This window comes from Podarcis vaucheri, assembly GCF_965113315.1.
Source record: "Podarcis vaucheri genome assembly, chromosome: 4".
NCBI classification, from domain to species: domain Eukaryota; kingdom Metazoa; phylum Chordata; class Lepidosauria; order Squamata; family Lacertidae; genus Podarcis; species Podarcis vaucheri.
Window position 1 is genome coordinate 43177298 of NC_138762.1, and position 143823 is coordinate 43321120.

At 44.0% G+C, this 143823-nt stretch overlaps 4 protein-coding genes across 12 annotated transcripts in view; 3 read left to right on the forward strand and 1 right to left on the reverse strand.

Annotated features, from left to right (window-relative positions):
• The window catches only part of MAEL (maelstrom spermatogenic transposon silencer), a 15713-nt gene extending 5401 nt beyond the window's left edge, over positions 1–10312 (reverse strand). Inside the window, exons 1-6 of the mRNA XM_082221486.1 lie at positions 10036–10312; positions 8756–8839; positions 6840–6945; positions 2098–2253; positions 1610–1651; positions 503–630 (exon numbers count right to left, since the gene is read on the reverse strand). Of these exons, the coding sequence (XP_082077612.1) occupies positions 503–630; positions 1610–1651; positions 2098–2253; positions 6840–6945; positions 8756–8839; positions 10036–10167 (648 nt within the window). The 5' untranslated portion in view covers positions 10168–10312. The remainder of the gene's footprint in view (positions 1–502; positions 631–1609; positions 1652–2097; positions 2254–6839; positions 6946–8755; positions 8840–10035) is intronic.
• Positions 10313–17983: 7671 nt separating this feature from the next.
• On the forward strand, positions 17984–60904 carry ILDR2 (immunoglobulin like domain containing receptor 2). Of its 5 annotated transcripts, XM_082221478.1 has the most exons (11): positions 17984–18510; positions 29985–30040; positions 32015–32347; positions 33213–33332; positions 47475–47531; positions 49351–49497; positions 51290–51469; positions 53664–53777; positions 56290–56500; positions 57444–58184; positions 59823–60904. In XM_082221478.1, the coding sequence occupies exons 2-10, from the start codon at positions 30007–30009 to the stop codon at positions 58168–58170; spliced, it is 1923 nt and encodes a 640-aa protein (XP_082077604.1). In that variant the 5' UTR covers positions 17984–18510; positions 29985–30006; the 3' UTR covers positions 58171–58184; positions 59823–60904. The 5 variants fall into 5 exon arrangements, with proteins under 5 accessions (XP_082077604.1, XP_082077602.1, XP_082077605.1 ...); XM_082221476.1 differs by lacking the exon at positions 29985–30040 and having other exon boundaries at positions 17986–18510; XM_082221477.1 differs by lacking the exon at positions 29985–30040 and having other exon boundaries at positions 17990–18510; positions 57444–58131.
• Positions 60905–65357: 4453 nt separating this feature from the next.
• LOC309531785 (uncharacterized protein) lies at positions 65358–84513 on the forward strand. 5 transcript variants are annotated; one of them, XM_082221482.1, is made up of 9 exons: positions 65358–65521; positions 68129–68275; positions 69275–69349; positions 70589–70897; positions 71301–71609; positions 73631–73762; positions 75788–75877; positions 81240–81389; positions 83032–84513. In XM_082221482.1, exons 2-9 carry the CDS (start codon positions 68185–68187, stop codon positions 83163–83165), a joined length of 1290 nt encoding a protein of 429 aa, XP_082077608.1. In that variant the 5' UTR covers positions 65358–65521; positions 68129–68184; the 3' UTR covers positions 83166–84513. The 5 variants fall into 5 exon arrangements, with proteins under 5 accessions (XP_082077608.1, XP_082077609.1, XP_082077610.1 ...); XM_082221483.1 differs by lacking the exon at positions 65358–65521 and having other exon boundaries at positions 66675–68275; positions 73685–73762; XM_082221484.1 differs by lacking the exon at positions 65358–65521 and having other exon boundaries at positions 66676–68275; positions 83217–84513.
• Positions 84514–88360: 3847 nt separating this feature from the next.
• LOC309531788 (uncharacterized protein) lies at positions 88361–103929 on the forward strand. Its single transcript, XM_082221488.1, has 6 exons — positions 88361–88482; positions 89625–89900; positions 94574–94828; positions 97778–97915; positions 99479–99598; positions 100350–103929. The coding sequence occupies exons 1-6, from the start codon at positions 88422–88424 to the stop codon at positions 100532–100534; spliced, it is 1035 nt and encodes a 344-aa protein (XP_082077614.1). The 5' UTR covers positions 88361–88421; the 3' UTR covers positions 100535–103929.
• The last annotated feature ends 39894 nt before the right edge of the window (positions 103930–143823 follow it).

Here is a 143823-nt window from a genome sequence, read left to right on the forward strand (position 1 = left end):
TATATATTCTTATTATAAGACCTCTATGGCTAAGGTTTCCTGATATGAGAGAAAACTGTTATTCTTGATAAGGGCTCCAACACCGAAATAGGAATTTTTCCTGTCTACAGCTGTTTGGTACATAATCTGACCAAAGCCAAAAGAACTGTCCATAGGTATTTGGTCTGCCTTGGAGAAGCAACAATTCAGGAATACAACTCTACGCTCTTTTAGGTTGAATGTAGACACCATTTTGTACAAACGAAATATCCTTAAGGAAAGGCCTCAAAACTGGAAATCTTTATGTGAAGCCCTTATGCTATAGAGATTGTCAATGGACAGCTTAAAAGTTAAAACATCTGTGTACTCCAACCTTACTTGAGGTGAGGTCACCTATATTTTTATACACACACACCACAGCTAACCAGGGAAAAGGCTAACTGAAGCATGTGGGTAGAGATTTTTGTTCTGAGTTCTTCTGAAAAGCAGAGAGCCATTAAAGTCTAAAAATGTTACATTATACCTTACAATACACAGGTGGCCAGGTGCCCCACCGTGGCTGAATAAACGAGTATAGCTCACGTAACACAACGGAATGATTTGCAGTTACAAGCTCAAAGCCAGATAGGGGAATCCTATGTGTAGCATCACCTAAGAGAAAATCAAAGTGCCTTATCAGGGCTTTTCAGAAGAAACACCTCATTTCACACGCATTTGTACTTTTAACTTTAGTTACAGTTCGCAGGATTAATATATCAGTTTCACTAAAAACACCTAAATATATCATTCAAGAACTTGTCTGTGTTTTATTCAAGCATTTTATCATTGCAACAACACTCTGAGATAGGGTTTATCACCAATGTAAAGGAAGATTGTTAGGCACAAGTTGTCTAGTTGAGCCAAGTGCAGGTCAGTCAAGGCCTGTCAATGGTTGAACTTCACTAGCTGTCTAGAAAGGTAAATGATTACCCAAGGATCCTATTTATTTACATGTGTTTATAGCTTGCCATTCACCAGCAGTCCTAAGGCAGGTAATATACTGCCTAATATTCAATAATTGAACTACTCTGTGTAAAATATCACTGAAGCAGAGATTAGGGCAAACCAGACAGCAAACACCACTAACACAGCAGTCCAGATACTTTAATTTCATCTTCCATCCCCAAAGATTTGGGCAAGGTGGTGTATGCAATGTCTAACCATTATTATCTGGAAACACAAGTGAGTGACTGAAACCTAAATGAATGCATGAATATGAGTCTGGTTAAGAGCATAACTTCAACATGTTACTTGGGAAGACATACTAAGCTTTGTTACGGAAACAGGCCCATACAGTTGTTTAAAACTGTTCTTTAATTTTTTTATTGAGTAGCCAGTCCTTTTAAAGATTGCTTTGTTCTTCTTTTAAGTTTGTGTTTTTATACTGTTGTATATTGCTCTGATATTTTATGAGGGTGATATAAAAATATTTTGTATAAGTAATAATAAACAAGATACAAATAAAATGCCATAGGATATCTGGCATAAGAACCGTTCTTTAAAATAATTAAAAAATAATTGGAAGATTATATATGGGTCATAAAAAAATGCTGCCAACCCATAGGTTCCACATCTCTTGCCCAATACCTACTTGCTGTCTGGCAATGAAAGCGAAATCCCCTTGGCACCTCTCCTGCAAAAGACCAAAAAGAACTCAGGCTTTATTATGCAATACCAAGCTGTCTGTAGGATTGCATGGTTATAATACACCATTTTCTGCTTTCCTACAGAATAGTAAATCAGTGTCTAAATACTCGTCTAGAAGTACAATTTTATTTCTTTATAATGTATCTTTCATAACACAGAGATTAAAAATGCACAACATACGAACATACTGATTTGGGCAGTTCATGTCTTCTGCTGACACAAGGAATGTTTCCAGTTAAGTTTCATTTATTCATTAAGTAATGCTGTCATTGTGGTTTTGTCCACTATATGAAGCCATTTTTATTTTTTCATAGTGCAAGAATGCATACAAATAAACTGTCCTGGACAAACAGAATCCTGCATATCTTCTCTCCCCTCCCCCCCCCCACCGGGGAAAGACAAATTTCATCTCTTCTGATTCCAAAAGCTTACCAGGATCTAAAAAATGATGAAACTCTGCAATTATGCCGTCTTTTAGTGAATACTTCACACATCCAATTTCGCAAGGAAGGAAACGTTGTTTGCAATGAGAGGGTAGAACTCCATGGCTGAAGATATTCAGGTAGAAGAATGTGGTTTCAAGTACAACTGAAACAAGATTTTGTATTAAGAATATTAGTGGAGAGTACAGTGGTACCTCAGGTTACATACGCTTCAGGTTACAGACTCCGCCAACCCAGAATAATAATAATAATAATAATAATAATAATAATAATAATAATAATTTTATTTATATCCCGCCCTCCCCAGCCGAAGCCGGGCTCAGGGCGGCTAACAACAATCAAATAATCAGTCAAATAATCACACAATCTAAAAATTTTTCATTATAAAAATTAATTAAATCAAATTGATGGCAACCAATTAAGCAAAATTCTGTGCAGGTTGCCAGAGGAGGGAGTCAGGCTGCGCCCTGACCAAAGGCTTGGCGGAACAACTCTGTCTTGCAGGCCCTGCGGAAAGATGTCAGGTCCTGCAGGGCCCTAGTCTCTTGTGACAGAGCATTCCACCAGTTTGGAGCCGCAGCCGAGAAGGCCCTGGCTCTAGTTGAGGCCAGCCTAACCTCTCTGAGGCCTGGGACCTTGAGGATGTTATTATTTGCAGACCGTAGGTTTCTCTGTGGGGCATACCAGGAGAGGCGGTCCCGTAGGTACGAGGGTCCTAGGCCGTATAGGGCTTTAAAGGTTAAAACCAGCACCTTAAACCTGATCCTGTACTCCACCGGGAGCCAGTGCAGCTGGTATAATATTGGATGAATGTGCTCTCGCAGCGAAGACCCCATAAGGAGTCTCGCCGCGGCATTCTGCACCCGCTGGAGTTTCTGGGTCAGTCTCAAGGGCAGCCCCACGTAGAGCGAGTTACAATAATCCAGTCTGGAGGTGACCGTCGCATGGATCACAGTGGCTAGGTCAGGACGAGAGAGATAAGGGACCAACTGCTTAGCTTGGCGGAGATGAAAAAATGCCGCCTTTGTTATAGCTGTAATCTGCGCCTCCATAGAGAGGGAGGTATCGAAGATTACACCCAAACTCTTAACGGCCGGTGCTGGCACTAATTGCACCCCTGCAAGAGATGGGAGTTGCCCCCCCAATCCCATATCGTCCCGCCCCAGCCAGAGGACCTCTGTCTTCGAAGGATTTAACTTCAACCGGCTCCCACGTAACCATCCAGCCACAGCTTCCAGACATCTGGTCAGTGTGTCTGGGGCCGAGTCAGGATGGCCATCCATCAACAGATAGAGTTGGGTGTCATCAGCATACTGATGGCAACCCAGCCCAAAACTCCGGACAAGCTGGGCGAGGGGGCGCATAAAGATGTTAAAAAGCATCGGGGAGAGAATTGCACCCTGAGGCACTCCACACACCAAGGAGTGGCGTGATGACAATTCCCCCCCAAGCGCCACCCTCTGTCCCCGACCAGAGAGAAACGAGCGCAGCCATTGAAGGACTGTGCCCTGGATCCCCACGTCGGCAAGGCGGTGGTCCAGGAGTTCGTGATCGACCATGTCGAAGGCTGCTGACAGATCTAGAAGAATCAGCAGCCCCGACCCGCCTCGATCCAGCTGCCTGCGGAGATCATCTGTTAGGGCGACCAGAGCCGTCTCGGTCCCATGACCAGCGCGGAAGCCGGACTGGAATGGATCCAGAGCAGATGTTTCATCCAGAAACCTACCAAGCTGTTCAGCAACCGCTCTCTCAATCACCTTACCCAGGAATGGAAGATTCGAGACCGGGCGGTAATTGGATAGATCTGAGGAATCTAATGATGTTTTCTTTAAGAGCGGACGCACCACCGCCTCCTTCAGTTCCCCTGGGAATATCCCGGTGCCAAGGGACAAATTGATGATATCCCCCAGGGGGCCCCGCACCTCGTCTGGACACGCTCTAATCAGCCATGACGGGCACGGGTCAAGAGGACAGGTGGTGGGCTTTCCAGCTTGGAGGAATCTGTCCACATCGGCTGGAGATATCCGGTCAAAGTGGTCCAATACTGGACCCGAGGACAGTCGAGGGGCCTCCAGTTCCTTTATTGTATCCAAATTGGCAGGGAGGTCATGGCGGAGCAACAGGACCTTCTCCGCAAAAAAGCTTGCAAATGCCTCACAGCTGTGTGTCAGATTGTTATTTAAATTTGGCTGTCCTTCAAGGGACGTTAAAGACCGAATTATACTAAATAATTGCGCCGGGCGAGAGCTAGCGGATGCAATGGAGGCCGAGAAGTAAGACTTCTTAGCGGCCTTCACTGCCATCTCATAGGTTTTCATAAAAACCCTATAAGATGTTCTTGAGGCTCCGTCACGGGCACCCCGCCATACTCGCTCTAGCCGTCTGAGGTCCCGCTTCATTTTCCGAAGCTCCTCGGTAAACCAGGGAGCCCGGTTTCTGCGGGGTCGCAGAGGGCGCTTAGGTGCGATCTCATCGATGGCTGCCAGGAGCTGGGTATTCCAGCCCTCAACAAGCTCAGTCAATGAGTCGCCAGGGGGAGCAAGGTCCCGCAAGGCTTGACGGAATCTATCTAATAGTGCTTCAGGTTAAGAACTTTGCTTCGGGATGAGAACAGAAATTGGAGGCCCCATTAGCTAAAGTGGTGCTTCAGGTTAAGAACAGTTTCAGGTTAAGAACAGACCTCCGGAACGAATTAAGTACTTAACCCGAGGTACCACTGTATTTGTTTATTATTACTATAACAAAGAAGTAAAATAGTTGGAGTAAAATGTACACCTATAGCACTGAAAAAAAAAATCATGAAACTAAGTCACTTACCTGCAACTCCAATTTCCAGGCAACCCTCAACCAGACTAGGACTGCATGCACATTATAACTTTGAAGCACATTTCCCCTCTCAAAGAATTCTGGGCACTGTAGTTTATCTCTCACAGAGTTATAATTCCCAGCAACTTGTAGCAAACTAGTGTCCTTGAGAGGGGAAACGGGATTTAAAGAGGTAATGTAGCCAAGTTTTGAATTGTCATGTGGTGTTCCATCCCCAACCTGCTCCAGCCACAACAGTCTTCTTATAACGATGCAGCAATCTCAGATTATAAAACCAAGGCTAATATCATTCTTTAAAATACAAAAGTGGTTAAGAAACCTCAGATAAGACAGTGTCTACACTGAAAAAGTGGTCAACAGTGGTCCACTCCCCACAAATTAGTAGACATTATCTGTTTAATTACGTATGTTTTTTGGCAGTTGAGTAACAATGGATGCCATCTCAAAAGATAGTTTTCTGGTAGACCAGAGACTACATTTTCCCTGAGTTGAGCCTAAAAACATCACAGAAACTTGTCTGGGATGTTGAGATGCAACCTCAGAACTCACAAAGCCACTGCTGACACCAAAAGAATTGGAAAGTGCCATCTTAGATCGAATGCTTTAAATGTGTCAGTGAATCCTATATAATACTAGAAAACTCATTCTGTTAAATTTATTCTATATGGATCCCTACGCATCCCACATTACACCACCCATGCACTAGGGGAAGTATTACAGGCTTGAGGAAAGCCTGGGTTTGCAAAAGTACAAAAAACCAAAATCACACCATCTTTACATATCAACTGGTGGCTAGTGAATCCTTCTAAACCTGTTTAGCAAACTTTCAGCTACTCCCTTAGTTACTGAATCACGTTTTATCCTGCTCTGCAGTTAAAGAAAACCTCCAAAGTGGCTTACAAATACTACCAAAAAAAGTGCCTTGCAGACAGCCATGCAGGCATAACCAGAGAAGTCACCAGGAGATTTTGGATGTTTTATACATTTGGAGAGGGAAGAACGGATGATTTAAAAGCAGTGCCATGTGCCAGTAACTGCAACATTGCTTGTAAAATGATGAGTCATTGTCACAAATATGCTGCAGTTGAGTGTCACTCAAAAAAAATATGCATAAGCAGTTGGAATATCTGGGAGAACTAGAACTACTTGCCCATGTTAAGAACTACTTCATGGGTCACCATAACCATCAGACCAAAGCAAGTTGCTTGTACCATAAGCATCAGAAGGACCAAAATGTCATGGACACAAAATGCTGCTCCTGAATATTCCAATGAACTTTTTGATCAAGACATGTAGACAACAACTCTTAAGGATTACATTGGGCTTCAATAACTTATTGTTTCAACAACAAATCCTGTAGCAGCTTTAGTTTCTTATTTGGAGTTCCCACTCCCAATGCTCTATCACCCACTGCCTCTATTCCATCAGGTTCAGTACTTTCACCTCCTCCTTATTTGAACTCTGTCCTGCACTCAGGCTTTGGTCCTGTATACTTGAAGGTATGTTTCCACCCCCATCGTTCAGCCCAGACACTGAGGTCCAGCGCTGAGGACCTTCTGGCGGTTCCCTCACTGCGAGAAGTGAGGTTACAGGGAACCAGGCAGAGGGCCTTCTCAGCAGTGGCACTTGCCCTATGGAACACCCTCCCATCAGATGTCAAGGAAATAAACAACTACCTGACTTTTAGTAGACATCTGAAGGCGGCCCTGTATAGGGAAGTTTTTAATGCATGATTTACTGTGGTTTTATAATTTGTTGGAAGCCACCCAGAATGGCTGGGGTAACCACAATTACCACTCAATTTCCTGGAAGCAACAAAAAGCAGACCTGCTAGCACAGTCTCCAGTCACAATGAACACATTGAAGGTTGGGCAGATCAGGTGAACTAATATAACTATCATTTACCTTTATCACTCTTCCCAGGTGGACCAATGAGGTTTGGAGCAGAAACTCTCTTCTCAGTTTGTGTGGAAGGAAATGTGGGAAGAGGTGGTGGGACTTGGCTGGGCGGCTATGAAAAGTGTAGACAATCCATCAGTTAATCATATATGAATGAAGGGAAAGCAACTACAGTAGTATCCAATTAAAACTGCTAAGACTAATCTTTCCCTCTCCTGGCCCTGTAGAACCTGCAAACTATGAACCAATCACATAACATACACCCCACTGCCATGAAGTCACCCCATTACAGTGGTACCTTGGGTTAGATAAGCTTCAGGTTACATACGCTTAAGGTTACACACTCTGCTAACCCAGAAAAAGTGCTTCAGGTTAAGAACAGAAATCGGGCTCCGGTGGCACGGCAGCAGCAGGAGGCCCCATTAGCTAAAGTGGTTCTTCAGGTTAAGAACAGTTTCAGGTTAAAGACGGACCTCCAGAACGAATTAAGTATTTAACCTGAGGTACCACTGTACTGGGCTTACACCGAGGTGACATCTGTATGATTTCCCACTTTCACATAGGTGATGTGCAGCCACACCAACAGCAGGGGTCCAAATTACCACAATGGAATACTAATTAAATTTGCCCCTCACAAAAATGGCACCTTGACACAATCCTAGCAGCAACCTTATATATTCTCAAGTAGGATGGAATGAAACCTCACCCAGTACTTTTTTCTGGGGGGACCCAGACCTCTAAATATTCTGTGAATCTCTGTACTTCTGTCCATTTACTGTACAGTGGTACCTCTGGATGCGAACGGGATCTGTTCTGGAGCCCTGTTCGCATCATGAGCAGAACGCAACCTGCGTCTGTGCGTGCCGCGATTGCGTGTGATGTCATTCTGAGCGTCTGCGCATGCAGTGAAACCCAGAAGTAACCCGTTCCGTTACTTCCGGGTCGCCGCAGGACGCAACCTGAAAAGATTTAACCGGAAGAGTCTTTAACCTGAGGTATGACTATATTTATTTTCCTCAATTTGAACTATAAAATGGTCATTTTCTTGAGTCAAAATGAGAGTACCCCTAAACATTTTTTTTAAGAAAAAAAGAACTGACCTCACCTATAGACCTTCCATTGTAACCTATGGGTGGGAGTTAGTGTAGTGCAAATCTGCTCTGGATTTTGGACCTTTCCAGAGCAGGTTCTGTGGGGACTGGGAAGAAGAACAAGGGAAAGTCCAATTTCACAAGCAGATTTCAGTTGTGCAAATAGGCATCACTGGACGCCATCATATGCTAAAAACAATCTTCTTGTGGATTATCTATAGCTGAAACCCAGTTACACTGTGATATATCTAATTTAAATATTAACTCACAATTTGCAAGACTAGAAAGTTTACAATTCAGACTTCCCATCTATTTTTACAAAAAGGAAGAAAAAGTAACATACAACACAATCACCAGTTTTAAGGCTCACGTTTTTGAATTATAAACGTTGATCCCTGCATTCTATTGTTACGTTTGCTTATTAGGTCACATCCACACCACACATTTATTTCTGCCGAAGAATCCTGGGAACTGTACTTTACTCCTCACAGAGCTACAATTTTCAGGATTCCTTGGTGGAACTCACGTGTCTCGAATGTATAGTGTGGATGTGAACTTTGTCAAAGGATTCAATCCTCCTATTTCAGGAACAGCTGCAACATAAAAACCTGCCTGGCTTCTTTGGAAGGGCTCATTATAATCACAACTATACAACACCTGTGACTGACCAGCTCACTCAGAACCTTCTTTCAAACACATCAAAGTTACTTTTCTTTTGTTCCCACAGACTATAATGGGATTTTCTTCCAATTTATACTATAATTATATAATTACTAACTTGCCTCTGAAAATATAAAACTGATTTTCCCCATTCCAGATTCATTCATTCACCTCTTTTGTTGCTACATCTGATGTCTTAGCTTTCCGTTGACGAGCCATTTCTGCATACTTTTCTTTTTGTTCCTCAGTCAGCATCTTGAAGTAAAACCAGTGCAACATAAGGGCTTGCCATTATTTCTCTACCATAATTAAAGCAATTCCCCCCATCACTACAACACCAAGATACTGAACACGATGCAGTCAGTTAAGGCTTTTAAGCCTCAGTAATTCCACTGGGAAAGTTAAGAACCATCTTAACTCTCATAGAAGTCAGCCTAACTTTAAAAAGTGATTAACTTTGGGTTGATTGTGCTCAGCAACTTTCCCACCACTCAGAACTTTGCAAGCTTGTCTAGAGGAAAGCCCTAGCCTACAGAATTCAATGTGGTTAACTCACCAGTAAATGAGTGGTATCCGATATTAGCCATACTCAGAGCAGACTTGGAGTACAGTTAAGCAATGTCAATCATTTGATTCCAAATGGTCTAATCTGAGTACAACTTAGTTGGATATATCCCAGGGTGCTTGTAGCATACCTGAAGCAAGACTGTTGTACCTAAAGGGTGTAAACCCTGTTCACATACCAAGAATTCAAAGCCACAGTTAAGTAACTCAATTTTTAAGGGAGGATTTGGGAAGTCTGCAACCTGTATATCTGCAGTCTGTATATTTCTATGCACTGACTTTAGTCATCTTTCTAGTTTCTCCAATCTTTCACCTTTTGGATTATTGCGAATAGCATGGCATGACTACTTTTTCAAACCTTGGCAGAAGCCTCTTTGTGCACATGACTGGCAGTGGGGGAAAAAACCCATTTGGGGAATGCACCTTACAAGAGTCCACCATTTCTTTACAAACAGACTTTTTTTTTTTTTAAAAAAAGGCAGGCTGAAACCAGTGGTAGGGTAGCCAGTCACTCCCCATCATTACAATAGCAGTTACAGGCTCCACTAAAGTCCACATCAAACTTTTTTTTTTTAAAGTTGCTCATTCTAAGCCACCGTGAGTCTTTGATAGGAAAAGTGAGGTAAAAAGGGTCTAATTAATGAAAATGTTGACCTCACACTTGTTTTTTTTAAAGTATTTTACAGCCTTCATTCTTCAGCTGGGGTGAGTATGGGGGGTTTAAATTCCCCAAACAGCTTATACGTAACAACTATCGACAACTTGTCCCCCTCCCTCCTTGAGAATTAAAACCAGGTTATCCAACTCCATGGAGGGTCTAACATGGCTCCCCGCGCCGACCAAGAAGGGCGAGAGAGAGGAGGCCCGCCTCGCCTCGCCCCGCTCACCGCCCAGTCGTCGGAACAGAACGGGATGGCATCCCGCACGCCCGTCACGGCCAGGCCCCGCCGCTTCAGCTCCGGCAGCTTCTCCAGCACGAAGAAATAATAAGCGTTGCGCGCGCCTCGGCGGTTAGGCATCGCGCTCGGGGCAAACGGCCGAAGCAGAGAGGAGCAGCAGCGCGTCCGCCTCCTTCCCCTTCTCCCCTCTTATAAAGGAGAGGCCGAACGCCGCGCCGCCCTTTGGGCCCCGCCGCACCGACGACGGAGCCTCCACGTGCGCGCGGCTGGCGGCGGGGGGAAGCCGGGATTCGCTGAGGGGAATGAGAATGATTTTTTAAAAAAATTAATTAAAGTGACCCGAGGCAGAGCCAAGCGCTTTCTTTTTTTTCCACGTCTTTGAGATTAATTCGCATGGAAGTTGTAGAGTGTTTTCATGGGGCTGTGGGGTGAAATGCTTTTCTAATAAGCAAGTCTTGATCTGAGGCCTACACCCACCACGGCGCCTCGGAGCTTGTTTGCTCCTCAGAGGTTCGTCTCTTGTGAATTTCTGCAAGCCAGTCATGGAATTCAAGTTCACCTTCTTGGCTTGCTAAGTTTGACCTGGCACGCCCCACTATATATTTATCTTGATCGAAACATATTGTGAAACTGGCAAATGGTGGTGGTGGTGGGGAGGTCAAATGAAAAGTAAGAATACACCCCCATTCAAATAAAGATTAAACACACAAAAAAAGAGAGAGGTACGCATTTGGGCTGATGCATTCACAGTCCCTGGAATGAATTATTGGTATTGGAGGGTAACCTCCCACCCTTTCTTATTTCAAAGTCATCTTGGCTCACTGGGTTTGAACCTGCAAACTATATTTCAAGATCGCAACCCTGTTTTGTGAGAGGGCTCCTTGTACTTTTAACTGGACAAGCTTTTCCTATCAATTCATCTCTATGCTGGATAAAACTGTGTATCTGAAGAAGTGTGCATGCACACGAAAGCTCATACCAAGAACTAACTTAGTTGGTCTTTAAGGTGCTACTGGAAGGAATTTTTTTATTTTGACTATGGCAGACCAACACGGCTACCTATCTACTACTGGATAAAACTGTTAGATTGTGGTTCAAGAACATTTAGATACCAGAACGGGAGTTTAGTTCTTTGCTCCCATGCAAATAATGTTTATTGCCCCCCTCCTGAAGCTGCAATCAGCCATAGTGTGGGGAAGATTTTCCCGTTCTGTGGCTAATAGCGTCAGGGAGGGAATATTTGAATCCCTGATCCAAACTGGGGATCCCATGGCTACTCTTTAAGAAAGAAAAAGCTGTTGGGATTGCCAATGGAGCTTCAATGTTATCTTTTGTTTGAACCACACTTCAACAGTAACAGAAACTCCAACTTGAGTATATTCAGTTTGGTTTTAATTGGGACTCTAGATATTCACTTAGCAAACCGCAGACAGGAAAATAAAATAGTGTAGTATTACCTGGGTCTACTGCTGTGCATTGGTCATTTTGTTGTTTTGGCTCTGCACATAAATGCTCCAGACTCTTGAATTTCAGGACTGTTTGGCCCCATTAGTTACACTCGTCCCCTCCATTCTGTAGCTGTGTGTGTGTATCTATATATCTCTATCTCTATCTCTATCTCTATCTCTATCTCTATCTCTATCTCTATCTCTCTATATCTCTCTATATATCTGAAAGTAACCTTTCATGTCTCTGGTGAGGAGGAAGTCTAGTCAATGCAAATTTATGCAGCAACACATCTGTTAGTCCGACTCTTTCTTGTTTTTATTTTTATCTGTAACCCAGTACCCACACAGTACAGATGGGCTTTGCATAGTGAACACCGTAGTCAGAATTTCCAGCAGTTTTTTATGGTGAATGTTAACAAGTTGGGCTCATGCTGTACCAATGCTGCAGAATCTCTTGTTGTGCATTAGCATTGCTAGTTGCCTCAGCGCATCAGAAAAGTGCAAGCTGAAGCCATAATTGTTAGGTGCAATGTAATGGCATCATATAAAGCTGTTATGTAGAACAAAGTACAACAGAGGCAAGACTGGGTATGAGTCACTTACGAAGGATATTTTTGGCCATCATGCAAAACCCATGCTAGGTATGTCACAGATGAGTTTTCTTAAATCCTCGTCATTTGCCAATGTAATTGTCATACATAGTGCCCCCAATGCATATCTCTGCAGTTTCCCATTTGAATTGGGCACAGTAGGACTCACCCCTAAATTAAATGAAGTCCAAGAATGCACAGTGGGCTGCATTTGCTCAAGTTTATACCTTATTATTCCAACACATCCCTCTCTTCTCTTTCTCTGCTGTTTCCTATCATACCCTATATTGCTTATATTTAGACTGCAATATTCTGGAGGCAGGACCTACTGTTAATAGGTCTGTAAAGTGCAGTGTACATTGATGGTGCCTTATCAATACAAGTATAACAAAACCAGATATGTTGATGATAGATAGGAGCAGAGATCAAACACTTACAACCCTATCCTGTATATTGTGGTGTTAAAATAGATAATCTAAATTTGAAAGCTTGCTGTGCCCTCCGTAACAGCGGCAGCTGTTCTGAAAATATTATCAGGCTGTGCATCTCTGCCAGGAGAAGGATGCTATCCATGCTCTCAGAATGGCTACCACTGAGCCCTGGATTGCACCAGTACATGGTAGTCAGTATTAAGCTGTCCTTTTTCAGAAGCACCTCTACAACTCATTACCTCAGCAGCACATTAAGAACCCTGAAGGAAAAAGACATGCAGGCACACATGAACACATGCAGACAGATTGTACCCACTTTCCTGAGCCTTATGGAAAGGAAAGGCTGCAGACTATAAATTGACTAGATTCAGCCAAGAACAAAAATATTTGTCATGAGGCAAAGTAAGTACCGTAAGTGCTTCAGCAGCAATTTGTTGTGAATGTGCTAGTGATGAAAGAGAGATTCCAATGTGGAGTGCTAGCAGAGGAAAGCTTTTATAGTGTATGGCAGTCTTAAAGAAACTGACTGAACAATATGAAGTCACTGCAGTATTAAATGGTGCTTTTTGTGACATGCTGGCCTTTAGCAAATATAATAAAGCAATTTAGCAGCAACTATTTGTTGAATGCTGCCTCACGTCTCAAAAAGCTATAGAAATCACAGTTTCTATGGAAATTGCTACAAGGTAAATCCAGAATGTGCGCTGTAGGGATGTGCAGACGAAGACAAAGAAATAGTGAATCAAATAAAGATTCAAGGAGAAGATTTTAAGTAAGGGGATGTATACCCTACCATTTTCTTGCAGCTCAAGCTGCCATTTTCTTATACCTGACATAGCGTAGCCTAGGACAAGTTGCTTGTGCCCCTATGCTCCTAATATTTGCAGACATGCAGGTGAAGTGTTGATGCTGGCCCACCCTGTGCCATCATTCCCCCACGTTTAGAATGGCATTCTTAGATGCCTTGCATCCTTCTTTTTAGCTTCCTGCCATGTGGGAACTTTAGAAAAGGAAAGTGCAACATATGGAGACAGCTTATATGGAAGCCTGATTATGCAGATAGAGGGTGTCCACGTAAAGATGTCAGGAATCAGCAGCATGTTGAGAGGTGGGGCGGGGGGGAGGGAGAAACATGACTATAGTGAGAAGAAATTAGAGATAGAGATTAAAGCTGATAAATTAGGGGGAAAGGAAGAATAACTGGGCAGAAGAGCAGCTTTTATGGTCTGCAGCATCACTTTGATATCACTGTATTACTCTTGCTCTTGCAGATTGCTAGGACACTATTAAAAAAAGGGCATCACCAGTTCAAAACCATTTGTTCACAGAAGTCCCAGTTTTGTTTTGGTATTGAATTTAGTGTGGTATTCTTTCTCAAGTCATTCTAAGACAACTTTCACCAGCTTGGTGGCCTCCAGAAGTTTTGGACTACAATTTCCATTAGCCTTGGCCACCTCAACAGTACTAGCTGGGCCTGATGGGAGTTGTAGTCCAAAACATCAGAAAGGCAGCAGGTTGGCAAAGGCTAGACTAAGGTATTTCCAACAGTTGATTTATATATTTTATTGGTCTAACAGCGGTTTGTTTACGAAAAAGTATCAGTGTCTAATTGGAATGTGTTACACACCAGGACAATCATGCTCTTTCCTGTATCAGCCAAATATAAATCCTTTAAAGTCAGTTAAGAACTGCAATTGGTGACTGGGATGGGATCAGAGAGATTCAAAATTAAACTCCATTATACAATGCAGGCTTGTGCTGAATAATGCAAAACTGTTCTTCTTGGCCCAATAGTGGATTATACGTGCACTACTAAATAATTGGCCGGTAACTGAGAGAGAGGTTTTACAACAACATGTTTTTTCCCTACTGAAAATTAAAAAGAAGAAGAAATATATCACTGTAAAGAGGGGGGAAACACTCAAACCCTCCCTAATTTAAGAAAAATATGGTTTGAGCTGCCTGGAGTGTAACTGAGACAGTACAAACACAAGAGTGTTTGTCTGGTAGATTTCACCCTCGTCTTGGGACAGAGTCCTATCAGATCAACAGAAAAGAATCTCTGTTCTGTAGTATCACTGAAGGCCCATAGAATGGGGCCACACAGAAGCAAAAAGTATGCAATGTGGTATTGCTCTTCCATTGGCCCATTCAAATGCTTTTTCAAACAACGGGAAGGCACACAAGTATACAGATAAACAGACATACAAATAAACAGGTGATGACAGCTGTTGGCTGGGAAGTAGAGCTATGAGACAGGTTAGCACTCCACTTCCTGACCTAAGTCAGGAACCAAAACAACAGGACTGGGGAAAATGGTATGTCAGGAAGGTGCTTGTTCTGTTCCCCACAAAAATGGCAGGTTCATACCTCCATAGGGAGGCTTATGGAACTCTGGTTTTCAAATTAATTTTTAAGCTGAGCAATCAGCATGAATGTCAGAAAGGAGGAGAAGGAGGCCAAAGGTCTATTCTGTTCTGTGGTTTGAGCTACTAGGAGAATTAAATTGTTTGTTGTGCTTAGCACACAGAGCCTAACTAATAATAAACTCAGAACACAGGGGTATTTTAAAGTGAGAATAAATCAGCATTGCACACAGAACAATACCACTTCCTTGAATTGAGAATATCTTTCCTGAGCGATGAGTCAAACTTTATTTTCAAGAAAGGTGGTCTTTGCCAAGTTTGCTTGCCAGCACTGGAGGGAAAAAATAAATACAGAAAACATTAACCAAATACTTATGTTTATAATTTGGGAAAACATCTGCAGCTTTGTTCCAACAAGGAGCTACGAGTTAGGTTTTGCTGTTTAACAAATAGTTGAAATAAGCAGAAAAAAGGAATATCTAATTCCGTATCTTTGTGTTGTGAAGACTTGACTCTGTTCTATACAGAACTTCACAGATAATATTTTATGCATAAAATAAGGAATCAGTCCTCAGCTGGTACAAATCAGTCTAACTCCATTCTTATCATGAAATGTGTTACTGATGTGCCATGATTCATGCCTCTGCTGAGAAAGTGAAGGGGTTGCATACATGTGGTATTGTGGTAGGTGAACTGCATAGTGGAATTTGTAGTAAAAGGCATAAAATGGATCTGGGAGGAATGGCAAAGAAAGGGCAAGGCTGAAGTGTTTAGAGAACAGCAGAGTTTAGCTTTAGGCTGCATACACATCACAGTACTGTTTACTCTGGCTCCAATGCAACACCCACTGTCTGAAGCCAAGTACACATGACGTTAGCCACAATCCATGTATCCTGCAGCTTCTTGAGAAATCCTGTTGATTGATGGACTTTTCCTCAAACCAGCTTCCATCTGATTTGAAAACGTAAGCCACAGCCTAATGATTTGTGCCTTTGTGCCAGCAGATCCCTACAATCTTCAGAGAAGGTTCTGCTGACTATACTGAAATCAGCGGGGTGTCTGTGTCATCACGAAAGAGGGTCTTCTATGTTGTGGCACCTAACATCTGAAATACACACTTGGGAAATTGGGTATATATTAACTGTGATTTCAAGAGGCATCTGAAAACCTTTCTGTTTAGAGAAGCTTTCCCTGACTGCAGATTTTGTTGATCACATATTGATCAGTTTTTGCTTATTGGTATTTTATTCTGAAATTTTAATTATTTTTTTAATTGTGTGCTACTTTGATGTGTTTATTTTTTTGCATTTTTCATCTGTAAACTGCTTGATTGATTATATTAAGTGCTGTATAAATATATAACAAAGGATTCACTTAACACAGTTATCTACTAAGCCGCATCAGTACCATTATTCCCTCCCTAGGTTTGAAACCAACTGCTTAACTAGCTGACTGATTTCTGTTACTCTTTTTCTTCTACAGTGACAGCTGTCTCATTCCACTGCTTACTTGACAGATGCTACAAAAGATGAAAGTTTAATACAGCACTTTCATGTTGAGCATTTGCAGATATTACGATTAACAATTCATGGAAAATCTTTCATAGTTTATACCTTGTGCATCCTCAGAGCAAATCCACAAGGTAGGTCACAGTTGCACACCTTTTATAGGGAAGGAATGGAGGCTGAACTCAAGGCAGGCCACATAAACAATCCATTACTAAGATGGGATTTTATCCCACATGCCTTAGATCCAAAACAAGTTGGACGTAGACCATCAATGGACCACTTCTTTGACACTTTTCTTTTAAATACATTGTTATAGAAATATGTTTTAGTCACAGAAGCTTTGTGGGTGTATCTCTGTTCTACTAGCAGAGGGGGAATGAAGGCAGAAAAGGGCGTGATTTGGGGAAGAGCAAGGAAGGCAAAAATCTATGGTTGAAACCCTTTAGTAAAGTGCATGGCAACAGCAGCTTTAAGTAACACATGATTTAGCAACCCCCCCAATCTATCATTTAATTGTTATTCAGTGAGCCAGAAATTTTCTGTGGGTTGAATCCAGACTTAATCATGCATCAAGTAAACCCATTGAAATCAAAGGAATTAAGTTAGCAACTTAAGTATGCTCAAACAGCAGTTGGTAGAGCATAAAACTCTAAATCTCAGGGTTGTGGGTTCAACCCTCACATTGGGTGAAAGATCCCTGCACTGCAGGGGGTTGGACTAGATGATCCTTGTGGTCTCTTCCAACTCTGCAATTCTATTATTCTAAGGCTGGATCCAAGCATGATAATTTAATTGTTAGTGGTAGTACCTGTTTGTGCCAGGAAAAAATTCAGGTTAACTCAGACTTTTAGGCCATGGGGTCCATGGGGTCACGTGGTCCATGGGGTCACGAAGAGTCGGACACGACTAAACGACTAAACAACAACAACAACTATTGCCATTCCTATTTTGTAGTTGATAAGTGCAATGCCATTTAGAATGGGAGAGGTGTTCTGTGCAAGTATTTCATGTGCCTTGATCACTGCTGGAATAGTCCAGAAAGTTCAAATCATATATATTTTATACTTGTGCACTATCTTCTTTAAAATTGTGTAAATATAAAATCATTGATATATAAAGTTATCTGAATGCATACCAAAAACACTCCTGCTAAATTTTGCAACAACACAAAGAGGTTTTGCCATTAGCTTCAGTGAAATGAGATAAGGGAGGAATAAGAGATAAGATAAAGACGGAACAGGGGGATAAAAGCCTGCACTGTTCTATTGCTAGCTATAACGTGAAAACCGTAAGAAACTATACATAAGAAACCATTTATTGGAAGAGGAGTTTTAACTAATGGTGTTTGGCTATCTTGTTCCTGCACATGTGGATGGATATACAGTATATATATCTGCACCAGCGAAGGATTAATGCATCCGGTGCTGAGCATTTATATGTGTTTTCTCTGCATGCCTAGGAAGATCCCTTTTCAGGTTTGGGACCACATGCTCCTTCTTTCCCCTCAGCTTCGTTGGTACACATTCTTAGATCCGGCTGCTTGTTCTCACTAGTCTTTCAGTTACACCACTTAGCCCTTAAACACGAAGACTGCCCAGTGTGATGAACTCTCTCCAGTTCCTGGACAGCTTCAATGGGCAGCCATGTGATTTAGAAACTCCTGCAGCCTCGGAATTCTGGTTGCGGGGGGGGGAGGGGGAGGAGAAGACTTAAAACCTTGGAAGTTTTCAGCCCATTGTCAATCTGAGCTTGGTTTGAGGACTACAGCTGACTAACGGTGATCCCCCCGCCACCGTCTTGCCTGAGATGCATAAATTACGTCGCAGGGAGCAGAATTCCCGAAGGAGGGCAGTGCAGCCCCCCTCCCCCTAGCAGAGTGGTAGCTCCCATTCAGAACTCCCTGTCTATTCACACGCTGAGTTATGTGGCTGAAGACCCGCAGATAACGGGAAAGAACACTTGAGGTGCCAGCCGCTTCGTGGCGGGGAGCCTCATTTTTTACTTTCCTGGCTCCAGTTTCTCCCCCTCTCTCCGCTTCCTTTCCTTTTCCTTTCTGGAGGGACAGACCACGAAGATGGATGGAGTCTTACTAGGCTGGACTGCTTTGCTGTGGCTAACAGGTAAGGGATTTCATGGGGATCAATAACTTTTTTGGATTCCCAAAGGAGTTGCCTCCCTCCCCCTCCCCCCCAGCTCTGTGTGTGTCGTGTTGCAGCAGGTTTCAAGCTTGTTCAGCAAGTGGGAGGCACGGAAGGGAGGGGGGTTTAGAAATGTCGAACAAATAGTAAACAGCATGTTTGATTGAGGTGCCCGTTATCGGTGTTGCAGGCACTAAACTGCTCCACACCCCCGCAGCGTATCTCTTTCTAAAGGGGGAAAATGATACTTACTTTACCCCCCCCGCCCCCACTTTTCCTCCCAAATCTCTTTCCTCCTGATCTGATTCAGAAGCAGGCGAGCTCAGTCTGGGTGTGGGTTTTTAGCGTGGCTGTCTTTTCCCCCAGGGTGCCACCCCTGGATTTCTTTGGAGTTAGTTGGATGTGGGGAAAACATCTTTCGGAAATGTATTGGGGCATCAGAATTGGCAAGGTATGCTGCAGGTTTTTGTGGGCTCCCAGGCAAAGCTCTCTGCCTGTAGATGTCCTGCACAGACAGATTGATAATTAAGGCAGAGTCATTATTACAGTACTCTCTTCGGTTCTGAATCACTAACTCTGATTAATGTCCCAATTTCACTCATACACATGCATTATTATTTTTTTGGAGGGGGTGTTCTTCTCTTTTTCCCATAGATTCTAAGTCTATTGACAGGGTTAAACGGGCAGCTTTCCCATCAAGCGATAGAAATCTCTTCTCTGGCTACATGTGCCAAACATGCCCCCAGGACCACTTCTGCAACTGGGTGTGTGTGTAGTAAAACATCCAAATGTCACCATCCAAGCAACCCTCAGCTTATGATGCTCATTTTTCTAGCTCCCCCCCCCCCAGTTCCTTAGGCCCTGGAGGGTCCCAGGCCACCATTTCCCCCAGCAGAGTTGCTTGCAGAGAATTTGTTCAACTGAGGTTTCTAGTCTAGGGAGCTATGTGGCTATCCTCCCCTTGAGCTTGCTAATATCACCCACCCCACAAGCTTGCTACCCACCCTGGTCTGAATCCTAAACGTGCCCTATGTAGAAGAGTTTTCTGTTTCTTCCTTTCCAGCATATCTGCCTGCTGTACTGAAAACAGAGCCCAAATCCTTCATCTCCATCATTTGGGGCCTGAAGTTTGCTGGTTTACTAACCATTCTGGGCTCACTTCCACACCTTGCCTTTCCTGAGCCACTGCAGCTCATTAACCCAGCCATCCCATTTCTGGATTGCTGCAACATAAGCATGCCAGCTGGAGCCAAAGAGGCCTTGCTTGAGTTTTCAGATCACAAGGATAGCCTGCACCAAGGGATACCAAGAATTGGGACACTAAAGCAAGCACTGAGTAGCTCACTAGTCACCAGGGATCCTGTCCCTGTCCCTGGCTTTGCACAGCACAGCATAGCACAGCACATGCATGAACTAGGCTGGCTGGAGTCAGGATGCTGTTTTTGCTTCCTGCAAAAATCAGGCAGAAGTTATGGGTGATGATGGGGCTGTCTGTGTGTTGACCAGCAGGTTATGGTGGTGGCACTCATGTGGGTCCTTAAGCCTCTCTTTGGTCACAAGGAAATGCCCAGTTTTGCTGACTGTTAATGCCCATCATGTCTGTTGAAATTTTGGGAGAACAGGCCAGCCCCAGAGATTGTGTATGTGCGTGCTGAGGTCTAGCCTAAGTGAAAAGGCTAAGATGACGTTTTGCCAATGGAAAACACAGATTGTATTGGTTGGATTAGCAGTTCTGCTTGCTCAGGGGGAAAGAGTGTCATTTCCTCTTTCTTCATGGAAAAGTAGTTGCTTACTTTGGTCAGTAGAACTTCCTCAGAAAAAAAGAATTCATTGCTGCTATTTCCTGTAAGGTTATTTTGGCAGCAGCTAGCTTTGCTTCTCGCATATCTCTTTCTCCAGGTTGTTTTCTGTGGAAAATTATTGCATTCAAAGCAGTGTGCAGAGACTTCCATATTTATGGTTACCTACAGTAAAATAGATACTTGCATAATTTTCACACATGACGGTGTATGCAAACATACACAGTTGCTTTCCTTCATCCATGCAGAAATGGTGCCCTGTATGAAGATGCCCTCAGGTAATCCTCTGCTAATGTATGAATGGGGAGAGGGGAGGGAAATCCCAGGAATATGTGTCAGATGAGTATTTCTATGAGTGTCATCAGTTCACTTTTACAAGCTACAGAGGAGGATGTTGCCTTGGTGCTAAGCTACAGAAGATTCTAGGAATTGCCGCTTTGCAGTATTGAATTTGCACAAATAGATTATGGGAAGAAGCACAGGAAGCAAACTTGAGGGATTTGGCTGTTCCTACTCACTTTTGTATGCACAACAGCCAGCAACCCATTGTAAGAATGGTTCTTTCTTGCACCGTATTAAAAAAGGCGGGAAGGAGGGGGGTTTATGGCTTTTCTGTGGATAAACAAAACCAGACTGGGATAGCTCAGTTGGTAGAGCATGAAACTCTTAATCTCTGGGTCGTGGGTTCAAGCCCCACATTGGGCAAAAGATTCCTGCATTGCAGGAGGTTGGACTAGATGACTCTTGGGGTCCCTTCCAGCTCTACAATTCTCTGATTCTCTGATTCAAGCATACAATATAACATTGCCTACCTTGCTGCTTCTGCAGAGAGGTCATGTGGGGAGAGGGCTATAGCTTAGTGGTAGTGTACTTGCCTTGCACGCAGAAGGTCACAGGTTCAATCCCTGGCATCTCCAGGTAGGGCTGGGAAAGGCTTCCTTCCTGAAACGCTGGAGAGATGCTGACATTCAATGTAAACAATATTGAGCTAGATGAACCAGAGGGTCCGATTCGGTTTAAGGCAGCTTTCTATGTTTCTGGGAGGGAGACTTTTCTTGCATGTGGTCTCTAGCATTCACTTTCATTTCAGTATTGGAACCAAACTAGACGTGATGTTGTTCACACAGTTAGTAACTGAATGAGTCTTTTTAAACCCTTGGTGATAAGAAACACTTACTGCATCAAGTCAGCTTTGGTCAGATGTGTGCCGGGACAGCCATAAAAACAAAAAACCTGAGGGAATGGTGTTAAGCATGACACTGTTTGCACATAATTTTTTTACACCATCCTAAGAGCTTTCCTTTTTCAGTAAAATGATATAGTTGCAAATAGGTTATTGGGGTCTGTAATACCCCACAATGTGAAGCACATAACACCAAAAGAACAGTTGACAGTTTTATTTTATAATTGACAGTTTTATTTTATGTAAAACATTTTCTCAGTCATTCCAAAAGGAGTAGAATTATTCTCAAAAGCTGTAAGAATAAAACATAATATTTTTCACATAATATTTTTCACTAGGCTCAGGAAGTGGGTCCCTACTATGCAGCGGGGCCATTCACACTATCATGATTGAGGAATACCTGGAACATAGGATTGTAGAAGGTTGACAGATACTTTATAATTTTTTCAGCACCGTAAGGTGTGCATTTGATGCAAAACATAGATGAAAGATTAAAATATAAATAAATTTATAAAATGTGAAAGGGAGCAATGTTATTATTTTATTGCATTACAATTTGTGTAAACGATATTTTATATGGATACTCTACTTGAAAGTTGTCAAAACCTACAACTAGTACAGTGGAGCTGAAGAGGGCAATAGAGGGACATGATATGAAATCAGAGAAGGTAAATTGTGGGAAGGGGGAAGCAGAGAAAGTTGAGGCAACCAACAGAGAAATTTAAGAGTCATTTCACAAATTGTGTATGGACTCCTACAGATGATTGCAGCACCAGAGTGCATTTCTTTATGGAGTTATTTCATCAGGCTGAGAATGTCTGCAAGCCTCACCTGCTGTATGATCTCAGGCCCTACAGAAGATAATGCTGCCTACAGCCTCAAAAACATTGCTGACTTATAAAGAATCTTTCGTATGACATATGGGAGCCTGAGAGCCAGCTTTCCAACACCACATTTTATATGCCCTGCCATTATCCTTGGGCCCCACTGAGGAATTTCCCCAAAGTACTGAATAAATTTCCTATAGAAGTGCAGAAGTAAATCTATGCAGAAACACCACAGGAGCCTTGATTTAGATCAGTAATACCACAATATTGCCAACATTTTAATGGCTGGTTTAGAACAAAGCTTCCTACCATCAGCTCCTCTACAGAGCTTCTATTGGGAACATTTTCAGTGTCTGCACTCACATAGGAAGAAAGCTTTTGAGAAATTTCACAATTCCATCCAGTAATTTCCTCCTCCCCATTAACCTAAGCCTGGAACACTTCATGCAGGAGGTTCTTTTCCTGGGTTTGCAGTACCAGGGATGCCCTTTGGGGTTTGTAGGGGCTAGGGCAAAGCACACTGTTTATCTGCTCCAGCCTTAATCTCCCCTCTGCCCCCTCGCTTTTCTCCATGAGGTTTGTGTCCTCTTCCTGGTGTTTTTTCTTGTTTTTGCTGCCCCTTTGGCAGTGACAGTACCAATGTGGCTCTGTGCCTCTCAACTACTCTCTCCATGTCTTGTTCTAGGAAGGGTGGAAGTAGAGAGCCTTGTTGTGTGGGCAGAAGGCGGCAGGGCTGGCCAGGCAGTGGGGCTGTCAGTGGTGGCCATTGGTATGTGGGGGACAGATCCCAGGGTAGTTGCCCAATTGCTGCTCTCTGGATAATCCTGTACTGTACAGTTCAGTCCAGTCATGCAAGGGACATATAAGCACCACCTTAAACCAGAAACTGATTCACCTCTGTGCATTCCTGCAAGGTTCTAGTTTCCATCTACAACATATCACATGCTGCATTGTCTGCAGGCAGGGCATAAAGTGTTTGTTTCAAACAGAGACCAACACTTGCAAAATTTAGCTCTGTCTTTCTTCAAAAATAATTCTCAGCTGGGGAAGTCAAGAAGCAGATTAGATAGGCAAAACTAACATTTCTGAGCCACCTATTGCAGCAACGTCCCAGCAGAAAAATTAACAGAACACCATGTACAGTGGTACCTCGGGTTACATACGCTTCAGGTTACATACGCTTCAGGTTAAGAACTTTGCTAACCCAGAAATAGTGCTTCAGGTTAAGAACTTTGCTTCAGGATGAGAACAGAAATCGTGCTCCGGCGGCACAGCGGCAGCAGGAGGCTCCATTAGCTAAAGTGGTGCTTCAGGTTAAGAACAGTTTCAGGTTAAGTATGGACCTCCGGAACGAATTAAGTACTTAGCCCAAGGTACCACTATTGTCATCTGTAGGTCTCAGCTTTCCCAGTACACCATCTTGGGTCCATAGCCCATTCGAAACGATTATCCTTGTCTAGAGTAGTAGGCCTGTTCTATCTTACAGATAGCTCATCAGTCTAAAGCAGAGGTTTTCAACCTTTTTGAAAGGCTCCATTGACCAACTATATTCTTCCTGTGGCTCCCCTGTGAGGAAACATGCTCCAAGCCTGAGAAGCCCAGTTATGTTGCCCCTTGCCTGCAGAGCCGGCAACCCCTCACCCCTTTTCAAACACCCTCCCTTGTGGAGTGTTCCCTCAGCCTCCTCTCCTCTCCTCTCCCCTCCTCTTTCCTTAGGAGTCCTCCGGGCAGCCACCTTCCTGCCCCAAAGAGAGGTGCCTCCTCATGCCAACTCGCTTGCTTACTCCGAGGCGGCTTCAGCTCCTGGCAACCAGCACCCCCTGGCCAGCCCCAAAGACACCATTGGTCTGGGGAGCTTGTAGTCAGGGCCTCTGCAACAAACCTTTGGGTGGCAAAGACACGAGAGGGCATCAGAAGGGGGGGGGGAGAAAAGAGGGATGGAGACCAGTGTTGCCCGCAGCACCACTAACCATCATTCAAGGCACGCCAGTTGAACACCACTAGGCTAAAGTAATTGCTCCCCAATAAAAAAAGACACCCTAACATGCAAATATGGTATGGTGCTTCATGTCATTGGTGTCAGGTGCAGGCCTTGCTTTTTAGTTTTCTGATTTCGGCATCTCTAGGAGTTGGAAGTTTTCAATATAAACTTGTACAGCCTCTAAGCATTCACCCACCTCTCAGACCTCCCCCAAAACTTCCCCAATCAGCTGGCAAGTTTTCACTTATTCCCTTTTAGGGCATATCTATATTGCAGGCTAAGCACTCCCCTCCTCTTACCCCTGTACGTGTGTCTTTCTTGCTGGCTAAGCAGTCCCTCCCCTCTCCTTCGTACACGTGTCCTTTTTGCTAGCTAAGCAGCCCCTTGTACGTGTCTTTTTTTATCTTGCATTACTGAAGCAGGAAGCGCAAGGCAGGAAATGGCCCCATAGCCTGTCTGGTCGCTGGCTTGACCACAATTTGCAGAAGTAAGTTTAATGCAGAAACTTACTATGTGTAGTTAATATGAAGATTAACCCTTCACTCCCTACTCTTCTTATGAACAACCTAATTCTTAGGTTCGTTCTGGGGTATGGGTCTATAATCTCTCATTAAAGCAATCACGCAGGGTCCCATCATGCTAGACATCATTCTCTGTAACATGTTTTGCATGCACTGCACCAAGCAGGGGATACAGAAGCAGAAAAGCAATAGAAGCATTATTGGGCCTACCAGCATAGTCAATATCCTCCCCATCCATCCACCTGGGAAGATGCCATTACAGTCAGGGTATATGAACTTACTTTGCACAGAGGTGACATCTGCGGTGTCACAAGTGCAATGGCAGTGGGAGACACCAACTGCTTGTTTACTGGTAGGTTCCTTTTTCTGCGACACACAGACCCACTCATTCACCCTATGGACACGGAGGGGTGATGGATGAGTCCACTGAGGCCAGAGGTGAGAATCTGGGAGGGTGGAAAGATTGTGGATGGTGGAACGGTTAAGTGGCAGTGGGAGGAGCGGCAGTCCACTCGAGGCATCTGTTGGGGACAGGGTGCATACTAGACATTTAGACTTATTGACAGAATGGGCTACGCTCGTGCCAGCAAAAGAAAATGCACATCCATATGACAAGGGCGGTTGAGATAACTCCCACCCACCAACCCCAAGAATGCCAGGGCTCCTCCCACCAATATTCAGGGGTCATTTCTGATATTCCTTTACTGCTGAAGGGCCCACTGATATTCGTATTCAATTATTTGCCGGGCCCCAGGGGTGCCTCCCCACCTTACTTCGGAAGCTCCTACCACGTGGAGCAGCCTGACACACGGGGTGACTATATCAAGGGGTTCTGGTACCAATATCAAAAGTCCTGGTGGTGCCTCTAAATTGGCTGGAGAGCAAGTGTCTATGTTGGAGGCGCTGCCCGCGGGCACCCCTCCCATCCAATTCTTCACCGTGCGTAGAGATATCAGCCTCCGGAGTGATATCAGCAAGGCGGTCGTCCGCTAGGCGCCTGGAGGGGATCTTCAGGATGCTGAGACACAGTCCAATCTGAAGCAGCTTTCTTCACTCGAATGTGGTGGACCCAAGGGGTGACGCCAGCGACCTTCACAGCTGTGGGTGTGGAGAGCAGATGGGCCCTTCCAGCAGGTTGCAGTGGTGCCTGGGACCAGTCTTATCCACACCTTGTCACCTGGCTCAAACTGGTCACGCAAGGAGTTCGGGCCTGGGTCCACCTGTTGAGAGAGAAAATCTCGAGAGAGTTGACTGTACATAATTGTTCAATTCCACATCTTGAGCAGGGGTAGGTGAAAGCATGCGCACATAAGGAACCGGTCTCCCAAACATCACTTCAAAGGGTGACAAGTGAATACGTTTCGATGGGAGACTACAGACTCTAAGCAAAGCCAAGGGCAACATGGTCACCCAATTAGACCCTGTTTCTTGGGTCAATTTGGACAACTGGTTTTTCAAAATCCTGTTCATCCTTTCCACTTTTCCAGAACTTTGGGGCCTATATGCGGTACCCACCATCTTCCTTCTTCACTGGCAACAGTGGGGTGTTTCACTGTGATTGGCATTGTTTCAAGATTCCATGTTGAAGCAATCGCTTCAAATGCACCCACACTCCTTCAGCTGCCTGTCGTGGGATGGGGTATTGGTTTTTATCCTCCGCCCATAGTTCAGGGTCAACATCATGAAGCAGGCTAACAGGGAGGATTCCCTCCTCTTCTTTTACCATCATCAAGCACCAATGGTCTCTCAGGGGCATTTCTAAAGAAAACTCTCCTGCTGGTCCAGTTGTCATCATTACTTCCCCCATTGGTTGGAAGGAAATCTGGGCTTGTAATTTTGTTAACAAGTCTCGGCCCAAGAAAGGAATGGGACACTCTGGTATATACAAAAATTTGTGCTGGACTACTTGGCCACCTAGGCAGCAGGTAACAGACTGCAAAAACGGGGCCTTTTGTGATTTACCTGTGGCCCCAATTATATTAACCACTTGGTTTGTGGGTTTTGTTACAGGCACAGGTAAGACTGAGTGGGTGGCTCACGTGTCCACCTTCTCCTACCTGTAATAAGGTAGCTGGGTTAAGGGCTGTGGTAACCTGAAACTTCAGGCGTGAATGTAATAACAGCATCTGGCACTTCCTCATTTTCGCTTGTGATAGGAAATAGGTGCCTTTCATGTCAAGTAAGGCTGGGACTGCATGTGGAGTCACACAGGTGGTGTCCTGTCCAAACGTGAATTTATCTGCCTTTGTGAGTAGGGTGGCCACTGCCACAACTGCTCTCATACAGGGGGGGGGCAACCTCTGTTCTGTTGGGGTTAGCTTCTCTGACAAATATGCGACGGGTTGCTGCCAATTTTCCAGTTTCTGGCATAAGACTCCCTTGGCTACCCCCTGGTCTTCATCTATGAGCAGGGTAAAAGGCTTCTCGGGGTTTGGATGCCAAGCGCTGGGGCTTGTTGTAATGCCACTTTGAGATCCTGAAAAGCCTGCTGCTGTTCCCTGCCCCATATAAAAGGATCCTTCTCTATTCCCCTAGTTGACTCATGCAGGGGGCGAGCAATGCTTCTGTAGTTAGTAGTGAGTCCAGGAGATATTGTACATCATCATAAGTGGGATTATAGGTTTTAAAAATCCCTTCAAACAATTTTATAATTTTTGCTGGATTCTCCTCAAAAGAGGGGTTCTGATTTATCCAATTACAAACATCTGCACTTAAAAAGGGTATATGCTGGACCGTGTAGGTCCGTGGTGCCTCCGCTTGTCCAGCTGGGACAGGGGCTGGCGGATCATAAACCCTCCGAAGGGGCATTACTCCGGCTGCCTGATCCTTCCTGGTTTTCTCATACTGTCTGTGAGACATAACTCTCTTCGCCGCCTGTCCCCACTTACGTTGCCATCTCTTCCTCTTTTCAGGTGTGCAGCATTCTGCTGCCTCAACTAACAAGGGGCTCACATCCAACTTCTCCCTCAAATGGCTTTACAAACTCCTTTAGTCTCTCTTTCTGTTTTTCTGTCCACATTTTCTTTCCTTGATTCATATCATCTAGTGTTTTCCTAAACTCCTCGTCATCTTCCTCTTCTTCCGTCTCACTATCCTCCTTCGCAGGTCCTCCTCCCCCTACACCAGCGCCTCCCTGTGCTTCTTGATTTTGGCCTGGGGGGGTTGTTGGAGGGGCTGGCGGTGGAGTGTAAGGTGGTAGCTTAATCACTCCCCCCTCCTCATCTTCTGGGTCTTCTAACACCAGAGGCTTCACTGTACAAATCCTGTTCTGTGTGTTGCTGTCACGGCAAGACTTTAGCCATGGTAGATTCTTTTCTACATTGGTCTTCCATGTAGAGATATAGGGGATCTGGTCTGGGTGGACATTTAATATATTTTGCCACAGGAGGTTGATTTGCCACAGGGGGTTGATTAATTGCAAATCAAAGCCACACAGTTTTCCAGTTATTTAAAAAGCATTCCAGAGGAATACATTGGCTTGCTCCAGACCCCATTTTTCAGATACTCCGCTCCTAACCGGGTTTCAAAATTCTCTCACACCCCACATGCTACAGATTGTCAGAAAATGCACAACCCTACAATCGCTCGGCCAAGGGGACACTAAGCCTTGGCCCTCATTCAATAATTCACCCACCGGAGTATCTGACACACAACATGCCAACAAAACACTCAATTCCCTCTGCCCCATTCTCTTTCCCAAACCTTACTGGCGGCACCCTGTTGCCACGGCCATTTCCTTTCCTGGCAGCACTTTACTGCTACCAGGTGAGGCTGATCAGGCCTCTGGCCCTTTCCCTCGGGCCCCTAGCCCTTTCCTTCGGGCTTACCTTTTTCTCCGCTGCGGATTCCCTCTTTCGGCCTCTTTTCTCCCTCGACCAGGTGTCTCCACTCCAGGACGGTGTGGCAATCTCCCCCTACAAACTGGCAGGGTGTGCACTGGAAATGCGAACGCCGATCTGAGCTGTTCACCTGAGGTCGAGCCTGGCTCTCCTCGGTCCTCTGGGGTGGGGCGATATCCCGGGACGAGCCCCCAAAAATATAAAGCCTTATTTCACCAGGGAATCGTTTTGCCCGCGTCCCCAGGACCGAGGAAAGAACAAAAGAAGTACCAGGAAAGTTGCTTCTTTGGAGAAAAGAGTTTTATCTGTGCACAGAGACAGCCAGCAGAATATAGTTTCTGAAATCTGGCTGCAAAGTAATACACATCAGCAAACTTTCTTATACCTGAAAGCATTCACCCACCTCTCAGACCTCCCCCAAAACTTCCCCAATCAGCTGGCAAGTTTTCACTTATTCCCTTTTAGGGCATATCTATATTGCAGGCTAAGCACTCCCCTCCTCTTACCCCTGTACGTGTGTCTTTCTTGCTGGCTAAGCAGTCCCTCCCCTCTCCTTCGTACACGTGTCCTTTTTGCTAGCTAAGCAGCCCCTTGTACGTGTCTTTTTTTATCTTGCATTACTGAAGCAGGAAGCGCAAGGCAGGAAATGGCCCCATAGCCTGTCTGGTCGCTGGCTTGACCACAATTTGCAGAAGTAAGTTTAATGCAGAAACTTACTATGTGTAGTTAATATGAAGATTAACCCTTCACCTCATTAAAAAAGGGCAACACTTCTATGGGCAAAATAAGGGCTCAAAAAGCTATCACTAAAGTGCATTTTACTCTTGCTCCTATCCTGCGCACTGATTTCTGTTATCTCCATTACACAGAAGCTGCTGTTGCCAAAGCCAACAACTTATTTTTTCCTAAATTTAATTCCTCTTATCTTCATCTGTTTAGAGTGGATGCATGCAGTCAGGTTCTCCTCTGGTTGTTACAATTATCATGTTAAGAGTCTGGTGTTTTGAAGCTTCCATTATATGTTTGTTCACCTCAGGAATTCAGTGAATGCAGGTAGTAGTCATCAGTAAATGAAAGGTTAGCCTTTAAAGAGACTAACATGAACATGACATTTAAAAACTTTGTAGGCCCGCTGAATCTTCACTTGAGCTTCTTCTTTTCTTTGCTCACATCAGTTCCCCAGTTCTACTTTTTGTATTGACTTCCCTCCTGTATTTTGTCAGTTCCTGAACACACTCTGTTCATACTAATATTATAATTGGTTTTTCTTTCTTTATTTCAAATCTACTCCTACAATCTCTGCAAGCAATTCCTCATCCCTTCTCACCATGAGGAGGAATCTCACCTTTCTTCTTCTGAACTGTGAGCTTGTTCTTTGCGTTGCCTTATTTAGACTTGTAAATATTTCAGGAACAGAGGGCTCATTTGTGAAAAGTCATGTATGCATTAGTGGTGCCTTAGATGCTTTTAAAGCCATAGCTTTGCCAATGGTGCGGATTCATGTGGGGGTGGCTCAAGTGATATTGCTTGCATTGTCCAGCTGTTCCCTTAGATGTATGTAAGAGCAACACATTCTCTTTCAACCAGCACTTTTTGCATTGTGAAAATTTGCCCTATAATAAAGAGGGATAATGCGGAAGCTATTGATGGAGTTCCATGCATGTAATTAATTCCCATACATCATCTTTGGGGTCTACTGTGCCAGCATAGAATGCAGCTGTTCTATCACTTGGAGAAAATGTATTGTTAGATTATCAGAAATGTTTATTTCCACTGATTGCTAATGGCTGAACAACTTGTTCCTTTCTCCCTTCCTCTCATCCTTCCACCTGGATGATTTTTGGTTAGTTCACAGGCTATTAGTATCAGTTTCAACAGTACCTGCCCCCATCCCTATTTCAGTTTTCAATGTGGTTTGACATTGCTGTCACTTTTAAAACATTAACTGGGTTTTGTGATTGTATAGAGATTTCTTTTTTTTAAAAAAAAAATTCTTTATTTTTTGGGACCTCTGAAATTAAGAGGCAGAATATAAATATAAATATAAGCATATAAATATGCTATGATATTCAGCAGCTAGTTATGCTAGGATTAAATATAAAGGGTAGTATCCCAAAAAGTTCTACTCGGGGAGACCCCTTGCAATTAATGGAGCTAAACTAGTTGTGTTCATCAATTTAAGTGGGTCCACTCAGTAGGATTAAGATTGAATACAATCCAGGGTGTGAAATTTCCCCAAGCCTGCAGAGTTAGGTTTATATATTTTTTTTATTGATTAACTTCATTTCTGACCTGATTCCACACAATTTTCATTATTATTCAAAGGCTTCGGCATTTTATCCCATTTATTTAAGTAAGAATAAACTACCTACATGTTAACTACTTTGGAAATAGTGTATGGACCAGGCTTTTTAGTTCCTTGGAAGCTTGTAATACCTTTCCCCATAACAAATATGTAAGTTTTTCCAGCATAGCTATTTACATCAACTTCGGAAGTTTAGCAGAATCAAAGTCTGAACTGCAAGGCAATTCTTCAGCCAACAAAAGTGTCCAAAATACATATACTAGGGAAGGGGTGTAAAAAAAATGCACATATAAGTGAAACTAACAGACGAAAATGCACTGTATTAGGGAAAATTGCCATGCAAAAATTCGTACCTTAGGATAAATTTGCACTAAAATGCTGGTGAATTTTAATGTGGGCTTAAAAAACAATGCAAACTCACATGGAGAACTGACCTTATGGTAAGACTGGAAAGATGATAACCAAAAATTCAAAGTGACATTTTCAACCATCCGTAGTGAAAGCTTTTGATGTTCCTGTGGCTGCAGCAGAAGTGAATTGGAGAGCACGTGAGGCCAAGTTTTGCTGCGGCTTGTTCCTGTCATGACAAACTGCAGTTTACCTTGACGTCTGAACCAGCTCAGTACAGTGGTACCTCGGGTTACATACACTTCAGGTTACAGACTCCACTAACCCAGAAGTATTACCTCGGGTTAAGAACTTTGCTTCAGGATGAAAACAGAAATCATGCAGTGGCGGCGCAGCAGCAGCGGGAGGCCCCATTAGCTAAAGTGGTGCTTCAGGTTAAGAACAGTTTCAGGTTAAGAACAGACCTCCAGAACGAATTAAGTTCTTAACCTGAGGTACCACTGTATTGTTTTGATGCATTAAATAGCACTATTGCCTTGCTGCCAGTATTTCTCCAGCACATTTTCTTCTTAGCACCAAAAGCTGATGGCAATCTCCCGTATAACATTCTGTCTTGATCAGAACCACTGAACAGATGGTTGATACCTCACAAATCAATAACGTTCATACTTTTTGTCTTGTAGCTGTGACTGAAGGGCTTCAGGTCATGGTGCCGGAAAAGAAAAAGGTGGCCATGCTCTTTCAGTCTGTCGTGCTTCGATGCCACTTTTCAACTTCCTCCACACAACCAGCTGTGGTGCAGTGGAAGTTCAAATCATATTGCCAAGACCGCATGGGAGAAGCTCTGGGAGTGGTCTCTGCAGGCTTACAGGCTGTGAGCAAGAGGAACCTGGAATGGGATCCATACTTGGACTGCGTGGACAGCAGAAGAACGGTCCGCATTGTGGCTTCCAAGCAGGGCCCGTCGGTCACAGTTGGAGAATTCTACAAGGGAAGAGATGTCACCATTCTCCATGGTAACTGCCTGCCTAGCAGTTTATTAATTATGGGAAAGCTTCTTTGGCTATTATGAATGGTAGAAAATTACATCAGTGTTTTGGATCTCTCTTATGAGGATCAGTGTGCTTATTTAATACTATTTATTATAGGCATGTATTCCACTCTTGTCATATTCCCAGGGCAGTTTACATTTTAAAAACCTGAGAAATGGTTAAAGTATGAATTTCAATAAAACACGAAAACTAACAAGGCAGAGAGATCTTAGATGTAAAAACATCTAATGGCAGTGTAAAACAATAAGCAAAAATTAAGTTTTAAAAACCTTGGTAAAATAGAAGATCTTTTTCTTCATGTGTGTTGTTGAGGTGTATGTCCCTTCCTATAGAAATAAGAATTATTCACAATCACTTTGCACTGCATGAAGGCTTTCTTGTGATCTGGAACCCTGACCACCCAGATCCTAGATTCCAAAGAAGCCATTGCATGTTCAGCTATATGTGAAGGCCCCCTCCTTACAGATGTTTGTGTTGTATATGTGGATTGGGGCAGGAGCCTGTGATGTGAATGGGCCTATACCTTGCTTCCGTGTTGAAGGGCATGGGAACAAATGGCATTGTGAGATAGGTTTACATGTGTCCTACTTTCATTGTGGAAAAGACAATCTGGTGTGTTCCTCAATAAATAGGAATTTGGTCTCCTGGATCCAAATCACTGTCCAGCGAAGTTTGCTGACTCTCTGGAGTGCACTGTGGCTCACATTATTTCTCTAAGGAAGAAAAATGCACTCCTGCCAGTAACAACTGTTAGTGAAAGCCTTGTTTTTAGTCCTTCACCTTTTCTCTGTGTTTCTGACTCTACTATTTCTCTTATATTGTTTTTCAGATGCAGACCTCCACATTGGAAAACTGATGTGGGGAGACAGTGGGTTGTATTACTGCCTCATTATCACACCTGATGATGTGGAGGGCAAGACGGAAGAGTCAGTGGAGCTGCTTGTTCTGGGTGAGCTATTGTCAGGGAACTGACATTGGAGGGAGAGGCGAAGGGGAGGCTCCCAGATGATGCTGGCGAAGGACCCAGCACCAGGGGGAGAAACAGCTCAGTAGAGGGGGAAGCCAATCAGCGCAACACCAGGGATAAAGGGGGGCAGATGGGGGAATTGGAGAGAGGGCTCCAGGACTCTTCACTGGACATCAGTGAGGAGAGCCCAGTTCCTTCGCTACCCACGCCTTCCCTGCGCAGAAGACTCCCGTGCAGTGAGAGGAGGAGGAGACTGGGTGTCAAACAACTTTTATGTTGGAAGAGGTTCAAGAAACGCCCACTGACAGATTCTGCCAGTGACTGAGGCAGCCGCGATGAGAAGGGGCTGTGCAGTCAGAAAGGTTTAACAAGGCAAATTAACCGAGAAAGGCACCAGCTTACGCACGAGTAACTCATACCCATTACAGCTATGTCCTCAGCTTACTTTTCCATTCAACACAGCCTACTTCTCTACTAATTTCTATGTACTTATCTAAGGTCACATCCACACCATACATGTAAAGCAGTGTTATACCATCTGGTTCCTACCAGAGAGTCCTGGGAAGTGTAGTTTGTTAAGGGTGCTGAGAGTTGTTAGGAGGTCCCCTATGCCCCTTGTAAAGCTACAATTGCCAGAGTTCTCTGGGAAGAGGGAGTTATTGGTAAACCACTCTGGGAATTGTTTTTAAATGCATGACATTAGTCTATACGTGAAAAGATTTGCAACATTTCCTGGGTGTCCTTCTCTGTTCTTTCTGTTCCTTGCATTGTTGCTTTGTGTCAGAGTGAAGCTGATCTAAAGAGATACAAGCCAGTATTGTTTTGCAATCACTACGCACTGTTGTAAGGCAACATGTAACAAAGGATGGAGAGTGCCAGATTCTTTCCTCCTAAATTTAAATGATAAAGTTCCACTGAAGCAGTATTCCAAGTTAACTTAAATGATTGTATCCTGTTTTCTTTGAAACTCCAGATGGCTCACATTAAAAGAAAAATTATAAGTGCATAATTTAAAATACTTTTACACTAAACGTTGCAGTGCCAACATGCACAATGAATTTCATTCATATAGCCTACAAGTTAAAAACACAGCTTTTGTATTGTTTTCAAAATTTAAACAGCTGTCTAAAATTCTTAGAAAAATTGGGCAGAGAAATAACAATTGTTCAAAAAAAATATTAAAAAACAATAACACCCCCCTGAAATGGTGGCATTGGTGTAAATGGTTTGCCAGGTATCCTATTGCCCTTTTCTTCAAACTACAATGCAAAATGGCAGCCCTGGAAGCAGCAGAAGGGAACTTTGGGGCAAATTTCTACAGCATGAACTGTGCAAATCCAACTTCAGTGGTGCCTGATCATTTCCCAGATGTTTTCAGCAGATTCACTGTGGATGTCATATGTTGGTTCTATCAGCCACAAGTCACTTGTAGGACCCAAAGGTCACCTTCTGCTGCAAGGAATCCTTCTGTTTCATGAGCGGAAGGGTAACTTTAGGATTCCACAGTCTCCATTAGATCCACTTCACAGACTACTGTTAATACGTCTGCAGATAATTTTGGCTCAACTCTATTTTAAACCATCATGTGGGAGGTCAGAAATAACCAGATGTAAACATGGGTGGACCTGAAGTGCTGTGGTGTTTGGACATCTGATGCGCTTCCGTTTGTCCCACTGGGTGGCCGGCAGGGGAAAAGGAGAGCAGCAAAGGAGGGAGAGTAGGAGCATGTCTCAGAGAAGGCAAAGGCAAGGTTCAAAGAGGCCCTGCAATATTCAGAAAGAAGTAAGAAAGGTCAGGTTCAGCCCAGTGCTGAGCCACACTGGAGTTCAGGCAGGAAAGAGGGGAAACTAGTTAAGGGACTTGAGGGGTTATCTGGGAGATTATGATGATGAAGAGAGATTATGTTTGTGTCACTTAGCGATACCCTGTGATGAACGAAGTCTTGGACTCGAGAGAGAGAGAGAGAGAGAGAGAGAGAGAGAGAGAGAGAAGGATCCCATGCTCCAAAATAAGAAGCTGGCTAGGCCTCTGAGGGCTTTCCTATTTATTGAAAGTTTCCTGTTTCTGGCACCCCTCCTGAGATAAAACCTGCCACACCAATACTGACTCCCTCCTCAAACATGTTCATTTAGCATGTATCCTCTTTGTACCCATTTGCACAGGTGCCCTCCAGAAATCCCAAATTGGCCACGTTAGTTGGTAGGAGGTTCCCCTCTGCTTCTGCTCTCACAATCCTAAAACCTGAGGTTGCTCAATGAAATCAGTTCGCAGAAGATGTAGTGCATGTCACACACAATGTATATAAAGTGTGGTAATGGCCTTGGGTTTAGATGGGATTACATAAATATCAGTGTAGCAGGAGTGAGTAGGGCTATCAAAGGATGTTAGTCATAATGGCTAAGACTGCAGTCCCGGGGCCAAGTACAACTAAATTCAGTTTGGCTTATTTCTACGTAAACATGCATAGGATTGCGTATAATTGGAACTTCCACTTCAGAAGCAGCCTATGTTAGTTTCTGTTTCCTCACTGAGCAGCTGCTTGCAGTCACAGGACTGTTTACATTCCAGAGTCCAGATACTGTTGGTTACTCACGGGAAAGGGAGACGGGATGTGACGTTACTGGTTTCTTGTTTCCTTTGTTTCTTTCATTTCTTTTGTTCAGTTGCTCTCTGCTTCTCATAGAGAGAACATGTATATTTCTTTGCTCTCTGCATAGCTTAGTAATAAAGCATGGCGAGTAGCCCATACTATCCCATCCTTCCGTTGTGGACTTTGTTGTTTTAATGCTCTGCTGGGTGGGCTCAAATAAGATGGACCATATCAGCTCGGATTACCGGAGCTGAAATTCCAATATTTTTAACACCAGTTGTTATAGGGGAGGGCAGCATCAGGGGTCTCTATGCCCTGCTTTGGGCTTCTCAGAAGCAAATGATTGGCTCTAACTTGGTCTGATCCAAGACCAGAAACATATACTACTTATATTCTTGTAAAAAGGTAAAGGTACCCCTGCCCGTACGGGCCAGTCTTGACAGACTCTAGGGTTGTGCGCTCATCTCACTCTATAGGCCAGGAGCCAGCGCTGTCTGCAGACACTTCCGGGTCACGTGGCTAGCGTGACAAGCTGCATCTGGCGAGCCAGCGCAGCACACGGAACGCTGTTTACCTTCCCGCTGGTAAGCGGTCCCTATTTATCTACTTGCACCCGTGGGTGCTTTTGAACTGCTAGGTTGGCAGGCGCTAGGACCGAGCAATGGGAGCACACCCCGCCGCGGGGATTCGAACCGCCGACCATGCGATCAGCAAGTCCTAGGTGCTGAGGTTTTACCCACAGCGCCACCCGCGTCCCCTATATATATATTCTTGTATGTGTGCATAATACATTATAAAAATGCATATTTTTTGTTTTTTGTTTTTGCACACCCAATAGTATTTCATTGCCAATGCTTAGCATTCTTCTCATCATTCAAAGGAGAAAACAAACACTTAGAAACGACCATTTGTTTGCGGTTCTGTAGCTTCTTGGGACATTTAAACCCCATCCCACTATTAATGAACTGTAGAAAAGGCTTAGATAAAATATCTTAGTTCTTGGAGAGTCAGAGTGAGAGGCTTTTGTTTTTCTGTTTGCTGATATTCAGATGGGAGGCTTATTCCCTTAGAGGGGGATGCAAAACTAGAACAGGAAAGGGATTAGGGGCTGCCTATAAATTATGCAACACCTTGGGGGCTGCCTTATCCCCTGGACTTATGTGAGAAGGGTAGCTTTTTATGCGGCAAGAGTAAAACACTTGAAAATCATGAAATATTGGTTATTTAGGAGCAAATAGATGTTTATGGGTCATCCTACATAACTGAGATAACTTAAAACATTCCTACTTCACTAGCCTCTTGACAAATTTATTTCAAAAGTTTTATTTGCTCATTCTGTGCAATATTTCTTAAAACTGTAGAAGTAGAAAATAACTAATCATACAGACAGAGCAACATCTGAATCTTTCCGATTGAGGCAGGAAACACATATATTCTGATTTAGATATATAAAAGTGAGCATGCAGTTTCACAAGATTTTTCATAAGTGCATTTGTAGAAAACCAAGACTTTATCAAAAGGTTGCTCACTGGCATCACACTGCTTGCGTGTGGTGGTAATACTGTACGTCTTCTTGTGAATTAATCAAATATCTGACACAATTAAGTACATTTCGCTGTCACTTTCCTATCCCAGAAGTCTTGTTTTTTGTTTTATAAAGTAGATATGTTGTGGCAGGATGCTTTAATCCATTTTAATTGCAGAAACCTAAATTTCTGGTATGTTATTTAAATCCCTCCTGTAAAATACTGACAGTTTGGAGATGGTCAAAATATCTCTCCTCCCCCTCCCCTTAGGACAAGAAATGGGAAGATTCCCTACCATCAGATTTCAGAAAGGATCGTTTTGTCATCACCAGCTATGACAATACACCTTCTTACTTTATCAGTTCATGCCTCCTGTCTATGTATGTGTTGATGGGATATGCTTACAATCACATAGTTGGAAAGGACACTGAGGGTTCATCTTGTCCAACCCCCTGCAATGCAGTAATTTCAACTAAATCATACATGACAGGTGGCCATCCAACCTCTGCTTAGAAACCTCCAAGGAAAGAGAGCCCACTGCCTCTCAGGGAAGCCTGCTCCACTGTTGAAGAGCTCATACTGTCAGAAAGTTCTTCCTGATATTTATCCAGAATCTCCTTTCCAGAAACTTTGAATCCATTGGTTTGGGTCCTAGCCTCCAGAGCAGGAGAAAACAAACTTGCTCCATCTTCCATGACAACCCTATGGATATTTGACAGAATTGTTGTTTAGTCGTTTAGTCGTCTCCGACTCTTTGTGACCCCATGGACCAGAGCACGCCAGGCACTCCTGTCTTCCACTGCCTCCCGCAGTTTGGTCAAACTCTTGCTGGTAGCTTCGAGAACACTGTCCAACAGAGAATAAAATAGCTGCAAGCAGGGTGGGTGAAAAGCCTCTGTGGAGAGGAAAGTCTGACTCCACGCGAGGTGAGGGCCCTGCTGGATGACATGCTACTTTATGTCAGTTTTAGTGATTTCTTCTGCCTCAGCAAAAATGCATTAGACAAGGTGATACGGATGCGAAAGTTAGAGGAATCCTTCAAGAGAATTTTTACTTAATATATGATAAAGATATGATAAAAAGAACCACTGATTTTATATTGTTTTGCTGAAAAGCTGCCAATCATATATCAGCAACTACTTGTGATTAAAACAGGTGTTGGTATCTTTGATGTGTTGTGGGATGCTGTTATCCCACAACATAGTCCACTGAAATGCTAAACTGCAGATTAGCAACTGGCACTCTCTGGAGAGTAGATGTCTTATCACATCCCCTGTCACCAAAGCAGAAGTGAAGACTTGTGTGGAGGAAGTGGTAGTTTGGGGAAGAAGGCTTCACAGCAGACACTCTTGTTGCCTGCTCCCTCAGAGTTATAGGCTATTATCTGATCCTGTGGTTGCCAAATCAATAGTGGTGGTCTGAGTATGATCAGACAGCAGAAGTAAGATTGGGTGAAGAAATTGCGTTTCGAGCAGCTGCAGTGAATAGCGTCTGAGGTCGCTTCTACACAGACTCTTTTCTGTGGAACTGCCATCCTCTACCCATGTACTTTTTATAGAGGATTCCAGATGATGTTGCTAAATAAATGCAGTCAAATATTTTCTTTGTTGTCTACCCTCCCGTATTTCTTTCAGACTTGATTTGTGGCGGTGGGCTTCTTTCCCTTTTTTGCAACAACATGTAATTGCAGCACCAGCTGTTCTAGCGTGAACAGGCAAAGTGCTATTGAAGCTTTTGGGGGCTGCCGTGCCTATAATTAAAAGTGCCTTGTTTGCAGGTCCTGCCCATATTATTGCTTCATGTTGATCCTGACTGGGAGATTAGGGATGAATAGCAGGCGTAGCACCAACAGCCAGCCAGGTCAGACATTGGCTGAGTGCCCCAGAGGCTCAGTAGGGTCCTTCATTGGCCTAACCCAGCTGCCTGCTGCTGGGTCCTTTGGTGGCCAAAGAGCAGGTAGCAGCACTACTCTTGAATGGAAGCTGAACTTGGCTGTCCAATCTCAATAGGCCAGGGACAGTCATTGCACTCGGGGGAAGTTACGATGGCGGGCAGCCACTGTGGATGGGAGCTGAGTTCGTCTACCATTCAAAAGTGGTGTCACCACACACTCCCTGATAAAGGAGCTGTCCAAGCAGGAAGGATGTATGCAAAGAGGGTTTCTCCTCATGGCATGGCTTCTCCCTGCCCCTTCTTTCACTTGCACTAGGGACTTCTGGCGCTGCTTGTGTTGCTCACAAACATACCTACTGCCAACACCTGCCTCGCAGTTGGCCCCAAACCCCCTCCCACACAGCTTGCCACCAAAAACCCTCTCAACCCCTCTCAGCTCCCTAACCCCATCCCTTTTTGCTTCTATCGCTGTTGCCACTGTGGGGCGGAGAGGGGAATGAAGGAGAGAAAGTTGACAAGGTGGTGATGGTAGTAGGACAAAGTGGAGAGCAACTTTCTTCCCTTCATTCCTCTCCCCACCCCACACCAGTGGTGATGGCAGCAACAACAGTAGGAATCTGGGAAGGACTTCCTGGGCCACCTGCCTGCCTGTTCCACTGGTCTGTTTGCTCACCCTGCCTCCCTGTGGTGTCTGTCTGCCCACCCTCTTCTTCCTGCCCCAGTCTGGCAGGAAGTGCATGGAAAGGCCTGCCTGGCCCACCTGTCTGCCTGCTCTCTTCTTCGTTGTTTATTTGTTCAGCAGCATGATGACGGAAAGTGCAAATGTAGTACAGTGGTGCCCCGCAATACGAAATTAATTCGTTCCACAAGTTTTGCCGTCTAGCGAATTTTTCGTCTTGCGAATCACGAAATCCCATAGGAATGCACTGAAAATCAATTAATGCGTTCCTATGGTCAAAAAAAGTCCAAACAAAGCCAAATTTGGTACAACAACAGTTTATTAACTGCTCTTTAAAGTCACACATACTGTAAAGAGCAGTTCAAAAATTGAAGGGAAAATAAATTAACTTTATAAACAAAACATGTCTTTGTTTTTAGACAAAGGAAACAAAGTCGCGAGACGTTTTCGTCTTGCGAAGCAAGCCCATAGGTGAAATTCGTCTTGCGAGGCAAATCGAAAACGGAAAAACCTTTCGTCTAGCGAGTTTTTTGTCTTGCGAGGCATTCGTCTTGCGAGGTACCACAGTATATAGAGAAAAATGGCCTGAGGGGAAAGGGTTAGGCACTCCTTCCTCTGCTTCTTCTCCAGTCAGATACCTAATCCCTGACCCTTATTGCCTTTCAGTAACAATAAAAAGCCATTGGGAGACTGGTCATGTGTTTCTTAGAGTTTCATTAGTTTGGCCAATTCAGAACAAAGGACTCTGGCTCTTTGGCAAGAGCATAGTGTGACACACAGCCTAAATCTCTGCTTTATATGAGGGGCTAAGGTCCCACCATCCTGCTGCAGGCTTGACTCCTGACACCTATAAACAAATCAGTAAGCAAACAGTGGGTGGTATTCATTGGGTGGTATTAAAATTAATGGACCTAACTTTGCCATGTTGATTAATTTCAATGGACCTGCTCTGAGTAAAAATTAACAGAATAGCACACATAGTAGTAATATGAAAGGGGTAGAACAAAGTAACTCCTTATTTATTTTTTGCCATGATCTGTGAATGCCTATTTCTGATGGAGTGGTAGTTCCCGTCTGCATCTTCAGTGTGCTGTAACTCCCCCCCTCCCCACTTTCTGCCTCAAGCCCACATGGCACTGTTAGCAGCCTTTGAGTCTCCTCTGCCCAGTCCTACTCCCCTCCTTTAGTGCTATTTAGAAGTGGTGCTTGTTGTCCAAAGATTTCCCCATCATTCCTTCTCACTCGCCAGCCTCGGCCACATGCTGCTAACAAAGGATACCGGCACAATTCAAAGGCCTCCGTTACTAAGGTTTCTATGGTAACAGCCTGCTTGGCGGTCTCTGTTGCTTGTTAAAACTTTGATCTCTGCAAATAGCTGCTGCTGTTCTTCCCTTGATTGACAAAACAAGAAAGAGAGGGATGGGCAGAAAAGAAGAAGTTTATTTCTAGCAGAGGGAGGAAAGAGGAATTCACTACATGGTCACACTCTCCCAATAAATCTCTCAGTGGCTTCCTGGATGCCCCTCTGATTTACAAGAGACGCGTTTCCTCTCTACAACTTTTTTATGCTGTTTTGGGATCATGTCTAAATGTCGAGGCCCAACGAGTGCTACGGTTTTGCCAAATAGCCACATGTTGCCACCGCTAGAAGAACAATAGTTCCTTTTTCCCATTAGAGAGCTGCAGAACCAGACTGCTGTAATCCAATATGTCCAAAAACAATGTTATCATAAATTCCTATTCTGTGCTTAGCTGCACTTGCTATTTTACTGTGTTTATATTTGCATGTTTTCACCCCCTCACATTGACCATCCATGGTGTTTTTTCAATCTTTTGTGTGTGTCTTGTCTCATAGGATGTTTCCCTTTTGCCATAACTTACCTCTTGTCTCATTTATTTATTTTTCCTTTGTCAAAATTTTACAACTTCTCTTCATCCTTCCCCATATTTGAGTTTGCCCTTCTGATTTATTCTCCTGCCATTTGGATCAGTATATCTTTCCTTTGCTTTAACACTTTCCCGTATCTGCTCTTTTCTCTGCTTTGTACATGCTATGCCAAATCAGTGCCTGCTCCTTCTCTGTAGACTTTGCTGCCCACTCCTTGCAACTTGATTATGTGTCTGGCTCAAACTTCCGTTGATGGTTTAAGAGGCAGCAGGTGCATTTAGGGAAACGGCAGAGAGGCAGCTGCTGGATGTACTTATACAAAAGGTATAATCAGCAGTGCAGCGGGAATAGAGACAATGACAGTATGTCCTAGATTTTCTTTTTATTATTGAAACAAGGACAAATTTGCCATTTGGAAATAACCATCTGGGACAATCCTAATAAACTGGGCCATCTAGTCAGCCAGCAGGAGGATAGTTGCTATGAGTTACTGACACATGAAAACAGGAGGGCTTGGAGCCTGCACAGATAAAAATATGTTTATGGGGAGGTGAAATACACTGAAATCTATGCTACTGTTGCAATTGATTTATCAAATGTCTGCAGTTCCCTTTCCAGCAAGAAATAGCAATAATAAACAGGAAGCCAAGATGGATGATCTGTTATCTGGATCGCTTAATATGCTATTTTCCCCTGCCAGCTTGTTCCTTCTCTGTACTCTCCTGCTTTTGATTTTGAACTGAGTTTGGCACCTCCACTAAGTGCCAGACTCAGATCTATTCCCAGTGTACAATTACGAGAATAGGTGAATAAATGTCCTTGCTTACCTTTGTACAGGAATGAAGATTTGCTCAGGTCACTGTTTAACCTGAGGAAGTTATCTCTTAAAGAAGATGGTCATGAGGGGAGGGTATGACTGCCTCTTTTGGAGTAAGGTACAACCACTCCAAGCTTCTTTTAATTGCACCAATGTCAGTTTCTGCTCTCACACAGTTTGGGGCCAGGGGAAGAAAAGAGAGAGACAGAGATCTTAATTACTAATTTCATCTCATTTTTTTCTGGAATGCAGTGGGCAAGTAACGATGCAACGCAGGTGTCCCATGAAAATGTGAGTGTACAAAGGATGGCAATTTCAGAGGAAAGGGTCAGAAGCAACTTTGGTGGCTAGAGCAGTGGTTGCCACTGTGGCACCTGTGGCTACACCTGCACCTGCAGAGGCCTTTTCTGGTGCCTGTAGAGTCTCCTTTGCCTGTTGAAATTAAATTGTAAAGAGACATTCTGTTGCAGCCAATAGATTAGGTTGCAGTGTGTGCTTGGTTGCAATGCAGACCTATGGCAGACTCCCCATTTTGCAAATGTACCCCTGGACGTACCCAAAAATGTTGGTGGCCCCTTGGCTGGAAGCCTGAATGCTCATGCTCTCATTCTGCATCACTGTGGTTGGGAAGCAAATAGCAACTGAATGTTGGCAGTGGAATAGACTTGTGTGTTTCCTCAAGCAGATTGCTGAAACCAAAACCTTTAAGAATATTAGAGCTGCATCCTGGCAGCCCTTGTGTATTTGTTGACTGTACCCTTCAAATTTCTATTCCCCCCCCAAATATAGTCCCATAAAAATAACCTTTTGTGTCACATCTGCCCTGCGCCTGGATTATCAAATTTCTAAATGTGCAAAATGTCTCAATTTTCTGCCTGAAAATTTCCAAGAGGTATTCAGACCTCTTCCTTCCTCACCCAGTGTGTTCTTTTGTCCTCGTTCGTTATATATTTTTGGTTCACTTGTTGCTCATCCCTGTGGGAGGAAAGTTGGCCTTCAATTAGCGCGCATTCATGACAGGCCCATGTGTTACCTCCCCCCTACCGTTGCTGTGGTTACCACTGGTATGAACAAGAGCGGCTGGGTCAGCTGTAGTGCTTTTCAGCAGCCTACTTAACAGCCGGTATTAAAAACTAGGATCAGGGGGAGGTTCTGTGAAGGGGGGTGGAATTACGCAGCATTGGGAAGAGCGGTTATCTTTGAATTAATGCAGCTTGTGTAAAAGGAGGGGGGAATCAAAATGCTGAAAGGTGGGCGATGGCACAGTTATTTAGTGCTGTTTAATTTCTGTTGGAATATTCAAGTCATCAGGTTCAGATCTAGGCATGGCCTCTGCCCCACCTCCACCTCACCCCCCCTGCTTTGAACTAGCCCCCAAGAAGAGAGCTTAGTGAATTCCTTTAGAGATTGAATTCTTCACACTAGACAGGGTGGTGGGCAGGAGGGAAGGGCGAGAAGAAATCTGTGAGACGAGAACAAAACACACACAGTCTTTGGGCGGGTGTGTGTGCTTTGTCTGAAGTGTATGCTATATTCTGGAATCTGGCTGTAAACTGTTCTGTGAGGGAGTGTGGAGGGTGCAGCATGGTCCCTGGCAATCGAGGCTGATCTGACTGTTTTGACAGGATGTGCTGGAATACAGGGGTTGGTAGGTTGGCTACCACATCTGTTTTGCTTTGGAGGCCAGATCACAGTTTGAGAGTGCTTGGGACGTTCAGTTCTCCAGATCTTTAGGCATTCACACTTGGCCTCAAGCAATTCCCTAACTAGAAAACATGACCCCACGCTCCAGGTATCTGCAGGCTTCTCCTACCTGGTAGCCTCTGATAGTTTTGGCCCACAACTATCAGCCCCAGCCAAAATGGTCAATGGTCAGGGACAATGGGGTTAGCAGTAAAAAAACAACATTTCGAGGGCACCAGAAAAGACTGGTTTAGAAGTTTTCTCTCCCTACATATTTCCTTTTTGTGACTGAAAGTCATAAACATACATGCAACTGAGACCAGTGTTTAGTTCACTTGCTGTTTTAAATGTGTATGAAGGAATAGGTACAGTGTTACATTCAGGGTCAAGCTAGATGAAATGTGGGAGATTTGTGATGAGATCTCCCAATGTTTAGTTTCTCTTTAAAGGGAAGGGGAGAATTGAATCAGGACTGCCATGTTGTTTAGAAGCCTTTCGCCCATGCCATTTTCCTGATCGGTACCTTTCATATGTTTACCCACAGCAAGGAAAATAGGAACTTTGGAGGGGCACAGTTAGATCAAGAAAATGCTACACTGTGAAGGAGTAGCACCCTTTTCCAGCATAACAGTGCTCGTATCCTCACCAGGTGTCTTAAACCATGGATTTGGGACCTTGTAGGGATAGCAGTAGAAAAGAGAGCAGGATTTGGTAGGAAGAAGCACTCTAAATAGTAAGAGTTAAAGATCCCTTCCCCGTTGCTTCTCCAGTGCAAACTGCTTTCCCCTAGGAAAATGAGTTTCTGGCCTTTTGTTATGTGTGTAACATATAGTTCAGCCCAAAGATAGTTGCAAGAAAACTATTGGTGATAGAAACAATTATTGTTATAAGGAAATGTGAGCACATTATCTGCAGAATCAGTTTTGCATTCCACTATGGCTCCAAGAGCCACTCATGATTGATGATGTTACAGTGGTGATATAACAGCAGCTTTGATGAAATGCAACAGGTAGCAAAGCATTACTAGACTTTAGAGTGCTTTTATTGTTGCTTTGACAATAGCCTCATGGTTAGGGGACCAGAAACATATACTGTAGTCTTAATAAGTATAGCCCTCTTTTTTATTCAATGGGGAAAACTAGAAGTAGGAAAGAATTGAATTCCAGTTGGTGATCTTAGTCTAAATTTTGGTTAATGCAGAACTGGCTGACTGATGTGGAGACAAGTTTGTATCTAGAATCCTGTAGCCAGTGGCCTCTAACTTCCTGAAGATAAAATATTGCCCTTTCTCATGAATGGATTCTAAATAAATACAGTAAAGCAAAATGGACTGATCTTATGGTCCACACAGTTTATTTGGACAGCCACGTGGGATTAAGTCCCATTGAATCCAATAGCACTGCTAAATGAAGATGCATTAGGATTGCAGTATAAGTCTACTAAGAGCAAGTTGCAACATAACACTGTATTCAAGATGACTCTCCTTTTCTTGCCATTTCATGGTGCGCTTGTGGAGCTTCTGAGTGCCAAGAGACTTAATTCATACACATTTGTATCTGAACATTCTACTGTAGGTCATCCACAGTAATTTTGTGGATTATTTTGACACTGGGGTGGCTCCTTGTGGTGATTAACTTTTTGACCAATTAAGAAACCTGCAGGTCTCAGGATGATCTCTAATCATGCTAATGAGCTGGCTCTTGAATTGGATATGAAAATGTTCGATTGCATCCATTTAATCAAGAGCTGTAACAAAATATAGATGCATAAATGTAGAAGGTGAAAATGTTAAACTCTGTACTTGTTACTACTTACCATGCTGATAAAATTACATTTTCCTTGAAATTGGGCCAATGTTTTGTATAGCTGGGGTATTCACAAGAGCCAGGATTGATGGTGGAAATCATTCAGCTCTTTGCATTTTCCATTTTAACTGAGATCTTATCAGTGCTTTAACTGCAACAAAAAATCCAGATTACAATGCTAATTTTAGGAATATCAGTTTTCTTTAAGAGACCTTATCCCCAACTCCCTGCATCTCTGGGTTTTTACCAGACATCTCTAAAAGTACCAGAGGCAGTCAAGGTTGAGATGACCCAAGTTGCTACTATCACAATTGTGGAGTACGCAGACAGTACTGTTTTACAATGTCAAGCCTTTCCTTTCTGTAAAGCACTGCTGAACCAGGTTGTTTCCATGTCAACTGGAAGCAATCTATGCAGGCTCAATGCAGAATTTATGACTGCTACCTATAATAAAGTCTTAAAAGGAATAGGCCATATGTACTGAAAGTCTAGGCCAAAATGATTTTTTTTGTCTTGTTTCATTAAGAAACATATGTATGCATGAAGCTAAACAATGTAATATGTATAGTTACTATTTCTCCTGTGAAGCAGTGCTTCCTGCAGCTATTTCCTATATCTAACCTTTACCTATTTTAAATCAGTATCAGTTTAAAGATGTGGAGAATGGGAACTGCATCCATTCCTGTACAGTTCACTGAGAAATAAGAAAGGGGAGAAAGCACACATGAATCATACTAGTTCCTCATTTTTCTAATCTTAAATTCAGTTCTCCACATTTACATATCACATTTCTTTTTAAAAAAAGAAAGTCCTCATGAAAATTCATCAGCATTTTAGCGTGAATTTCTCTTAATAATATTTTTGTACGTAATCTCACCTAATAAACCCTTTTTGGTAGTACTTTTCTCTAACAGAATAAATTTTGTATGTTATTTTCACTATTATATGCATTTTTATGCACACTTTACTCCAGCAGGTACTTTTTTTTTAACACGTTACTTGGCTGGCAAAGTCCATTGCAAAATTTGGAATAATGCGAATTTTGCAGGATGGCTGTGGGTTTGTTCTTGTACTGTTTTGGAAAGCGTGGATTCACTTCTAAATGTGAAACTGAATCAAATGTCTCCCCCATCCCTAGCATAGAGACCTCATCATAACATAAGAGCAGGCTACATGCTGAGGCAAGGGAGTGATTTTCCTGTACTAACCTCTCTCCTTCTTTCCCCTCCTCTGTCTTTTCTAGGCAGGACAGGGCTGCTTGCTGATCTCTTGCCCAGTTTTGCTGTGGAGATTATGCCAGGTACTCCGTCATCTAACACATTATCCATTCTTCTTCTACTTTATCTTCCCATTCAACCACAGCATCTTGTGCATTCATCTGCTTGTGCATGTGCCCTTGATTCCCCGTCTTTTCCATAACTGCTTGCAACTAGCAATTGGGGAGAACAACCAGGGCTTTAGCAAGTGACACGGAGCATGCAAAGACAGCGGTGACTTTGTTGTTAGTCATGGGACCATTCACTTGGGTCACTTCCATACTAACCTGTCCATCAAGCATTCATCCAGATTTGTTTTCACAAAGTTTGCAGGGAGATTCTATGATGCCTGCTGTTTATTGAGTATTCTTTCTGATTTGTTTGTGGGGAGGTTGTATGATGTTGCATCAATAATAATAATAATAATAATAATAATAATAATAATAATAATTTATTTATACCCCCCCATCTGGCTGGGTTTCCCCAGCCACTCTGGGCAGCTTTCAACAGAATATTAAAATACAATAGTCTATTAAACATTAAAAGCTTCCCTAAACAGGGCTGCCTTCAGATGTCTTCTAAAAGTCTGGTAGTTGTTTTTCTCTTTGACATCTGGTGGGAGGGTGTTCCACAGTGCAGGTGCCACTACTGAGAAGGCCCTCTGTCTGGTTCCCTGTAACCTCATTTCTCGCAATGAGGGAACCGCCAGAAGGCCCTCGGTGCTGGACCTCAGTGTCCGGGTAGAACGATGGGGATGGAGACGTTCCTTCAGGTATACTGGACCGAGGCCGTTTAGGGCTTTAAAGGTCAGCACCAACACTTTGAATTGTGCTCAGAAACATACTGGGAGCAGTGTAGGTCTCTACACCACAGGTGTTATGTGGTCTCGACGGCCGTTCCCAGTCACCAGTCTAGCTGCCACATTCTGGATTAGCTGCTATGTTGCATTCTGCCTGCAAATTAGTGACAGTCTAGAAGCAGCTTTGGTAAGTAATTAAGTTTTTTGTTCAGTAGCGTCCCACAGCTAAAGCTACCCAGACATACATGGATAGGCGGTTTGGTAGTATTTGTGGGTTGATATTTTAAAAACCCTACAGGCAAGATAGATTTCAGGTATTATTCAATCTACTGCTGCGATGGATACTCCAGTGTTGTTTATATAAAGCTGTTGTGTGCATCCCTATGTTGGTGTAGCTGGAGACTGCTACTACTGAGAAAATCCTAACTTGCACATACAACTGAACACAATACAACTACAGCGCTATATGGAGGAGCTGCTATTTTCTTAAAATCACCGCCATTTACCACTTAGTAGATTGCTGTGCCTACCCATTGCTTTTTGGCTTTTGCTATGAGAGATGGGCAAAAGCACTTTTCTTTTCTTGGGGCAGTACAATCTTTGGATAATTATAGCTTTATTTGGGTCTCCAGGTAAACATTAGGTATAATGGAAGCAATCTATAGATCATAGCATAGGTGCTGACTCCTAGGGGCTGAGGCAGTTTTTTTATGAAGGGGCTGGGCCCCCGCCCCATTCTGCACTTTTGGTGATGTTTTTGTGACATTTTCGGGTCATTTCCAGGTTCTGTATGATGCGTGTGTGCGTTGTTGCGTACTTATTGAACGTGCATAAATAGGGGGTTGCCTGTATGGAGTGAAAAATATTGAAGGTGGCTTTTCCTTCTAAGCATTAATAGATGTTTTCATTTATCAAATTCAATTGATTTACATGTCCTTTAGTATTCCCCAAAGACACTCATTGCGAGGTTTTTGTAAACACACACACACAGTGGAGTAATCTAAATAGTTTTAACTGGCTAACGGTCCTAACATTTTGACACATTTGCATCTCTCTCTTTCTAGAATGGGTGTTTGTGGGCTTGGTGATCCTGGGGGTCTTCCTCTTCTTCCTCCTGGTTGGGATCTGCTGGTGCCAGTGCTGTCCTCACAGCTGCTGTTGCTACGTCCGCTGCCCCTGCTGCCCAGATACCTGCTGCTGTCCACGGGCACGTGAGTGATTTGTTCACAATGTGGACCAAATTGTGAAGCACTTTTTCATGTAGATACACCATCTTCCTTGCCGTATTCATTGCTAAAATGATATTTCTCCTCCTGTGCTTCTCGCAGAACTGAAGGATCCAGCTGTCAGCCCTAAAGTATTGTTGCTCATTAAAATCAGGCTGACGAATTGCCTTGGGAACTGAGAAGCCAAACGTGTATTGGTTGACCTTTCACAGAGCAGAGTTTCATATGGATGTCAATCATCCATGGGGTGACTGCAAAATAGATTGGCTCTAATCCAGCTGTAGCTATGTTCAGCTTGTGGGCTCTGGGTGGAGTTGAGCAGCTAGTTCTTACGAGGCTTTAAAGCACCCTTTGAACAGCCCCTTGGAAAGAGGATTATCAGTATTCCTTCCTGCTAGCCTTTTGAAAAATCCATGAAGGCCCATCTATTTGTTCAGGCTTTAGGTGGTTTGGATGAGAGGAGTATGTATCTGTATAGGGTTGGGCTCTATAGTAGAGCATCTGCTTTGCATGCAAAATGTCCCAGGTTCAAACTCTGGCACGCCCAGGTAGGACTGGGAAAGAACCCTTTCTTAAATCCTATAGAGCTGCTGTCAGTTAGTGTAGACAATACTGAACTAGATGGACCAATGGTCCGACTCGGTATAAGGCAGCTTCCTTGGGTCTATTGCATCCAATGGTGGCTTTCCATCAGTAGTAAGCAGATACACTTGTGCAAACTGGGGCACTCAATTTTGGTCTTATCTTCTACTGCAGCTGCCTTTTCCTTCTGGGAAACACCTCATGAGGGCTGGTGAACCCTCTGAACAGAAGGAAAATAATGTGGAGAGATACAGTAGATAGGGGGATTTTCAAAAGCCAGCAATGGAATCAACTCATTGTTTTTACTGTTAACTTTGAAAAGGTGGGTTGTTGTTTTTTTAAACGTGACTGCATAATTACTGATGAATTTTGATGTCTCCTTGATGTTTGTGAGTGACTTCAGTCAACAGCAGAAGCCAAATGAACATATGTTAAATAAATCTGGAGATGGACCAGTCAGCTGAATGGTGACTGGATGTCCATAGCAATGCAGATGTAAATGAGCAGCCAGGTGTGCATCTTAAATCCATCTGGTTGCATGCACAGAAGCTTTCTTCCACACACAGATCTTGCTGGATCAGGGTGACTGTGTGGAAAGAAATATCAGTCACATGAATGCTCAGTGCACATCTGTGTCTGCTGTGAGAAGCCAAATCCCATTCTGATATACGTTGGAATCTTTGGCCAACTAGTTGCAGGCTTTTAGTACATGCTTGAGGCTTCCAGTAGTATTAAAGGTGAACTGCTATGACTCTATAAGATAAATTAAACAGAATCTATTTACATGATGACTCCTCTTTGCTAATTAGGCTTTGGGTAATTTCCCTCAAATTTCATTTAGGTTCCGCATTTGTTTACTCGGTGGTTTAATTATTTTTAATTAATCCCCTTTTTAAATAAACAAATCCTCTGATTATTTTGCAGAAATATACCTGATATAAAGTCTTGTTATGACCTGATTTTGCTGCTGAAGATATATAGACCATAATATCTCTGAAACATGAAACATTTCTGATGACACTTGCTGAGCTTGTTTGTTTAAAATGGGTTCAGTATCATCTCATTTAAAAGACCTTGGAAGAATCAATGGACTGCTGCAATTTCTGTTGCTAAAATCAAGAGCAGTTACAAACTGTTAAATGGGAAGCACTACAGGGTGAATGCTTCGTTTTTAATTATTACCTTTTTCCCCCAGTGTATGAAGCAGGAAAGGCTGCGAAGGCTGGATACCCTTCAACCGTTACATCAATCCCTGGGCCTTATTATATTCCCTCTGTCCACTCTGCGGCTGGAGTCCCATCTCATGCTGTCCTGATGGAGAAGTCACACCTTCCTCCCTTGGCAGCAAGTGAATCCAGCGTAGGAGGACAAAGTGGTAATCTGGATGCTTTCTGGGTCTTTGTCAGAATATATCAGCAGGGCCCTCAAATGAAGCAGAATAGGAGGAAAATGTATACAAGTGTATTCACATGGAATTAAATTAACAAAACCAAGGGATATCCTCATTCTAACTGGGAAAGTTTCGAGATTAGGAAAGGGTGACTTTTCCTGAAAAATAAGGTACAAACCTCTTTGTATGTTTTTTGATGGACAGTTGTATATCAAAATTAAGAAATGTGCGAGTTTGCATAATCATGCAAAGTAAAAACACAAATCCTTTTTGCACCTCTGTTTCATCTCTACCACTCATGAGCAAAAATTCATGGTATTTTTTATTTTCCCTACCACATATTTTGCCTGGAACTTTTTAGAAGAAAGCCATGCCCCATTTCAAGTGTTCAGTGTGGTGGCAGCATGCCCAGTGCATCTTTCCATGTGCTTTTGGTTATGTCACACGTGCCTTGAATCAGTACTGATCTGTGATTAAGAGACAGAGAAAAACTTTGTGCAATCCTATGGATATTAGTCAGGAGCAAGTTCTATTGAACGTAGTGGGATATGCTTAGGCTAGCGCTACATGCCTTTTTTGCTTATCAGTGATAGGCAGCCAAAGAAAATGGCAGGTGTTCTTTATCAACAGTCCTGTGCAATACTTTAGGATCAAATGCTTGTACTACTAGCTCTTGAAACGGCATGTGGCATTTCGGAAGGAAGAATCTAATTGGTAATAGCAGCACTGCACTGAGATGACATTCCTGAAAAAGCAATTGATGATCAAATTCCGGCAATAAAGCTCCTGTGCCCTTGTACTAGTGTACTGACCTTTTGAGGGATCATTGGAAAAGTCATAGGAAAAAAAGGGTTTAAATAATCTGTGTATTTCTGCTCTCCTCCACTCAAAATAAGAATGGATGAGTTAAGGGGAACTGTTAAAACATTTTTTCATTATTAAGAAAAAGATCTGGAGCAGATTCAGGAGTGATAAATCAGTATTTGACCAAAAGCAGAATTATATTGAACTGAAAAGTATAATAAACAACCCAACATGTTAGACCACAGTTGTGTGCGCACTTTAAATGTCACTGCACAGAAATGGCTGTACTGAACTAGGATGCTCAATCAACACATACTTTGAAAAACAAACAAACAACCCACTGCATTTTTCATTTCATTGTTATTGGACATGGTGTTGGGTCTGCTTCTCTGAAACTACTTTATATTGGTTGCATACATTATAAAGCACGGCTAAATCCTTCCCACCCTCTCACTTCTCAGGTACCAGGCATGGGCAATTGTTATAAATACTGTTGCATGGGTTACTATAATCATCTCTGATTTATATGGAATAGCTAATGGAATCAAATCCTGACTGAATGACTCACAAGAACTTTACTGACCACACTAGACATTTCTTTAAGGCTGCAAATATGTTGCACTTACTTGGGAGTAAGTCCCATTAAGCTCATTTTTTATTTTAGGGGTGTCTTCTGCAATTGTTTGGGATCAGTCAACAGATCTAAACTCACTCTGATATTAATATCTACATTCCACAAAAAAGGGTATAAATTTTTCCTACTACACAGCTGCAATTGGGGGGGGGGGGAAGGATGACTAATTTCCCTGTCAATTACAGAAATTATGCAAGCTACCCAAATAGATATCCAGAGGCCAAAATAACCTCTGGGACTACAAGAGATGATGACTGTATAATGCCACTCTAATTTCCAACAAGGTCACTAGCAGTTAAAAAGTCACTTTCATAAACGGATAAGATGAATAAAGTTTTATCGTAATAATAAAGAGACATTCATATTGGAAGAAGCACCACGTCATAGACAGTCTTGTTGGGAAGAGGCAATAAACACAATGTTTGAGGAACTGGCATTCACTGCTATTATTCAAATTAGGCATGATCCCACACTTTATAGTTCCATATTTTAAAGGTCCACTTATTTCAGTGCCAGAGAAGAATGCGTTGACTTTTCCACTGAAACCTTCAGGGTTTGGAAGTGTGTAATTGTTTGTGAATTTCTCTGTGGCTTTTGAGTTAACGAACACATAAGATTCCGTTCTCCCCTGCAATCCAGAACTCGTTAGGCATCCTGATTTGATTCTTAGTTTAGGAGGACTTGAAAATTATTTTTTGGAAAGAATACATACTGACCAGTTATTTACTACTTCTCCAACAGTGCGGAAAGGCTACCGAATCCAGGCTGACAAAGAGAGAGATTCTATGAAGGTGCTGTACTATGTCGAGAAAGAATTGGCTCAGTTTGACCCATCGAGGAGGATGCGAGAGAGATGTAAGAGATGGAACTTGTTCAGCTATTTCTAGTAAAACCCAACATTGTTGCATTCAAAAGAGAATGGAATGTTAATGCAAACTCCCCTGTCCCCTTAACCTGTAATGGTGATCGCACTGATATAAACTATTTGGTGATGACTGGGCTACTAACAGGATGCAAAGTAACATGTTTCTTCAACAAGGCATCCACCTTTCTTAATTGCACCACATCCACATTCATCTCCTTCCCTGCCATTTTTTTAAAAATTGGAAACAGTTTTTAAAATATTGAAAAAAGTTCTTCAGGAAAGGGGTGGAATGTGAGTTAGTAATGCCATCAGTTTCCACCAACCAGCACTGTGAACAATTGCCTTCTGCTGTAAAGACACAGAAATGGTTTCTTCTGAGTTCAGTCCAGGAGAGAAAAAAACAGTGAGTGCATTTCCACACAGGGCTCACCCCCACATTATGTATGTCTGTACACATCCATCATTTCTAGCAAAAGACGGCAGGAAATAAATTGCTACACACTGAGGTGGTCCAAGTCACTGACTCATCAAGTCCATTCAGATACGTCTAATACAGATTTTTTTAAAAAAAAAATACAGATAAAAATGCTGCCCTCTATTTTTAGCATACACATTCAATAGATTCAGCCCATTAGTGCCACTTGGTCCTGGCTGTCAGAGATACACAAGCTGCCTCAATCACTTGACAGACTCAAGGAATGACTTTAATCACAGCTTTGAGGGGGAAAAACTAAAAAAATTACATGGTGTACTCAAGCAGTCATCACTGAACATGCTGCCATTTCCACCCACAAGAAATACTATAAAAAGGTTTCCTCCAGATTGGGATGCCTAGAATCCAGATGTCACTATGTGCAGTGGGTTAGGCAATGGGGGTGATGGGAGGGAAAGAGCACATCATTTTAAAAAGCTAAGTTTGGTTAATCACACAGAGCTGGTCTATCTCCCACTCCAGAAAGAGTGAGACAGAATGCATATAATTCTGACACACAGTAGGGTGCTTCTCCTATGTTTTATTGCTATGGAGGAGTACCTGTGAAAAAATGCATATGGAAGTCTTTATGAGCAATACAGAGTTTACATTGGTTTTGCATTCAGAATCCAAAAAAATCGACTTGGGTGGACTGTTGATTCCCTGTACCCTTTTCCTTTCGAGCAGCATATCCTCACGCCAAGTTAGAAATGCTTTTCCAAGACCTTCTTACTTTCTTACATGAAAGACTGTTGATGGTGAGAGACAGTACTACATCTCTCACTGACAAATAGAGCTAGCCATGTGGTTCTTTGGATCTGTAAGGGAGCAGGTGGCGCTGTGGTCTAAGCCACTGAGCCTCTTGGGCTTGCTGATTGGAAGGTTGGCGGTTCGAATCCGTGTGACGGGGTGAGCTCCCATTGCTCTATACCAGCTTCTGCCAACCTAGCAGTTCGAAAGCACATCAGTGCGAGTAGATAAATAGGTACTGCGGCGGCGGGAAGGTAAACGGAGTTGCTCCCGTCACGGTCCTCCATGTGCCAGTAGCAGTTTAGTCATGCTGGCCACATGACCCAGAAAGCTGTCTGTGGACAAACACTGGTTCCTTTGGCCTGAAAAGCAAGATGGGCTACACAACCCCATAGTTGCCTTTGACTGGACTTAACCATCCAGGGGTCCTTTCCCTTTCCCTTCTTTAGATCCACTTTTTTCTCATGTTTTCCTGAATTGGTGCTTTTACAAGTGCCATTTAATGTTTGTTCTGTAGTCTGTCTTGTTCTGTGGCAGCACTTATGCTTTGGAACTGCCCGCCTATTAGGCAGATGCCCTCACTATACTGTTTTAGATGCTTTTTAGTGCCTTTATTTCAGCAAACCTACCCAGAAATGAAATATAATTTAGTCATGTATCCTCATTTTTTAAAATTGCAGATTTTATCTATGTAGCATTGATAATTATTTTATGTGCATTGCTTTGGTGTTTTTTTGATTGGTTTATATTTTTTAATTAAAAAGGGGTAAAGGAAAAAAAGTTTTAGCATTGCTTTCGATAACTAAAACCACATTTCTGATAAGGTTGATTTAACAGGGACAAGTCTTACTCCACCACCACCATTATTATTATTATTTTATTTATTGAATTTATATACAGGCCTATACCTGGGGGGTCTCAGGGCGGTTCACAGAATAAAATCAAAATATAAAACCACACAAATACATAATAAAAATAAAACCAACAAGCCAATAGCCCCCTCACCATTTTTATAGTTCTCTCTCTCACATACACACAATGTTTATTTTCATAAAAGAAAAAATTCTACAGGTAATCATCCATCCAGAAAGGATGGATCTGTTATACAATATTTAGATATTCTATACAACATCTAGTGTTTCTTGAGGAATTAATTCTGTTCCGGTATGTGAAGGCTCCAACAATCCATGAGTGTTAGATTGCTATTTTTCCCAATGTCTTCTGAGTTATTTTTATCATCTCCATGGTTTCCAGCATTTCTGTGCCTTCTTTCATCCTAGACAATAACACCATCTCAGAGCTCACCTCCTTGCATGAGGAAGATGCCAACTTCCGCCAATCTTACCGCCAGGTGCGCAGGAAGCCGCTTCCCCCTTCAGGAGACATGGATGGTGATGCAGAATACTGGGCAGGAGTCATCAGTGGAGGTGGCACATCTAGGCCACAGACATGCTCTGATTACAGGGCAGAGAGGGGCAGCCTGAGGCTCAGGTGAGTGCAGCTCCTGGGAGAAGGGGGGAAAAGGGAGGGAGGGAGAATGCCTTTTGCTCTCCTGATTCCCCTCCTTTTTCTTTCTAATTATTGCGGTCCAAATTTTTTAGGAGGGGGCAGGGGGCGGTGCTTGAATGACAATGAAGAGAGTAAGAGTCCAAAGTGACAAAGATGGTGAAGGGCTTTGAGAAAAATTCCAGTGAATAAAGGCTGAAGGACCCGGGTGTGTTTACGTCCAGAGAAGAGATTAATATAAAAGGGGATTGAAAATGTCCTTCAGTCAGCGCGGAGCCCTGGTTGATGCTGTCGCCGCTGGATGTTGCCTCCTTGGTCCTGACCCACAGCAGGGCCTTCTTAGTAGTGGTTTCCCATTTGTGGAATTTCCTTTATTTATTTTCTTTCTATCCCAACTTTCTCCCAGCATGAATTAAAACAAACCAGGGAAGGCCCTCCCTGGGGAGGTTTCTCTCTCTTTCCCCACTCCCTCATTATAAACATTGAAGAGGAATTTTTGAAAATGCCTGCTCACCCAAACACCTGACGGGTGAAAGATCCTATTCGCAACAACCTTGGAATTATTAGTTGTTGTGAGGTTATAAGACTGTTTTTACATGTTTTAAAATATTCTTAGTTGTTCTTAAATGTTTTAAATATGTTTTACTTTATTTTAATTGTATTCTTTTTACTACTCCGTTGTTCGTACCCCTAAGCTCCTTTGGGAGAAAGGGTGGGATAGCAATTCTACACAGAACACACACACATGTGTGTGTGTGTGTGTGTATCCTTTGCTAAGCAGAAGGATATTAGGCTGTTGGCATATGTCATTCAGGTGCTTCGCTTGGGGTTTATTGCTTGCTCACCCTAGACGAGCAGGCAAGTCCAGTTACAAGACTGGCTTACTGATTTGAAACAAAAACCACGAACCATTTCCCGTCTCTTTCAGCCAGCAGAGATGCAAGTCAGAAATGCTCTCAAGGAAGAGTTTCTCCATGGGAGTGCCGGCTGTCTCCATGGATGAACTTGCAGCCTTCGCTGAGTCCTACAGTCAGCACGTCTGTCGGACAGAAGGCCTTCAGGAGCCCCGGCGCTTTGAGAGGACAGGATCCAGAGGAGCACGTGGGGGTGCAGTTCAACACCCAGAAAACTCATCTGATGAGTATTATGGCAAGCACAGGGCAGGAAACCGTGAGCCGTTGACAGATTCGGATCGGGGCTGGACGTATAGCCCACCCAGGAGACGTGCCCACGAAGAGAAACACTTGCCTAGGCTAGTGTGTCGGACACCGGGAGGGAGTCAGAAGTATGACCACTCCTACCTTACCAGTGCCCTTGAGAGGAAATCGCGAAGCTATGATGAAGGTGGTGATCATGGCGGGACACCTTCAAAGTTTAGCTCGCAATCCAGCCAGAGAGGAGGGACATACTATGCTTGGTCGCCACCATCCACTTACAAACCAGGGCAGCAGCAGCAGCAGCAACAACAACAACAACCTCCACAGCAAGAGGAAGGGGAAGACACTCTGCCGCCATACAGCGAACGGGAGTTGAGCCGAGGCCCTTCATACAGAAGCAGAGAACAGCCAAGCCTGAATAACTCAGATAAGAAAAGGAAGAAAGAACCCAAGAAAACAGTGAGGCCATGTCTGACACTCCTGATCCAAATGGGCTGAGCAAGAATCACCAGGCAGGGTGGCTAGGTTCTGGGCTGATGGGGCAACAACTTAGGGCTGCTTCGTAGTCAATGTTTTTGTACTCTGGTTCTGTTACTCAAGTTGCAACTGGGGAAAGATCTCAGCCCTGCTTGCACACCTGTTGCAGGGGGAGCCTGAAAATCGTGGCCGCTTACGTGTTTCAGTCTTAGGCCTTAGAATCTGAGTACAAAATGCATTATAAAAAAATCTGCCTTGATTCAGAGAACTGAGGAGTACAAAGAGGAATATCTTGAGCAGAAGGGGTCAGGCTAGGGGTTGATAAGAAAGGAAGCAAAATAATCTAATTTCAGTAAATCGTAAATGAATTCTGGGTCACTGATGATGGGTGAAAGCAATAGTTGCCTGATTTGATCCTAGTGACCTGAGTAGAAAGACAATTCTTTTAAAAGTTTCCAAAGTTCAGAGTCTAGACAACATTTGGAAGTGGCATCTGTTCACCTTATTTTTTGAGCAGTTGGAACAGTTGTTAATTATCTGTCTACTGGTGGTGTTGGATGGGAAAATTGAAAACCTATATATTTCCTTCTTAATAACTTGTTGCTTGTTGAGTAGTTAAAAGTACTTGCACTAGCTGATAATCCACTGATGTGCCAAATTAATTTAGAAGGCTGCCTGGTGCAGTTTTTGACTGATCGGTCAGAAAATTGCCCACTGATCACTCAGTTAAAGGAAGCACATTCATGGCAGCTCTGGCCATAAAGAAGTATTGAGCACACACATGTATAACTAGAGAATTATTGATCTGAGGAAGATCAGTTAGTGCAATTATGTTGGCTTGGGTGATGGAGAAAGGAAGGTGCACGTGCCATCTGGCAGCTTACAAGGAGCTGCTGTGACCCTTGTGATGAGATCCTTGTGATGAGATTTCTGGTTTTTATCTAGATTCATCCAGACTTCCTTTTGTGCCACGTTTCTGGGTACAGGTCCTGGCTTTCCAGGTCCAGGCCTGAGTGGTTTTTCTTTTAACCCAGTGCTTTCCCCAGAACAACTCGAGATTTACAACTGAATTGAAGCAAATGGCAATCAGGTTTTTCGCAGATTGCTGTTTGTGTCAATTCAGTGGTAAATGTGGATTTTCCCAGGGAAAGCACTGGGACCCAGGGAAAGCACCCCCCAAAAAAACCCCACCACTCGGACACAGAGCTTTAAAGTGTGGACCTGCGCATGGAAAGTACAGCACAAAAGGAAATCTGGATGAGCAGTTAATTTTGAATATAGACAATGCTGCAAAAAGGTTGTGTGGAGCCTTGAGAAACTGCACTCTGAGCTCATGATGGAGCACTTAAATGAACAATTACCCTGGACATGGTTTGAACCAGGAATGAAAACAAGGGGTCTTCCAGCAGGCTTCCAGAAGGTACGAATTGGCCCCTTCATATTGAGGTTGTGATATTGGTGGGCAGGTGGTTAAAGATAGAAAGATTTGATAAATGCCACCATGAAGCTAGTTAGCATGTAGGGAAGCCACACTGTAAGAGGCTACTTAAAGTTTCTGAAAGCAGAAGCCAAGCACCCAGTTTTTGTTCCCTGCTGAGGATACATTTTTCTCTTCATGTTATGAGAGATGTGATTTAGTGTTTCACAGTGTTTGCCTCTCTTTTCCCCCTCAGAATGAGTTCCCAACAAGGATGTCCCTCGTGGTGTGATGCTGTTGTAGAAGAGTTGTGTTAATGGACTTGGAAAACAGAAACAGTGATACTGCTGAGTCACACAGGCTTCCAAGATGTGTGTTCTCACCTGATAATATTCAGACTCTTGTCTGTTTCATCATGTGAATAGAGATCCTGTTCAGAAGCTAGTTCCAACCAGTTGCTCTCATCCAGTCAACCCCTTGGAAAGGGGAAGCTCCGTTGACAAGGAAATGAAACATGGAGCAGATTTCTTTTGCCAAGCTCATCTTCTGATCTCCCAGCAAAGATGGTGTCTCCATATTTTTATCCTCAGTCATCTCTGAACCCACAGTATTATGGGAGCTGCTTTCTTGTATGATATATATTCCCTCCCCGATATGACTGACTTCTCACTTGTACTGCTCTGCATCCTAGATTTGACAGGGAAAGTTGCCACAGGTTCAAGGGGCTCTCACCATTTGCTCTTTCTTCCCATTGCTGAGACTTCTTGAAATGGCATTTTCAAGAAATACTGCAGAATCAATTCTACACCTATCCGGAAATGATCCAAAACTCAGACCTGGGGCACTGCACTAAGGAGGACAGGGTAATATTGAGGAACATATTGGAGTTCCTGTATTTTTCTTTTAATGTCCTTCTCATTCAGGAATGGGAGCCACCAGTGAGATTAATGTTTTGTTTTGAAAGTGAAACTTAGTAGATTTTGCTGTAATGAGAATGTGCCATATTATTTCACTGTTGTCTGATATGATGTATCAGCATTGCCTTACAGTTGAACTATAGCCATAAAGGCTTCAGCTAGTTCTGCTGATTGGTCCTTTCGTAAGCAGAGCTCAAGCCTGGGTTCTGCTGACAATGATTTTTTTTCTTAATAAAGCCAACTGGTAGACAACAACAGACCTAGAATGAGAAAATCAGGGTGCAAAAGAGGGGAAAATAGCCATTGCTTTTATACTTCTACAAGGACCAATATCGCTCCTTTTCTGGTAATTGGCTGTGGCCATTCAATAAGGCAACAGAAAATTTGAACAATAAATAGGTTGGGTGAAACACCAGCTTTGTTCACATTTTGTTCTTCTAAAGCATCAATAGCCCAAGAATCTGCCACAATGCTGGGAAGGCAGATCTAGTTCAGAAGTGGCACATGATCCTCAAGAATTTGTTTTATGCTTGGGCTAAGTAGACAAAATTGAGCGTGATGTCTGACTGCTGTAACCAGTGCCTGGGCTCTAGCACTTCTGAGGATAGCAGTGAAGCCAAAACTGAACTGGGTATTTCATACTGCCTCGAAGCTGGCCAGTCCCAAGTGGCATTGCTCAGGCCAGCAGCAGCATGAAAAGGAATACTTAAAAATTAGGAACTGTTGGCAGGCTGCCACTGTCTGAGAACACTTGGTCTGCTTCCTGAAAACAAATATTCCCACCTGCGACCCCTTTTTAGTGGACTACAACCTTAGTTTAAGCGACTACAATAAGAGGCAGGAAAGGCAGGTTAGTCAACAGTTTAGTCTGGGAATATTTGGGAGGTTCCTTTGGTTGCATTTTATGTTTCTGGTGCTATCATTCTAGCCTCAGGGCATAGGCTGAAAGCACATAATACAGGAACCTTGCTGAAGCTAAATAGGTCTGGGTTTGTTCAGTGCTTTAATATTACCATTTAAAACCTATGTATGCTGTTTTGAAAGTGCTTGTGGAAGGAAGGCAGAATATCTAAATCAAATATATAAAATGCATTTGTTGTTTCTGTTCCAGCAGCTTCTCAATCCTGCCAAAACCTAATGTTACAAAAATAGCTGGGCTATTTGTGCAGGCTCCTGAAGAGTCTGCTCACAACACAGTTGTATACTGCCACTTCTATTTCTGACTGAGCTCTTGTCCTCTTTTTGTGCCACAGATTGATTTAGTTTTGTCATAAACAGATAGAATATGTGGGGTATGGCAGATCCTGCCGTGTTGCAGGCGATCATATTTCACGTTAATTGCAACACTATGCTTACAGTGTTCACAAGAAAGACGTTTCATGGCAGGAAGGGGGGGGGAGTATTTATCCAATACTGCAACAAATGCCTTAGGTATGTTGGCTATATTCTATCCAGTGACCACGAGAAGCTTTTTGCTTCCTGTGTAGCCTTGACTATCACACACAGTTGGAATACATTCTTGAGATAACAACACCATCTTGTGGACATGAGGCATCTTAACATTGCTTCTAGCGTGATGGACAGAGTATTCAGGTTGTAATCCTAAATCTACTTACTTAAGAGTAAATTGCATTGAAATCAATACGGCATTCCTATAAGTAAATATATAGTTTGGATCACGCTAGCATTTTTCATTGCTTTTTAGAGAGGCAACTGTAAAATAAGTTACCCTTTCCCCTTTCCTGACATTTGTTGCTTAGAAACGCTAACCATGGCTCTGAAGATTGGTGTAAGTGCTGGGGAAATTGCTACATGCGTCTAGAGTGGCTTAAAAGCCAGTACCGGACAATGCAGTGCAGAAGCATTTTGTCCTAGGGTTGAGCTAAATTACTACTATGGTAGTATTAGAAAGAATTCCCAGGTGAAAAATAAGGGGCATTGATATCCAGTGTTTGTGATGTGGATAGGGGTCTTGCCCACCTCCCGCCCTCCTTCCCTGTTTCTCTTGGTGCTGGAAAGCCTTTATCACAGAACCTTTAGAAATCGATTGAGAGACCTAAATTAAGAACACACATTGAATGAAGTCTGCAGCCTTTCTCACTGGTCCTGAACTCACAGTAAGGTGCAGATTAGTGGGTGCGATGCCAGTCCATCTCTACACATTGCAGGAGAAGACATGAGTGAAAAGGCCTTCTGTCTTGAAAGCCATAATTCTCTTATCAGATGGAAACCCGGTTATGGTTTCCCCAGGGGCTTGCCGCTTTGCGTAGAAGGCATTTTGGCAAGCTACCACTGAGGGCTTCGGCGAGAAGTGCCCCTTTAGCCGTTCCATCATTGTTTTGTAAGAAACGGTAGCGACGTCTTCAGGTGCAAGGAGAGCCTGAGCAATTTCAAACGCCTCCTCTTCGCAGACGCTGAGGAATGTCGCCTTCTTCGTGGCATCGTTGGTGACCTCTTTAGCTTCTAGGAAGAAGTTGAAACGGGTGGTGTACCCTTCCCAGTCTCCTGATGCTGGGTTGAACGGCAAGAAGCTGCTGTCGGTTGCCATTCTGAGTTCCTTGGGTCCCAGAGCTGAAGCCTGGCTGCATGGTGCGATGCAGCAGTGTGGCGTGCTGCGGTGCTGTGCGTGGCAGTCAGCTCAGTGGAATCCCACCTTCGTCGCCAGTGAAATATACTCGGAGTCAAGTGTGAATTTCATGCTCATTATTCAGCTCATAGTAGCAATGAATGAATCTTTCCCCAAAACATCTAGCTACAGGTATTTATACATTATTTGCACAATGGGGCCCGCGTGATTGGCTAATTCCAGGCTGCTCCTGTAGGCCAATCAGGTTGCGGATTTACCTCCTTCAGAAGCCTGATTGGCTGCTCCTGCAGGCCAATCAGGTTGCTGATTCGCTTCCATCTGGAGCTGGATTGGGTGGCTCCTGCGGACCAATCAGACTGCTGCATTCTGGATCCTATTGTTCTAGGATTCAGCTCAGTACATAACAGCTTTACTTCAAAGAGTTTTGCTAAGTAGTTATAAAGCAATTTCTCTCTCCCCCCCTGTACTTAATATTTACAATATTAAGAGCAACCCTGGTGATGTGCTTCACCTTCATTTTTCTATTCCACGCCACAGCTTTAGAACTTAGCACATTAGCATGAAGAAACAAACCCAGCTTTTTGTTACAGCTGATCAGTATGGTGAGTCTGCCTGACCTGCTGTTCCTTCCCAGTGTTAGTCCACCTGTTTTCTTCTGCAAGAAAGGTTTCAGATCACAGATGTGATAACTCAGTCATAACTCAGCATATTGCAGAACTGGAGTGCTACATGCAGTTTTAACAACAGAGATTGATCTGGCTGCCGCATTCTGAACTAATTGCACAGCTTTCAAAGGCAGTTACATATAGATGACATCACATTACTCCACTTGGTAAATTAGCAGGACATGCCCTGAACAGTATGCAGGGCCCTCTGCCCCAGAAAAGGGTACAGATGGTAAATCAGTCAAAGCTGATAAAACTGCCTTGACTTGTCTATCAAAGAGGCCTAGATCCAGGAATGTTCATAAGCTACAAACTCGATCTGTTGGTGGAGGAGTCATTCAGCACAGGCATTTCCATCCCTTTTCTAGGTATTTAGGCTACCCAGCATGATCAACTCTACCTTGTCTGGATTATGTTTCAGTTCTAGTTTTTGTATACTGCCTGAGCACCCCTTGCCCACCACCAAAGGGCATTTGTCATTCAGATTTAATTATGTCAAGCATAGTGTTTCTGATGTCGCAGAAGCTTGGGCTGGAACCAGAAACATTTCCTGCATCATCACACATATACGAATGTTCTCCTGTATGAATTCTCTGGCATTCAATGAGGCTGGAATACCCACTGAGGTACAGCTGGTTGCAGCTATAGGGTTTCTCACCAGTGTGGGTTCTTCTGTGGTTAATGAGATCTGAGCCCTGCTCAAAGCTTTCCCCATGCTCCACACACATTTAGGGCTTTTCCCCCACTGTGGATCCATTGGTGATGAGTGACATGAGATGGTTGGCTAAAGCTCTTCCCACATTCTGGACACTTTTATGGCTTCTCTCCTGTGTGCATCCTTTGCTACAGGCGGAGCTGGCACTGATTATTTTTCCACACGTGCATGTATTCTCCAATGTTTGGTAAGATTGGATCTCTGATTGAAGCTATGCCCACACTCATGACACATATATGGTTTCTGTCCAGTGTGAATTCTCAGGGGCCGAGTGAGATGTGAGCTCTCAGTACACTTAAAGCGCTTTTCTCCAGAGTGCCTCCTCCGGTGCAGGACCAAGTCTGATGCTCCAACTTAAAGCTCTTATCACATTCAGAACATACAGACATTCGACTCTGGATGTCTCCTGGGACACTGCTCCTGCTTGAGTTTTCTCAAGACCTTTTCCCAAGCAAGTGGACAGGCTAGATCCTGACTCTGAAGAGATGTCACACAGGTACAACACAGTTTGTGTAGGTACCTACACAGTTGGTTTGTGTAGGTACCTACACAGTTGGTTTGTGTAGGTACTGTCCAGATTTGGAGCCGGTGAAATATTTTCAATCATTGCAAGTAGCACAATCCTTTCTGCATTCAGAGGCTCCCTACTGAAGAGTTATTTTATTTGCACCAACACCTCCTGGCCAATAAAGAATCAAGACATATTTAATCCTGAGTATTGTGAACCATACAGCCACAAAAAGACAGGGAGCTGTTGCTGCCTAGAAAAAAAGCCCAGCCCCCCCATTGCTCCCCTCCCAGAGCAAAGAGCAACTGCCCCCCCCAATACACATAGCTACGTGTGTGCACAGTGTGAATTCACTACTTTTTAACAGCTAGTGCTGTACAACAGATTAAATTGAGAGCTCAGTACCTGGTGTTTAGTGGCTCAGCTTTAGTCCAGCGTATTCAAGATGTTCAATGTTTACTTTGCTATTGAGACTGATCTACCCCTGAATCTACCTCACGGTGCCCTTCATGCTGAGAAAAATATGGCAGCCTGCCCTGTGCTTCTTTGCGATGAGTAACGAAGTAAGGGAAAAAGTTCCATTTGTAATGGACACACACAGTTACTGCTGGTTCCCCAGGGGACGCTCAGAATTAAGCTTTAGCTAAATTAGATTTTGTTCCAAGCACCGCCAGTAAGATGCAAGCGCTGCATTCATAATAATATGAACACAGGGCAGGAATCAATTGTGTCAGCAAATGCTACAGCAATAGTTTGGGCAGAAATGGGGCAATTTCAAGAGGAAGCCAGGAAGCGCTAAAGGCTTCTCTGGAGGCAGCCACAGCAGTATGCCAAAGTGGACAGCAGGGCAGAACAGTGAATGCCAGCTACAGTGATAAGATGAACTAGAGCGGCTTTTATTTCTTGGTTTATTTTATACAGTTTTTACTCTGGTATCCATCTTGGAACCGCTCCCAAGAACACAGGCCTTGAGCATGCTCAGTGCCAACTTTTTCCTCAAAAAAACCCACTTTTGCCTTCTGGCCTCTAGATGGCAACCATGTAAACATATCTTACCATCATTCACAGATCCCTCGGTTAATTAAAGCTATTCTCTTCTCATAGGTTCTCTTTTTTGCCCTGGTGCTTGCACAGTATTAGATTTACAGTGCAACCCACTGCATGCCTACTCAGAAATAAGTTCCATTAAGTTCAGTGGGGCTTATTCTCGTGGGTACAGGATTGCAATTGGTTAGTTTATTGCTGGAAGTACAGTGGTGCCTCGCAAGACGAAAAGAATCCGTTCTGTGATTCTCTTCGTCTAGCGGTTTTTTCGTCTTGCGAAGCAAGCCCATTGACGGATTAGTGGATTAGCGCTATTAGCGCTATTAGCGCTATTAGCGGCTTTTAGCGGCTTATCAGCTTATCGGATCAGCTGATAAGCGGCTTAGCGGCTTAGAAAAAGAGGGGGGGAGGGAAAAAACCCCGCAGGAACTCGCAAGACATTTTCGTCTTGCGAAGCAAGCCCATAGGAGATTCGTTTTGCGAAGCACCTCCAAAACGGACAACTGTTTCGTCTAGCGAGTTTTCCGTCTTGCGGGGCACCACTGTATGGAAGTCTGTATTTTAAAGATTTGATTATCAAGGAATTTGTTCATAATTAGGGTTGTCTAACCTGTTCTTCTTGTTGAATGGTCCTCTTACTGTAATTGTTTACTACTACAGTGGTACCTCGGGTTAAGTACTTAATTCGTTCCGGAGGTCCGTACTTAACCTGAAATTGTTCTTAACCTGAAGCACCACTTTAGCTAATGGGGCCTCCTGCTGCTGCCACACCGCCGGAGCACGATTTCTGTTCTCATCCTGAAGCAAAGTTCTTAACCCGAGGTACTATTTCTGGGTTAACAGAGTCTGTAACCTGAAGCATCTGCAACCTGAAGCGCATGTAACCCGAGGTACCACAGTACTACTACTACTACTACTGCTGCTTATTTATTTAATATTTATTTATTTAGTTAGTTGCACATACCCCGCCTTTCCCCCCTGACAGGACTCAAGGCAGCTTATACATAAAAACAAGAAATCGCTAAAAACATAGAAACATTGGGGGGGAACAGTTATTAAAAAAACAATTAAACATTAACATAATCAAATCTTGTTTAAAATACCGGTATACAAACAATTGCAATAGAAACAGCACAGCACCAGCCCCTTTATTAAAGCGGTCAATTCCCAAAAGCCTGATGGCGGAAGGACAACAAGGAGGAAGCCAGTCTGTATTCTCCTGGGAGGAAGAATCTCTGGGAGCAGCTACTGAGAAGGCCCTTTTGTCCATTCCCACCTAGTGTGCCTATGAGGGTGATGGGGCCAAGAAAAGGACTTGCCCCGAAGATCTCAAAACCCAGGCAGCTTAATATGAGGTAATGTGGTATTTCAGATAGCTTGGACCTAAGCCATATAGGGCTTTATAATAGAATATGTTTTAATAGCTGTACATTGCCTGGAAATTGGTTATGTGGAAGGAAGAGTTCAAAGTATATTAAATAAATGGTCAGCTCGGAGTCAGTGACTTTATTAGAAAACTAATATTTGAGTCTACTCTTGGGTACATTGCATTATTTTATAGCTATCTCAATATGGTTGCTGATTCACACATCACCATTCCAGTTTGGTCAACAAGTTTGGGGTACAATGCACTGGCTTATTGGAGTTTGAATCTATATAATCAATGCTATGTCTACTTACCTAGAAATAACACCCATTGAACTCAGTGGGACTTACTTCTATATAGGCATGTATAGGATTTGCTGTAAAAATGCTCCGCTGTGGCTATAACGTTAATTACTAAAGTCTCATTAAATATTACACCCCAACTGAACACTTGCCTCAGGTTCCCCACTCTGAATCATGGACTGGTTGTCCACATCTCTCAGCTCTTTGCAGCTCTTACCTTTGATCTCTATTTTTTGCTCTCGCATGTATTTGCCTTACAAGGTACTATTTCTGTACATTCAGACATGTGAGTAACACATTTACCAACAATTTGCAAGACTATTTCTTACAGTGGTTGAAACCACCTTGCTTCTGTTTTGAAGAACCAACTCTCCCATGCTTCTCTGTTTTGACAAATTACACTGAACCTAGGAGGTAGAGTTTAAAATCAAGATAGAACAGCCCTTTATCTTTTCTAGGCAATGCTATGGAAGCTCTGTTACTGTAGGGATGTTTCTGAGGATATTGTGTTCTGATGTACGTGCTACAGCATTCTACCAAAATGAACTCTCAAGCATTTTCTATTTTTCCTGTCCCGTCAATGGTTTATATACTTGTTCTTCAAGGTAAGTTTCTTTTTGGCTTGGATGTGAAATGAACTTCTTCTTGTTGTTGTTTAGTCGTTTAGTCATGTCCGACTCTTCGTGACCCCATGGACCAGAGCACACCAGGCACTCAGTTCTTCCACTGCCTCTCGCAGTGTGGATGAACTACAACCAAGTAAATATTTCATGGAAGTCAGTGACTTGGTATGTCATGCTTATGTGTAGGATTAGACAGCGATTGTCGTATATCAGAGTACTAAGATTTAGTCTGCTATAATTGCATCAAATCCAACAAGCAGAACTGTAAGTGGTATATGAATGAATGGGATACATTTTTAACGGGTGAATCATAATTAAATTTCCAAAAAGTTTAATGCACAGTATTACTATTGATGTTAGAAATTGCTTATTTAGTCCTTCGGTAAAAGAGGAGTCAAATGTATTTGGCTAGATTGGGTCAACCCCCTCCCCCAAATCTCTTTAATATAATAAGATAATGGAGAAAACAATAAGGTAAAGTAATTTTGATAATGGTGCTTTGATCACAGAAAGAAACTGAAGCCAATGAGATTGCAGATATGCTTAAAAAACAACATGCCTTTAAAAAAAATCACAGATATAGAAAGAAAGGATACATATTTTTGTCAACATTTATGATTAAAGTCCACACATCTGTCATTGTGATGGGATGGAAGAAAATCTGGAGCTGGTTGTAAGGTCTCTAATAGTAACATAAAACTATGAGAAAAGCCTTGCTGGATCAGACCAAACTCTCATCCAATCCAGCATTCTTGCTTTCATAGTGGTCCATGAGATGCCCATGTCCAAAGCCTTGTGTCAACTCCAAAATGAGGAGGCAACTAGGAAACAGGAACTTTGCCCTCCAGGTTCATGTTCTAAAACTAATACATTTCTGCCTTAAGATTGTAGTATTATTTATGGTTATCTATTCATATGGTGGAAAGAACCATTTGATATGCAGCTTTGTTTAATGTTATTATTTTTATATTTCTGGTCCAGTTTTTGGTGATGGCATGCGAGCAAATAAGGCTTTGGATGAATCTGCTGATTTTCTACGCGAAAGTCAATACTCTGGTGAGACTGCCTGGAAAAGGGAACATGTTACAGAGAGCATATAGCTTGTTTAACAACATTTTAGATATTTATCTCTTTGTCCATTTTGAGTCTGTTCTCTGCTTGTTGTCAGCTCAGGGGTCAGGACTGCTCAGGGGTCAGGATGCTAGTGTGTGGAGAATCATGACCAGTGGCAAGGAGATGGACTTAATGGCCTATTATTTATTTACTTTGAGTATTTTTACCTGTCTCTTTAGCTGAGACAGCTCTTGTCCATTTCCAACATTTTGAAATTTCGCAAACCTCTTTTATCATAGAACTCTTCTTGGATGTAAAATAATAATTCAGTGTACTGCAGGAACAGTGGCTGGTTATGTCCCACTGTGCACACACAATCATGTGACTAACCAGGTGGTAAAGAGGATTTGCCAGAGCTCATGCCCCTTTTTCTATACATGTTTTACTGAGAGAGGGGAATCATGTTCAAACTTATTTATGGCATGGTCAGATGAGCATGTAGATAGGTAGTTGTGTCCAACCATGACAGTTGCAGCCTCCATGGGGCAGCACTGCATACTAATGGGATTTCAGCATTTTATAGGGGTGGACCCACCATACTGGCACACCCAGTAAGCTTGGAATAACTTGAGTCTGGGTTGACTATTTCAGCATGCAGTGACTGTTTGGAAGAAGCAGCCAGTGACACAATTACTGGATTCAGGAGGGCATTCTACACCCACCATTTTGAACAATCCACTCTCGGTTTCTTTGAATCCAATTGGATAAAACCTGGTGGTGCTGCAACTACTTACAATGAAAGGATAGATATTAATTATTAGCGCTTTACTATTTTAAGACCAATTTGTAAACCACCCTGGAATAATTGAAGAGTGAGATAAAATATTTTAAACAAAGAAAGAAACAAAAGATATATTGGGTATAAACGTTCCTGTGATTTATTATGTCAGATAAGAATGCTAAAAATGGATGTTCTATGTTAAAAGCTGTCATATTTCACTTCTGAAAAAGTGTGAAATTATGTTGATTACAGCTGGGAAATGAATTCTACCAGCCATGTCTTACTATGGAGATTTGAATTTGCTTTTGTGCTGTGTTTTGAGTCTGAAATTTTTAGATGTCCTCTTGAAATCTGAACATTTTGATTTCATGAAATCACAGTTTTATGAATTGGTATGCTTTGTTCAATTTGGGTGTTAATGAATTAAATGTCTTCCCATTGCATCTTATTGACATGCTTAGGATCCAAAGCGGATAGCCTCATCAATGGAACGCTTGGTGATTGTATTCTCCTTGATCTGGAGAACAGGAACCCAGCAATCCACATTCACAATGTGATTTGGAAGAAAGGAAATGCCTTGATTGGGATGATGATCAATGGTCAGAATGAAGCAAACTGTACAATCCATAGCAAAAGATGTTTTATCTATAACAATGGTACCTTGAGCTTGTGTCCCACCCAGTTGGACGATATTGGGCATTATACAGTGGCAGCATATACTGAGGATGGACGCATTCAATACAGAAACGGAAAGGAACTGCTGCTTACACGTAAGTATCAGATAGGCCCTCTAAGGGACTGTGTGTTATTCCTATAAAATAAGTGCCATGCATTTGCAGCATTCAGCTGTATAATAACCAGAACAGCTAGAGAGTTAGAGGAACACATTTAGGAGCAGATTTAGGGCACATGGGGAGGGGAGAGGGCAGAGAAGTTACATTATGCAGCTAAAAGGCGTTCTAGTATAATTTTCAAATTGAATAGCTCCCTGAGAGTTGCATTTACTACTTTGCTTTCAGTTTCATGGCTGAAATTTGAAATGCACCCCTGAAATTGAAATACTTTAATTCAGTGAAATAACAGTTTTCAAAATTCTTTCAAATCTACTTAATGCACACATTTTTGAGGATCGAAGTAAACTGTATGTCCACTATATTTTTGCTCTGTGTTCAGAATCCAAACTGCAGCTTAGTCTCACCAAAGGAACACTTGGTGATTGTATGCTCCTTGAGATGAAGATCACGAAACAAGCCATCCACCTTCATGATGTGATTTGGAAGAAGGGCAATATCACAATAGGAAAGGTGGACAGCCAGAATATTACAACTTGCATAGACAACAGCAAGAGATGTCTTATACTTAACAATGGCAGCTTGAGCTTGTGTCCCACTCATGTGCAGGATATCGGACAGTACACAGCAGAAGTGTTTACCAAGGATGGTGTGTATCAGTACAGTCACACAATTCAACTGGAACTTACACGTGAGTACAGTCATACCTCGGGTTGAATACGCTTCGAGTTGAGCGCGTTCGAGTTATGCTCCGCAGCAACCCGGAAGTAACGGAGCGCGTTACTTCTGGGTTTCGCCGCTTGCGCATGCACAGACGCTCAAAATGACATCACACGCATGCGCTGAAGTGGCGAAAAGCGATGCGCGTGTGCGCAGACGTGCCATCACCAGTTATGTTTGCTTCTAGATGTGAATGCGGCTCCGGAACGGATCCCGTTCGTATCTAGAAGTATCACTGTATTAGATGGGCATTCCCATGCTCTAAGATGAGTAGCAAGTATTTACAAGGTTCATCTGTGCAATAGCCAACCCAACCACTGGAACAGTTATACGTACTGCAATTTTGTTGTAACTGTATATCTTTCATACGTTCTGTTTGACAAGAGCCTGCTGCAAATACTTTAGTAAAGTACAATAACACTTACCTTCAAATAAAAGAAGATTGGTAATTTTACTGAATAGAAGGATATTACTATTTTTTTATTAATGCTATTGCCAACATTATGTACCTTTAGGCCATGCTAAGCCAATTGGACTGACTTGCTCTGTTCTAATCAACAGAACCTACAGCCACTTAACTTTTTGTGAAGTATGTGCCCACAGTGTGGTAGACTGTCCCTTAAAATGGCACAACAGAAATTGGGTTCATTCACTGTTAAGAAACTGTTAGAAATGTTGATTTGCAGCTAAAACTGAAAATGATATTCATAGTTTAGCAGAGATTATTTTCCCCTCCTTACACAGTGTATCAAAAAGCACCTGGAATTACAGGTGCTAGGTGTTGCTTCATGTAATAAGGGAGAACCTGATGAATGAAAACCAAGTTATGTTTCAGTGGGAAACCCTATTGAGACTATTAATATTGCACATTTGTAATCTGCTGGATGAATAAAAACTGACGCTTAAAACAATAAAAGTTACTTTCAGTTAGATGCATATTTTTTGCACTGCTCCCAGCAGAAACCATAATATCTTAGATTACAAATATGTTGTATTCTCAGCTAGAAATCAAAGCTCTGTCTCTCCTCCATTGCTGCCTCCAGGCTGTTTGCTGGAGACAGAGATTCACACACCCATTCTTTTCAGTAACTTGGAACAAAGAAAGCACCCCATCCAAGATGGATGCCTACAGATTAGCATATGCATACACCTGCAATACAATCCTTTTCATATGACTGTGAGCTAAACATCTTGTGATCAAGGAACAGAGATACATCCCCACTTCATGATTCAATTGTTAGGCTCTTCTTCAGCTTCAGTGAAAATTTCTAGTCATGCTACCCAGTGCAATATAGGCACATTATAGCCCCCCCCCAATTCAATGCACATTAAACAATTATACTTAACAAAGCTGTCCGTATTCTAGGAAGAAAGCATAGTTCCATGGTAGAGTACATACTTCTGCATGCAGAAAGACCCTTGTTAAAAGGCTATCAAGTAGCAGGCATTGTTCTGAGGTCTTAAAAGCTGCTATGGATCAGAGCAGATGGTACTGTACTGGATGGGCTAGTGGCTTGACTTAAAGACTTAAGAGTATTTCTCAGTCTGATAACAGATTCACTTGGTTTTAACTAAGATTGCTCCTTATGAAAAGATTTTAGAATTGGTAGAGTTGGTAGGATATGTCTAGAATCTTATGCATACTTACTCAGAAGTAAGCCCCATTCAGTTCAGTGGGGCTTATTCCCAGGAAAGCTTGTATAAGACTGAAGCTGATTTTTTATGACAATACATAGTTTTGTGTGCTGCCCTCGCCCCCGTCAAGTTATAGGCTCTGTTGACTTCATGTAACATTTATTATACATGGTTAATTGATGAAAAAGTTAAGCGCAAGGTAGTTAATTGAAATGATTAAATAAATTGACAGGGTAATATTAATGTTTTACACAGTGCCACATGTCATTAAAAGTACAAACAGAGCTCTTTGTAAAACTACCTGTCAGAAGTAAGTTAAAATAGGTAATTCTTTTCACAACTGCATTCTAATTTTAGAACCTAATCCACAGAAGACAATACGTTTGCCTCATTTAATCTTCTTCATCTTAGAAGGAGCTCTTGTTGCAGCTTTTCTCGTTATATTGGGCTCATGTATATATCATGTTGGAAAATGGAAGAGGAAGCCAGGTAATTTTTCCTTGCCTTACCTTGCTTACCATAATGGGGGAAACTCACTCAAAAGGTACCGATGGTTGTCTAATGTAACCCCTTGTTTTACTTTGTCAATAAAACCTTTTTCATCTCATGGTCATGAAAATCCATGTGCAGCCTAATCTTTTTCTTTTTTTTACAAGCACGCCAAGCATACTGGGATCTCTCTCTCTCTCTCTCTCTCTCTCTCTCTCTCTCTCTCTCTCTCTCTCTCTGACACACACAGACCACAAGATGGAGGTCAGCATATAACACCTGTTTGGAAATAATGCTAAAATATACGGTACTTTAGCATAATAGGAGTTAGCTTACTCAAGAGGTGGACTCAAGCATCCTCCTGTCCTCTGCCCTCCTCCAACATGCACCAGAGGAAGAGATCTTCATCTGCTTCCTGAGCTAAGCTGACCATAATTGGTTACATCTGAATTGGGCCAAACTATGGGTAGGGCCAAACTATGGTTTATTGAAACAGCGGTTTCTGATCTTGGCTCAGTTTAAACTGTAGTTTGTTGAAGTGAATGCAGTTCTTGGTTCGGACATAACAACACATTGTGTGTCAGGATTCCTGTTCCATGTAAGAGCCCCTGTGCCCCCCCCCCAACACACAGGAGGTCTAAGAGACCTGGAATGGTTCCTTGCTCCAGGTTTCATACAGGTGTTTCCGATTACATCAGCCCATACAACTTCTCCCAGCTTTTCTTGGCTCTCTACTGAAGTTTGTAACCTCAGCTGTCTCTTTTTCTTTCACAGCTGTTCTCTCACATCTCTCTCACTCTGCCTCTGCTTTGTCTCTGTAGCTGCAGATTTCTCCTCTCCCCTGACTCCCACTCACAATTAATATTATTTTCTAGCAGCTTCGCTGGGACAGAGGTTCTCTCTCTCCTTGCTTCTTAGCTGTCCTTCGTTGCTGTGCACTTGTCAATAATTCTTTCTCCATGTCCCCCCCTCTCTTTGTGTGTGTGTGTTTTGCTGCTACTGCAGCTATCACACTCTCCCACACCGACCAGCCGTCTTTTATCAGGCCGCAGTGAGTGTGTCAGGGCAGTGTGTCACTTCCAGTCCCCTGCACTGTGACTAGTTAAAACCAGGATGCAGACTTCTGCCGCCCTCTGGCACATGCCAGGGAGAGCCACATCCTTGAGTCTAAAATAAGACATTTTCAACTGAAGATCCCCTTTGGAATTGCTGGCATTGTTGAATTGTTTGCTTACTAACTAACATGAATCACAGTGTACTAGGTAGGACTGTGAACTTAATTGATAGCAAGTATATGCATGCATTGATTAAAAAACAAGTTACTGTAGATATCTTTTAAGAGGTGAAGATACTATCATCAAGCCCATATGCCCTGTCTCATTACCTTTTTTTTGGATGGAAGGACCTGTGAATTCTGCTTCTGTGAATTTAATAGATTTGCCTTTAAATGTGAACTGAACTCCCCCATCTCTAGCCACCAAGACTCAACCTCTGAAGAGGGAAAACACAAATAATTGGATCCATTGCCTTTCCTCCTGCCAGCACTGAAAGGCTATGAGCACGTGATGGTTTGTGAGCAATTAATTGATGGCCACACCGTTTCTCACATGTGCTTCCTGCCCTCTTAACTTTCATAGGGTCCCTGATAAGAGGAAGTTGCCAACGGATATTTCAGGCCATGTTTTAAGTAGTGCTAAGCTAGTTTGTTAAAAAGAAAACAAGTTGAGGGTTCTTCAGTATACATATGATGAAAAGCCAGTTACCTCTGGGAAAAGACTTTATTCTAAGCTTCCCTTAAAATCTGTGCCATTTTTCACAAAGGCTGCAATGGGCAGGAGGGAGGGGACCCATCTGTCATTTGCTCTAGAGAAAGAAAAGGCAAAGGAAGAGATGGGATTGTGTCTGCACCCCTGCAATAAAATTAGGAGATGATGGCGATATTAGGAGTGACTATGGCACCAGTAATGTGTGCTTTCAGTTCTCACTGAAAACCATTTCCACACTTTTTATTTTATATGGTTTAAGTTCTCTGGAAAACAAGAAGACAACGCCGTGCAAGTTGGAGGAAGAATGTTGCTGACTATGCAGTAGTTTATAGGAGAAAGCAAGACCAATGTGAGTATTACAGCTGCCAAACCAGTGTACACTAATCTCTATGTGTTTAGGCTTCCATGGGATCCAGAACTGTGATTGTGGAGTCCCAACTGCTAGAGACCTCTGTATGTTGCAGTTGACGGCGGGACAGGAGGAGGTCGTAAAAGTGTGACCTTTCTACCTGGTAGCTGTGTGAGGACAACAAACAAAGGTGGTTCTGGTGTGATAGGTTTCTATTGCAAATCAAGGTGTGCGGGTCTGGAACAAATTGGTTTGGAGATAGCTCAGGGGTTGGTTCAACGAACTATAAGAAGAAAGGGGCCCAAAGACCAATAAGTGAGATTCAGGTTTGGTGTATATAATTTAGACCACATAAGCAGAAAGCAGAAGGAAGCAAATTCTGTTAGGAATCCTTAGCTCTAGACAACAGAGAGAAATGAGCCAAGCCATATGTTACAGAAGAAGGCCATGGGTCCTCCAGTTCCCACAGTCTGGCACTGCACTGCAACCTAAGTTTCTGCTGAAGGCCACCAACAAAGCTGTGTGTCATCCAACAGTTATGACCTTCCAAGTACACAAGAATGCCTCTCAGACTAGTTAAAACCAGTTCTAGACTAGTTATAGAGTTATAGTGCAGCTGCTGGGGTTGGGGGAGGGAAATGTCTTGGGCCAGTTGTGCCTGAGGGGAAATCATTTTCCAACCCCATGGTATGGGTTGATGTGTTGTACAAACCTAGGATCATGGTTTAGCTCTCCCAGTTTGGTGCAGCAGCCAAACAACTGATGAGAAGCAAAGTGGCTGCGATCTCCTCTCTGGGAGCCTCCACACTCACACATAGTTTGTGTTAGCATGATTTGTGAAGCAGGCCTGAATTAATATATGAAATTCAGTTCTGGTCAGTTCCTGGACTGTGGACTTCCTGCAACTACATGTATGTTTGGATTCAGGGTGGAAGAAAGATGGGATATAAATGGAAGAGAATACATAGACAATAACATAAATCTGTTTCATTGGAGCTAGCTAGACTCTTCTGCAGTTCTTATGGTTTTACGTGCCAGTTAAAAGACAAATAAAAAACCAGAAAGCTATCAGAGCTTCTTTACTGTGCTTGCATTTAGGTCGTGTCGGTGCATCTTTGCCAAGTTTAGTTTGTTATTCATTATGGGGTGATTCATACACGACATTCTGCTGCCACCAAGTGCATTTAACAGTTCAGTGAGCAGAATACTCATGTGAACAGTGCCACTTAGTAAGTAGGACATTCTGAAGCACTGCCGATCAGCTTCTGGAAGCAAGGATTTTTGGTTGTTTTGGAGACTACTCACCTCAAAGAAGTGATGGTTCTGCCTGTTTTCCTTCCTTATAAATTAAACTCCACTCCAACAAAGTATTAATTGTGCATATTCTTACAAAGGTTGGGCAGCACAAGATTCCAGGGGCTTTCAGGCATTTACTGATGGTTTGAGCTCCTCTGGAGAATTGAAGCTGTAGTGGAGCCTGCTTTAAGAAATCTGTTTTATTTGCATATTTACACCTTCAGTCTGCATGGAGGGAGTCCAGCTCTTACTTGTTCTCCACAGCAATGCAGCACTGGAGTGCAAGGCATCTCTCCCAGTCAGCCTTCAACCAGCTTGCCCAAGATGGATCTCCCCCTTTGCTCTCCCCTTCTTCTTCCCAGCACACCTTTCTCTAAAGACTCTCTTTGTGTGCTACCTCAGATACACACCCCATCACCATGGCAACCTCTGCCTATCTGCCCAGGCCCAAGATCCTTCCTAGATGAGTCAGCAATACCTTTTCTCATGTTAATGCCTCTATCCCAGGTGACAGGAAGGAAGCTTAGCCTGTACTTTTCCACAAGCCTCCAATCTTCCCTTCAGTACTCCAAATCATCAGATTCCTACCATTTATTAATTTCTAGGGTTTTTTTTGGGTGGGTGGGTGGAATTCCCCCCACCTATAACAGTATCATGAACAGAAGGTAATGTCATGGTCTACTCTGAGAAACAAAGCTAATTCAGCGAGTGAATGGGCCATATCTTCTCATGGGCAGCACTGTCTTCTATCTGAACTGCTGTTTATTACTATAATTACTGCAACTTGATTCACCATATGTGCTTTAGGTGGCAACCCTACACATGCCTTGCTGGGGGAAAGTCTTACTGAATTCAGTGGGGCTTGCCTCTGAGTTGACATGTGTCAAATTGCACTGCTGGTCCCATATGCTCCAACTCTGTGGAGCATTATTTAGGGGGCACCCCATATTTTCTGCAAGTTGGTGCTTCCCTCCCTCCCACGGGCAGCCACCTCCATCTCTGCAGATGGGCCAGTAAGTTGCAACGCCTCTTTCAGTCCAGCCATGCCCTGAACTGCCCCATATGTGATGTCATATAAATTGGGCGTAGAGCTGGTGATCTTGACTGGGCAAAAACTGCCTTGCAAGTCAAATGAGGAGGCATGGTAGGTCTAATAAGGCCCACGGGCTGGGTCCCCCCCCCCCAATATGCCATTGCAAGTGTCATTTTCGAAGAGGCATTCCTTCTTGCCACCCACAGTTTTAATAAGTAACTCGCATTAAAGAACCAATTTAAATAAATAAATAAATATGCTTCCTGATTCACTCTTTTAGTAGATTAAAATACTTTAAAAATCCATTAGTCTAATGAATTAATCACTGAAACATTGTAGCCGCTGTTTATTTATTTGTTTATTTGTCATTGGATTGCCGCGGACTCAGAGTAGACCACTGAATTCAATAGATATAAGTGAATCATGACTCACAATGACTCATTTTTAAGTTTTTGTTTTTATTTTAAATATTTCTCAACCGTCTTTCAACAGAAGATTCCAGAGCCAGGTCCAAAAATAGGAATATAATTAATTTGGACAATTTATCAACACACCTTAAAATCAGCAAATCAGCTTAGCAAAACATAAATGAAACAAAACAAATATCTCAAAAGCTAAAAACGGAAACAAACCATTCCCTCCCTCCCTCCCCCAAACTAACGTGTGTGAGCAAATAGGACAGCAAATAGGAGAGCTTGTCATGCCAGATCCAGTCATGTTTCCCTTGAGAAGGCACTCAAAGGTTGAGCAGGCACTGCAGAAAAAAGCCCTCTTTTTCTTTTAAAGAGTAGCATACCTCAATTAAAGAGACTACTTGGAACAGCATCTCTCCAGAAGATCTTAAGACATGGGCAAAAACTGGTATTTTAATGGGTCTGATATGACAACTGCTCCTTCTTGTTGCTATTTTTTTAAATTGTTGTTGTTCCTTATTATTATTCATATTAAACATTAGCCCACCTTTCTTCCAAGGAGCTCAGGCAGCATTCATGGGCCACCTAGACTGGGCAATAACGTGATCCCACCTCTCCCTAGTCCAAGTCCAGCACTCCACACCCTCCCAACGGGTGCTCCAACTGTTTGGGACATTTGCCCTTAGCAATTTCGGTAAAGGAGTTTGAACAGTATTCAGTGTTAGCTGCTAGAGATCAAAACGTAGAATTATAGAAGAAAGATTGCTGCAAGGGTAGTTGATGTAAGGATTTGTTCATCCCCAGAAATGTTTAAAACCAGCTGAAATGAGACCGTGTGTGAGATGTTAGCTTGCAATAGAAAGGTTGACGATACTGTTTTTAACGGGTTGGATGATGGATGGCGGCTAACAGATTGAGGTTGAATCCTGACAAGACAGAAGTACTGTTTTTGGGGGACAGGGAGCGGGTTGGTGTGGGGGATTCCCTGGTCTTGAATGGGGTAACTGTGCCCCTGAAGGACCAGGTGCGCAGCCTGGGAGTCATTTTGGACTCACAGCTGTCCATGGAGGCGCAGGTTAACTCTGTGTCCAGGGCAGCTGTCTACCAGCTCCACCTGGTACGCAGGCTAAGACCCTACCTGCCCGCGAACTGTCTCGCCAGAGTGGTGCATGCTCTAGTTATCTCACGCTTGGACTACTGCAATGCGCTCTACGTGGGGCTACCTTTGAAGGTGACCCGGAAACTGCAATTAATCCAGAATACGGCAGCTAGACTGGTGACTGGGAGTGGCCGACGGGACCACATAACACCTGTTCTGAGAGATCTGCATTGGCTCCCAGTACGTTTCCGAGCACGATTCAAAGTGTTGGTGCTGACCTTTAAAGCCCGAAACGGCCTCGGTCCTGTATACCTGAAGGAGCGTCTCCACCCCCATCGTTCAGCCCAGGCACTGAGGGTCTTCTGGCGGTTCCCTCATTGCGAGAAGTGAGGCTACAGGGAACCAGACAGAGGGCCTTCTCGGTAGTGGCGCCCACCCTGTGGAACGCCCTCCCATCAGATGTCAAAGAGATAAATAATTACCTGACATTCAGAAGACATCTTAAGGCAGCCCTGTTCAGGGAAGTTTTTAATATGTAATGCTGTACTGTTTTTAACACTGATTGGGAGCCGCCCAGAGTGGCTGGGGAAACTCAGCCAGATGGGCGGGGTATAAATAGTAAATTATTATTATTATTAACCACAGGTGTATGCAGTGATGCATAGTGCTGATATTGTGGCAGAGTAGTGGTGGGGAATGCACATATGTAGAGAAGGAACTTCAAATATCATGTCTGCCGCCTCTAGAGAATTAAGTGCAACAGTTGGTGGTCAGAAGGGTTTATTCTAGTGCAGCACATACACTGGGGGTCCAACTAGACCTGAGCTGGAGACACATCAAGTATCTTCCAACAATTTCCTTTAATGTACCCTTGTTGCCTCCAAATGTGACTGGAGCAGTAGCAGGAGGGCAAAAACACTCTACTATCTTGAGTAGTTTTCTCAGTCAAAACTGGCTTAAAATTTCCCTACAGGGGAAAAAGCAGATACAAGAGGGTGGTTTTTAGCAGATTATGTTGGGGGAACTGATCGGCCCCTTCCACTGCAGCTGGTTTGACAAAATTTGGGGCATCCCACCCCTGCAATTCATGTTTTTCAGTTAGGAAATGCTTCACACATTTCTCCCAGGTCCTATCTAGTTTGGCCCTCTTATGGACCTGGCTTACATTGAACTACATGCTCACAAAAAAGGCTACTCTGGCTTTGTATTTATCAGGAGGTCCCACAAGTTACATTTTCCAAGCATCTTGTTGTTGTTTCTAATCTGTTTTTCCCCTCTCCAGTAAGGATCCAAGGCAGATTTTGGATCCTCTATTTATGGTCATCAGAAAAGGCTACTTACCTGGGAGTGAGCCCCATAGTATACAGAAACCTTGTGTAATCATGCTAAAACCTGTTCCCCCTATACTTAGTAAATTTTGTTTGTTCCAGTGTTACAACATGCTTATATGTTAATGTTGTGTTAACCCAGCATTTACTTTCCATGGTTGTTGTATTTTCTGCTTTTTGCTTTCTTGCTCAGCAACTGCAAGTCCAGAGTTACAGAAACCACAGGCTATAGAAACCACAGAAGAAGGTCAAGGGTTTTCAATTGGGAATGAAAAAGAGACTGCAACAGCAGCAGCTCCCAACACAGAAAACCCCATGCTTTTAAATATCTCTACTTTTCAAGGTAAGTGACCAAAACTGAACCACACTGCAGACAGGAAGGACACATTTTTATCTAAAATAGTTTAGCTGTGAGCATCTCTTGAGCACCTTAGGACTTTTCTAATTATAAGGCAATAGACAGATGAGGTTGTACTGCTTGGCTAAACGTCTAAGGACATACATATCTTGCAAACATATTAGGTTTTATATTAGTTTAACACCCCCACAGCCTTCTGAGAACTGTGCTGAGGATTCTCTGATTATTTGGGGACACTTACAAAAGTAATTTTTGGAAGTTTTGTTCCCCATAGTGTGCAACCTGATCCCCGTGGGGAGCCTGAAATAATTACTTGAGCACAACAGCACTTTCCTGGGCCTTTCATAGGCATCTGGTTGGACACTATGAGAACAGAAAGCTGGACTAGGTGGAATTTCTCTCTATACAGTGAAAGCAGCAGAAATGTCCACCATTTGCAACATGATCACTGCACAGTCAATTGGAGCTGTGGTAAAATAGGGAAGTCTCAGGGGCAGCACATCATCCCATTTCACCACGTGAGGTGAAATGGGAATGTGCTGTCCCCTGTCCCCCCTCTGTTGCCCCTGCCACACCCCTGCACCATTCCTGCCCCACCACTTCCACCACCAGCGGAATGCCCCCCTCTCACCCAGCGAGCGGTAGCACTGCATGCTGGAATGTCTCTCTCGTATTGAAATTTGGTAGTGGTGGAAGTGGTGGGGCAGAACCTGAGGCAGAAGCACAACCCCACCACATCTGTGGGTTGGCTCTGGTAAGTCTTGTACAGATAAATCCAACTCTTTATTTTAGACCAGGGTTGGTGAATGTGTGGCTTCCTGATGTTGTTGGGCATCAAATCTCATCAGCATGGCCATCAGGAATTATGGGAATTGTACCCCAACAACATCTGGAGATCCAGAGCCAGTGTGGTGCAGTGGTTAAGAGCGGTAGACTCGTAATCTTGTGAACCGGGTTCAGTTCCCCGCTCCTCCACATGCAGCTGCTGGGTGACCTTGGGCTAGTCACACTTCTCTGAAGTCTCTCAGCCCCACTCACCTCACAGAGTGTTTGTTGTGGGGGAGGAAGGGAAAGGAGATTGCTAGCGGCTTTGAGACTCCTTAGGGTAGTGATAAAGCGGGATATCAAATCCAAACTCCTCCTCCTCCTCCTCCTCCTCCTCCTCTTCTTCTTCTTCTTCTTCTTCTTCTTCTTCTTCTTCTTCACCCCAGTTTTAGACAGAGGGAGAACTCATAGAATCATAGAGTTGGAAGGGACTCAGGGTCATCTAGTCCAACCCCCTGCAATGCAGGAAAGCTGGGAAAGTTTGGAGACCATAGGGTGAGAAATATCTTATAGATGTACCGTGGTACCTCTAGATGTGAACGGGATCCATTCTGGAGCCCCGTTCGCATTCTGAAGAGAACGCAACCTGTGTCTGTGCATCTGCGCGTGCATGGGTCATGATTCGTCACTTCTGCACATGCACGTGACGCCATTTTGAGCATCTGCGCATGCACGAGTGACGAAACCTGGAAGTAATGCATTCTGTTACTTCTGGGTCGCCACAGAGTGCAACCCAAAAATGCTCAACCTGAAGCAACTTTAACCCGAGGTATGACTGAATACATATTATTTTTCTGTTCAGAGAAAGAAAATGCTTTATCACCAGCACTGTGTATGAATGTCAGGAGTTGTAGTGCTAGTCTACTGAGGAGTGACAGCTCTGTTTGCTGGGATGGCGGCTGTGTTCTTCCAGATCTTGTGGACTGTATTCTGTGAGAGGTTTGATGATGCAATGGAATTAAGAGAACAAATATGCATTTCTTCCAGTGACCCAGCACACATGTATGATGGGAAAAGAGACAATCGAATTCTGAAATCATCTGAGACCCAATTCTATTTAACATGCTATCTCATTTGTCAGAAGATGCAGTTCATTTAGTAGCTAGGCAGAGACTTTCAAAGTGTGCTTATGTAAAAAAAATAAACCTAATTACTAATTTTAATCTCGCAAATATGAAACAATAAAAGGCCATTTTACCTCTTCATCATGATGAGAAACTGCTCTTTCAGCAAATTGTCATTACAAAGCTAGCAAATGGGGTGAGTTTTATGTATAGATACAATAATATGTAGTAATTTGTTAAGACCCAACTGTACTGTATTGTTCTGATTAAAATAAGCAGTGTTTCATTTGTATTGTGTATCCAACTTTCCCTCTTGCATTGTCCCTGATCATTAATTAGCCTTGTCTATGTCTATTGCAGATGCATTATTAAAACTGCTGTTGGTATGAGTTTCTAGACTTGTCATTCTTCAGGTTTCCATAGTCTTTTAATCCAAGACTATAGAAGCTGAAGCTATGCTTTTGCAACAGGACTGGAGTGGATATATCTTCCGTATATATAATGGCATATGAACATGTTTTATTGTAGTTTAGTTACTAAAAGTGTATGCATTGAAAAGCAAAAGTTTATTTTCAAGCAATCCCTGCTGACTTGTTCACAGCAAACGTTTCAGCCCAAATTGAAAATAGATCTGTATACGACAGGCTTTTACTCTGCTTCCTGCCTAAACCACGACTAAACACACATCCCCTTGCTAAGTACTAAACCTGTAAGTATAAAGTGTTTCAGAATCATTCATTAATGACCAAGATATAGAACTGTGGTTGCAGACTGTGGTCTTAGGCCGCCTTTGACCATATAAATAGTCACATTGAACGTAAAAACTGCTAACTTGCCTGTCAGATCTGCATCAGTTCAAAAGGTAGGTGAACCAAAATAACCGCCATCTTGAAACTGTAAATGTTGCCCTTGGAAATCTAGTTTGAGCCTTCTTGCTTATCTGGATTGCGCTTCTTAGCTTTCAACCCCTGACTTGTCACCCAGTACTTTGTGTGAACTTTTACACATTTTAAGTAGTTCATTGTAATTCATGGCTAATGCTAACTAACCCCAGTTACCTGGGAATAAGTCCCATTAAACTCGATAGAGCTTGTGTCAGAGTAGAAATGGTTAGGATTATAACATAAGTCATTAGGAAACAGATAATTTATGTTTCTTTGATTTTCCTCTAAGCCTGAATTTCTGTTTTTCTTTTCTCAATAAATCTTATTTGTGTTTAAGTAATGTCTCTCTCTGCCTTGGGTTATTCACTACCTTTTTCATTTTAATCATAACCTTCTTTCAAGAAGGTTAATACAGAGTATGCCTTTCTGATGTACGTGGCAATGCACATTCCCTCTCATCTGAGCCCAGCTTTTCAAATGATGTGCACTCACGTTCAGTCACAAACTAAAAAAAAGTTTCAATGTGCACAACAGCTTATGGGCATGGATCATGTGGATAGAGAGAAACTAACATGAATGAACGAGGACAAACTCCGCACATGCAATTCCCAAAATTAATTAGAAATTTTCCATACAAAATGATACCATAGAGCAGAGTGTGAGACAGAGTCAGCCCACAATAATGAAATGCAACTGGGGAAATCTTATCATCCGTAGCGTCTCACTTTCAGTCTCAAAGAAAGTGATAGCATGGTTGTTTCACTTCCCTTGCTGGAATCCACCCAAAAGCGACTTCTGTTATCTGGCTGGCCAGGTAGACAGACTCATGCAGATTTTCAAGCAAACTGCCAGCCAAACACCCCACCTTTCAGCAGCAGAGTGAGAAACAACACAGGATTCCCAGAAGGAAAGTTAACAAGGAGATGCAAAGTGCAGTTGCTGAGGGCTATTCAGAGTGTTAAACAGAATTGCATCTGGCAGTTCCCACTCCTTTTTATAAAGCGTGTCTCTATGAAGGAGCTTCATAAAGTGGAGATTTCTTTTGCAGCAACTGAGTAGTGAGCTCCAACAGTTGTGAGAGGCAGTGTGGTGTAGTGGATAGAGGGTTGGACTGGGCCCTAGGAGACCAGGGTTCACATCCCAACTCGGCCATGAAGTGACCTTGGGAGAGGTGCTGCCTCTCAGTTTAAGCTGCCTCACAGGGTTGTCACGGGGATAAAATGGAGAGGAGAACCATATTTGCCACCTTGAGCCCCTTGGAGAAAAATGTGGGATATAAATGCGATAAGTGAAGGAAAGAACAAACAAGAACTCAAAAAAGTGTGGAGCAGAGAGCTCAAAACTTGACAGATGGATGCACTGTGCTGCCTCAGAAGTATTTTTGGGGGGTGGAGGGTGGTGGACCTGGGTTTTACTAAGAGTAAGCCCAGGATACATATCTTAGGATGGTAGTCAAGCAGGGACTAAGGAAGGCTGAGATGAATTGGCCACACACTGCTTCCTTCATGTTTCTCTGCCTCAGTGGTCTCACCTTGACCATTTCATGCAAGGCTGAGGAAGACCAAAGGGAGTGTGTGATAGACTTGGAGGTGGAGGAGGCGATGGACTTGATTGGGTGTTCAAGCTGATGATGGTGAACGTGAGACAGGAGAAAGGTTTTGCACCAGAGGGGTAAGTGAATTGTGTTGCACAACAGCAGCTTGGTGTCCTCCAGCTTGTGGTGGCTGGGACTGGTGGGAATTGTAGTCCAACAATATGTGGAGGACACCAGATTCAGGATAACTAAGGCACTACAGGCACGGTCAGCGCTGGTCCCCGGACTCCTTGGGCGAGTGTTGGGGGCCCCAACACCATGGCAGGACCCATTGCTGTCACCTGCCCTGGAACCTGCTTAATTTTTCTTCTGGGTCTGGTGCTCCAAGTGTCAGACCTAGTTACAATGACAGTTCTCTGCAAAGCCAGTGTAGCATCATGCTGGCAGCATCGTGGGAAAACGCTGCACCACTCTGGGAGCTCCCACCCAGCGCTTTTTGGAGCATTGCTGCTGCCTGTTACCACTGCTACGGAAGCTCACCAGAGGGCAATGGGTATCCCTCAAATCCTGGCTGGAGACTCGGCCTTGCTCCACCCCTCACTTGACATCCCCTTCTCAAGGTTCTTCCCCTGATTCCTCTGGAAAGGGATGCCGGGCAAGAGTCAGGCTGGAAAGAATGCCAGGATGAGACAATCCCAGGAAGGCGGAAATTCATATGTAGACTGATATGTTGGGCCACGGGAGGAAATTAAGGAAGAAGACCAGGCAAGTCTAGAACCAGGACAGAGAAAGTGAAAGTTCAGAGAGAGAAAGTGCCAACTTAGCATCTGACTTGCAACATGAATAAAATGTATATTGAACACATTGAAATGACCAGGAAAAAATATTAGCCTAAAATTGATGTTTCCCAAATGGTGAGAGCTGGTTTCTTCCTCATTCCTCTGTTGCTTTTCAGAATTATTATTGGATGCAATATAGAGCCTTTCCCCAATCAAGTGCATTCAGTTAGGGCAGGATGGTGGGGTCCACATATAGGTTGCAGTTGCACGGTTCTGGTCTAAATATATATATAAAGGGCAAGTGCACCCATGGGTGACTTCTTAATTGCAGATGTCTTTTCTCTCTCTCTCCACTGGCCTGCAGATGTCTGAAGTTTCAGATCACTGCCTTTCTCACAGAAGGCTATTTTTGTCGCATCTTAGATCACAGCGAGGTTCCCCTCCCCCTGTCCCACTGTATGTGCGTGTGGTAGAGACAGAATAGTTATCCTGACCTTCAGCCAACCCTGTAGAGACAGAGTTTGGTAGCTTTTTTGGGGGGTGGGCAGAATCCTCTAGAATGCTGACTGTGAAGCTGGGCCTGGCCATTCTTGTGAGAGTGCACTTTTCTAGTGGGGGATAACACATGCATTGCACACACATATGGGGCCATTACTATGACCCTCTCAACTGAGGCATATGTGAGTATCTGCAAAGTATTATCAGAGGTATTTGCAACAGGATAATCTTCCACAGTGATATGTATGCTACAACTACAGTGGTACCTTGGGTTGCATACACTTCAGGTTACAGACACTTCAGGTTACAGACTCTGCTAACCCAGAAATAGTACCTTGGGTTAAGAACTTTGCTTCAGGATGAGAACAGAAATTGTGCTCCAGCAGCGCGGCAGTGCAGCGGCAGCTGGAGGCCCCATTATCTAAAGTGGTGCTTCAGGTTAAGAACAGTTTCAGGTTAAGAACGGACCTCCGGAATGAATTAAGTACTTAACCCGAGGTACCACTGCACTATACTGCTGCTGTATCAAATTGAGTTAACATAGAGCACCATATTTGTATCTTTTCTAAATTGGCCAAAGTTTTGGATTAATTTCATATACAGCACAGTTCATTCATGGTTGAATATTTGTCATAAGAAAGAAGACCTCATGCATCTGGGGCTTGTCCTGCTGGTTCCATCTACAAAGGTACAGAATTCTTTGAATTATCATTGATGCTCAAAGCATATAGAGTAATCACACACACAAACACTACCGATATGCGCTGCAGCTTTTGGTCTGAATCCACTTCAGTTGGTTGAATCTAGCTTGTTCTGTTGGGCAGGATTCACCTCGCCAGCCCAGAGTGGAGCCATTGAAATGAATGGTCCCAACTTCTTTATGGCCATTCATTTCAATAGGTCTACTCTGGGTAAAAGTTAGTTGATTTCAATGGGCATCCTCTGCGTATGACATACAGTAGTTGAATACAACTCAGTATGATTAAGTTAAGGCTACTGTTAGTGGGATTAGATTGTTTATGTTGCCTTGCATTTTGCACTCTCGTGTTTATATCAGTCAACAAAGGGCTTCAGTGGCACAATATCAGGATTTGCTTGGGATTCTTGCTAGCTCTGTCCTGTTGGCTCTGATGGACTTGCTTAGAGCACTATTTCATCACTCCTTCTGAATCTTATTCTGACACACCCCAGTTCCTGCATACAGGGCCATAGAAATAGATCATCAAGGTGATGTGGCTAAAGCATGAGGTCAGTCAACCAAACACCCTTCTGCTTTGTTTTGACTGTACATTAGTCTTGCATCCCTCCAGTATATGCTCTTCTTCTTTTCTTTTTTTAAATTCCTGCTTCTGACATCATTTCCTGACTAGTGCGTTGGTTTAACAGCAAAGCCAGATCCTCTTCTCAGCACACGATGCAAGAAGGTGCTTAAAATGGATTTCCGCTTTTCTTTTCCCTTGCCATGTGTGCTGGTGATTCTGACCATTTCTGATGGTAAGTGGGAATTTTCTTTTATCAAATTGGCATTGCTTTGCCTAGGTGAGCAGAAATGATCCTCTTCATTCAGATTTCACCCCCGCCACCCCTCTCCTAGTCGACAGAACTCAGGGAAATACTGGTGTCATAACCGCCAAAGCATGAAAATGGACAGTCACTCCAAAGTAAGACAGATTTTCTCATAAACTAATTGCAACCATGTCGCCTGATGTACTGCATTTGTAAATGCAAGAGAAATAAGAGGTTGCGGGGCTTTTCGTGCGGGGTGGTGGTCAACACAATGATTCTGGGATTCTTTTCTTGTCTCTCGGCATGACCTTGAACAAATAATTTAGAATACTTGATGAAAACATCTCAAAATCAAGTCTGATGTACCTAGGTTTCCAGTTTAAAATCTTTTTGAAAACAATACTCCAAGTCTTTTTCAATATCTGTGCATGATTTTGGAGACAGTGAATTGTACTGAGGGAAAGTAACTAGCCTGAATTCATCCAGTTTTGCAAACACTGCATAGATTCTTTTTTTCTTAAACTACTAAGTAGGTGGTGATTATTTCCATTTCTAAACATTCTATGGTGTAATCAGTATAAATCTGTGGACCATATGAAGTCATTTAACATTTTTTGCGGCCAATGAGTAATGAATTCAAATACATACACACTATGGGTGACAGTTTAAGCTACATGAAAAACAACACTTATTTAACCGACAAACCACATACTTTCTTGTAAAAATATATTAAATGTTACCTGAATTAAAAGCTACATTTAGCTCATTTATTTACAGCAATGGCTCATCAAGTATCCTTCGAAAGGATCAGCACTCATATAAAATTATAAACTGCACTATTTCATGAATTAAGGCTTTCAGTCTTAGTAACCAATATTGAGTTGATTCCATCCCACACCCTGACTTTTCACTCAGATAAAATGAAGCTATGAGCTGAAAAGGGGGAAAAATGAAGAATACTATTTTCATATGTTTTCTTCGACTGAGAGGTTGCTCATCTTTTTCTGTGACCACAGTCTTACCTCTTTGATTAGACTTACTGTGGTTTTTAATATGTATTTATTTAATAGTGTTTATAAACTGCTTTTTTTAAAAAAAAAATCTACTTAAATCTTTTATTACTGTTGCAGGTGTGACTTGTATGGACCTCAAACAGCTTTTTGGCGACGCTGGTGGCGATGTTTCTTTTCCTTTGGAAATTAAAAATCGAAGTGGCATCCTAGTAATGAAAGAAACGAACTGTTCTAAGCCCGAGAATTTTACGATGGACTGTTGCAATGATTGTGACAAAAGGCTGTGCTTGAGGAACGGGATTGTTGAGATGACGAATTTATCAGAAAACGACGAGGGGAAATATACATTTGCTTTTGGAAATGACAGCGAAGTTTTCTTGCTCAAAGTGTGTGGTAAGTAGGGATGGGGGATAAATTGGAATCAGTTTTCATGGGAACTGATTTCATTTGCATCTAGTACCTGTTTGCGTTTTATACCGAATCTGCACTTTCTGAAACAATGCATGAATCAAAACAGAGACATCCTTCAAAACCTGCACTTCTTTTCATTTGCAGCTTAGCAGTTCTCCAGCCATGTAGTATATATTTATATCTTAGTGAAATCAACATACAAAACTACTTTGTGTTCAGGGAAATTGCTTTGCAAAACTGGGCATATCAGGGGAAATTGCTTGCAGAAATTCCTTACCCGAAAGAGAAATTTGTATCAACAAGCCAATAGATTTTCATGAGGACTTTTTGAAAAGCGTTGGCAAACTGATGTGGAAATATAGAGAGCTAAATTTATGATGGGAAAAACGAGTAGCTGAGAGAAACTGAAATTGACATAAATCTATCCATTCCTTGTGGTCAGCATCCTCATTTTGGAATTGACAATGGCAAAATCAAAGAGGTTGATTAATTGCTGGTTCTGCTTCAAACACACTGTGTGATCCTAAGCATACTCACTCAGAAAATAGGTGCCGGTGTTCAATGGGAATTATTTCCAAGGAAGCATGCAGCCTTAATTTGTGATCCACAAATAAGTGCACTTTAATTTAAGCTTAAACTCAGTGATATTTAGCCTAAAACACAGATGGGGAACCTGTGGCCCTCCAGCTTATGTTGGAGGGCCAAAAACATGTATGATGGCAGCTGTCATCCAGCAGTACTTGGAGAGTCACAGCCTAATGACTAAAAGCGTACCCTCCAACATGCCTCAGATAAAATGAGGCATTCTATTCTACAGTCGTACCTCGGGTTAAATACTTAATTTGTTCTGGAGGTCTGTTCTTAACCTGAAACTGTTCTTAACCTGAAGCACCACTCAGTGGTGTAGCGTGGTGGGTGCAGGGGGGGGCCCGGCCGCACCGGGCGCAACATCTGGGGGGGCGCGCTCGCCGCCTCCGGAGTCGCCGAAGAGCCTCGGGCGCAGGCTGTAGCAGAGCCCCATGTCTCGCGGAACCGACGAGCTGGCAGCGGCTCTCAGCGCTCGCCGCAGTCCCCGCGCGTCAGGGCCGCGGAGGGCGTGCCAGGCAGCCCCTCCTCACAGCCCCGCTGCTGCTGCTGCAGCTGCTGGGCATGTTGCATTTTTCTCGCCTCTCTGCCCTCCTTCTCCTCCGGGCAAGTGGTGTCGTTTGGGCGGCAGCGCCAGCGGCAACTTGCCTCATATCACCTGACACGGACCCGCTGCTGCCGTGGCTACCTTACCGTAAATACCCCAGCCCAGGCAGCAGCAAGAAGAAGCTGGCAGCGGTGGCAGGTTAGGGGTTAGGGGGCGCAAATTACTTGCCTTGCCCCGGGTTAGGGGGCGCAAATTACTTGCCTTGCCCCGGGTGCTGACAACCCACGCTACGCCGCTGGCACCACTTTAGCTAATGGGGCCTCCCGCTGCTGACACGCTGCCAGAGCAGGATTTCTGTTCTCATCCTGAAGCAAAGTTCTTAACCTGAGGTTATATTTCTGGGTTAGCGGAGTCTGTAACATGAAGTGTATGTAACCTGAAGTGTATGTAACCTGAGGTACCACTGTACTTCAATATCACTGCTGGCGAGGGAGAGGACTTTTTTGTTTTGTGCAGGTTAAGATTTCTTAATAAAGTTTTCCATGAGACAGACAACCTCACTTGAAACCCACCTAGCTCCAGGACCCACCTCACCCCAATAATCTCCTTGTCCCCTCCCTTAAGCTCCAGCCTTGCACAGGGCTGCCTGTACACCGCCAACTGCACACCCGCCCCCCAGGGCCTGCTCCTGCCCAGGGTCTCCTTCAGCCTCCACCTTCTCTTCAGGCTTGACACTTTCTCCTTGTTTTTATTCTGGCTGGGTGGGTGACTGGGGGCCTGCCAGGCTGAGAGTCACAACCTCCTAGGGCAGGGATGGCAGTGACATTGCCGTTGTCATCTTCATTGCCTCTCTCCTCCTTCTTCCTGCTACTTCTCCTCCACCAGCTAGCTAGCCAGCCGACCTACCTGGCTCCCTCCCCTGGACCTGGCACAACGCTCTTCCCTCTTACTCCACCCCATTTTCTCCGACTCCCAGAGGCAAAGGACATGGCAGCAGAGGAGGAGGAGGAGAAAGTGACTCAGTTGGCAACTCTCTCTTCCTCTTGCTTCCGCCAACGTGAAGCCATTTCCAGTTAGTGTAGCTCAATAAAGAGGGGAATTCGGGACTCGACATGACAAAGTGAGAAGCTGTGATGGCTTAAGGGTTTTCGTGACAGTCGTGGCATTTTAGGGGCAGTTGGAGACTATTCTAGAGGCCAATGGACATCACCTCTCACACTCAGCTGTCATTCATAACTACCACCACCTGACAGACGCTGCATGTAGCAAGCAGGCATGCTGATTTGACACAGCATTGCAAATCTCCCTTAAGTGAACTGCTTTGTGGTATGCCAATTTTTTATTTGTGCTTGTCGCAAGTGTTTCAGATAATTCATTTCACTGTGTGAATATAATAATAATAATAATAATAATAATAATAATAAGAAGAAGAAGAAGCAGCAGCAGCAGCAGACCACACATACAGGCTATGTGCTTTGCCCTCAGTCTGTCTCAGAGTACCCAAGTACAGTGGTACCTCGAGTTACAAACACCTCAGGTTACAAACGCTTCAGGTTACAAACTCCATTTATCTGGAAGAGTTACCTCGAGTTGAGAACTTTGCCCCAGGCTGTGAAAGGAAATCGTGTGCTGGCAGCACAGCAGCAGCAAGAGGCCCCATTAGCAAAAGCCCGCCTCTAGTTAAGAACAGTTTCAGGTTAAGAATGGACCTTCGGAACGAATTAAGTTCGTAACTAGAGGTACCACTGTACTTTGAGGTTCTCACATACCCTCCAAGTGTCCAGGGATAGTCCTGGAGTTCAGAAAGCCATCCCGACTTCTGATTTGATCCCAGAATGTCCATATTTCCCCTGTCAGTGCTGCTGCCATCAAGCCTAAGGAAGAGGAGGAGGAACTGGTGCTTGTCCTGAACACCAGTGAGGGAGCATCCCATTGCCCCTCCATGGGCTCCTTCTTCTTATAGGAAATCTCTGCCAGGGGGTCCAAAAATGGGAGGTCGAGGATGGCAAATGAGAAATGTCCCTATTTTCATCTGAGGAATGTTGGAGGGTATGTTCTCCATATTGTATGGACAGAGGATCCTTGGCTTTTAACAGCTGCACAACGAGCAGAAAACAAGTAAACCCTTTATGGACAAGGAGATACAGTGATGCAAAGGCTCTTTCCAACATTAATGCTGCAATCTTAGACATCCTTACCTGGGACTAAGACCACCCCCTTCCCTGAACTCAGTAGGGCTGGGCTGTCAGGCAATTGATTTGTCAGTTGGGATACCTAAAATGATCTGTGAAAATGTTTCCATCCGTAATTTAAATTTGAGGCTATAGGCAACGTAGTATATTTCAAGAATAAAAATATTAAAGCTGTCGGATGCCTTCTAATTTCGTAACCTTAAAGCACTGCATAGGGAAAATATCACAATTACCGCATCCCTTTTAAACAGGGTTTGATCAATGGGAGTGTAGGTTTCGTTCAAAGATGTGGGTTGGTATACAACACGTTAAAGGAGGGAGCTCATTTATTCTGGTTAGTGTAATAAAAGCGCACGACGGCTCTGCACGCGCTCGGATCAGTTTGTTAAAACAGAAGAAAGTGCCATAAGAAAGGTATGCATTTTATGATTCAAGTGTTTAAGTGCATTACTCTTAAGTGCCACCCAAAGGCAAACAGGCAGAACTGCAACTGCTGTAGCAAAGGCAATGGTGCTTTGGGTACACACGTAAGTGGGATTTAAATAGCAAAGATACAACTTGCCAAAGAGGGAGAAGGAAACACCAATTCCTTCATTACTTCAAATGCATGCTTGAATTGCGAGAATCACATTTTGTATGGAAATGTTTTTGCCAGAAATATTCCTTTGCCAAGCTTCTATATTGTGACCCCGATTTTCCATATATTTGTTCTGATTTGGAAAACAACAACAAAAAAACACCACCCCATCTTTTTCCAGTATGCTTGAATTCAACAAGTCACAAGAGGACTCATGTTCTTTGGACTGAAGCTAATATGAACCAACTTCACACAACCATTAGTGGCTCCTGACATGATAAAGTTGATAGTGAACACATAATGAAGTTGATGGTTTGGCAAGGCAGTTTGATTGACATGGGCACGGCAACGAATTGAAGTAACATAAGTTTGCTTGTCCCCTGTGCTGTATTTTCAATACAGGATCACACCTTAATTACATGTCCTTGGGCTGGTACCCCTAAAAACAAAGTTAATAGGAACCTGCAGTCCATGTGATTTGCTTTCGAAGATTCCTGGAATGCCAATTTAGAAGATGGTAAATTTTAGTAGAGGAGCAGTTCTGTTTACAAGGACCATGAGGAGCTTTCAATTTCTCCGGAAGCAAACAGCAGGAAAAATCCATTAGGATCCATTGAATGTTATATATAGTTGAAGGAGGTAATAGGGGATTAAATGAAAAAAAAAAAACACGAAAGGTTCAGATGATGGTTCCCACTGTCCTGTCATGGTAACATTTTCCTCTCTGTTTTGTTGTTCTCTTTCCACTGCCTAGAGAAGCCTCCAGCTGTTTATATCAATTGTCTACCTGATGGAAGAGCAAATTTGTCCTGTGAAGCAGATGGTCAATTCAATGATGGAGTTTACTGGACTCGGAATGGGAGACTAATACACGATGTTGATGCTTGTGTGAAAGATGGTGGCAAGAGCATTATTTTGGGGAAAGGGGTACAGGGAAAGCTCGCTTGCCATAGAAGAAACGCTTGCAGCAGCTCCTCCATTGAGCTGTCATGTAATGGTGGTAACGATCGTAAGTTATATTTTACCTTCTTCTTATGGGTGTTCAACGTGTTATTTGAATTTATATATCAGCAGATCTGTCTCTCTGACTCACCAACACAAAATCATTTTCCTTCATTCATGCCTACTGGGTGCTCCCCAGACATTGTTGGACAGCTCCTTCCATCATCCCTGACCTTTGGCCGCGTTGACAGGGGCTAATGGGAGGCCAAATCACTAGTGACCATTACTTTGCCATGTGGAATGACTTTATATTATACACGAATCTGAAAGAACATGGACATTTGGTCCCACCCGCATATGCAGATATTGGGATTTTGTAAAGCTTTTAGATATTAAATTTAATTTCTGGACCTTAATAGAAAATTAACAGACACACAAGGGAGGGTATTTCTTTCCTTCTTCATGCTTATTTTAAAGACTTTTGGTGAAAGGCCCTCTGAAAAATGATGGTTTGTTATTTACTTTGTTCCATACAGCATTCTCATTGTTTTCTTCCAGGCTGTGATGATTTTTTTTTGGGGGGGGCAACTTTTATTATTTATTTCTTGTTCCTCTGTATATTGGAGAACTTAATAATAATGTTAAAGTGGGAAAAACATGTCTGAATACATCTTACAACATATTTTAACATGTTTCCCAGAAATACACACACACACACACACACACACACACACACATTTCCATCTCACAAACATCAGAGCAGTGTATGACAAAATAAAAGTAAAATAAAAATAAAAGCAAAGCAAAGCAATCATTAAAATGACTGGCTGCTGAAGGAACATTTTAGACAGCATAGGCCTGTCAGCATTAAAAAGTCACCGAGAGACATCTGAAACTGATGTAATAATCTTTCTGTTACCAGCACCACAACTGACACAGCAGTCCTCAGCATAATTAGCTGAATGCTCCAAGGCTCAGCTTCCATTTTGGCCCTATCTTGTGATTCTTGCCTAGATATTCATTGCAAAATAACCAGAAATATTAGTAGCTCACAATAAAATCTCCTTTACCTGACATTCATGGTTAGGGTAAATCATTCATCATTTTGGCAGTGTATTTTGCTTTTTAATGTCTATGTCCTGGACCAGGCAGTTGAAATAAAAACAAGCAAACAAAGAATGCAATTTATTGGATACCTATTGCCCCCTGAATGTTTTGAATGGATTGCAGTCAATGGGTTGCTCACAGACTGCTAACTGCAAGCAGTCGTGCGTGGCTTTGATATTTATGGTGCAGGAACTGTGCAGTTCAATCCCCTCAGTCACAGGGAACTATTTCTGCACTCTCCAACCTTTACAGACCTAGAGAGATGTAGCAGCAGCCGCAGGAATCAGCAAACAGTGGCCTCCTCATGTGATAAAGGTTTAAAATGGGCACGGCATGTCTGTCTGAATAAGTTTCTATGCATCTCATGATGATATCCTCTATGCTCCATGGCTGAGGGGGGTTGAGTTCTGGGTCTTTTGTTCTGGACCCTCCTTTTTCTTGAATTTATGGGTATGTTTTTTACATAACAAAGGAGGATAATTCCTACCTATTTGGGTCAGCACAACACATTTTGCTGTCTGCAGCTGACCAGGAAATGGTGCCATGAATTCCTACCAGGTCAAGGTACATAATCCCCAAGGCCATCCATCCAAGTTATCCTGTCACCTGAGACAGAAAACCCCAGAACCCCTCTCCTTTGTAAAATTACAATGACAGCAAATTCAATAACTAATAAGTTGCCCTTTGTTGATACTCAAATTGTGTTGCCTGTTGCAACTAGATAGGTGGGGTACAGCAGGCAACCCACACTGAGCGGACCAGGTCTGGAAAATCCTGTTGGCACTCCATTATTCAGAATGAACCCAGGAACCTCTTGGCTTCCAAAAGCAGTGGTGGTGGGGATAAAAATATTTTTTAATAATAATAAATGTAAATATTAGTGACTGAAAGCCACTTCAGTTCCTAGGAACTAAAATATAAAATGGAAGCAAAGCATACTAGGCTATAAAGTGGATTACTGTATTATGTATCAATGGAATGTTTCCAGCCTTAAGTGGGTTTTTTTAAGTTTGATCTAAGTGAAGTGGGAGGCAGAGGGAATCATGTTCTTTTGTAAGTAAATTTTATTTCAAGTAAAATGAGGTGTGAAGGATCAAAGGGTAGCTCATTCCCCATCAGCTGAAGACTAGTGGTTTAAAGCACCCTTAACAAACTACTATTCACAGGCTTCTTTGTGGGGAAGTCATATGCTTTAGATGTGCTTTAAATGTATGATATGGGCAGCGGCGTAGCATGGGTTGTCAGCACCCGGGGCAAGGCAAGTAATTTGCGCCCCCTAAGCCGGGGCAAGGCAAGTAATTTGCGCCCCCTAACCCCTAACCTGCCGCCGCTGCCAGCTTCTTCTTGCTGCTGCCTGGTCTGGTCTGGTGTGGTTCTCTCCCGCGCTCAGCGCTGCGCTGGGCGGCTGCTGCACTGTCCCTCCCCCAGATAGTCCTTCGCTCTCTCCCCACACCGCACGCCTGGCACCCTCCCCCTCCACAGTGGCGGCGACCCAGCGGCTCGGAATCGGATTCGCACAGCCAGCACTGCAGTGAGAGAGAGTGAGTGAGCCAGGTAGGGGCAGAGAGCTGCGAGTGCGAACACCCCCCCAGATGTTGCGCCCGGTGTGGCTGGCCCCCCCTGCACCCCCACACTACGCCACTGGATATGGGTGTGACTGCAACCTGAATTTGCCATCCCCAAATAGTTGCAGTCTAGAAGCATCCTTACATAACTTCCCCATGCCTGGTAGGATTCTGATAACTAACAGTGGTCTTTTCCCCACCAATATTACTTGCGTTAAAAAAACCACACACACCTTGCATATTATAGGCAAAGACACCTTTAACATTGTGGTGACCCTGAGTCCTGTCTTTAGGTTGCTCCTGTTTCTTTACTGCTTAAGAACAATGTTGTTTCTTTCAATCAGGAGATCTGTTGCAGCACCCGCACTTCCTGTATATTATGGTAGCGTGTGGAGGGGGTGCTCTCCTTCTGGCCATTATTGCCTCACTGATCACATGCTGCTGCATGAAGAGCAAGCATCATTTCACTCCAGTTCCTGCGGGTGAGTAACAGTTTCCCCTCTTCTTTTTTGCATTGTATTTTGCAGCACAATCCTATTGTATGTTTAAGTAGAAGTGAAATCTACTAAGTCCAGTGGCGTTTACTCCCCATGTAAGCAATGCATAGGCCTGTAACCACACTTACATTCTTTAAAAAAATAGGTTATTGTAGATTAGGCATCCCCAGACTCAGCCCTTCAGCTGTTTTGGGACTACAACTCCCATCATCCCTAGCTAACAGGACCAGTGGTCAGGGATGATGGGAATTGTAGTCCCAAAACAGCTGGAGAGCCGAGTTTGGGGATGCCTGTTGTAGATGAATCTAAGCTTCTCCTATAACTGCAGTTGCTTACACTGTGTGACAAAAGTGACAATTCTGAAGTTAGGCGGATTTTGCAACCAGCCAGAATAAAGCTCATATTTACTTTCCATGGCTCCTTTGCCCATATCCCAGCCTGCCTCTCAGGTTATACACTTGACTGCATTTCTGCAAAGGTATATTTCTCATAAGGTTACATCATTCTTGTTTCAGGGATCAAGGATCATTTAGCTGATTTTATTCAAATGATCCTAACCTATCTTTTAGCTATACAGCTTCTTCAGCACATAACATCATAGAACTGTTAGAAGGGACCCCACACCATGGGATCTATCTTCCAAATTTATTATCAAGCCTACCTGATATTTCTTCAAAATCCTTCACCATAACTCCTTACACTCCTCTTAACGTAGGTTGTTGCAACTAGAAATGGTCTCATAATATGCCATGGGAACAGAAGGGATACAGAGGCTTCACCATGATAAGTTTTGCCTATAGGCACCAAAAATCCTGATGCTGGTGATGTTGACATCAAGGTGTCACATTTTGTAGGTATCCTTGCATGATTAGGCCTCTGGCAAGAACTCAGTTCTGGCATCACCAGAACAAGAGGCACCAGTTCCACAATTTGTTCTTGAAGTTTAGGAGAATCCACATGGGAAAAAATCCAGGCATCAGGAGACCATCTGGAGACCTTGCCCTTCTTTACCTAGAGTTCATACAAGTTGGAATTAAACTACTTATACCCACTATTCACTGTATGCATTATTGTAGTTCTCTTCTCTTTGCCTATAATTCTTATTCTCTTAGTGTCCTTTACTGGCTCATCCTCATAAAAATAATCAACAGTTTAGTTACATGTGAACAATTCCTCAATCCTAAATAAATGCACAGGTGAAAGCGAGGATCCTGTGACCCTCCAGATGTTGCTGAACTTCAGCTCCCCAAAGCCTCAGCCTACCTGGCCAATGTTCTCTTGGATGAGATGTCATCCAGTAGAGGGCCACAGGTTAGCCACCTCTGATGTAAAATAGGGCACCTGCTATTTTGCTCTGTGAAGCATGGCAATTGTACAGGGAATTTTTTTGGGGGTGCTTTGGGTTTTTTATGGAGAGGCCGGGTACAGTTTAGTAGACAGCAATTAGCATTGGTGAAGGAATACCCACAAAGCCAAAACTCCACCTCACCCATATTAATTGATTAATTGATTTACCCCCTTTCAGTCTCTCATTATGCTTTCCAACAGAAGATGAAAAGGATGAGGGGATAACCCTGTCTGCCATTTCCAGTGAAGAACCAAAGAGTCCTCCTAATGGAGACCCCTGTGAAACCACAGATGCCCTTGTTGCCAGCACCCCCAATCCTGGTAGGTACAGTTATGTTGTTGTTGTTGTTGTTAAAGAGCAAAGCTGTATGGGACTAAATGTATTTGCGTAGTTCAGGGATGCAGAAACGGTGACCCTCTAAAAGCCACATGCAACAATTTTTGTGTGGTGGCCATTCCACAAAACAGTAGAGTAACATCTAGAGCAGCCCCCACATGGCCAAATGGAATCATAAAGAGTTCCTCCACAATAATTGCTTGTACACTGGGGATCTTCCATAATGATTTCAATTGGACGAAGTTTTGTGAGATGTTTTATTGTGATTGTGTTGTAGTTATAAGGTTTTACTGGGACTGATGGCTGTTTCAATATATTTGTCAACCATTCACTTGGTTGTATTGCTTTAGTGTTATTGTTTACGTTATAAATGATGTGGGACAAGTGCTTTTGTGCTTGGGTCTTGCTTGTAGGTTTTCCTCAGGCATCTGGTTGGCCACTGTGAGAACAGGATGCTAGACAAGATGGGCCTTTGGTCTGATCCAGCGAACTCTTCTTACATTCTTATTTGATGATGATGATGATGTTGATTTAGTTGATACACGTCATGTACTGCCTTGTGAGGAGGTTTCCGTTTAAATGATGGGATATAAATCTATAAATCAAAAATTAAAAAAGAAAACGGCAAAAGGAAAGCTGAGATGAAGACTTTGTTGAAGATTATAGTAAAGATTGAGATCTGAGACTATGTTAATTCATTCTTATAGCACATTCTAACTTGTGCTTCCTTTAAAGGTCCTGAGACCTGTGAGAGTTTTAAACCAGAGCACAAGACGGATCCAAATCCTACTGTTCAACCTAAGCTGGCACTGGAGACTGAAACAGAGGAAGATGTTGAAACAGCATTTCGAGAAGTCATGGTTGACACTGAAGCCCTGGAAACGGTGGAGGATTGCTTCCCTGATCCTATTGATGCTTGATCAGATGTGTTCCCTTTAACCCTTCCTACAGTCTAGGGAACTGGTGTTTCTTCATTCCATGATGTTATCTCCATATTAATAGTGTCCTTTAAAAAACACACCTGCCTACAGTTAGCCAAATCTAAAACCCACCTAAAAATAGTCCTCATGGGCCAGTGTGGTATCCTCGCTCCATGTAGCAATTAGATTTCGAATTAAATATGACAGATCTATGTGCAAGACCTTTAACCTTCAAACAATCTGATTAATTTTTCCTGTTTCTATGACAATTTTCAGACTTCTCAAAACCCCAATATTTTTGGTTCTGTCAAGGCACAGACACACAACAGGCAAAATACCACACAGGAGTCCCAAAGTACATATTTTATACTGGAATGAGGACCAGAAATGCCCTAAAAATTCCAGAAAAAGTGTTGAGTTCTGTACTGGGCTGTTTGGAATCATATCACAGTAGCTTTCGCAGATTCTTGTGGTCAAAAACAGTCCTATTCATTACGCTGGGTGTTTATATGAACTGATGTTGGCTCATAGATTTCAGGGACCCTCAAGGAGGGTATCTACAGAATTCCTTTACCTGGAAGAGGTGAGGCACGAAAACAGAGAATGTGGAAAGTGAGGTCAGTGGCACTGTTTGGACAGTGGACCCTTTGTCAGTTTACAGACCCAAAGAGATGCCCAACCTCATCCCCTTCTGGAGCAGGTTCTGACACAAAACAAGCTTCCATTTCTAAACTGTTTTTGTTCCATCCAGCTACCTTTTAGCAGAAAGTAGGGATCCCTGTGCCCACTGCTGGATGCCCCTTTGAAAGGAATGATGCAAAAATGCTTCCCAGCACATGTTCCGGCTCCAACCTTGGATACCCAGATGTTGTTGGACTACAGCTTCCATAACCACCAGCCACCTTAGTCAATGGTCATGAATGGTAGGAGCTGCAGTCCCAACACCTAGGAGCACAAGGTTGAAGAAGCTGCTCCAGTGCACAGTTTGTGACTAATAGGAAGCACAGAAACAGCATTTTGTTTTTATATTTGTGATGGAGTTTTCAACATAAATTGACTACTGGCCTAAGCAATTTGATAATTCTCTGTATACGCATTGCACTTTCTTGAGTGTTCCAAGCAGTTCACATATATCTTCTTTGTAATTTGCAGCAGGTGTTCCATTTCTTTCCTTGCCTGCATCCTGCCTTTGTGTGGATGTGCTTGCATCTTATTTCAGATGAAAGGCTGGAGAATTTGAGGGATTCTCCAGGTGCTCTTTTCTTGTGGTGTAGCTATTTTGGGCCCTTAGTTAGATAGAAAGGCTTTGCTGCCGCTGCCTGAAACACTGCAAGCCACTCTGCTGTCTTTAATTGGGCATATACTCTGCAGATAGGCTTTAGGATTAAGTTCTAGAAACTTCTAAAGGGGACATTATTTGCTCCCTATATGAACATACACTGAGGTAGCAGCACTCCTTGAAGAAAATGGCATTGGGGACTTACTTCTGAGTAGACATGTATAGGATGGCCCCTAGAATGTTTCAGAGATTGGTGGAGACTAAAGAAAATGGCACTACAGTTCCATTCATGTGTACTCAGAAGCAAGGTTTATGACTAGGTAAGTTTGTATAATATTGCAGCATGTGAGTGTCAGTAGTACTGGCTTTGGGTGACATTCCATTGCCTTTGAAAAGAAGTCAGTCCTTGACTAAACAAGCCAGTCTCTGCTTCTAAGCATCACTAGCTATTATTAGATCGTGAACTCCTGGCTGGGACTTGTTATGCATTTGTTTTGACGTACAGCTCCTTGTTCAGTGTGGACCCTTTTATAAATATTAAATGCTGATGACTAAACCCCACTCTATGGCTACAGAAGTGAGTTGCGTTAGAATTAATTTCAGAGTCATGTCTCATTTACTGGAAAAACCACTCTTACCAATACTGCCAATGCCAGGAGCCATGAACATCCAGTTACTGCTATCTGATGAGACCATCTTTACACAAATGTTTTGAATTATTCTATTTTAGAACTCAGATATAACACATGATTTCAAGGCTTCTTATCCTATCTTTGTGGCTTATATAGGCCTTGTAAATTAGATGTGCAGCACGTGTGCCAGGTATGTTTACTAAGCAATAAGTCACATTGTTTTAGGCTGCTATCAAAGTTGAAACTTCGCTTGTGTTCCAGACTCTCCTGCCATTTATAGCTATGTTTGATAATGCAGAAAAGATGCACATATGTCACAAATAGGCATCATAGACTTTACATTCACAAGCCTGACTGATGCATGCCCTGCTTTAAGTCTTGTGCATAAAAAGTCTTTAGAATTTGCAGTTGGATTCTGGGGACAACGCTTTCCTTAAAATAAAATTAAAAAGCTTTAAAAAAAACACACCATGGTGTCTGAATGTCATATGAGCATGGATGTCATTGGTATGATGTTTGGCCTTGTGACTTGAAAGTCCTGATTGCTAGGAGAAAGGAGTAGGGGTTTTCCTCCTGCAGAGCATGCTAGGGTACAGAGTTCAACAGTATCTAGAATAAAGTGAAATTGCTTTACGTTAACTATTGGGCTTAAAAAAAACACCCAACCCACTAGTGAAGGCGATGTCATTCACAGCCCTGGTATTGCATTAGAGGCCAAGGTTAGAAGAAAGATGCTCTGGGAGATTCTAAGACTTAAAGTAAAAGGCTGGGACTAGGCTAGTATTCCTCGTGTGCCAGCCAAATGGTTTGCTGTGTCTTTACCACTGATTCCCAAGCCAGGGGCCCAGATGTAGAGCCCCCCCCCTCTACCCCTTCTGAGAAGATTGCTCGGTGGCAGCACATCAGAGTAGCCCCCTTATCTGCTGATGTTTTGTACCACTTGCACCCTGCTTGTCCATCACCCTAATGTCTTTATCTGTCATCTATGATGTGACTGTGGTGGTGACTGTCCTATGACTAGGCGCACGTTACTTGACAGGCCTCTTGAGCTTCGTACTAGTCTAACGTACAGGATCTTCTAGAATCCCACTTTGCTTCATGTGTCGGAAGCTGCATGTTTACAGCACTAGAGAAGATGTGTAGACAGCCATAACATAGCTTCAGAAAGTCAGCTGACAGCTACAGCTCGCCATTTTGCTTTACTGTATTCTTTCTCTCTCTATTACAGCAATATAAGGCTGGGAGATTCATTCTTCTGTAATGTTTTTATCTGCATTCATGCTATGGTGTTTTTTAAAATAATGCTGTACCCTAACTAATAAAAATATTGTTTTATAAACATAATGTGGAAAAGTAAAGCTATTTGTACCATTGTTTTGTTCCTTACCATAGCAAAACTACCATCTGGAAAGCTTATCCGTGTAGATGTGGCACCAACCATGCCAAGTCATTCCCATCTCACTTTCCTCAGCTCTACTTACCCAAAGCTCTTGTTTCTTATTATATGGTTATTAAAGAAATTTATTCAAAGGAGCTCAATACAATGTAGAAGGTTCTTGGTCCTCCATTTTATCCTTGTGGCAACTCTCCACTGGAGGTGAAGCTATGAGATGTGGCTGGCCTAAGTGTACCCTGTGAGTGTGAATTCTTAGTCCACCACTCTAAGCATTACACCAAACCAGCACCTCCCATCTCCCTGTTCTGTTTTGCTGGCCGGGCCCAGGAAACTGGATTTCCAGCTTGCCATGAAGGCCTGCTCACTCCTTAAGGATAAAATAAAAGGATTGGGGCCAAACAACAACTGTTACTGATGGACAGGCTGTCAGAAGTTCTAAGGACTGTATTACTTCAGCCTGTATGTGCATTTCGTAAGTGCACATAAAAGAGTCAACCATAAATAATTCTGCACAGCCGGCAGCAATCAAAATAACAAGTTATTTTATGAACTGCACTTTTACAAATCTGCTACTAGATGGCAGCAAAACACTGTGGCAAACTTAGAGAAACAGAAGTTTCCACAAAATTTATTTATTGGTTCTTATTCTAAGCCCTGTCCGTTTTGGGCGCTGATCTCATTCTAGTCCTCATACTGGCTTCTTTGGCTTCTCTCCACAGTTTACAGCAACTCTGGATCCATAAAACAACTGTCTGCTCCGAACTACAGTAGTTCCAAACATTATTAGGTCAGGCCCAGTTTTGTATGTTCATCTGGGTAATACATGATGATTGCTGGTGCCCCACAGTAGGCCGGCAGTTCAGATAGAATAATACCCAAGGCACACCTAGGTATTTTGGTTTCTGAGGAAGAAGCTCCAACTAGCATTTCTCCCTGGGGATAAAAAGATTGTTTTTGAAAAATGAAAATGTTAAGTTGTGGGTGAACATATCAGATGACACAGCAATTCTTCAAACAGCTCTTGTTTATTCACAGGCCAGAACAGAACTGAACTGAAGGGTTCAGCCAGCCTGCTTATATAGAGCTCCACTAGAACGCAACAGTAACCATTTTCTGTAACTATCCAATCACTGAATGTCACTTTCAATTCCTTATTTGCATATGTGGACCTGAGTGAAAACTATCTACAGTATCCCCCTGCTGGCCCAGGGTGAGAACTTCAGTACATAACAGAAAAGGTAACAATTTGTTCCCCTTTCAGGGCACCCAGAATTAGCTGCCTGAGACAGCTTCCTCACTGCCCAATGGCAGAGCCAGCCCTGGTCTACAGTTACACACACACACATCCACTTCACAATTCCCAAGTACATCTCTTTTACTACTCTCCCCCAACTCCCAGCCAAATTGCCAGCTCACAGTCTCTTTTCCAAAGCTGCAGAGGTCCTCCACCACTTTTCATTTTAGTGAGGTCTCTCTCTTTTTCCCTGGGATGAAGGTCTCCTGAGTGATTGCCGCAGTATGCGTGGAGTGTATTGTTGACAAACAAACATTCTTTGAAAGGCAGCCACTCGGAAAACCTTCCACCACCAGATATGTCTGTCTGTGGGCAGGTCTGTTGATGTTCCTTCTCAAAGTCTCATCCGTACCGGGAGTTTAAGATCCAGCTGCTGCATGGAGATGAATGAGCGACAGGCACAATCCACAGCTACCTTTTCAAAACCAGCTTTTGCCGATGAGGTTTCCTGCAGGTGGCTAACTAAAGGGCTGCATCAAAGGAAATGACTTGTTTCAAGAGAGAGCGATCTTACCATGCTTACTCCAGATTACGAATGAAAACACTGGGGGAGTAGGAGGAGGGTTCCCTTGTTGTAACTCACTGTCTTGAATATAAAGAGGCAGGCTGCAGGCTCTTCACTATCGCAGCTCTACAGAGTATTGTGGGGTGCTTGACTGTGTTGACCTGTCTGCCTTCCCATCACCAGAGCCAAGGGATGCTGGCTTGTCCTGCATTTCAGAGGGAAGTTGCTTCCCCTTCTGCCAGGCTCCACCTTGCTGCTCCCAGGGGCACCATTCTTTTCCTCCTCCGCCACCAATGCCACCAGCCCACTGTTTATGAAAGGATGGAAGGGAACTATGAAGTAGTGGCTGCTGCTTCCCCTGAAGCACTCTGTACTCAATCTTCTCTGGAAACTTGAATCATGTCTGGGCTGAGTATTTGTTTGGGGTCCGGTGTGGTAAGCATCATGTGGCTCTTGATTGCAGGGCAAGCAAACACTCAGCGGGGGGAGAAAATCTGTTCAGTTTGCATTTTAAGGCAAAGGCATTTCACATTTCCCCAAACAATATGCAAACCGGTGTGTGGGCATTCATAAGCCAGAATATTCCTATTCTATTGCTTTCCTGCTTCTGGTTGATGTATGCTTCGGAGCATCTTCTAACAGACATGGCCAATCTCACAAACAAAATAAGTAAAACACGGGCAGGAGGGCAACATGAAAGCAAACAACAGATCTGCTTAGAGATTGGCTTAGACTAAACAGGATGTATCATATTCACTGTTAATTTCAGTTTAGCAAACCCTTTAACTCATTCTCGCGCTGACTGGCATTCATGTAATAAAGGAATGAAAAGCTGCACTCTTTAAAGAAGAGTTCATGGCCCTGTTGCTTAATTGTTGGTGAAAATGGTACCAAGTAAGACGTTTTCTAACAACGTCACCACCCCTCCCTGAGGTTCAGTTGTAGATCACACCAATACCAGTCTTGGCCACACCCAGGATCTTCACTAAGGTCCTGGTGGTTTTGGTGACCCATCTGATGATGATTGTGGTTCAAATCTACGTTGACGGTGTGCTAATCATACCACTCTCCTTGAATCAGCAGCAGTAGTGATCTGAATTTCCTAGGGACATTGATTTCTAGTCAATCACTTGAAGAGCTCCCTTCTGCCTCTTGGAGATTGCTGCTTGCAACTGATGGACTAATCCTATGCAGACACTAGAGTAAGCCTTGGCCCGTATCACCTAGGCTTTGAGTCCTGGAAGACCTGCTCCCTGCCTGCCTTGTAGGCCTTTTTCCACCTAGCCTGGGAGGGTGGGGGCCCTGACTGACTCCAGCTACACAAGTTGGGACTGCTGAACAGACTCTTGGGCTGGGGTGTTGTTTGGATTTTTTACTATTATTGTGGGGCGGAAGGTTATTGCTACTCTTGTTTTTTTGTATCTTTATTTTAGGTTTAGATTTGATTTATGTAGGACTTGTTTAATTTATTGTTTATGACTATTTTTGTTGCGTTGCAGTCATGTATTTTTTCAAGTTGTAAGCTGCCTGGAGCATAGTTTGAACTGTGGAAAGCTGGCATACAATTGAATTATGTACATACTTATGTGCATATGTGATCAGAGGCCGCACACCCACTCAGCTGGTACCCTGGTCTGTCTTCTTGGTGTGACAATCTTCAACATGGAGTGACATTCCAGGCTCTTTATTTTCTGCTGGTTGACAGAGATTGCATCCTTCCTGCTTATAAATCTACGACTTCTCCTTGGGTCACTGCCCTTCGCCTTCAACCACAAGTGTTCTAAGTGAAAGTCACAATCAGTCAGGTATGTCCCTACTCTCCTAGGTCTTCTCGTGGTTTTGCCTTTCCCCTGCCTGACCTCTCCTTCTTCCTGCTCAGTGTCTGCCTCTCCTGCCTGCCTGATGCCCCTCACCCTGACAACACCAAATTGTTCTGGGCCACCTGACCCAAGGCAATCAGTGGCTGCCTCAACCTAGCTTAGGGGACACCAGGACCCCCCCTCCCAACTGACCAAATTCTATTCATGGCTCAGGCTTCAGCTGAATCTTGCGCACGTCCATATTAAAGAGGGGTCTTTTTTGTGGAGGTTTTGGATGAAATATTCACACCATGTGGTTTGGCCCACCACTGTGGGCCAAACCACAGGGGTCAGAAGGAACGCTATTGGTTTGCATCTATCAGCCTGGTGTCGGTTCCGTGCAGGATTGCAAATTTAGGACTCATCTGCACCACAGCTGAAAATTCACATTTTCCAAATCTGTTTTGTGCACCACAGCCATAGCTATCCAGTTTGTTCAATATTCCCACATATTGCTGTCCAAGGACCACACATGTGTTTACTTTTGTTCCGCATCTTGTGTAACATTGTCTATTTCTAATATCTTGCCACTGACTTGGTATAAGCAATCACACTACAACTACCACACCAAATTTTCCAACATGTACTGCTTGCAGCAGAAAGAAGGGAAATTCATGAGCTGAGAAGGAGTGTGTGGGGTTTTTGTTTTGTTTTTGTTTTTGTATTTCATGGGACTTGTCATATTGCTTTTTCATTATTACTAGACTGCATCGCACACTGCTGCTTCAAATGCCTTGCAACAAGTAAGCACGCAACAACAGGAGCTAAGGAACAGGAGGAAAAGAAATAAGGAAAGCTTCTTCAAATGGAAGAAGCAAGGAGAAAAGATGAGGCTTTGGGTTTGTTGGTGCTCTGGAGTGTAGGGAAGTAGCACAGCGGAGGAGATAAGATGCAGAGGAAAATGGGATAACCCCAAATCCTTGATATGGCAAATGCACGTTACACAGCAAAGGGGCATGTAATTTATTTAGAAAAAAACTTTTTTTGTTATTATTGGTTAGTAGAAAAGCAGATTTCAGCTCCAGATAGACCAGTATGTCACTTGGTCAGTACAAACATCATTTGTTTCCTGCAAAAAGAGGAAGGAGCAAGCAACCTACAAAGCGAAATGTTTGTTTGGTTTCATTTTTCTTTCCACCCCCTTTATTATTACAATTTGTAACCAAAACCATTAGGCACCAAACATCCTTGCTTTTCAGAAAGAAAAAGAAAGCTCTGTTTTCTCTTCAGATCATATAAATCTTTTGCCTTTTACTACCTGAGTGGTATCTACACACATACTGAAAACACTGTGAAAGTGCTTTTTTATAAAAATGTTTTGAAAAAAGAAATTGAATTTGCCATAGCTCACCATCGCCATCTAGTGTCACATTTGTATATTGCATTTTACAAACTAACTTAAAACGTTTTATTTCTGGCTGTACAGCTGAGTCCCTGGTGAATTCTGAAATGGTGCAGACAAGTCCTTAGGTTAACTGACCTTGAAACCACTATACACAACAATGTTTTATCTGTGGTTACAAGGAAATGGTAATGGTGCCATCTAGTGGATAATATGTTTTCTCATTATGCTCCTCTCCAGGCCCCGCTTCTCACCAGCCCTGCTCTGGACACTGTCCTCAAGTGCTTTTTGCCTGGCTGGAATGTGTCCTGATACTGCATCTTGTTTGCCTTGATGGAGAAATGTGTGTGCATAGAAACCTCTGGCTCTTCTTCCCCAGCAGTGAAGCACTGGAGTTCCAGCCTGCCTTCAGTGATGCTGCATTCTGCCCCGTTTTATCAGCTACTCCAAGCCTCATGTTAAAGGCCCCAAACTCCTCCTGTCACATTACGCCAAGTTATCCTGGCAACCTTCCAACCTTCTCTCTTCACACCTCAGGGCAGTGAGGAAGGACAGTTCTATTGCATTTTGAATGGCCCTCAATGGCCCTGTAGTTTCTTAATGCCAGCTTGCTTCATGTAGGTTAGCCCAGGAGTTCCTCTGCAGCTGGTATTTCCCCCTTCATATCCCAAATAATCAAAATCCTACTATTTATTAATTTCTAGGGTTTGGGAGCGGGGTTTCTCCAACCTATAACAGTCCATTCATGGTCTTAAGTGTGGAAATATGCCATTTCCTCACAACTAGGGTACATAATGTGAGAAAATGCTTTGGAGTGAGGCAATATAAAACACATAGACAAGGGTGTTTAAGCCCAACTGAGCGGCATGGGACATACTTTCAAAAAAGAAAAAAAGAAAAAAAGAATTTAAGGGCTGTGTTGTAGAATCAAATTGTCATTCGATTTCTTCGAATCTGAAGTGGAAGTCTGCATTTTTGAGGCTTACGTTCCCTTCTACCGCACACCACCCAAAATTAATCTCCACCTTTGTTAACATAAAGACTGGCGCGTTTTGTCTTAATCCTGCTTTCTGCCTAACCAGGAAGCTGTGTGTTTTGCTTACGGCATGAAACAGATCTGGAATTCAGCCAGGCAGGAAGCAGCCGCCGCTGCTTCGTCCCAGAATCCTGGATGTAACCTGATACCCGCAAGCACCACCTAGCCAAGACTAATCCAGTCAGTCTGCAGTCTCCCATCATGGCATGAAGTCTAACTGCAGATCCCCATGACTACAACACCCAGTCCAATTTGCTTAACAGCCATCTTGCACCCCCTTTGTGTATAACATCTAGTTTTGGAGAACCGTGGCGTTTTGGTTGGTCCTAATAAAGATATTGCCCAGTGGTGGATTTGGGAGTGCTTGAGCATGTGTAAGCAATGCTGAACAGCAGGTGGCAGCCATCAACAGGGTCAGCCCAAGGCAGAGGCAGAAAATCAAAATGGTACCCAAAGATGTACACACTCTATGGCACACAGCTGGCCTTTCACAAAACTGATAGCTCATCTGTCGTTGTGATAATGCAGATTTTTAAGGTATGCCCTTCTACCTTTTGCACTAGTAAAGAAGGGAAGAAGCCTACATCAAGGAGCTTCTGAGGAGATCAACAATAGCTGGAAATAACTTTAAAGGGAGTTTCTCCTCACACCTTCCCAAGAGCCTATTTAAAACATGCGGCTAGAAGGAAGGCCAAAGAGAAAAATCCAGATCAAGGGATCCATATCATCAGCTCCTAAAGGGGCTATCAAACAGCCTGTGAAAACTTTGTTTGAGATTTGCTGCTTTTATGCTCTATTCTTCTTTCCCGTTTTGGTATTTTAAAATTGTAAACTTCCTTGGCTACATTAATAGAAAGGCAGCATTTAGACGGAAGAAATATACAGGGTTGGATCATGAGTAATTCATTCCTGTCAGGGGTTCAGGAGCAGAGACGCAGAGAAGGGAGGAAGCAGAGAGCGAGGGGGAGGAATCCGAAGGGAAAATGAGTGATGATGACGACCCGAGATCTCCAAGCCTAAGCAGTGAGTCAGAGGATTCCCAAAAGGGAGCCCCAGTGAGCAGAGCAAGGGGGGGATCCGGGGGGACACCCCAGGAGGAAGGGAACAGAGGAGATTCAGAGAGTAGCAGCTGGAAGTCGGGACCCACGCTCATAACTGAGGGCGGCAGCAGCTGGAAGTCGGGACCCACGCTCAAGACTGAGAGCAGCAGGGAGGAAGGTAGCCAGGCATCGGGTTCCGGAGGCTGTCAGCAGGAGGGAGGGCACGAGTCAGGGGTGGTCACGCCCTCCTCAGAGAGCGAGGCAACGGTTAAGAGGAAAGTAGAGAGTTGGGCGCGCGCGCCAAGTTCAAATGCAGCGGAAGCTGGAGCAGTAAGCAGCCCGGAGAGTGAGCCAGGTCCTAAAGCCCGCCGCAAGGAGGCAGAAGGATCAGGGGGGTCAGCGTCTGAGGAGAGTAGAAGGGAGGAGGCCCAGGGGGGCAGAAGGACCCAGAGACGTAGGGAGAGGCGAAGGAGGTGGAGCAAGGCTAGGGTATTAAGCTGGTGTGCAAGAGGCGGGGACTCAGACGGGTCTTCGCCGACCTAGGGCAGAAGGTGTAGAGCTGCACGCTGCAGTTCGGAAATGAAACCTGTAACTTAATAAAGACTCTTATAAAGTGAACGCTGGCGGACTTGGTCCTATGTGAGCTGGGACTGGGTGGCAGCCCTGACAGTAAGACCCGTCTCCTAAAAAGCTTCGGACACCTGATATCTCGCAGCGGAGAGAGAGGCAGCTGGAGGAGGGGATCGGTGTTTGGGAGCAAGCTCACGACGGTTAGCAGAGATGACGGAAGCAGAGAAAGTTGCAGCGCTGCAACAGGCAGTTACCCAATTGAACGCGGAGGTACTGGCATCCAAGAAGAGGGAGGAGGATGCGGCAGCCGCCTACAGAGATCTCCACGCCAGGTTTGACGCATGGGTTAAACACGGGCAGCCAGGACCCAGACCGGAGGGGGTTGGGTTGGCACGGAGAGCAGGAGGGCTTGTGGCTCACTTCGATGGGAATTTACAACAGTACCCCAATTTTCGAGCAGACGTAATGTGCGCACTGCAACTGCTGGCAAAAGACTTTAGAGATGAGGAAGAGAAAGTGGGGTTCATACTATCCCATTTGCATGGGGATGCTAAAGCGTGGCTACGTAATTTGTGGAGGGATAAAGATCCGGCGCTTCAGAATGCAGATGCCTTTATCAAAGCGATGGATGCGTGTTTTTTGTCTACTATTGATGTGGATCTTGCCCGACGGGAGATTCATGGACTAAAACAAGGGAGGGCAAGCGTCCGGCAGTACCACGCCCGCTTTTTTGCGCTGGTCAGTGCCTTAGAGTGGGACCGGGATTCGCCCCCTGTCAGAGACCTGTTCTGGGAGGGTCTAAGCTCTGCGGTCAAGGATGAAATTGCAAGGGGGGAGAGGCCCCGAAGCACGCAGGAGGTGGTCCAAAGGGCGCTGACTGTGGGGGTGAGGCTGGAAGAACGTCCATGGTGCAGAGATGAAGGACGTGGAGGGCGCGAAGCAGCGAGAAGTTTCTCTTTCGTTCCAAGAGAAGCAGCGCGTGCGCAATCCACACCTCCGCCAGGAGGGGGAGGGGAACCGATGGAGGTTGGAGGTGCAAGGGCTCAGTCAGCAGCCAGAGCCCAAGCACCGACAGCAGTGAAAGCGAAGCCTCCTAGAGGGAACAGGAAGTGTTACATCTGCGAGGATCCAGGCCATTTGGCGAAAGAGTGTCCCCGGAGGCTCCACAAGCACACTGCAGCCTCAGCAATGGTGACTGCAGCAACGCAGCAAGGAGAACCACAGCAGGGAAACGACGATGTCTGGCTGGAGACAGAGGCACTGGGGCCCAGCCAGACGCATCAGTGAAGCAGTCCCCAGCGATCTTGCAACCCACGGACCCCCTCCCACCCAAACCAGTAGTGCAGCTCACAGCATCTCTCCAGCTACCCGATGGCGTCACTATCGAAGTGCCGCTTTCTGTGGATTCTGGAAGCAACGCAGACTTTATAGCGCAGGATTTTGTGGAGCAGCACGCTATACAGCTACTGCCTGCCACTCTGCCCCTGCAAGTCGTCACAGTGGATGGCAGAGAGTTGCTAGGGGGGCAGGTGGTGAAGCAAACGCCACCGATGGTGATGCGCCTTGGCAACCACAGGGAAGTCATCAGTTTTAATGTCACCCAACTGTCGGACACGCCCATTGTGTTGGGCATGAGTTGGCTGGACAGGCACAGTCCGACACTGGCTTGGTACCAGAGACAGCTGATCTTCGGCTCCTCTTATTGCGCAGAACACTGCATCCTGCCCAGACAGGAGGGAGAGGAGGAGGAATCACAACTGCAGTTGGGAACGTTGCAAGCAGTCCCCCACAAATACGCAGACTTTCTGGAGGTCTTCTGCGAGAAAGAGGCTGACAAGCTACCACCGCACAGGCAATATGACTGCAAGATTGACCTCCTACCAGGGGCGACGCTGCCGAAAGGGAAGCTGTATTCCATGTCTGAGGACGAATTACAGGAACTCAAACAGTTCATAGATCACAATTTGCAGCGCGGTTTCATCCGGGAGTCCAGGGCAGTAGGGGGCAGTCCTGTTTTCTTCGTGAAGAAGAAAGACACGCCCCAAAAAAGACTGGTGGTGGATTTTCGCCTCTTAAACAAGATGACCAAGCCTTCTGATTTCCCCATGCCCAGGATTGACGCCCTACTAGCGACGGTGCGCAAGGGACGCGTGTTCACCAAGTTGGACCTGCGAGGTGCGTACAATCTCATCCGCATGAGGGAGGGCGATGAGTGGAAGACAGCCATGTTCACGCCTCTGGGCACCTACGAATACAGAGTGATGCCGTTTGGATTGCAAAACGGTTCTCACTGTTTCCAAGCTTTCATGCATCATGTGTTGGCGGGACTCCTTTACAAGAAGTGCGTCTGCTTTCTGGATGACATCCTGATATTCTCCGAATCGCAGCAAGCCCATGACCAAGATGTTCGGGAGGTGCTGAAGAGGCTGCAGCAGCATAGACTGTACGCCAAACTGGAGAAGTGCCAGTTCGACACGACGGAGGTGGATTTCTTGGGTTACAAGTTGTCGGACAAGGGGCTAGCCATGGACAGCGCCAAGGTTCGTGCGGTGTTGGATTGGAAGAGCCCGCGCAACCGGAAGGAGGTCCAGCGGTTTGTCGGCTTCGCCAACTTCTATCGCAAGTTTATCAAGGGGTTCGCGATGCAGACGGCGGCCATTACGGACACGCTAAGCTCCAAGAAAAAGAAATTCATCTGGACGGAGCAGGCGGAGCAGTCCTTTCAGGCACTCAAGCGTCTCTTCGCGTCGGAAGAGCAACTGCTGCATATCGACCCCAGCAGACCGATGCGGGTAGAGACAGACGCGTCCGATAGAGCAGTGGGAGCTGTCCTGCTGCAAAGGGACCCACAGGGGGTCTGGAGGCCGGGAGCGTTCTACTCCAGAAAGCTCAGCAAGTCGGAGCAGAACTACACCATCTGGGACAGGGAGTTGCTGGCCATTCATGCAGCTTTCAAGGCGTGGAGGCACTTCCTGATCGGCGCCAAGCACACGGTGCAGGTCTGCACGGATCACAAGAATCTGGAGCACTGGCGCACGGCTCAGTTCCTGAACCAGAGGCAGATACGTTGGGCGGAGTTCTTTGCTGACTTCAATTTCCGAATAGAGTACGTCCCAGGCGACACCAACGTCATGGCGGATGCACTGTCCCGCAAACCGCAATACCTCGAAGAGGCGACGCCAGCGGCAGCCATGCACATCTTCGCGCCAACAGCGTGGGCGTGCGCTTCAGCCACAGTAGACCTGGATGCGGTGCGGCGGGCGTTGCAGGACGACTCCTTCGCGCAGGCGAAGATGGCAGAGGTGCACAAGGGCACGGCGAAGGGCGACGAGTTCCAGATACGAGACGGCTTGCTCTTACGTAAAGGGGCCATCTACGTGCCGGGAGACGAACTTCGCGCCAGGGTACTGCAGCAGCTGCACGACGCACCCACGGCCGGGCACTTTGGCACGGAAAAAACGGTGGAATTAGTCGCAAGGGACTTTTGGTGGCCCAGACTGAGAGGGGAAGTCGCGGACTACGTTGCGAGGTGCGACACCTGCCAGAGGGCCAAACCGGTGCACAAACCACCGGCGGGACTGCTGGAACCGATGCAAACGCCGTTTGAACCGTGGGAGAGAGTGGCCCTGGACTTTGTTACGGATCTACCCAGCTCGAGAGGCAAGACAGCTGTACTAGTGGTGGTGGACTTGTTCACCAAGATGGCACATTTCATTCCGTGTGCGAAGGTGGCCACGGCGGAACAAACCGCCAAACTGTTCATAGATCACGTGTTCAAAGTGCATGGTCTGCCGCGGTCTATCCTGTCCGACCGCGGGCGCCAGTTCGTCTCGAATTTCTGGCAGAAGCTGATGAGTTTTCTAAATGTCAAGGTCGATCTGGCATCAGCAAGACACCCGCAGACCAACGGGCAAGCAGAGAGGGTCAATGCCATCATGCAGCAGTACCTGAGATGCTATGCCAATCAACAACCTGCGACCTGGGTGGATTACCTGCCGCTCGCCGAGTTCGCTTACAACAACACGAAGCACGTGTCCACAGGGGTGACGCCGTTCTTCGCCAACAATGGGAGGAATCCCAGAACCTTCCCGGGACGGGAGAGAGTGGGGGACGGAGAACCACAGACGGCGGACGCGTTCGCGTCAGAGTTGCAGGCGGTACACGATCAACTCAGACGGCAGCTGGAGCTAGCTAAGCACGCCTACAAGGTGCAAGCTGACAAGCACAGGCGGGTTGGCGAAGAGATCCAAGTGGGAGACTGGGTCTGGTTGGCAGCCCACGCAGTGCCGACCAGGTCACTAGCCAAGAAGAAGTTGGGGCACAAGCAAATTGGTCCGTACCAAGTCGAAGCACAGATCAACCCGGTAGCCTTCCGACTGGCGCTGCCGGAGGGTTCCAGAATGCATCCGGTGTTCCACAGGTCGGTGCTCACTCCCTACAAGGCACCTCACAGATTCCAGGAGCCAGGGACGGCACCGAGTCCGGTCCGGGAGCGGACGGAGACGCGAGGGGTGACGCAGCAAGACCCCATCAACGAGGTCACGGAGATTTTGGACTCCAGATGGGGGGAAGAGGGAGTCGAATACCTCCTAGCCAGAGAGGGCACCCGGGCCAGCGCCAATAGCTGGGTGCCAGATTACGCTTTGGAGGAACCCCTGCTCAAGGACGAGTTTCATGCCCTTTTCCCACACAGACCCATGCCAGCGAGCTTCTTCGACGACTGGCTGTTCACGCCCACACTTTCTTCCAGCACGTTCCATGGCTTCGACTCGGACGGGGAACCCGCACTGAGCACCCGTTCCCCAGAAGGATCGCCGGCGGGTTCGGCGTCAGACACCTCGTATTGGTGGGACGATCGACCGGAGGAGCAATGGCGCCGGAAGTGGCTGGAGATGCCAGGTCGAGCGACCGACGCAGAGACTGACATGGACGTGTTCGGGGAGGACCTTGGGTTCGAGCACGGCGGTACAGAGATGGAAGCGGAACAGGTCAACGTCGGCGACCGCGAGGAGGAAGACGCGGAGGTCTTCAGTTGGCGGCCAACCACAGGGAGCGAACTGTATCCGGCATTCCCTCCCGTGATGATGGAGCACCCAGCACCCACACCTGAAAGCGGGGAGGGGGGAAGGGGGGGCTTCGAGGGGGGGATGGATGTCAGGGGTTCAGGAGCAGAGACGCAGAGAAGGGAGGAAGCAGAGAGCGAGGGGGAGGAATCCGAAGGGAAAATGAGTGATGATGACGACCCGAGATCTCCAAGCCTAAGCAGTGAGTCAGAGGATTCCCAAAAGGGAGCCCCAGTGAGCAGAGCAAGGGGGGGATCCGGGGGGACACCCCAGGAGGAAGGGAACAGAGGAGATTCAGAGAGTAGCAGCTGGAAGTCGGGACCCACGCTCATAACTGAGGGCGGCAGCAGCTGGAAGTCGGGACCCACGCTCAAGACTGAGAGCAGCAGGGAGGAAGGTAGCCAGGCATCGGGTTCCGGAGGCTGTCAGCAGGAGGGAGGGCACGAGTCAGGGGTGGTCACGCCCTCCTCAGAGAGCGAGGCAACGGTTAAGAGGAAAGTAGAGAGTTGGGCGCGCGCGCCAAGTTCAAATGCAGCGGAAGCTGGAGCAGTAAGCAGCCCGGAGAGTGAGCCAGGTCCTAAAGCCCGCCGCAAGGAGGCAGAAGGATCAGGGGGGTCAGCGTCTGAGGAGAGTAGAAGGGAGGAGGCCCAGGGGGGCAGAAGGACCCAGAGACGTAGGGAGAGGCGAAGGAGGTGGAGCAAGGCTAGGGTATTAAGCTGGTGTGCAAGAGGCGGGGACTCAGACGGGTCTTCGCCGACCTAGGGCAGAAGGTGTAGAGCTGCACGCTGCAGTTCGGAAATGAAACCTGTAACTTAATAAAGACTCTTATAAAGTGAACGCTGGCGGACTTGGTCCTATGTGAGCTGGGACTGGGTGGCAGCCCTGACAATTCCCCATTGATTTCCATGGATGTGTTCCAAGTATGGCTAGGTCTGGATCCAACCCATAATAGTAAATGCATTTTCACACCATCAGCATCGTCTGTGGCTACCTGGCATGTTTTCAAAATCAAGGAAACTAATAATACAATACAGCTGTGGGAAATCCTGAGGAGTCAGAAATTTACAATCAGTCCTGGGACACATGAAACAGATAGCAAATTACAATATTAAAAGACAATAAGACACATTTTCAAAAGAAAAATGAAAGGTCTCCTCTGTGTACTTTTGTAGCCACCTGACTCTGTTTTTACTATTGGGGTTGAGTCCTGAAATCTGTGAAGTAATAACAAAGAAAAGAAACATGCCTCTGAGCATGCATGGAGTAGCTTTCTTAAAGCATATTTGTTGTATCTTGGCCAGTTAGGATGGTTTCCATTACGGCTAGGGTGGCTTCTGTTCTGTTCCATTCATGGGGCAAAAAAGGAAGGAAATTGAATACAAGCCAGACCTCCCCTTCTTCTGTAGCAATATCTTGAGGCTGATTTTCTTCTTCTTCTTCTCTGAAGAATGCATGCTCCCCATTTTGAGGATTGTAATTCATATCTCCCTTTTATTCTTTCAAAAAAAGAGGGCAAACAGTCTCGCCTCCCTTGTGAGGCTGTTCTTCTGCAGCAGGAAACTCCCTTGTCAACTACTGGCTTATGCTGTTCTCATGTTATGAGAGCAGGAAGGGAAATAAAGCCAGCAGAGCACCAAGTGTAAAGGAGCTTTGTTTGCTGACAACAAACAAATAAGCCACCCAATAACATTTCTCTCTCTCCCTGCAATGGAATATTCAAAAAATGTGGGTGTACACCTAGAAGTGAACAGTAGAGGGAGCACAGGAACAACAGTTGTTTCAACCAACAGGGTTTTAGATGTCTTTCCCATTCACTGTATAGAACTTCCATTCTTATTACCAGTGCTTTTTTCTTTTAAAAAAAAAAAGTGTAGGGGTTCTCTCATTTTCCTACTCATATTGAAATACTGCCCCTCAATGAGGCCAAACTTAGATTCACAAAATGTTTAGGGGTATGCATACCCCTGCGTTCCCCCCAAGAAAAAAAACAACACTGCTTATTACAGCATCTAGATTGTAGAAAACGAGAACCCTGCATAGTTGGTTTGTTTATTTTACTGCTGGAACTCCATTTGGATAGTTTTATGTTCATTAAAGGGACGCAGGTGGCGCTGTGCGCTAAACCACAGAGCCTAGGGCTTGCCGATCAGAAGGTTGACGGTTCGAATCCCGGTGACAAGGTGAGCTCCCCTTGTTTGGTCCCTGCTCCTGCCAATTTAGCAGTTCGAAAGCACGTCAAAGTGCAAGTGGATAAATAGGTATCGCTCCGGCGGGAAGGTAAACGGTGTTTCTGTGTGCTGCTCTGGTTCGCCAGAAGCGGCTTAGTCATGCTGGTCACATGACCCGGAAGCTGTACGCCGGCTCCCTCGGCTAATAAAGTGAGATGAGCGCTGCAACCCCAGAGTCAGTAACAACTGGACCTAATGGTCAGGGGTCCCTTTTCCTTTACCTTTATGTTCATTAAAATGAACATAAAACCAACTCTGAAGGGCAGGCAGAGGGAAGGGCCACCCCGGGAAGGAAGAAAGGGGAAGCAAAGCAGAGAGCAAGGAGTTTCCCTTTTAAAGGAAAAAAAAAATCTAAACACTTTGTGCGCCTAATCTTGCCCCTTTCTAAAATTTATTTATTGGTATCTTGACTTCCTTCCCCCTCTTTCTGCGGCTCCTTAAATTTATTTTTAATATCTTCTGCATATCCAAATTAACTTCATTTGCTCATTTATTCCTCTACTTTAAATATATGCTCTTATGAAACTGCAAGTTATTACAATCATCCTGCCAATGTTCTTATCTGTTTACAATTGATCTGTAAATATTCAATAAACCATTTCCATTCTTTTATTTAAAAGTTTGTTATCTTCATTGGCAAAACTTACCAGAAGAATAAGAAATCAAGTTTTGAAATGTTAAAATGACTGTAAAATTAGTGAAATGTATAAAGCATAAATATAATTTTAAAATAAAACAAAATGCATTTATTGATTGGTGTGTGCTTTTCTTTTTGTAAATCTACCAAAGAATAAAATAAAATAAAATGAGGATTAAGGGGTTTTCTCAGAAGGGTGTGTGTACTCTGTCCCAGTGGTACTCACCCTTCTTCTGATAGGAAATGTTCTGTGTGGGAGATGGGGACAAAAAATGGGGGTCAGGGTTGGGGAGGGTCAGTTGAGAAGGGAGGGAAAAATGTCCCTATTTTTATCTGAGGAGTGTTGGAGGGTATGGTTGGTGATGAGTAAATTGATCCAATTATAATTTGTAGTTGCTTGCCGAGTTACAAATGAAGTGCTATAAAGTTCTCTGCTAATACAGTATAATATTTTAAAGTATCTTTGTTGTGTGTATTCATGTGCATGTGTCTCACCAAAGTTCATTCTGAAGTCATTAATATTGATTTGCAGCTCATTACTACACTGCTAGGACAGCAAATCAGTGTATTTCATGAAAATGGAAAAAATAAAGACTTCCTACTATAATTGATTGTTTAAGGAAAACCTGACAAACTGTCTTAATGATAAAACATACGTAGGAGAGAAACACAATACATAAAAATCAAGAAAACAGATTTATTGAGATGTGGGCTTTGTTTACATTTATTGAATGACAATGTAAACGATAGTTTTCCTTTACCGTACTTTAGAGGTTTTTTGCTATGTTGCCCCCTTTCTCCTTCACGTGTCATTTTTCTTTTCCTCCCTTTCTGCTTCACTTATTTTTTTTCTTGACAAGCAAGCTTGTTTGATGTATAACGATCTTGGCTACAAAGTGTAATAATACAATATCAATGAATTTATACTTAGAAAAGCACAAACAAAAATGAAACACAAATCTTGAAAAGCAAAACGAAACAATCAGTATAAAATGAGAGAGAGAGAGAATGAGAATTGTTAAGTTGTGGGCAAACATGTCAGACGACACAGCGATTCTTTAAACAGCTCTTCTTTATTCAGATGCCAGAACAGAACTAGGCTGAGGAGCTCAGTCAGCCTGCTTATATAGAGCTCCAGAACAATGCAACTGTTGCCATTTTCTAAAACTATCCAGTCACTGAACGTCACTTTTCGATCCTTCATTTGCATACAAAAATATCCAGTCACTGAACGTCACTTTTCGATCCTTCATTTGCATAACTATCTACAGTATCCCCCTGCTGGCCCAGTGTGAGAACTTCAGTACATAACAAGAATCATGCAAGAAGCATACAATTCTTCCTAAAAACATTCCAGGGATAAAAACAGAGGAAAAGAGATGAGATTTTAAAAGCACCGCACTCTTGCTGGTGCTGAAGTGACATTAAAGTAGATGCCAGGTGGGCCTCTCTGGGGAGCTCATTTGACAAGCAAGGGGCTACTGCTGAGAAGGCCTTTTTGCTTGTGGCCACCTACCTGAACTCAACTTATGGGGCCACAGAGAGCAGGGCCTTGAGGGATGATGGCAAAGTCCACATAGGCATGCATGGGAAGAGGCGATCCTTCAGACACAGAAACTGCTGTAGAAAGTGGGGGTGGAAAAACAGCGCTTGCTGAAATCCCTGCTTCTCTACAACTACAAAAGACACACAGATTCTCCTCCTTCATCTGGAGAGGAACTGTAGCTCCATGGCAGAACAAATCCTTTGCAGGTGCAATCCCTGTGTGCCTAGCTGTAAAAGAATAAGGTAGTTGAGGGATGCAAAGCCTCTTCCTGTGACCCTGGAGAGCCCCTAGTATTAGACAGCACTGGCTCAGATGCACAAAGGTCTGGCCTGGTACAGAGCAACTTCTTATAGTACAGTGGTACCGCTGGTTGCGAACGGGCTCTGTTCTGGAGCCGCGTTCACAACATGAGCAGAACACAACCCACGTCTGCGCATGCGTGGGTCGTGATTCGCCGCTTCTGCACATGCGCGTGACATCGTTTTGCGTGTCTGCGCATGCGTGAGCGGTGAAACCCGGAAGTAACCCTTTCTGGTACTTCCGGGTTGCCGCGGGATGCAACCTGAAAACGCACAACCTGAAGCAAACGTCACAAGAGGTATGACTGTATCTGGTCCCCTCTGATTTGGAAGCTTGTGCATCATTTGTTTTTGAGGCATGTGTGGTGCATCCAGCTAGGCGTGCCTCCATCTTTCTGACCAAGCCTCTTTCCTCCCAGATGGAAAATGGACATGTGCAGCTTTTTCCGCAGCAGCAAAAGCTTTGCCTGTTGAATTTGTGCCTGCCACACAACTGTTAGAGCCACGGTCTCTATGCTGGATAAAAGAGGTGGCAGATCTAATCTCCTCCATGCCATAGATTTGTCAGTAGCATGGTACCATTATACTGGAGAGGCTGCTTCCTGCAATACACCTGTAAGCATGTCTTGGGGTGGGGGTGGGGAGCTGTGTGCCTGAAGAGGCATGCCTGCCCTAAGTATTTCCCCCCCCTTCTTTGTTCCTGCTATACCTCCCTCCACGCTCCCCCCGCACCAGCCAGGCTTCTTTCCAGGATCCTTGGTTTTTGCTGAAGGTGCATGAGTTGTCTTCTTTGCTAATGCTGTGTATGTCAGCAGACTTGTCGAGGCTTGCCTGATTATGTTGGATCTGCATTAAGTATCAATAGCTCTTTTGATTCATGTAGCCTGAAGGATTAAACATGATGTAATCGCAGTCTCTTTGACCCTGATGTACACAGCAAGGTAGGATGCAAATGGAAGGTGGACAGCATTTTCACGGGCTGGGAGTCACCGATGGGAGTGGAAGGAAGTTCCGGTAAAAGGGCAGGGCAGGGCAGGGCAGGGCAAAGTAGGAAAAGGGTAGGGCAAAACTCTCACCTGGAATGTGTGGGACATTGCCAGCTCAAAGCCTGCATCTTGTGAAATCCACACATCACTTGCTCCACTGCTTCTTCCTTATCTTTAAAAGAACACTTGCACTTACATCCTTGCTTATGAGGGATCTTGCAATTTTATTCTTTACTTTCTTAGGAGCTGCTCAGAGAACAGTTTATAGATTTTAACCAGAGTAGACCCGTTGAAATTAATAGGCCTTGCCTAGTTATGGCTACTGATTTCAGTGGCGCTACTCAAAGTAAAACCTAACTGAATACTACCCTAAGTTAATAAACAACAACAACAACAAAAATCAGTGTTGGGGATGACTTGGGTGAGTCCAGTTTGAATCCTGACTTAGCCATAAAGCTTGCTGGGTAATCTTGGAGCCGTCCTGCCCATCCACCAAAGTTTCACTGTTGCTGTCCCTTCCAACTCTACAGTTCTGAGAGAGAGAGAGAGAGGGAGGGAGGGAGGGAGGGAAAGGGAGTGACTGGTCCAGGGTTAGCTACTGAGCTTCAGGGATGAGTGAGGAGTCAAATTCAGGTCTCCTGGTCAAAGTCTAGAAATATATGTATTAAGTTAATCATTATGTGAGAGTCAGTGTGGTTTGGTGGTTAGAGTGTTGGACTAGGATCTGGAAGACTAGAGTTAAAACCCCCACTTTGCCAAGAAGATCACTTCAGACATCTTTCAAGCTAATCTTCCTCACAGAGTGGTTGAGGGGATAAAATGTGGGTGGTGGCAGCAGGTGTTTGTAGGGACACTATATATGCCATCCTGATCTAGAGGAAGGGAAGGATGCAAGTGTAACACTGATGCATCATTGATCTTTACAGGAGTAATAAAGTTGGGTGAGTGATGGAGGATGGATTAACAGGGCCGGAGCTGCTGATTCTTATTAGTTCTTTCCCTGGATTTCATGGTGCCTGTTTCCACTAACTGCCACTAAGTTCATGTTGCCTGACAGAGTTGGCAACTCTGTGCACACAGACCTTTGCTTTCAATGGTTTGGGCACGGACAGGTTGCAAGATGGCAGGGTTTCAAGCAAGCATGGTTTGCCGGAAGCGGCTTAGTCATGCTGGCCACATGACCCGGAAGCTGTATGCTGGCTCCCTCAGCCAGTAAAATGAGATGAGCGCCGCAACCACAGAGTCGGTCACGACTGGACCTAATGGTTAGGGGTCCCTTTACCTTTATTTAGCTTGCTCTGGTTGAATATTGCGAATAGATATTAAGAAAAACACTATGCACACAACACAGAATGTCAAAAAAGAAAACCAGGGAACTGTGTGGATCTCCACACCCACCCTCCAGTTCCCAAGGAGTGGCTTAGAAGGAAACTGGGGAGAAAAGCCAGTTGCAACTTCTCCCTGAGGAGGAGGAAGCAGGCATTTGTGACAAAATATAGTATTGGTGTTGTAACTCTAATATCCTTTTCTCACCTCCTGTGTAATTTCAGAACTAGGCAGGGATTGGCATCCAATGACATCATGAGCTATTTTTCAGGGCTTCCTGCTTCCTGGTTTGTATGAAGTGCAGGACTCTTAAGAATTTTCTAGCTCCTGACCAGAGCTCAGCTACTTCATGAGGCGCCGTGAAAACTGGCGGCTGTGATGTGCTGAATTCATTAGACCGTCTTCCTCCCTCGCGCTGACTCAATGTGTTGTTACAAACCTACTGCAATATTCATTTTAAAAATGTATTCCTGAGAGAGAAAAGGACCATCAAATCCTGTCCTGGCAAACCATCTTCAACAGTTTTAGTTTCCACAATAAATGCCTAGATCCAAGGCGCTTCCTGAAGGGTGTTTATTGTGGAATGGTGGCTCCCCATGCATAATTTTTGTCACGGTGCCCACATGATGTTGATGGCACCAAAATGCCAGCCCATATCCCCCAGCCACCTTAATCCAGATTTACCCTATCTGGGGGAAATTGCATACATTTAAAAAAACAACAGAAACTCACTGTTGTGAATGACTCACTTGTGATATGCAAACAACCCATTTACAGTATGGGTTGCCCCTGTTTGGAAACTCACTGAGTGTGTACATTTTATACAATAAATCGAGACAAGGTAGTTGGGGAATATCTAACCTCCAGAGTATTTGGATGCTTTTTAACTAAGGCAACACCTCCCATTTTTGCTGAAGGACTGTGGTAAGGCCTGGGTGAGCACAGGAACCTTGTCTCACACATTTAGAAGTCACGACACTATTGTTTCAGGCTCTTGAAAGGCAGAAGCCAGAAGGAAACCCTTATTTTTATTTTTGGCATGTACATTAAAAATGTGAAAACAATAGCAATGGAAACTATTGCCTGGTTTGTCCCTGTTGTTCCCATTTCTGTACTTTTCCTAGTCAGGACAAGGGCAAATGCATTTGATCTGGAAACCGAATAGCCTTTATTGTAATGAGACTTTGATATTAAGGCTAAGAAACCTTTATTTCAAGTACATCTATGGCAGGTGTTTGGAGAGATAATCTTGGGCTGGTTGCAACTTCATCAGACCTGCTTTCTTACGCATAAGCAGCAACCAACACCTGGTGACTTTCTGAGTCATTGGTATTCAAAGCTGGAAAATGTTGTGAGTATCTAAGATACACATTATTCGAGTTCAGTACTGCAAGTTTCATGAGACATATATCCCAATGGGTGCAGGAATTAGAAGAACTAATCTGAAACATGGGATATATATATATATATATATATATATATATATATATAATCTCATTATATAGTCTTCCACTCCATCTCAGCCAATATTAGGGAGAACTCTATGGCCCAAGTGACAACATGGGTTCGAAATCTTTGTTGGAGAGTTTGTCTTCTGGAAAGGTACTCCTACATATGTGGTGGAGCTGCCCCCACTAGAAGCATTTTGGGAGGTAGTCTTGAATTAATGAGCTTACCATCATGGTGAAGGATCTGACACTGAATTTATTTTGAATTTTCAAGGGACCATCTGTAGATATTGGGCTTGTCCACACCAGAGTTCAGTGTGTGTTTGCAGCTGTTTGCATTCCCATTTATTTGGGTAGTCCATGTGATGCTACTCTCCAACAATAGCAGTCTCGATGCCTTTCCCCTGTATACAGGCGTCAGAGAGAGCCTGCCCCGTTACACCGCTGTCACAGGGGAGAGCAATGACAACCTCTCGGCGTACGGCCAAAGCTTCCCCTCAAAACAACCCCTTTAATGGGGAACCCTGGTATCACTGCTGCAAAGAGAAGGGGAGCATGAGTCACCGCTACACGCCCACACCCATTTAGGGAAGACAGACTAAAGGATTCCGTCCAAGGCCTGATACCGCCAAAGTTGTGACGTTTTGCTACGGGAAAGGCAATCCTGCCAATGCAGGAGGATTCCTTTCCGGCCCTTCACAGTGACCTTGATTTAGCTGCGCCTGCGTAGCTGTGGAGAAAAGGTTAACCTGCAAAATAAGTCTTAACTGAGGGTAGGTAGGGTGGGATAAGCTCTGGAGCCAACTGACGATTCCCAGGTAAGATCCTCCCCCTATTGCGTGGGCAGGGTGGTCCCTCCCCCTACCTGGCCTGATCACCTTGGCAACGCCTCTCCAGGCGGGATTGGGCAACTGGCTTAGGTAGGCGGAGACTGTGTTAATGGTGTCACATAGGGTCCAGGGGGTTGTGTGCGACCACGCAAAGGGCGCCACCCATTTAATGTGGGGAGCGGTCATTCTGTTTTGTTTTTTTTATAAAATTTTTATTGGTTTTACAAGAGTTTTTATAACAAACAAACATAAAAGAAAAACAGACAAACAAACAAATATAATTTCAAAATGTCCTTTCATAAACTTCTTTCCTCGGACTTCCCCATACCTCCCCTTTCTGCATCCTCATGTCCAAGTTTTATAGCAACATATAAATGTTTTTTCCCATCCTAATTCATCATAGTCCTTTCTTAATCTAATCTTATATTACTGCAACCCTTTCTCTCTGTAAAATCTCGACATTCTAAACTTCATCAAGTTTATAATAGTTCTTAAGATAAATCTTAAATTTCTTCCAGTCTTCTTCCGCAGTCTCCTTTCCCTGGTCACGAATTCTGCTCGTCATTTCCGCCAATGTCATATAGTCAATCACTTTCATCTGCCATTCTTCCAAGGTGGGTAAATCTTGTGTCTTCCAATACTTTGCGATCAGTATTCTTGCTGCTGTTGTTGCATACATGAAAAAAGTTCTATCCTTTTTTGGCACCAGTTGGCCGACAATGCCCAAGAGAAAGGCCTCTGGTTTCTTAAGGAAGGTATATTTAAATACCTTTTTCATTTCATTATATATCATCTCCCAGAAAACCTTAATCTTCGGGCATGTCCACCAAAGATGATAAAAAGTACCCTCAGTTTCCTTACATTTCCAACATTTGTTATCAGGCAAATGGTAAATTTTTGCTAGCTTAACTGGGGTCATGTACCACCTATAGACCATTTTCATCACATTTTCCTTTAAAGCACTACATGCCGTAAATTTAATACCAGTGTTCCACAACCTTTCCCAGTCAGCAGACATAATATTATGACCAATGTCCTGTGCCCACTTAATCATAACTGATTTAACTGTTTCGTCTTGTGTATTCCATTTCAACAGCAAGTTATACATTCTTGACAAATTCTTAATATTGGGTTCTAACAATTCTGTCTCAAGTTTTGATTTTTCCACCTGGAAGCCAATTTTCCTGTCTTGTTTAAAAACCTCCATTATTTGATAGTAGTGGAGCCAATCTTGTACTTTGGGTTTTAATTTTTCATGGCTCTTTAATTTCAGTTTCTCTCCATCCTGTTCTAAGATCTCACAATACTTTGGCCATCCGACCTCCATATTAACTTTCTTGTGGGCCTTAGCCTCTAAGGGTGACAACCATCTAGGGGTTTTGTTTTCCAACAGATCTTTGTATCTCATCCAAACATTAAACAACGCTTTCCTTACAATATGATTTTTAAAGGCACTATGCACTTTGATTTTGTCATACCATAGATATGCATGCCAGCCAAATGCATTATTGAAACCTTCTAAGTCCAAGATATCTGTATTCTCGAGGAGCATCCACTCTTTCAGCCAGCAGAATGCTGCTGCTTCATAATACAATTTTAAGTCCGGCAGGGCAAATCCCCCTCTTTCTTTTGCATCTGTTAAAATTTTATATTTTATTCTGGGCTTTTTGCCCTGCCAGACAAATTTCGCAATATCTTTCTGCCACCTCTTGAAACAGTCCATCTTGTCAATAATCTGCAAAGTTTGAAATAAAAATAACATTCTAGGCAGTACATTCATCTTAATCACTGCAATTCGGCCTAACATTGACAATCTCAAATTTGACCATATTTCTAAATCTTTTTTGATTTCTGACCAACATTTTTCATAATTGTCCTTATACAGATTCAAGTTTTTAGATGTTAAATTAACACCTAGATATTTCACCTTCTTAACCACCGTCAGACCTGTCTCTTCTTGAAACTTATTCTTTTCCATATCTGTTAGGTTTTTCCCTAAGACTTTAGTTTTTTGTTTATTCAATTTAAATCCAGCTACCTGTCCAAATTGTTGGATTATTTCCAACACTCTTTTTGTACTAGTGTTTGGCTCCTGCAAGGTCAAAACCAGGTCATCTGCGATCTCGAAATAGGGTGTCATTCATTCTCCATCTAAACTGACCAGTTGTTGTAAATTTCATTTCCATCTTCACGGCGTTATGGTCGGAACAGGTTTTTGGGCAGATTTCTACCTTCTTAATCTTCGGAGCCATTCCACTAGTAACCCATATTTGGTCGATTCTGGTCCAGGTCATCTTTGCATGGGAGAAAAAGGTTCCCTCTCTTTCAAGAGGGTTCCTTGTTCTCCAAATGTCTATTAAGTCCATATTTTCAGTCATTTCGAAGAAAGTCTTCGGGAGTCTCCCTTCTTTAGTAAGTGTCAGTCTTTGTGTCTTGTCCATGTTTGTAGAGACTACACCATTCATATCTCCCATGATTATCATATTGTATTCCAAATAATCCGTCAAAGTTTCATGGAGTTTTTTGAAGAATTCTGCTTTACCTTCATTTGGTGCATAGATCCCAATTATCAAAAATTTTTCTCCTTGTACCTGAATCTCCACCGCTAAATATCTTCCTTGTTCATCTTTGAACATCATTTTTGGAGCCCACTTCTCTTTTACATAAATCACAACTCCTCTTTTTTTCACTTTGTCCGACGAAATAAATTCTTGTCCCAATTTTTTATTCATAAGCAGTCTCCTGTGTGCTCTAGTTATATGGGTTTCCTGTAAGCAAATCAAGTCCAGTTGTTCTCTGTACAAAATATGGAATACTTGTCGTCTCTTCAAAGGACTGTTCATCCCATTACAATTCCAGCTAAGGAATTGCAGGGCCATCTTGTTATTTTTCTGGTATTCCTCCAACAGCTCCCAATTGTTGTTCCTCCTCTGTTGGTGGTGGAAGATTCTGTCCAAACGAAAGGTTCAGGATGTCTATTACACTCTTTTGCTCAGCAATTGGGTCTACAGTTCCTTTCTGTAAATCTTCTTGATTTCTTTGCAGGAACCTGTCTTTATCCTGTATCGTCTTTATTTTCACCTTCTTCCCCCTATAATCAAAAGACAGTCCCTGTGGAAATTCCCACCTGAAGAGAATGGTGTTCTTCTTCAACAGGTAGACCAAATCCTTATAAGAAGCTCTCAAGTCCAAAATATGTTTAGGAATGTCTTTAAAGATCTGTATCGGTGAGTTCCCAATTTGTAAGGCCTTTTCAAAGTGCAGTCTTAGAATTTTGTCTCTTTCCTCCTTCGATCTCAAGGTAATCAGACAGTCTCTCGGCGCCTTTCTGTTCTGTCTTCTGCCCAGTCTAAATGCTGTTGTAATTTTAAATTCGTCTTCCTCTAGATCTTCCCAGGAATCAGCAAACTCTTTCGTTAAAAAATCCGTAAGATTGTCTCCTTCGTCCTCTGGAATTGATCGTAGTTTCAAATTCCTTTCTTTTCTTTGTAGTTCCCACAATGCCAGAGTTGCGTCGTGGTCATAGACCTTCCTGGCAATCGGTTCTAATTTTTCCTGGGTCTCTCCAGCAATAGTTCTGGCTTCCTCCGCAATTTGACGTGTGGCAGAATTTTCTTGCGTAAGCCTGTTTATAGATTCTGTATTCAGGTCAAGTCTTGTTGTTAAATCTGTCAATTTCTGTGAATTCTCTGTCAATTTCTTGGTATTTTCTGCCGTCTGCTTTGTTAGATTCTCCAAAGACTGGTTTATCTTAAGAAGGGCTTGCGACACTGCATCCATGGAGACTGCTGTACCTTTTTCTTGTCCTGTTGTCACTGTAGGGGTTATGCCTGAGATCGAGCCTCTTTTCTTGTGTTGCTGTAGCTGTTGTTGATATTGCCTTGTCTTGGCTCTCGTGCTTATCTCGTCTGCTGGGCCACTCATATCCCAAGGTCGTTTCCCACGAGAGCCTTCTCCTAAAGGAAAATTCCACTGTCCCAAAGCGTAGCAACTTTTAATTTACCCTCTAGAGGGAGCAAATCAAAATGTCCGCAAACAAAGGCAAAGAGTATTTAAAAAGCAGATTTATCGGGAGGCTTCTATATGTATCTTGCAACACTTTCCCAATAGATAGAGTCCCAGCCTTCCCTGATATATTGTGTCCACAGAGTCCCAAAACTTTGTAACAAATAAGCAATGAGATTTCCACTTTGTTACTTTCACAGGAGTCTAAAGTCAGTTCAGTGTTCCTTTGTTTTAATAGCAGTTTGTGCCAGGTTGAAGGCTGCAGAGAGTTCCCTTTCCTTTAAGTTGGTCATGCAGCTTATAAAATCACTTATTCCTCCCCTCTGCCCTGCAAGCTAGAGGGGATAGTCAAAGTCCAAATGTCGGATTCAAGCAGTTAAAGACAATATCCCATATGGATGCAGCTCAGTAACTTTCGTTGCTTTAATTGTCATGCAGTCGGGGGAAGGCAGACTTCCTTAATTTTCGCCTTTCCCGTTTTCAGCCTAATTTCAAGTAGTTTTGACACGAATAGAGGTTCAATCTTACTCACGGGTCTTTTTTGTCCAGATTATTCAGGAAGGGAATCGGCGCTCTCCACTAATGGCGACGCGGCTTCACCCTGCGGGCTGGGTAGCGATTCTCAGCACCGCGCTCCCCGTTGTCGTTCCGGAGCCTTTAAAAAGGCTCTTTCTGCGGTAAAGGGGGGCGCTTCAGGTGCCCACCGAATCTCCTTGTTCACAGGCTCCGTTCCTGTGATTTTAGGGGTCCCCCGCTTGCCGTAGCGGGTCAGACCCGAACTCGCAGAGCCGTCCTCTCTCCGGAGCTCGGAGAGGGAGCAGCCATTAGCGCTGGCGCCGAACCGGAAGTCCCGGGGGGGAGCGGTCATTCTGGTGTGCTCCTGAACAGAGGGTTCTGCTTCCCCCGACAACTGATCCCTCAGATTTGCACAAAACCAGAAAATGCACAAGCAAATTTAACAACTGGTGAACCAGAGCAGCACACAGAAACGCCGTTTACCTTTCCGCCAGAGCAGTACCTATTTATCTACTTGCACTTTGATGTGCTTTCGAACTGCTAGGTTAGCAGGAACTGGGACCGAACAACTGGAGCTCACCCCGTCATGGGGGTTCGAACCGCTGACCTTCCAATCGGCAAGCCCTAAGGCTCTGTGGTTTAGACCACAGCGCCACCCATGTCCCATAAGTGTGTGCTGAGTGTGTGCTGAGTGTGTGTGTGCCTAAGTGTGTGCTGTTGCATACTTCACAGGGACGGATATTTTTTTATAAAAAATAAAAAATAAGATGAGTGTGCAGGCATCTGCATGCATGCTCTGTTGGTACAGAATCAACAAATCAGAAGCCACAGGCAAACACAACATGGCTGCTGGTACGACCAGGAAGGACCGAAGTTGCACCTTCTCATATGCAAACTGAAATATGTGCAGGTGTGGGCTACTCCAGTCTAATCCGAATGGCAGAAAAGTGCATTAACAGCTAAATCAGGGTGAAATGTGGAGAAGGCCATTGCCTCTAAAGACCAGGTTCAATTTACACTGGTAGCTTCACATCTCATTATCACATAACATTAAAAAGTGCTATTGGACTTAGGTGCAATAATTGGTACCTCAGATTGTGGTTTGTGGAAGTTGTTGAGTGATAGTGAGTCACGTAGCTAGGAGCATAAATCGAGCCTGGTCTTTAGAGACAATATCTACATTTCCACTCCTTGTGCGGAGGGTGGAGGGATCTGTCATTTGAGCATCTGTAGACTTGAAAACAGATTTTTCCAAGGACTGACATGTGTATTTATTGATTTTCTTTATTTGTATCAGTATTTCTATATCACGCTCTCACAAAATATCAGGGTGATGCACAGCACAGCATAAAACAAAGAACACACACATTAAAAGCAGTAAAGAGCAACCATTAAAAAGACTGGCAACTCAAGAAAATTTTAAACAATTGTGTAGACCTGTCAGCATAAAAAAAGTCTCCAAGAGACTGCAAGTCAAAAGCATGTTGTCAGAAGACAGATAAAGGTTGGCAGGGGGCTGTGGGGGGATGTATTTCTAAAGGATGAACATAAATGAAGGCCTTGAAGGAGCGGAGAGTCCGGATGCTGGAGCCTTTTACAGTTGCTGCTTGAAAAGGGAGAAACTCTACAACTTGAATTTTTAATTAAGAAATACAGTATAGCAGATAGGTTTGTTTGTTTTTTTTTTTTAAAAAACCCATTCTGCACCAGATTCTGCACTTGTAGAATGTTCATAGCAGAAGAGCATCTTTTTTTTACCAAATGGAATGGATTCATTTCCTCCCATACACCCCAGTCCACTTTGCTAGCCTTAGTGTTCTTTCCCCCCAGTAAAATTCTGCAGGCCTTGGACTCAGCTACACTGGCAAAGAAAAAGCGCTTTAGATGCATTGTATATGCATTATGGGTCATGGGTGGCGCTGTGGTCTAAACCACAGAGCCTAGGGCTTGCCGATTGGAAGGTCGGCGGTTCGAATCCCCGCGACGGGGTGAGCGCCAGTTGTTCGGTCCCTGCTCCTGTTAACCTAGCAGTTCGAAAGCACATCAAAGTGCAAGTAGATAAATAGGTACTGCTCCGACGGGAAGGTAAATGGCGTTTCTGTGTGCTGCTCTGGTTCACCAGAAGCAGCTTAGTCATGCTGGCCACATGATCCGGGCAAACTGCGGACAAATGCTGGCTCCCTCGGCCTATAGAGCGAGATGAGCGCACAACCCCAGAGTTGTCCGCAACTGGACCTAATGGTCAGGGGTACCTTTACCTAGATGCATTAGAATATTGTGACACCAGATGGCGCTGTGAAGTTCTCTTTTTGCCAACCTGATTTCTCATACAAAGTTTACAACGTTTAACTGAAATGCTTCTTTGATTTGTCTAGATCCAGCCCTTCATACCAAAACCTTATATGTCATCACCATAGTATCACAAAATACAGAACTTGGCTGTTCAAAAGATAAATATAAAAGGAGGACACTGAAACTGCCTGTTCCACTCAGCAGTCAGGAGGCTGGAGTCCTTCTGAAACACTGGGGTCCCCCTTCTAGCAGAAGTGCAATCCTTAAAAGATTAAATATTTTTGTACACCACCAAAATACAGGCTGTAAATGTGTGTGGAGAAGTGTCACAGCGGAGTTTCCTGAAGTAAGCATATATGGTTGGATCCAAATTATGGCCCCATCTGCCATCCAACTAGGTTTTTAATCAGAGCAAACACACTGAAATGAATGAACATGACTAAGTTAGGCCCGTTAATTTCAATAGGTCTAGTCTAGGTAAAACTTAGTTGAATACCACCCAAAACATTTAAAGCAGGAGTATACCACTTTAAGCAATTATGGTGGCTTCCCACAAAGAAACATGGGAACTATAACTTGTTTCCCCTCACAGAACAACAAATTCCTGAGTTCCCTAAGAAGAGGGATTGATTGTTAATGTCGTGGGCCAGGAGTCAGCTTTGCCTGGAGGGGGAGAAGGCAGAGTGACTCCACCAGCAGCTGATCAGCCTTCAAGGAGACAGAGGAGAAGGCACTGATGAGAACCAGCTGGCTTCAGCCTTCTTAGGCAGAGCTTCCAGCAGCAGTCAGATGCTTGTAGCGATGCTTGTAGCTCCTGGCATGACCTTGCTGCTTCCTGCTCATCTTGACCCCAAGATCATTGGATTCCTAAATCCCTGGACCATCTGACCTTGAGGATTGCTGTTTGCCTCACCCCAGGACTGGACCCAACTTTGGATGCTGACTCTGCCTCCATGCAAGTACACCTCAGAGACCTGTCTGGTTGGCTGGTCTCCCACTCCACTGAGCTCTGTACGTTGTGGCCCAGCAATGAGACTATGACAGTTAAACAGCTCTCAGAATTGTAACTCTGGGGGGGTGGGTGGGCGGAATAGGAGTCCCTAACAACTCTTAGCACCCTCAACAAGTTGCAGTCCCCATAATTCTTTGGGGGATGCCTTAATTGTTTAAAATGGTATGGTACTGCTTTAAATAGATGGTGCAGATGTGGTCTCTGTTAGTCTCATTGAATTTGGGGCTCAGTCACACTTCCTTTTGTGCTGTGCTTTCTAGGAACAGGTAAGGGATATCCAGCTCTGTATCTGAGTGGTGTTGTTGTTTTGCCCCACCACCTTCCCCAGGGAAACCTGTATTTTACTACTGAATTGGAAGAAATGGCAGTCCACAGAAACCCCGATTATTGTTTGCTCCAGTTCTCCATACAGGGGGAGGTGCAAATGTTGAACTTTGGCCTGTATGATCTTAGTCACATTTCTGGCTTGCTTGACCTGACTACAAAACTCTGTTTTGAAAGCAGGGAGTCCTTGGATCTTCACTCGCTGTGGCTTGTAATCAATGTTCATGCAATACCTATTGTCTTTATTTCTTCTGTTTCATCCAATTCCTCCACAGTTAGTGGCTGGCCTATTAAATTGCACCAGGGAGTCCTGTGGAGAAAAGTTGTAGCGCAAACCTTTTTCTATGCCCTGCTGGATTTTCAATTAAAAGATGTGTACACTTTGTAGGCCTGGTGCCATTAATGAGATTCAGGATCCTGATTTCTCCATGCCACTGAAGTAGGGCATATTTGTTTGCACAACACTTTGGGCTTTTTCTCCTTAAACAAGGCCCCTTGGGCCTTTTACTCAGAGTAGACCCACTGAAATTAATGACCTTAACTAACTTGGATCCACTAATTTCAATGTATCTACTCTGAGGAAAACCTAGTTGTATACCATCCTTTGTCTTCACTTTACCTTATGCAAGTTGTAGGTTACCCACCCATGGGTTAAGTCTGGGCAGCTGAGATTCATCTTAGAGCTTTTAAGATACCTTGCACAAAGGATCATTGTAATGTAACTGCAAGCTTTCAAGGCTTGTTTGACCTTCTACACCATTGTCAAACAATGAGTCGAGATAGCTAGAAGTGGTTATTTATTTTATGCTATGATTATCTTGATGTATGTTGGTAAATAAACCTGTTTTGATAAGTTGCACATGTTTTGCCCTCGGGCATTAAAGAGGCAACTGCCTTTGGAAAAGGACTGCTTTAATTACTTGGTTTCCTGTTTTTTAAAAGACCCTTCTGTTCATTGGAATCTAGAACCCAGGCAGATAGGCAGCCCTAACCATTGTTTTTCCCATAGCTTGGAGCAGGGGTAGACAACCTAAGCCCCAGGGGCTGAATGCGGACCAATCGCTTTCGCAATCTGGCCCGTGGACAGTCTGGGAACCAGTGTGTTTTTACAGGAGTAGAATGTGTACTTAAATGTACATTTAAAATGCATCTCTGGGTTATTTGTGGGGCATAGGAATTCGTTCATATATTTTCCCCCCAAAATATAGTCCGGCCCACCACATGGTCTAAGGGACAGTGGACTGGCCCATGGCTGAAAAAGGTTGCTGACCCCTGGCTTGAAAGGTGGTAGCTATGCCCTTGGTGATGGCTGCTGATATTAGTTCTTGCTTTCTTATATGAGCTCATGAATGACCTTGAGCTCACATGCTCACTCCTAGTCTTCCCTCTTTCGCGGCCAAAGCCTGATTCTCTCCCACTCTTCCTTTCAGAAGCAAACCTTTGCTTGCTGTTACATCTGAACCAGGAAAATTATGGTCAGCACAAACCATAGGTGACCGCAGTCCCAAACTGAAAACCCTAGTTTGATGAAGGCTTCCAGTACAGTGGTACCTCTGGTTGTCAACGGGATCCATTTGGGAGGCCCGTTTGCAACATGAAAAGCCCGCAACCTGAAGCACCGTATCTGCGCAGGTGCGTGATGTGATTTGGCGCTTGTGCACATGCGCAGAAGCACGATTTAGCGCTTTTGCATATGTGCGAGCGGCGAAACCCGGAAGTTACCCTTTCTGGTACTTCTGGGTCGCCGCGGGACGCAACCTGAAAAGATGTAACATGAAGCAAACGTAACATGAGGTATGACTGTATTCATTTGTAGGCAGGCTGTGATGTGTGTAAAACAGGGGTGGCTAACCTTTTTCATCTTGAAGAAAAGGTCAGAGAGGCTGGAGCAACCCCTGGGTTGGGTGGGGTACATGTGGCCCAAGGGCCAGCAACTCGTGGTGCAAAACACAGTTTGGAAATAATCCCAAATTCTACTTTTGCCACAAACAGGATGTCGGGGAGGGAGGAGAGGGAAGAAGGAGCATGCAAGCCCAAGACCCAATCATGTAACATTAAAAGCATGGTTTGCCATTAAAACCCTACTAGGGTGTTCATTGCCAAATGCATGAAGGGGCCAGTGGGAAGTCACAGGGTTAGGCCCACTCACTTGACCTCACTGCACACACCAGCAGTATCTCCTAGCTGATGTGTGATTGGCTGAGTGTGAAAGTAGCTACTTCAAGACCTTGGGGATAGAAACCTTGGCAAATCAAAGTTCCCACCCCCAAACTGCAAACCCTAGAGCACAGGAGGCAGCCCGATTCAGACTAAGCTGCATCATGCATTGCCTGGGGTTTGTGGCCAGTGTGCGTGGTGTCATCTAGGGAACTGGGCTGCATATTCCTGCTGCCCCCTCATTCATTTGGTACCACAACATATTAAAAAGGGCTTATGTCAGACTTGAATCTGAGACTCTGGGTGGGGCTTTCTCAAAGCAATTATCTTGCAGATTTTAAGGTAAAGGTAAAGGGACCCCTGACCATTAGGTCCAGTTGTGGCCGACTCTGGGGTTGAGGCGCTCATCTCGCTTTATTGGCCAAGGGAGCCGGCGTACAGCTTCCGGGTCATGTGCCCAGCATGACTAAGCCACTTCTGGCGAACAAGAGCAGTGCACAGAAATGCTGTTTACCTTCCTGCCGGAGCGGTACCTATTTTTCTACTTGCACTTTGACGTGCTTTTGAAATGCTAGGTTGGCAGGAACTGGGACCAAGCAACAGGAGCTCACCCCATCGTGGGGATTCAAACCGCCAATCTTCTGATCGGCAAGTCCTAGGCTCTGTGGTTTAACCCACAGTTATGTCAGACTTGAATCTGAGACTCTGGGTGGGACTTTCTCAAAGCAATTATCTTGCAGATTTTAAAAGGTGGCTAATCCGTAGCAGCACCCTAAATGCCCAAAGGCACTCTTGTTTCCACATACAGTACCTTCCTATTTATGTGAATTACCATAAATAAGAATGCATTTATACTCAGCATAGCTCAGTTGGTTAGAACGTGGTACTGATAACACCAAGGTTGCAGGTTCAATTCCCATATGGGACAGCTGCATATTCCTGCATTGATGATCCTCAGGGTCTCTTCCAATTCGATGAGTCAACCCAGCCAACACTGAAAATCCACAGTAATGTATTTGGGTCTTGTCGCTGATTTTCATTTTCACCATTGGTTACTAGAGCTCCAGTTCTGAACAAGTTATTGCAAGTTTAAATTTAATTCTCAGCTGTGAGACAGTTGGGGCTACAGGTGGGGACATAATGGCTAACTTTATCCCAACACCAGCCCTCTCTTCTCCTTTTTGCCCTCTGGTAGAGGGAGCAGTCCCTGCCAACCTAGCAGTTCAAAAGCATGCCAAAGTGCAAGTAGATAAATAGGTACCACTCTGGCGGGAAGGTAAATGGCGTTTCCGTGCGCTGCTCTGGTTCGCCAGAAGCGGCTTAATCATGCTGGCCACATGACCCGTAAGCTGTACGCCGGCTCCCTCGGCCAAGAAAGTAGGATGAGCGCTGCAACACCAGAGTCAGTCACGACTGGACCTAACGGTCAGGGGTCCCTTTACCTTTACCTTAGAGGGAGCAGATCCCAAGAGGATTACAGACTCCAGGCTTGCCTCTGCAGTGGGAGTTGCACTTGAAGCACGTGCAGCGTGTGGCCCTTCTGATTTACCTTCTGCCAGCAGGTACTTCCTCCACTAGGAAATGGGATACTCGCTCAGGGTCTCATGACAATGGTGGGTTCTCTGCCAGTCTCCCCTTAGTGAGTCCCTGACCTTCCTGATCCTGATCCTTGACACTAGTCTTTCCAGGAGAGTAACTTAAGAGGAAAGCATTCATCCCCACCAATTTTGGAATTCTCATATAGAGGATTTTCTACATGGCCAAACTAAGAGAGGATTTTCCTGCAAGGGGAAGAGCCAGGGCTGGCAAGGGAAAGAAAGGCCATCACCAAAGCAAAAATGATCATAGTTTTTGTTGTGAATATGGAATATAAAGCTCTTAGGCTGTTGGCACCAACCTAATTTTGCAGTCAGCCAAGAGCGCTGCAACCAAGTACTAAGCTGTTGAGCGATGCTGTTAAATCTCAATGCTTCAGCTGTGGGTTGTTTCTTGTGATTTTGCTTTTACTCAATGGCTCTCCTGGGGCTTCTCCATGATGTCTAGAATGATGCGTCTTAACAAGAGCTAGCAGAGGATAAATACATCTCTGGAGAGGACATCAGTGAAGTGATGTGTTTTAGAAAAATACCCATCAAAATTTAGAGAGGCTGAATTTAAGCTGATCAAATGCATTTTGCAGTCCAAATGACACTTCTAATTTTGTAAGATTTTTTTTTTTAATGTTCACTTTTGTCCATTATGGGAATAAAGATAAGCAACAACTTATCCATATTTGATCCTCTGCTTCTTGGGTTGCTGTATGGTAGGGGTAAGGAACCTAGGGCCTTCTGTGATGTGACACCCAGCAGTATTCAGGGGCCTCCCCTAGACCCAAGGAACTGATGGACTGTTATACTACCTTGCCTTCTCAATGATGCAGGGAGCACATCAGGAAGATCTCCCATCTTCAGGCCAGAGGACTGGGCCTTTTAGAGTACTTTGTGCCCTGACAAAGGGAGATGGAGCATAGAACAGGTGATCTGGGGCAATAGACCTCAATTTACATCCACCCTTTGTTGTAGCAACTTGGGTCATAACCGCACCATACATTTAAAGCACGTGGCTTTCCACAAAGAATCCTGGCTACTTCTGTTTACCCCACACAGAGCTATGATTACCAACACCCTTAACTACTGTTCCTAGGATTCTTTGGGGGAAGCCACATGCATTAGATGTATTGAGTGGGTGTAACCTTGCTCTCTGGGAGCTCTCCTTGGTGCTGCGATAACCAGCCTGCTTCGCTCCATGAGCTCCTGCTCAAGGCCAGAATAGGACCCAACACATGCAGTCGGATTCCAGCTTCCATCAGTCTCAGTTGGCATGGCCAGTTATTAGCTATGATGGCAGTTATAGCCCATCAGCATCTACCTTTCTTGTGATATCGCTGCAAGAATTTCTCTAGGCCAAGGTGTCTCTGAATGTTTTTCAGCCCAAGGATTCCCTTGGTCACATGCCTTATCCCAGCTGAAGCACATATTGGACAAAAGCAGTTGATGGGGGCATGTAGTAGATCACACCATACCTTCACAGCACTATAGGGCTTCCATATGTCAAATTTGCCAGACATATCCGGGATGTGTCAGAAATAGTGTCCGGATGGAATTTCCGAAAATCGGTAAAAATGACCGGGAAAATCTGGTCGTATGGCAACCCATGTCAGAAGTGTTGAATGTGTGTGTGTGTGTGTGTGTGTGTGTGCATTTAGTAAAAAAATTAGCTTTTTAAAAAAGCTATGGCAACCCTACAGCACATTTGAAGCACATTCTTTCCTTCAAAGAATTCTGGGCACTGTTGTTTGTTTAGGGATTGCCGGGAATTGCAGTTGTGAGGGGCAAAGCTACAGCTCCCAGAATACTTTGAGGGAAATAATGTGCTTCAAATTTGCTTTAAAGTTATAGTGTGTATGCATCCTTAGTATGGAAGGTTCCTATGTTGTCACCAGTTTCCTCTGTGGAGGTTTTCCACACAGTAGCATAGATATGTGTGGCAAGCCACTGGTCTGCATAATAGCAGCTGTGTGAAGAGGCCAGGTTTTGGGTAGCAACAGGACCACCTGCACAGTAGCAGGAATGCATCTTGAGTGAGGATCTATCAGTGGCTAATAGAGAGACAGATGGCAACATCCCTAGCAAGGTAAAGGCATCAAGATCATAATGTGTGTAAAAGCAACAGGAGTGGTCAAAGAGTAAGTCATTTAGGGCTTTAAACACCAATGTAAACATCTTGAATTGGGCCTAGAAACAAACTGGCATATCTACTCTAACTTGCAGAGATTTGTGTCCATTTTGGTAAATAATAAAACATACAAGTTAGATTTCCAGAAGAGCCCAAAGATCACAGATTCTCATTTTTTGTTCTTAAATTACACCCAGAAGACCAGCAAGCCTTTCCAAAACAAGCGAATCCTCTTTTTATTCTCTGGGTGATTTCCTTGGAAGAATTCTCAAGATGGCCAGTGGATTGCCTCTCAGTTGCCAATCAATAAGAAATGATTTACTTGCTCTATTTTGCCTTTTCACACTACAGAGCTTCCAGCAAGCCACACTGGGCATAATGGAATATCAGAAATAGACCACTCCTGTGGCTTGTGAGTCACCCCGAGCTATTAGCAATCACTACAGATTGACCTTTTAACAGGGTTTCTTATCTCCTTGCATTTGGCAATTTGCTGCTGCCTTGTCAAGGGGTCCTGCTCCAATTCATTCCATTCCAAGACTTCCAGCCACATCCAAGAAGACAATAGCTAAAAGCTTCTATGGATGCAGATTCTCAGCCCCTCAGGCTCACTTAACCAAAGAGCTGAGTGCATAAATAAAATATTGCATTCATGGAAAACAGATGTAGCCCTTACCTTCTCCACTGTAAAGGCCTTTGCCTTCCAGGGTTCTCTCCTTGGGAGTCTCTGGCTTCATTTTGTGTGAGCCAGAACAATGCCAGATGTTTAGCAATGAAAGTGGAGAGGTTAATGCAGTGTGGGTGAATGTGGGCCAGAGTCCATCATTTGCTTTCCATTGTCTGATATGGAAAGATGTCAATGTCACTGATAGACTTGGATCAGAAGTGCTCCTGGAAGACAAAGATGTTAAAAGAGGTCTTGCTTCTCCCTTAGCCACAGCTTTGGATTTGTGGCTCTCTCTCCTTGTTGTGCTTTGATTGTAGGTCACATCACTGCAAAACTCCAAACTCTGGCTTTGTCTGTTGAGGTAGTGACACCCATTTGCCATCTCACACTGACCCCCTTAATCCCCCTTAATGGCTCATCACCCAGGCTATCGCCTCACCAGGAGGCTAGCCTGCCTATTCCAAGAATTAGATGCCTTGATTAAATTCTAACACTCACTAGATCCAGGGATTGGGGAGTCTGGCACACAGCTTAACACCCAAAACTCATAACACTATGAAAGCTCACTTATTGCACTGCTCCATAAAGAGGGTCAGAATCCTTGGGAGGCAATTGAAATGTTCAGTGAAACATCTTGCCTTCTGTTTGCATGATTTTGGCTCTGATTCTAGGGTTTGTGCCAAGTGTGATAATAGCATCACATAGGGGGCTTATTGGAGTGAAGCAGACATTTCTTTCCCTTGAAAAATATGTGTGCGACTATTAGCTGCATCAAAGTTGCAGTCCTGTACATACTAACTGGGAAGAACTCCTATGAAACAGAGAGAAACTTATGATGCTTATAATTGTGCAGCACAGCTTGGGGTAATAGATGTTATTAAGGCCCACCGAGTCAGATCATGGACCTGATCTGATCCCTAATTTACCCTTCTGGTCCTTGGGAGGCTGAATTAATGTGGGGTGCCCTCTTCGGCAGAAGGCCTATATTTCTTTAAATATAGAGGGAGGAATTTATATCTGGTAGTTACTGTCTACTCCCCTTTCCCCATGCTTCATAGGGTGAAAGGAATCTGGATCAGTGCCTCAGATGGCAACCTGAGCATGTGGGAAGGAACATATGGAATAAAGTGGTTTTTTTTGTCTGCCTCCCCCCTCCCCAAATAACTGGATCTGCTCAAGACTGTAATAATAGCAGTGTTGGGCACGCTGCAGAGAATGTTTACGAGGTTGCAATTCTGTCATTCTCTTGGCTCCCTGGGCCAAAGCTGCTTAATTTCTTGCTCTGTTCAAGTCTGATTACGGCTTTGCTGTAATTCTGGGTTGCTTAAGTAATGGATAACTAATCTGCAGGGCAATCCTGTACATGCCTATGCAGAGGTAAGCCGCCTTGAGTTCCATAGGACTGATTTCCATCAGCGGAGCAGCTATTTTAGACTTGCTGGCCTTGCAGGGGTCCTACTCTTCAGCTTGTCAAGGCGACTGCTTCCCTTCCTTTGAAACCCTTCTGCATTTGGAGGTTGTCCTGCTAACTCTGCTGAGTGTGGCCTTGAATGTCCGTTCCCTTGATGGCACCACTGACTCCCAGGCACACCTGGAAAGGACTACAGCCTAACCATTAGACTTGGCCCTTAGGGATAAACACTGAGTTGAGAGGAAATTCTAGAGCTGGGTGGGGCATAGGACAGTAGTGGCTGGTGTAGTGGGGCAAAGTGGCTTATCCATCACGGCAGCTTAACTGGATGGGGCTGGGTGTGGCAGGGGTGGTGGTGAGTCTGCACATTATCCACTCCTTACTGAAGCAAGCCAGAATTGCAAAACAAACAAACAAACAAACAAACAAACAACAAAACAAAACAAACAAACCTAAGCAGCTCTGCGGCTCGGCCCTACTATGCCAGCCACTACTGGCATAGGTGGGCTTAGAACCGAGACTGTCTACTGCAAAAGCAAAGAGAGTGGACATAATGCTGGGATTGAGTGGATTAAAAATCAAAATGTCAGTAAATATGCAAGGAGTTCAGGAGTTTGGGGTCGTTTGGTCGGACATAGGGAAGAAGGTCTGTTATATGGAGGGAGAGATCTATATGAGACCTGGGGTAGGCCAAGCCAAACAAAACTATATTTTCATAAATAAATAAAAGAATCCCCCCTTGATACCTTTCACAGTATTAGGGATGTATTAATCCAAATGCTTGGGATTAATTCTATTTTGGGTAAATGCACGCCCTGTATCTAAATACACTTTTCCTGATGATCCTTCTGTGGAAAGAAGCATTAAAGAATGCAGTTAATCAGTTCCAGGATATTATTAATGTGAGAGTGAAGATGATCTGCACACACATGTTTGCATAGAAAGAGAGATAAGGAAGAGGCAAGGCAGCCTGGGAAAACCTACAAGGCATATTCCCATAACCTTGTTCTCTTCTTCTCATCTTATGGTTTCTTTCTCCACCAGCTTCCTTCTGTATCTCCCACCTCTTTGCAGCCAAGCAAGAGTAAGATAGGAGCTTGGAACTTGACTTTCCACTCAAGTTGGGCTTTTTAAAGCACATCTTCGAAGCTTCCATCCTACCACATTCTCCACATGTCAACACTCTTCTTTTGTGGTCTAGAATGAAGATGGTCTGACATGCTATGCCTAACTGTATGCTCTAAAATGTGTCCAGATGCTCATCTTTAACCATAATTTCTCATTACGTCTAAACTGGAAAGCATAGTTATCAGCTTTGGAGCAAACCGGGATCTTAAACCACAGGTTTAAGTTAAAGATCCTGGCTAGATTTGAATAAATATATGTTGTTGTTTTTTTGTTTAGGTGGGGGTGAGTGGGAAGAGACAAATTAGACAGATTCATGGAGGAAAAGGTTACCCCTGACTAGTAATCTGCTTCCACTGCTGAAGGCAGTATGCCTATGAAGAAAAGTTACTGGGAATCAGAAGTTGGAAGCTTGTGGCCACTGTGAGAACAGAATGCTGGACTAAATGGACCTTTGATCAGATTCTCCTTTTGTTGATATGTTCTTAGGAAAGCAAACTGGGATTCTTGCATTCTGTATTACTGAGCTATTTCCACCCAGCTTTCTCCTGACCTCCTCCTCAGTGCAGGCTATGCTGTCTGTAAAATACATGAAATACCACTAGTTTATGAAACCATAGTGCTCCCAACAGAATATTAAAACACGATAAAACATCAAACATTAAAAACTTCCCTAAACAGGGTTGCCTTCAGATGTCTTCTAAATGTTTGTTTCTTGACATTTGATGGGAGGGCGTTCCACAGGCCCTC

Coding starts and splice junctions, on each gene's coding strand:
- ILDR2 (XM_082221476.1), top strand. CDS start 18,465: ATGGATGGAGTCTTACTAGGCTGGACTGCTTTGCTGTGGCTAACAG. Junction 18,511..32,014: donor TGCTTTGCTGTGGCTAACAG/GTAAGGGATTTC, acceptor TTTGTCTTGTAG/CTGTGACTGAAGGGCTTCAG. Junction 32,348..33,212: donor AGATGTCACCATTCTCCATG/GTAACTGCCTGC, acceptor ATTGTTTTTCAG/ATGCAGACCTCCACATTGGA.
- LOC309531785 (XM_082221482.1), top strand. CDS start 68,185: ATGTACGTGCTACAGCATTCTACCAAAATGAACTCTCAAGCATTTTCT. Junction 69,350..70,588: donor ACGCGAAAGTCAATACTCTG/GTGAGACTGCCT, acceptor TGACATGCTTAG/GATCCAAAGCGGATAGCCTC. Junction 81,390..83,031: donor AAATATCTCTACTTTTCAAG/GTAAGTGACCAA, acceptor TTTTCTGTTCAG/AGAAAGAAAATGCTTTATCA.
- LOC309531788 (XM_082221488.1), top strand. CDS start 88,422: ATGGATTTCCGCTTTTCTTTTCCCTTGCCATGTGTGCTGGTGATTCTG. Junction 94,829..97,777: donor ATGTAATGGTGGTAACGATC/GTAAGTTATATT, acceptor TCTTTCAATCAG/GAGATCTGTTGCAGCACCCG. Junction 97,916..99,478: donor TTTCACTCCAGTTCCTGCGG/GTGAGTAACAGT, acceptor GCTTTCCAACAG/AAGATGAAAAGGATGAGGGG.